Source organism: Oncorhynchus mykiss, chromosome 9 (genome assembly GCF_013265735.2).
Source record: "Oncorhynchus mykiss isolate Arlee chromosome 9, USDA_OmykA_1.1, whole genome shotgun sequence".
Lineage (NCBI taxonomy): Eukaryota > Metazoa > Chordata > Actinopteri > Salmoniformes > Salmonidae > Oncorhynchus > Oncorhynchus mykiss.
This window is the reverse complement of record NC_048573.1, coordinates 12916267-13060008: the sequence shown is the minus strand read 5'-3', so window position 1 is coordinate 13060008 and position 143742 is coordinate 12916267. Positions and strand designations below refer to the sequence as shown.

General features: G+C 43.7%; 6 protein-coding genes and 1 long non-coding RNA gene across 7 annotated transcripts; 2 read left to right on the top strand and 5 right to left on the bottom strand.

Annotated features, from left to right (window-relative positions):
• Positions 1–10697: 10697 nt before the first annotated feature.
• On the bottom strand, positions 10698–12211 carry LOC110531515. The gene is made up of 3 exons (XR_002474710.2): positions 11055–12211; positions 10911–10944; positions 10698–10741 (listed from the first exon to the last, which is right to left on the bottom strand). It is a non-coding gene; the product is annotated as an uncharacterized LOC110531515 (long non-coding RNA).
• Positions 12212–15967: 3756 nt separating this feature from the next.
• LOC110531506 (C-type mannose receptor 2-like) lies at positions 15968–21073 on the bottom strand. The gene is made up of 6 exons (XM_021614715.2): positions 20892–21073; positions 20690–20747; positions 19810–20178; positions 17361–17702; positions 16604–16704; positions 15968–16288 (listed from the first exon to the last, which is right to left on the bottom strand). The coding sequence occupies exons 1-6, from the start codon at positions 20919–20921 to the stop codon at positions 16184–16186; spliced, it is 1005 nt and encodes a 334-aa protein (XP_021470390.2). The 5' UTR covers positions 20922–21073; the 3' UTR covers positions 15968–16183.
• Positions 21074–45549: 24476 nt separating this feature from the next.
• On the top strand, positions 45550–47297 carry LOC110532921 (fucolectin-like). The gene is made up of 4 exons (XM_021617078.2): positions 45550–45559; positions 45935–46220; positions 46516–46661; positions 47116–47297. Exons 1-4 carry the CDS (start codon positions 45550–45552, stop codon positions 47295–47297), a joined length of 624 nt encoding a protein of 207 aa, XP_021472753.2.
• A 6431-nt stretch (positions 47298–53728) lies between these two features.
• On the bottom strand, positions 53729–75913 carry khnyn (KH and NYN domain containing). Its single transcript, XM_036987373.1, has 9 exons — positions 75642–75913; positions 66635–66926; positions 66232–66366; positions 63593–65748; positions 62830–62960; positions 62491–62587; positions 61978–62085; positions 61593–61694; positions 53729–58699 (listed from the first exon to the last, which is right to left on the bottom strand). The coding sequence occupies exons 2-9, from the start codon at positions 66899–66901 to the stop codon at positions 58330–58332; spliced, it is 3366 nt and encodes a 1121-aa protein (XP_036843268.1). The 5' UTR covers positions 66902–66926; positions 75642–75913; the 3' UTR covers positions 53729–58329.
• A 995-nt stretch (positions 75914–76908) lies between these two features.
• Positions 76909–93876, top strand: ripk3 (receptor-interacting serine-threonine kinase 3). The gene is made up of 14 exons (XM_021614711.2): positions 76909–77085; positions 77766–77950; positions 78332–78467; positions 78581–78769; positions 85697–85845; positions 88055–88104; positions 88214–88369; positions 88515–88597; positions 88756–88819; positions 88963–89024; positions 89816–89855; positions 90053–90222; positions 90662–90704; positions 93092–93876. Exons 2-14 carry the CDS (start codon positions 77793–77795, stop codon positions 93262–93264), a joined length of 1473 nt encoding a protein of 490 aa, XP_021470386.2. The 5' UTR covers positions 76909–77085; positions 77766–77792; the 3' UTR covers positions 93265–93876.
• Positions 93877–96360: 2484 nt separating this feature from the next.
• LOC110531508 (cerebellin-1) lies at positions 96361–121527 on the bottom strand. Its single transcript, XM_036987372.1, has 4 exons — positions 121405–121527; positions 116490–117300; positions 96800–96919; positions 96361–96586 (listed from the first exon to the last, which is right to left on the bottom strand). Exons 2-4 carry the CDS (start codon positions 116805–116807, stop codon positions 96389–96391), a joined length of 636 nt encoding a protein of 211 aa, XP_036843267.1. The 5' UTR covers positions 116808–117300; positions 121405–121527; the 3' UTR covers positions 96361–96388.
• Positions 121194–130311, bottom strand: LOC110531499 (nuclear factor 7, brain). The gene is made up of 9 exons (XM_021614708.2): positions 130198–130311; positions 128644–128882; positions 128171–128557; positions 124580–124675; positions 123478–123711; positions 123182–123329; positions 123048–123074; positions 122656–122840; positions 121194–122480 (listed from the first exon to the last, which is right to left on the bottom strand). Exons 2-9 carry the CDS (start codon positions 128878–128880, stop codon positions 122013–122015), a joined length of 1782 nt encoding a protein of 593 aa, XP_021470383.2. The 5' UTR covers positions 128881–128882; positions 130198–130311; the 3' UTR covers positions 121194–122012.
• Positions 130312–143742: the final 13431 nt, after the last annotated feature.

Below are 143742 nucleotides of genomic sequence, written 5' to 3'. Positions count from 1 at the left end.
ACTTTGAGATATCAGCTGATGTACGAAGGGCTATATAAATAAATTTGATTTGATTTGACTGCAGAGTGAAGGAAAAGCAGCCAACAAGTGCTCAGTAAATGTGGGACCTCCTTCAAGACTGTTGGAAAAGCATTCCTCATGAAGCTGGTTGAGAGATTGCCAAGAGTGTGCAAAGCTGTCCTCAAGGCAAAAGGTGGCTACTTTGAAGAATATTTTTTGGTTCCTACATGATTCCATGTGTTATTTCATAGTTTCGATCTTTTCACTATTATTCTGCAATGTAATAAAATAGTAAAAATAAAGAAAAACCCTTGAATGAGTTGGTGTGTCCAAACTTTTGACTGGTACTGTACATAAACACATCAATACACACAACAACAGGTTCTAAAACATGCACATTGCAGACACCTCTTCCTTCTTCTTAGAGGTCGTCTCTTTCTTATGTGGGTCGACTACCAGGTAGGTTTTTCCTCCCCTTTAGCAGAAAGTCCCAGCTCCCCCCGTCAGTGTCCACTTGGTATGCCCCAGCTAAGTGACCCAGTGTCTCCTCTGTAATGTGGACACACCTTGGGTGGGAAACATTGCAGTTAGAATTGTACTGAATAGAACTGACACAACGCCGTATTCTGCATGGTAAACAATCATATCTGTACTACCTAAGACATTTCTGTCTGAATGATCTGTAACATTGTGCCCACCTGAACACACACTTGCATAAAGCTATCATAACACACACATACCACATGGGTTTTTAACCCAGGTACAGTATGAGACATGTCTTAAAAAGCTTATTACACCTTTATAACAGTTCATAAAACAAACACATCAGCTTCCTGGTTCCTTACCCTGGCATGCCCCCAGACTCCATACGATTGGCCAGGGTCACGTCATGTGAACAGACATCGTACTGCCACTTCTGTAGACCAATTACGCCACAGAGAATGTTGCCGGAGTGCACGCCCACTCTCATACTGATCTCCACACCTGTAGCCTCCCGTAGTTTACTACAGAGATATGACAAGGTTAAATTATTTGTAAATTATTTCTGCGTTGACAGCGAGACAAGTTGATTTATCAGAAACAGAGCCAATAAAATAATTAATAGAGAAAGTAGATTAGTGATTGAGATAAATGATTGATTTATCTACATGATACAGATTTATACTGTATATATCTTTTTACCTTTATTTAACTAGGCAAGTCAGTTAAGAATCAATTCTTATTTTCAATGACAGCCTAGGAACAGTGTGTTAACTGTCTTGTTCAGGAGCAGAACGACATGTTTTTACCTTGTCAGCTCGGGATTTGGCGATACATGGAGGTGATACATGGAGGTGATACATGGAGGTGATACATGGAGGTGATACATGGAGGTGATACATGCAGGAAATACATGGAGGTGATACATGGAGGTGATACATGGAGGTGATACATGGAGGTGATACATGGAGGTGATACATGGAGGTGATACATGCAGGCAATACATGGAGGTGATACATGGAGGTGATACATGGAGGTGATAGATGGAGGCGATACATGGAGTTGAATGACAGGCAGATACAGATGAAGGAGAGAGCATGGTATGTGAGAGGTGATGAAGAGCAGTGATTGGTTGGTTGGCAGACTGACATGTAAAGCCCCATCTGAACACAGTTCCTAGCATGGGTGGGGATGGTGTTTGGCAGACCGGACACACAGTAGTAACAGTCACCCAGGATCTTGATACGCAAACACTCATTCTTCTGGAGAGAGATAGAGAGAGAGATAAGGAGGGTGTAAGGGTGGGAGGGAAATAGAGGGCAGGAGGTAAGGAGGACGTGAGGGAGGGAGAGAAAGAAAGAGAGGGAAGTAGAGAGAGAGAAGAAGGGAGAGGGGGCGGAGAGGGAGAGAGGGAGGGGTGAGAGTGATCCAGAGATTTAGGCAGGGAGGGAGTGAGGGGGAGAAGAGCACGGGAGAGAGAGGGGGACGGAGACTAGGGGAGAGGGGAGAGGGAGGGAAGGTAGAGGGGAGAGAGAGAGAGATAAAGAAAGAGTTAGAGAGTCAGTGATGGAGAGTTTTTACACGGTACCCTGAGTATTATGTGATGATGTTTGAGTGAGCGTACGCCATCGGGATCTATTCAGCTGTTGTTGAAATTATATGTCACCTTGGCAATGTCATCCAACCTGCTGAAGAGTTTGTTAAGGACTCCCACCAGCTCCTCTGGAGAACAGGTGGCCAGCTTAGTAAACCCCATGATGTCAGAATACAGAATACTACACAGAGCCAAGAAGATACAGTAGGGGAATCAATGTGACTCTGCTCGGTCCTCTGATAGTATTTAGGTGTGCTGGCCAAAGTAACAGATCATTGGGAAGATGAGAGCAACTCCCCCAAAAAAGCAGGTTGAAGTTTATTGGGATGAATCTTTCCGCTAAATCTCCAAGCTGCGAAGTCAGAATTGACTATATCGTAAATAGTTTTTAAAAATTGGATTTTTGGTCTTAATTTAAGGTTAGGATTAGGTATAAGGTTAGCAGTGTGGTTGAGGTTAGGGTTAATGCTAGGGTTACTGTAGGTTTAAAATCAGATTTTATGACTTTGTGGCTAAACAAGATAGTGACCACTCTGCAGAGCTGCCTCCAGGACAATACTGACCTGACGTCTTTATGTTGACGATGTACAGACACATTTCCTGACCTGACGTTGTTGTGTTGACGATATACAGACACATTTCCTGACCTGACGTTGTTGTGTTGACGGATATACAGACACATTTCCTGACCTGACGTCTTTGTGTTGGCGGATATACAGACACATTTCCTGACCTGACGCTGTTGTGTTGACGGATGTACAGACACATTTCCTGACCTGACGTTGTTGTGTTGACGGATATACAGACACATTTCCTGACCTGACGTCTTTGTGTTGGCGGATATACAGACACATTTCCTGACCTGACGTTGTTGTGTTGACGGATATACAGACACATTTCCTGACCTGACGTCTTTATGTTGACGATGTACAGACACATTTCCTGACCTGACGTTGTTGTGTTGACGGATGTACAGACACATTTCCTGACCTGATGTTGTTGTGTTGACGGATGTACAGACACATTTCCTGACCTGACGTTGTTGTGTTGACGGATGTACAGACACATTTCCTGACCTGACGTCTTTGTGTTGGCGGATATACAGACACATTTCCTGACCTGACGTTGTTGTGTTGACGGATGTACAGACACATTTCCTGACCTGACGTTGTTGTGTTGACGGATGTACAGACACATTTCCTGACCTGACGTTGTTGTGTTGACGGATGTACAGACACATTTCCTGACCTGACGTTGTTGTGTTGACGGATGTACAGACACATTTCCTGACCTGACGTTGTTGTGTTGACGGATATACAGACACATTTCCTGACCTGACGTTGTTGTGTTGACGGATATACAGACACATTTCCTGACCTGACGTTGTTGTGTTGACGGATGTACAGACACATTTCCTGACCTGACGTTGTTGTGTTGACGGATGTACAGACACACTTCCTGACCTGACGTCTTTATGTTGACGGATGTACAGACACACTTCCTGACCTGACGTTGTTATGTTGACGGATATACAGACACATTTCCTGACCTGACGTTGTTGTGTTGACGGATATACAGACACATTTCCTGACCTGACGTTGTTGTGTTGACGGATATACAGACACATTTCCTGACCTGACGTTGTTGTGTTGACGGATATACAGACACATTTCCTGACCTGACGTTGTTGTGTTGACGGATATACAGACACATTTCTTGACCTGACGTTGTTGTGTTGACGGATATACAGACACATTTCCTGACCTGACGTCTTTATGTTGACGGATGTACAGACACATTTCCTGACCTGACGTTGTTATGTTGACGGATGTACAGACAAATTTCCTGACCTGACGTTGTTGTGTTGACGGATATACAGACACATTTCCTGACCTGACGTTGTTGTGTTGACGGATGTACAGACACATTTCCTGACCTGACGTCTTTGTGTTGACGGATGTACAGACACATTTCCTGACCTGACGTTGTTATGTTGACGGATGTACAGACTGTTGAAGTTCTGTCCTTTGTCTTTATTCTCTGACAGTCATTTGTTGATCTCTGTCTTCAGCTCCATGGCGATGTACCATGGCAACACAGACAGGAGGAGATGCTCCTGTTGTCAGGGGGAGGGGCATGAGGAGGGTTTGTGTGTAACTATCAAACTAAAGGGGAATGATTAATAGGACTATGACTATGCATAGATGACAACAGAGAGTAGCAGTGGTGTAAAGAGGGGGTGGGATGGGGGGGGGGCAATCTAATTAGTCTGGGTAGCCATTTGACTAGATGTTCAGGAGTCTTATGGCTTGGGGGTAGAAGCTGTTTAGAAGCCTCTTGGACCTAGACATGGCGCTCTGGAACCGCTTGCCGTGTGGTAGCAGAGAGAACAGTCTATGACTAGGGTGGCTGGAGTCTTTGACAATTTTTAGGGCCTTCCTCTGACACCGCCTGGTATAGAGGTCCTGGATGGCAGGAAGCTTGGCCCCAGTGATCTATTTGCACCCTCTGTAGTGGATCATGTTAGTTTGTTGGTGATGTGGACATCAAGGATCTTGAAGCTCTCAACCTGCTTCACTGCAGCCCCGTTGATGAGAATGAGGCGTGCTCGGTCCTCTTTGTCCTGTAGTCCACAATCATCTCCTTTGTCTTGATCACGTTGAGGGAGAGGTTGTTGTCCTGGCACCACATGGCCAGGTCTCTGACCTCCTCCCTATAGGCTCTCATTGTTGTTGGTGATCAGACCTACCACTGTTGTGGCAAATTTTATGATGGTGTTGGAGTCGTGCCTGGCCGTGCAGTCATGAGTGAACAGGGAGTACAGGAGGGGGCTGAGCACACACTCCTGAGGAGCCTCTGTCTTGAGGATCAGCATGGCGGATGTGTTGTTACCTACCCTTACCACCTGGGGCGGCCTGTCAAGAAGTCCAGCATCCAGTTGCAGAGGGAGGTCCCAGGGTCCTTAGCTTGGTGATGAGCTTTGAGGGCCCTATGGTGTTGAAGGCTGAGCTGTAGTCAATGAATAGCATTCTCACATAGGTGTTCCTTTTGTCCAGGTGGGAAAGGGCAGTGTGGAGTGCAACAGAGACTGCATCATCTGTGGATCTGTTGGGGTGGTATGCAAATTGGAGTGGGTCTAGGGTTTCTGGGATGATGGTGTTGATGTGAGCCATGACCAGCCTTTCAAAGCACTTCATGGATACAGACGTGAGTGCTACGGATCGGTAGTCATTTAGACAGGTTACCTTAGTGTTCTTGAGCACAGGCGCTATAGTGGTCTACTTAAAACATGTTGGTATTACAGACTTGGACAGGGAGAGGTTGAAAATGTCAATGAAGACACTTGCTAGTTGGTCAGCGCCTGCCCACAGTACACATCCTGGTAATCTGTCTGCCCCTGCGGCCTTGTGAATGTTGACCTGTGTAAAGGTCTTGCTCACATCGGCTGCGGAGAGCGTGATCACACAGTCTTCCGGTACAGATGGTGCTCTCATGCATGTTTCAGTGTTATTTGACTCAAAGCGAGCATAGAAGTAGTTTAGCTCGTCTGGTAGGCTCGTGTCACTGGGCAGCTCTCGTCTGTGCTTCCCTTTGTAATCTGCAATGGTTTGCAGGCCCTGCCACATCTGACAAGCATCAGAGCCGGTGTAGACTCGATATTAGTACTGTATTGACCATTTGCCTGTTTGATGGCTCTTCGGAGGGCGTAGCGGGATTTCTTATACGCTTCCGGTTTAGAGTCCCGCTCCTTGGAAGCGGCAGCTCTAGCCTTTAGCTCAGTGCGGATGCTGCCTGTAATCCATGGCTTCTGGTTGGGGTATGTATGTACGGTCACTGTGGGGACGATGTCATCGATGTGGTGTACTCCTCAATGTCATTGGAGGAATCCCGGAACATATTCCAGTCTGTGATAGCAAAACAGTCCTGTAGCTTACCATCTTCTTCATCTGACCACTTCTGTATTGAGCGAGTCACTGGTACTTCCTGCTTTAATTTTTGCTTGTAAACAGGAATCAGGAGGATGGAATTATGGTCAGATTTGCCAAATGGAGGGCGAGGGAGAGCTTTGTATGCGTCTCTGTGTGTGGAGTGTAGGTGGTCCAGAGTTATTTCCCTCTGGTTGCACATTTAACATGCTGATAGAAATTTGGTAAAACTGATTTAAGTTTCCCTGCTTTAAAGTCCCCGGCTACTAGGAGCGCCGCCTCTGGGTGAGCATTTTCTTGTTTGCTTATGGCGGGAATACATCTCAATCAATGCTATCTTAGTGCCAGCCACAGACTGTGGTGGTATGTAAACAGCTATAAAGAATATAGATAAAAACTCTCTCGGTACGTAGTGTGGTCTGTAGCTTATCATGAGAAACTCTACCTCAGGCGAGCAATAGCTCGAGACTTCCTTAGATATCGTGCACCAGCTGTTGTTTACAAAAATACATAGACCGCTGCCCCTTGTCTTACCAGACGCCGCTGTTCTATCCTGCCGGTACATCGTATAGCCAGCCAGCTGTATGTTGATATTGTCGTTGTTCAGCCACGACTCTGTGAAGCACAAGATGTTACAGTTTTTAATGTCCCGTTGGTAGTTTATTCTTCCCAATAACTTGTCCATTTTATTGTGCAAAGATTTCAAGTTTGCTAGCAGAATTGAGGGGAGTGGGGTTTATTCGATCTCTTTCGACTTGTTCGGAAGACAGCCCACTAATGGTGGTCACCTATGATGATAATGTGTGACACGCTGGTCTCTATGCCCACCATTAAGGCCCAGGCTAGGGACAGGGGCTGCACCATGTACACACACAGAGACATAAACTGGAAGAATGCTACCTGTAGAGGGAGAGAGAAAGGGACAGAGGGGGAGGGGGAGGGAGGGAAAGAGAGAGAAAGGTTTAGATAAAACCATATGAACTGAAATATAATTCATATAAAGATACATTTAATACACAACACTTCAAGCAAGAGAGCTCCTTCATGTTGTAGATCAATTTATCATAAATATGACAAATAAACACACGCTAGCGTAATCCAATGACACTATACACACTATACACATTTGAAATAGATATTTAGTGCAGAATTTATTTTTCATATTTATGACAATTTTAAATTTCTGCAAATAATTGTATCAAACCACCTAAACACCTAATATGTCCTTCATTGAAATAAAGTAAGAAAATCAAGTGGGGAGACTGGCTAGTGGGAGAAACAGTGGGAAGGGTGGACACATTGATTGAACCCTAGTCTCCATTGGGAAGATTTAAATGGTAATTGTTGGATATTTCTATTGTTTGTTTATTCTTCCTATTTATGTAAATCATCAATTGTATCAAATTAACTCAGCCTTCGCTGTTATTGACACCAAGGTAATGTTTCCATTATTTTCTCTCATTAGATGTCTGGAGGAGACACCAGCTTGGACTGATACTGACCATAGGCTTCTGTGTGCCTATAATCATCCTCCTTCCACCTACAGAGAGCTGTGGTCGAGGGCTAACAGGCTACTGCTTTCCCCCACCGGAGACCAGGGTTTCATCCCTGGATTTAAAATGTCCAAATCATACACACCTTATGAATGCCTTGTGTACATCTCTGTAGCAGCAACACACCCCCTCTGCTACACTCTTCTGTGAGGACCGTCCACCCTCTCTGAGGTGCGGAGTGTTGTCTCATGTGATGTCGGGTGCAGGGTCTGATTGGTTCACAGGGATGGAATTATCTGATCTGGAAGTGTCGTCAGGGGTTGTGTTGTTGTCGTGGTTATGGCTGCAGAGGGTTGTTGTGGAGTCCATCACGGCCAGATTAAAGTCGTGATTGTAGGGATTTGTTTTTAATTTCAAGGCGCCATTGTTAAAGTCTGTGATGAGTTAATCATCGTCAGGACTGGCAGTGCATTTACAGTGCCTTGCAAAACTATTCATCCCCCTTGGCATTTATCCTATTTTGTTGCATTACAACCTGTAATTTAAATGGATTTTTATTTGGATTTCATGTAATGGACAACACAAAATAGTCCAAATTGGTGAAGTGAAATGAAAAAAATAACATGTTTCAAAAAATGTCAAAATATTCAAAACAGAAAAGTGGTGCGTGCATATGTATTCACCCCCTTTGCTATGAAGCCCCTAAATAAGATCAGGTGCAACCAATTACCTTCAGAAGTCACACAATTTGTTAAATAAAGTTCACCTGTGTGCAATCTAAGTGTCACATGATCTGTCACATGATCTCAGTATATATACACCGGTTCTGAAAGGCAACACCACTAAGCAAGGGGCACCACCAAGCAAGTGGCACCATGAAGACCAAGGAGCTCTCCAAAGTTGTGGAGAAGTACAGATCAGGGTTGGGTTATAAAAAAATATCCCAAACTTTGAACATCCCTCGGAGCACCATTAAATCCATTATTAAAAAATGGAAAGAATATGACACCACAACAAACCTGCCAAGAGAGGGCCGCCCTCCAAAACTCATGGACCAGGCAAGGAGGGCATGAATCAGAGAGGCAACAAAGAGACCAAAGATAGCCCTGATGGAGATGCAAAGCTCCATTGCAGAGATTGGAGTGTCTGTCCATAGGACCACTTTAAGCCGTACACTCCACAGAGCTGGGATTTATGGAAGTGTAGCCAGAAAAATGCCATTGCTTAAATAAAAAAATAAGAAAACGCGTTTGGTGTTCACCAAAAGTCATGTGGGAGACTCCCAAAACATATGGAAGAAGGTACTCTGGTCAGATGAGACTAAAATGTAGCTTTTTGGCCATCAAGGAAAACACAATGTCTGGTGCAAACCCAACACCTCTCATCACCCCGAGAACATCATCCCCACAGTGAAATATAGTGGTGGTAGCATCATGCTGTGGGGATTTTTTTTAATCGGCAGGGAATGGGAAACTAGTCAGAATTGAAAGAGTGATGCATGGCCATAAATACAAGGAAATGCATGAGGCAAACCTGTTTCAGTCTTCCAGAGATATGAGACTGGTGACGGAGGTTCTGCTAAAGCAACACTCGAGTGGTTTAAGGGGAAATATTTAAATGTCTTGGAATGGCCTAGTCAAAGCCCAGACCTCAATCCAATTGAGAATCTGTGGTATGACTTACAGATTGCAGTACACCAGCGGAACCCATCCAACTTGATGGAGCTGGAGCAGTTTTGCCTTGAAGAATTGGCAAAAATCCCAGTGGCTAGATGTGCCAAGCTTATAGAGACTTTTTGCTGTAATTGCTGCAAAAGGTGGCTCCACAAAGTATTGACTTTGGGGGGAGGGGGGTGAATAGTAATGCATGCTCAAGTTTGTCTCACAATAAAAAATATTTTGCATCTTCAAAGTGATAGGCATGTTGTGTAAATCAAATGATACAAACTCCACAAAAAATTAATTTTAATTCCAGGTTGTAAGGCAACAAAATAGGAAAAATGCCAAGGGGGATGAATACTTTCGCAAGCAACTGCATCCACATTGAATTTTCACAGTGTCTGGCTTGAATTCGGTGCCATGGTTATCACCAGGGGGTGGCGCTCCAGAGATTCTTTGAAAGGCAATTGGGCCTTGAGTGGTTCTGGGGCTAGCTCCACCCTAGCCACGCCCAACTCTCTGTAGACACGAGGCTCACCGTGTACTGATTGGCTCTTGGAATCTCCGCTGACCTCATCTCTGATGTCATTACTGTGAGTCCTGATACCAAATGTTTTCACTGTGATGTCCTTCCTTAACTTGCTCATGTCACCATCCTCTTCTTCCTCTGCAATCAGACATTCTCTAGAGTCAGCATTGTCTGTTGTGCTGCTGGACAAATCTGTCAGCTCCAGGCTTGTCTCTCTCCCATATCACCTGTCTCCTCTCCCGTCTCCTCCATTGTCTCCTCTGTCTTCCCTGTCTCCACCCCAAGCGAACCCACTACCAGTCCTGTTCATGTCTCCAGTTCTGTTTCCCCCAACCACCAAGTATCCCTATGGGTTGTCTTGCGTAGTGGTTCAATCCTGCATCTCTGTCCTTGTTGCCAGGGATACTGAAGGACAAAGGAGGGACAGAGTCAGGGCATAGTCCATTCAGGTTCTCTGAGTAACTTTGATATTTTACAATCATGATGTTGTCTTCCTTGGATGACTGACTGTAAATCCATGTGGAAAGGGAGGAACTTCTCTGCCAAAATGGATAGAGATTAAAACTCCAACCCCCCCACATAATCCTCAGTGCTAAATCATGCTAACCATAACTACTAATGCTAACCGGGCCCGAATGCTATAACCACGTCTAATATGCCAACCAGTGCTAACCAGACCATAATGCTATAACATTAACCACTTCTGCTATGCTAACCATTTATGCTTACCAGGAGGATATTTTTCCAATTTGGTGTTTGTCCCATTTTGTGAATTTTTGGTTGGTGTGTGGACCCCAGAACTCACAACCATAAAAGGCAATGTGTTCTATATGTAACGACATTCAGAGGTAGTGACACTATAACTGATGTAAGTATTTTTAGCCAGCCTAAATCTAATTGTATGTTCCTTTTGATGGCATAGAAGGCCCTTCTTGCCTTGTCTCTCAGATTGTTCACAGCTTTGTGGAAGTTACCTGTGGTGCTGATGTTTAGGCTGAGGTCTCTCTCTCTCTCTCTCTCTCTCTCTCTCTCTCTCTCTTATTCTCTCTCTTTCTCTCTCTCTGTCAAAGACCAATATGTGGATGAGGAGAATTGTAAACAAATGAACAAAAACTACAGTTCAAATAATATGTAACACAAATGACAAAAAAACAAATGACACGAAAAGCCGTTTCCACTTTTCAAATCATATTTTAGGCCTAAATAAACGTTTACATCTGGGTATCTTACCTTGTCTATGTTCCCGCAGTGACACCAGGCTACACTGGGAAGAGAGCATGAACAGATGACTTCCTTTGATACAAAGATCCCGGCTATCAGTTATAAAATATCAACTGTTAAAACTGCTAGAAGTTTTTTTTTAAAGTAGCTTACCTGTCTTTCAAGTTGTTTTATGTTAGTCTGGCTGACTGGGTCTCTCCCTCTCTCTCCTTTGCCCTTCTTCTTCCACTTTGCTGCTGTCTATGTCGCTCACACATCCATCCCTCATTTGTCTGTCCTCCTTTTTATGACATTTATCTATTTTCCTCCTCTATCTCCTCTACCCTATTGTTCTTTTCCTTTTAAACATATTTCTTTCTTTCTTTCTGTTCAATTGAAACCCAACAAATCTGAACTGAAACCATGAACCCTTAAATTCAATCATAATCTAAACATACATTTATTCCATAGCTGTACGTTTGATATCGCATTCATGATTTAAATCCCCACTCTGTAATTCAAAATGGCAGCCCAGCCTCTTGGTTTCCTAAAAAGCTGAGGGATGACACTAGGGAAATGTAACCACCCTCAAATTTAATTGAACTGTCATTTATAATTAATTCAATTGGTATTTATCATTCATTTAAATGGCTTAAAAATCGCTGTGAAAATCTAGAGTGCGCCTTTAAGCAAATAATTGCGAGTGTGTATGGCTGCCTCTCAAATGGCATCTTAATCCCTGTTTTAGTGCACTACTTTTGACCAGGGCCCATAGGGTTCCGTTTGAATGTAGTGCACTATACAGGGAATATGGTGTTATTGGGACACAGACAGACTCACCTGGCTGGAACTGAAAGATGATCACACCGCTCGCTGAAGAATTCAAGGGCATATCCGACGACATATACATTTTCCCCATTTCAGTCATAAAGATAATATCAATGGGTTTATACATTGAATATCAGGTCCATTAGTGTTTTTTTTGTTGCTTTGTAATAGCTATAATGATGAACAATTTATGAACGATTTACAATATATTCATAAATATTTCATTGGAATATGGCAGTTATAAAGTGTTACTTCTATATCTTAATCTCACCATTCATCTGGTCCAGCAGACAATCCTTATCTGACCTCTTCTTGGACACGGAAATAATAGTAAGTATAACTAAAGTTTTAAAGTAAATTTAACTCTACAAATAATCCAGTGTTATAAATATTTATACAGTTTGTCAACCTCGGTATTAAAAGCAGAAACCATGATCTCCTCACCTCTTTCTTCCTCTCTCTATCTCTCTCTCTTTCTCAATCTCTCTATCAAGAGTCTCTCTCTCTCTGTGTGTGTGTTGCCTATTCTTCAGGAAGGTTCCTGAAATAGTTTGCAGTTCTCTTTTTCCTTACCCAAACTTGACTAACCGGTCCTAGATCATCACAATGAATAGAATGCATACCAGATCATGGGTGCCAAACTCAATCCACAGAGGGCCGAATGTCTGCTGGTTTTTTGTTTTTTCCTTTCAATTTGTGTCCAATTACAACCTAGACAACCAGGTGAGGGGAGATCCTAATTAATCAGTGACATTAATTGATTAATCAATTACAAGGGAAGAGTGAACTCTCCATGGAATGAATTTCACAACAGTGTCCTACATCATCAGGAGCTAGGTAATGAAATGTCTTGAATAGAATAGAATTTATTCTGTTTTCTTGCATGTCAGAAACAATTGTATTATCAGGTCAATTCTCCTTAAATGTAAAATGTTCTAAATATAGCCAGTCATTGAATGTGTAACAAGGGCAACAGATGCACAAGGTAAACCATGCAGATAAACTGTAGATTATATGTCACAGGTGTATCCTAGGAAGAAAAACATACACAGGAAAACCTTATCAATGAAATAATCTTTAATGCTGTAAAACATATTAAAATCCCATAATTATTCAATACATAATCAATCACATAATAAAGCAATCAATCAATCAACTGATCAACAAATTAGATTTAAAATCAACCATTTATATATTCTCCCTGTGGGGACTGTTATGTTAAACCTACCTGAACAAAAAACGACAGAATAAACACAGAGATGCAACTATTTCCCCTTTAACCGACAATGTAAATTCAAACTCACTCTTTCATGTTAAGGTACAGTAAGTAGTTGTTTACAATTAGAAACAACAAGAAAAATAAATAGATTGAATCAATAACAAGAAAGCTGAAACTTTTAGATATTTCTTGGAATTATAGTTTGAACAATAAGTGTGAAAACAATCCAGATGCAATTTGACCGTATTAATATGTAACTGTTGTTGGCTACTGAGTATAAAGAACAGCATTCAAATAACATACGTTTTTATTTTAATATAAGTATAGTATTAATATGTAACTGTTGTTGGCTACTGAGTATAAAGAACAGCATTCAAATAACATACGTTTTTATTTTAATATAAGTATAGTATTAATATGTAACTGTTGTTGGCTACTGAGTATAAAGAACAGCATTCAAATAACATACGTTTTTATTTTAATATAAGTATAGTATTAATATGTAACTGTTGTTGGCTACTGAGTATAAAGAACAGCATTCAAATAACATACGTTTTTATTTTAATATAAGTATAGTATTAATATGTAACTGTTGTTGGCTACTGAGTATAAAGAACAGCATTCAAATAATATACGTTTTTATTTTAATATAAGTATAGTATTAATATGTAACTGTTGTTGGCTACTGAGTATAAAGAACAGCATTCAAATAACATACGTTTTTATTTTAATATAAGTATAGTATTAATATGTAACTGTTGTTGGCTACTGAGTATAAAGAACAGCATTCAAATAATATACGTTTTTATTTTAATATAAGTATAGTATTAATATGTAACTGTTGTTGGCTACTGAGTATAAAGAACAGCATTCAAATAATATACGTTTTTATTTTAATATAAGTATAGTATTAATATGTAACTGTTGTTGGCTACTGAGTATAAAGAACAGCATTCAAATAACATACGTTTTTATTTTAATATAAGTATAGTATTAATATGTAACTGTTGTTGGCTACTGAGTATAAAGAACAGCATTCAAATAATATACGTTTTTATTTTAATATAAGTATAGTATTAATATGTAACTGTTGTTGGCTACTGAGTATAAAGAACAGCATTCAAATAATATACGTTTTTATTTTAATATAAGTATAGTATTAATATGTAACTGTTGTTGGCTACTGAGTATAAAGAACAGCATTCAAATAACATACGTTTTTATTTTAATATAAGTATAGTATTAATATGTAACTGTTGTTGGCTACTGAGTATAAAGAACAGCATTCAAATAATATACGTTTTTATTTTAATATAAGTATAGTATTAATATGTAACTGTTGTTGGCTACTGAGTATAAAGAACCACATTCAAATAATATACGTTTTTATTTTAATATAAGTATAGTATTAATATGTAACTGTTGTTGGCTACTGAGTATAAAGAACAGCATTCAAATAATATACGTTTTTATTTTAATATAAGTATAGTATTAATATGTAACTGTTGTTGGCTACTGAGTATAAAGAACAGCATTCAAATAACATACGTTTTTATTTTAATATAAGTATAGTATTAATATGTAACTGTTGTTGGCTACTGAGTATAAAGAACAGCATTCAAATAACATACGTTTTTATTTTAATATAAGTATAGTATTAATATGTAACTGTTGTTGGCTACTGAGTATAAAGAACAGCATTCAAATAATATACGTTTTTATTTTAATATAAGTATAGTATTAATATGTAACTGTTGTTGGCTACTGAGTATAAAGAACCACATTCAAATAATATACGTTTTTATTTTAATATAAGTATAGTATTAATATGTAACTGTTGTTGGCTACTGAGTATAAAGAACAGCATTCAAATAATATACGTTTTTATTTTAATATAAGTATAGTATTAATATGTAACTGTTGTTGGCTACTGAGTATAAAGAACAGCATTCAAATAATATACGTTTTTATTTTAATATAAGTATAGTATTAATATGTAACTGTTGTTGGCTACTGAGTATAAAGAACAGCATTCAAATAATATACGTTTTTATTTTAATATAAGTATAGTATTAATATGTAACTGTTGTTGGCTACTGAGTATAAAGAACAGCATTCAAATAATATACGTTTTTATTTTAATATAAGTATAGTATTAATATGTAACTGTTGTTGGCTACTGAGTATAAAGAACAGCATTCAAATAATATACGTTTTTATTTTAATATAAGTATAGTATTAATATGTAACTGTTGTTGGCTACTGAGTATAAAGAACCACATTCAAATAATATACGTTTTTATTTTAATAAATAAAAGTTGGGAGAAACGAAGGGTACTTGAACGACTATATTTAATTTCTACATTGGCTAAAATGAGGTTAAGGTTAAGGGATTGGTTAAGGTTAGGGTTAGGGTTAGGGTTAGGGTTAGGGAGTTGGTTAAGGTTAGGGTTAGAGGGTTGGTTAGGGTTAAGGTTAAGGTTAAGGGATTGGTTAAGGTCAGGGTTAAGGTCAGGGTTAGGGAGTTGGTTAAGGTTAGGGTTAGAGGGTTGGTTAAGGTCAGGGTTAGGGGGTTAGTTAAGGTTAGGGTTAAGGTCAGGGTTAGGGAGTTGGTTAAGGTTAGGGTTAGAGGGTTGGTTAAGGTCAGGGTTAGAGGGTTGGTTAGGGTTAAGGTCAGGGTTAGGGAGTTGGTTAAGGTTAGGGTTAGGGGGTTGGTTAAGGTCAGGGTTAGAGGGTTGGTTAGGGTTAAGGTCAGGGTTAGGGGGTTGGTTAAGGTTAGGGTTAGAGGGTTGGTTAGGGTTAAGGTCAGGGTTAGGGGGTTAGTTAAGGTTAGGGTTAAGGGATTGGTTAAGGTTAGGGTTAAGGTCAGGGTTAGGGAGTTGGTTAAGGTTAGGGTTAAGGTCAGGGTTAGGGAGTTGGTTAAGGTTAGGGTTAGAGGGTTGGTTAGGGTTAAGGTCAGGGTTAGGGGGTTAGTTAAGGTTAGGGTTAAGGTCAGGGTTAGGGAGTTGGTTAAGGTTAGGGTTAGGGGGTTGGTTAAGGTCAGGGTTAGAGGGTTGGTTAGGGTTAAGGTCAGGGTTAGGGGGTTAGTTAAGGTTAGGGTTAGGGGGTTGGTTAACGTTAGGGATACGGTAAGGGTTAGTTTTCAGGGTTTTGATTAGTCGGGCTGTCAATGGGATGTTGGTCAGAAAAGTCCCCATAGTCTCTGCTGTAATGGTATTTACAGTTCCAGCTTAATACTCGGTTGAGTTTCTCCTCTTTAATTCTTCTTTTCTTCCTCGTGGAAGATCTTTCCAACGGTCTGCTCCTTCCATCTCAGTTTGACGTCATCAGAAATCCCCTTCTCCCTCAGCTCTTTCCTTATCTGGAACACAAACTAGTCTGACTAGTCTACCAACTATGCAGCCAGTACTGGCTAACACTTTACTGTATTCCTCATTCATAAAGCCTTTATAACAGCCACATAAGAAATTATAGCATCAGTCATAGGCGGTAATAAACATTATGAACAATATCATAATATGTTTTAAATGTACTGTACTTGTATTGGTCGTTATAGATGACAGGTACCACATCTGTAGTCAATGGTATATATTATGGCCAGATACTGCAGTCACACTTTATCACTTGTACTAAACTGGCTCTAATTTTTCAACGAGGCAGAGAAGGTGAAATTCACCTGCCGCAAGATGGCTTCCTGTATGTCAGGATCAGTCAGGTCCATGTCCTGGTCCTTTGGGGTCAGCTTCACTCTCACCACCTGCTGTGTCTTCACTGGAGCTAACAGAGACAGACGGAGACAAAGAGACAGCCACATGTACCTATACAAGACGCAGGCCTAGAATTTCAAAGCAAAGAGCAGAAGGCAGGGCTTTCTCTTATAAAGCAACATTTTTATGGAATGGCCTGCCGATCCATGTCAGAGACGCAGACTCGGTCTAAACCTTTAAGTCTATACTTGACTTGAGTAGGTTGAGTCACTGACATGACCGTCCTGTCTGGTTTTTCTCCCCCTCGGTCTTGTGCGGTGGGGAGATCTTTGTGGGCTATACTCGGCCTTGTCTCAGGGTAGTAGGTTGGTGGTCTGTTGATATCCCTCTGGTGGTGGTGGTGGGGGGGCTGTGCTTTGGTAAAGTAGGTGGGGTTATATCCTGCCTAGTTGATCCTATCTCAGTAACCAGTATCTATCCTGCAATAATCTATGTGCTGGGGGGGCTAGGGTCAGTCTGTCCTATCTGGCGAAATTCTCCTGTTTTATCTGGTGTCCTGGATGAATTTAAGTATGCTTCTACTGATTTCCTCTCCCTTTCTCTCCATTTCCCTCTCATCTCCCAGAGGATCTGAGCCCTAGGACCACACATGGACACAGACACAGATCCTTCTCAGCAGTGTTTGTGTACTGAGGATGAATGTGATAAAAAAGGAGCATAACTCACCACCGTAGCAAATGAAGGGACTGTTTATGTAACACTGCATATCATCCCATCTTCCCAAGTTATTCAACCTTGTCGAGGCACAGTCCTGATTTCCTTTGGAATTGTTGGGCTTTTCCTTTATCCAGTATGTGAATGAGGAGTTACTTCCGCCCGACCACTTCCAGGAGTCTCTGAACAGGCCGATCCACCCTTCATTGGCAGCAGCCACTGTCACTACCTCATGGTTCTGAGTCTGGTTCCTCACACTGGCCAGGTCTGTGTAGTACTTCCTGCAGTAACTCTGCGCCTCGTGCCACGTTTTAGCCACATTAATGAAATGGAAAGACTCCTTCGAATTTTTCACTGTAATGTAAGTATGACATTAAGTCAGATTGTGTGTTATTCTGATGGAACTACTACAGTATCGTATTTCCCCGATCAACAGATATTTGCTGAATATTTTGATATACATGTATTACACACTGCTCAAAAAAATAAAGGGAACACTAAAATAACACATCCTAGATCTGAATGAATGAAATATTCTTATTAAATACTTTTTTCTTTACATAGTTGAATGTGCTGACAACAAAATCACACAAAAATTATCAATGGAAATCAAATTTATCAACCCATGGAGGTCTGGATTTGGAGTCGCACTCAAAATGAAAGTGTAAAACCACACTACTGATCTAACTTTGATGTAATGTCCTTAAAACAAGTCAAAATGAGGCTCAGTAGTGTGTGTGGCCTCCACGTGCCTGTATGACCTCCCTACAACGCCTGGGCATGCTCCTGATGAGGTGACGGATGGTCTCCTGAGGGATCTCCTCCCAGACCTGGACTAAAGCATCCGCCAACTCCTGGACAGTCTGTGGATGGAGCGAGACATGATGTCCCAGATGTGCTCAATTGGATTCAGGTCTGGGGAACAGGCGGGCCAGTCCATAGCATCAATGCCTTCCTCTTGCAGGAACTGCTGACACACTCCAGCCACATGAGGTCTAGCATTGTCTTGCATTAGGAGGAACCCAGGGCCAACCGCACCAGCATATGGTCTCACAAGGGGTCTGGGGATCTCATCTCGGTACCTAATGGCAGTCAGGCTACCTCTGGCGAGCACATGGAGGGCTGTGCGGCCCCCCAAAGAAATGCCACCCCACACCATGACTGACCCACCGCCAAACTGGTCATGCTGGAGGATGTTGCAGGCAGCAGAACGTTCTCCACGGCGTCTCCAGACTGTCACGTCTGTCACATGTGGTCAGTGTGAACCTGCTTTCATCTGTGAAGAGCACAGGGCGCCAGTGGCGAATTTGCCAATCTTGGTGTTCTCTGGCAAATGCCAAGCGTCCTGCACGGTGTTGGGCTGTAAGCACAACCCCCACCTGTGGATGTCGGGCCCTCATACCACCCTCATGGAGTCTGTTTCTGACCGTTTGAGCAGATACATGCACATTTGTGGCCTGCTGGAGGTCATTTTGCAGGGCTCTGGCAGTGCTCCTCCTGCTCCTCCTTGCACAAAGGCAGAGGTAGCGGTCCTGCTGCTGGGTTGTTGCCCTCCTACGGCCTCCTCCACGTCTCCTGATGTACTGGCCTGTCTCCTGGTAGCGAGACAGGCTCTGGACACTACGCTGACAGACACAGCAAACCTTCTTGCCACAGCTCGCATTGACGTGCCATCCTGGATGAGCTGCACTACCTGAGCCACTTGTGTGGGTTGTAGACTCCGTCTCATGCTACCACTAGAGTGAAAGCACCGCCAGCATTCAAAAGTGACCAAAACATCAGCCAGGAAGCATAGGAACTGAGAAGTGGTCTGGTCACCACCTGCAGAACCACTCCTTTATTGGGGGTGTCTTGTTAATTTGCTATAGTTTCCACCTGTTGTCTATTCCATTCGCACAATAGCATGTGAAATGTATTGTCAATCAGTGTTGCTTCCTAAGTGGACAGTTTGATTTCACAGAAGTGTGATTGACTTGGAGTTACTTTGTGTTGTTTAAGTGTTCCCTTTATTTCTTTGAGCAGTGTACATTGATTCAGGTGTCGAAAGCATTCAACAGGGATTCTTGCCCATGTTGACTCCAATGCATCCCACAGTTGTGTCAAGTTGGCTGGATGTCCTTTGGGCGGTGGACCATTCTTGATACACATGGGAAACGGTTGAGCAATAATAACCCAGCAGCGTCACAGTTCTTGACACCTGGCACCTACTACCATACCCCGTTCAAAGGCACTTACATTTTTCGTCTTGCCCGTTCACCCTGTGAATGGCACACATACACAATCCATGCCTGAACTGTCTCAAGGCTTTAAACATCCTTCTTTATCCTGTCTCCTCCCCTTCAGCTACAATGATTGACATGGATTTTTACCATTGACATCAATAAGGGATCATATCTTTCACCTGGATTCACCTGGTCAGTCTGTCATGGAAAGAGCCAGTGTTCCTAATAGGGTTACTTACTGCCATTGCAGATGAAGAAATGTTGAACGTTACACGGGGCATCATTCCATTGACCACTGCGTCTCATAAATACACAGTCCTCCTTCCCTCCGGCATTATTGGGTTCGGTCTCTTCCCAGTTGGCATATCCCTGACTGTAATCTCTGTCTGCCAGAGACCACTGCCACTCTCCCTTCTGCAGCCCTATCCAGGCTGATCCATTATAACCACTGTCTACAGTGTTGATCAGTCTGTTCATATCCTCCATGTTGTCTATGGTGGCCAGGTCAGTGTACTTCTCTCTGCAGTATCTCTGTGCTTCAGTCCAGGTCTTATTCATGTTCACAAAGTGATACTCATGAGCAAGGCATGAGGAGAGAGTGTAGAGCCCTGTGGAGAAGTCCATTATCTCATTCATATTTTCACTGTAGTGTCTATGTGAGGAACGTTATCTACATGTTGGAAGTACTGGTTCAATAACGACCTTTACGAGAGGAGTGGGCTGTTTTTTCTATCGGACCCAAATCCCCGATGCAAATTGAATACATGTAATAAATACATTCTACGTCACATATTGAGACTTTGGTATCAAACTTGACTGTCTTGCAATGTTAGAAGAATAAACAGGCTTGCAATTGAGCTTTGTGCCACGGTGTGCTCTCCATGCAGTGTGACGCTGACAAACAAACAGCTCACTTTTTGACCAGCATACTGTACCTGTACATATAAATGTTTCTACCAAACAAATGATGATATTTTCTAAAACTACTGTAGCCTATAGATATCCATTCCAGCTCAATATGTGAAAATACTTGTAAATGGAAAATTCTGCCAGATAAATGTGGTCAACTTAAAATCTAAAATCTGGATTTAAAAACAAAACCTTAATAAAGACACTGACCAGAGAGAAACAGGACCAGCACCTTCTTGTCCATGACATAATACCAGACCTCTTGTACCTACAGACCAAAGGTGAACACATTTAGACATGATTGTTTCATCCTCATCACCCTTAAAATATGATACATTTTATGAATTATGTTGTTATCACTTTTGTAAAGAAAACCTGCTAGCTTTCCTCTGTACTGGTGAAATGTCCTTACCTGATGTAGTTCTGTGGAGTCTCTGTTCATCCGAATCTCTCTCTGAATGGAGCACTGTCTAGAATCCCTGTCAGAATAAAGTTGTTGACAGTACAACTATTCATCTCTGTGTTCATCACGTTTTAGTGTGTTAAAGAACACGTCACCATTCTCTGTACCACCAGTTCACAACAGAGATAGTGAAAGGAGTAGTGTTAGCCTTTTGCATGTTATCCTTTTGCATGTTAGCCTTTTGCATGTTAGCCTTTTGCATTTTTTGGACTGTTCATGTCCCTTCTGAAAAACAGCTTCTATCTCAAGGCCGGACTGTTTAACAGCCATCACTAACATTTATTGGCTGTTGCCAACATACTGAATCATCTCCAGCCACTTTAATAATGAAAAATGTATGTAATAAATGTATCACCAGCCACTTTAAACAATGCCACTTTATATAATGTTTACATACACTACATTACTCATCTCATATGTAAATGCTGTACTCTGTACCATCTACTGCATCTTGCCATCTTGATGTAATAAATGTATCACTAGCCACTTTAAACAATGCCACTTTTATATGTTTACATACCCTACATTACTCATCTCATATGTATATACTGTACTCTGTACCATCTACTGCATCTTGCCATCTTGATGTAATAAATGTATCACTAGCCACTTTAAACAATGCCACTTTTATATGTTTACATACCCTACATTACCCATCTCATATGTATATACTGTACTCTATACCTTCTACTGCATCTTGCCTATGCCGTTCGGCCATTGCTCATTCATATATTTTTATGTACATATTCTTATTCATTCCTGGCTCTTGACCGTCGCCTCTCCCAAGTCCGTACAGGAGTTCCAGCGATGGGACAAGACTGTAACTACCAATTGGGGAGGAAAGGGGTAAAAAAATGAAATAAAAGGCAGGATGTAAATTGTGGCTTACGATTAAAGGTTTCCAGTCTAATCCAACCCAAACTCTAAACTTAACCTAACCCTGACCTTAAACTTATTGCCTAAACTTAACCCATAAAATTAGTTGAAGTTGGGGTTTGCCGTAGGCACTGATCGTGAGTAATGGTTAAGGTCACAATTGAGGGAGAGGAAGCTGATCCAAGATCTTTATTGCACCTGGGGGAAACTTCACCAGTTCCATGGTATTGTCTGTCAATATTTAGAGAAACTATTCTTGCTTTAAAAAAAAAAATCTATCTGACATTTTCTTCTTATCTGTTGTGTCACCAGGCTCTACAGTTCTCGATTACGACGGCAAACTACACCGTTTATCTGTTACGCAGTTTAGTTGTGCAAAATAAGCTCACCCTTTTTCTGTGTAGGTCCGGGGTGACATTTCCCCTAGGTACAGATCTAAAGGTTCTAGCTGCAAAATCGAGAGCGTCCGATCTGGTTGCATCACTGCCTGGTACAGCAATTGCTTGGCCTCTGACCGCAAGGCACTACAGAGGGTAGTGCGTACGGCCCAGTACATCACTGGGGCTAAGCTGCCTGCCATCCAAGCCCTCTACACCAGGCGGTGTCAGAGGAAGGCCCTAAAAATGTTCAAAGACCCCATCCACCCCAGTCATTAAATCAAATGTATTTATATAGCCTCAGCCTTATATACATCAGCTGATATATCAAAGTGCTGTACAGAAACCCAGCCTAAAAACCACAAACAGCAAGCAATGCAGGTGCAAGCAATGCAGTCATAGACTGTTCTCTCTACAGTGGCACCAGAGTGCCAAGTCTAGGACAAAAAGGCTTCGCAACAGTTTTTACCCCCAAGCAATAAGACTCCTGAACAGGTAATCAAATGGCTACCCGGACTATTTGCATTGTGTGCCCCCCAACCCCTCTTTTTCACACTGCTGCTACTCTCCGTGTATCATATATGCATAGTCACTTTAAATATACATTCATGATTTTCATGGGCCTGTATCAAACACCGTCATATGCAAATGATACAGATAAGAGATGGGGTGTAGACAATGGCACTGTGAACTATTTGTGACAGACAGTTTTGCATGGATAGCATGAACATCATAAACAGAACTGGGTGCAAGAGGAGAAGAGAGAGATGAGGTGTTGGGAGAAGTGAGAAGAGAGAGATGAGGTGTTGGGAGAAGAGAGAGTGAGATGAGGTGTTGAGAGAATAGAGAGATGAGGTGTTGGGAGAAGAGAGAGAGATGAGGTGTTGAGAGAAGAGAGAGATGAGGTGTTGAGAGAATAGAGAGATGAGGTGTTGGGAGAAGAGAGAAGAGAGAGATGAGGTGTTGGGAGAAGAGAGAAGATAGAGATGAGGTATTGGGAGAAGAGAGGAAGAGACAACAAAGTAATACAATAAGAACACAAGTCTGAACTACAAGAATTGTCTGTCCTCTTTGTACACAGGTAAGATTTGCTGGTTCAGGAAAATAAGATACACACTGACATAGTGCATAGAACTATGCTGCCCTACCAAGCAAAAAGGCAGTAACCGCTCATTGCGTGGACCTGAGAAAAATTGCTTGTATTTACCCTGGTTTCACAGTAACTTTATGCAGTTACTGCTAACATGACCCCCATTTTCTCCAAAACACAATACAATAGAGGCAGGATACTTGTAGAGGCAGGATAATTGCCCCCCATTCCCTGTATAGTGCACTACTTTTGGACAGAGCCCTATGGGCCCCATGTAATTGTTCAATTTTGTAGATGATGATGATGATTCCACTGCTGGTGGTGATGGTGATGATTCCACTGCTGGTGGTGATGGTGATGATTCCACTGCTGGTGGTTATGGTGATGATTCCACTGGTGATGGTGATGATTCCACTGCTGGTGATGATGTTGATGATTACACTGCTGGTGATGATGATGATGATACCACTGCTGGTGGTTATGGTGATGATTCCACTGGTAGTGATGATGATGATGATGATGATTCTACTGCTGGTGGTGATGATTCTGCTGGTGGTGGTGAGGATTCTGTTGGTAGTGATCGTGATGAATCTGTTGAAAGTGATTCTGTTGATGTGATGATTCTGTTGGTGGTGATGGTGATGTTTCTACTGCTGGTGGTGATGGTGATGTTTCTACTGCTGGTGGTGATGGTGATGTTTCTACTGCTGGTGGTGATGGTGATGTTTCTACTGCTGGTGGTGATGGTGATGTTTTTACTGCTGGTGGTGATGATGTTTCTACTGCTGGTGGTGATGGTGATGTTTTTACTGCTGGTGGTGATGATGTTTTTACTGCTGGTGGTGATGATGATGTTTCTACTGCTGGTGGTGATGGTGATGATGATTCTACTGCTGGTGATGATGTTGATGATTCTACTGCTGGTGATGATGTTGATGATTCTACTGCTGGTGGTGATGATTCTACTGCTGGTGGTGATGATGATGTTGATTCTACTGCTGGTGGGGATGATGGTGATTCCATTGCTGGTGGTGATGATGATGATTCTACTGCTGGTGGTGATGATGATGATTCCACTGCTGGTGGTGATGATGATGATTCTACTGCTGGTGGTGATGATGATGATTCTACTGCTGGTGGTGATGATGATGATTATACTGCTGGTGGTGATGATGATGATTCTACTGCTGGTGGTGATGATGATGATTCCACTGCTGGTGGTGATGATGATGATTCTACTGCTGGTGGTGATGATGATGATTCCACTGCTGGTGGTGATGATGATGATTCTACTGCTGGTGGTGATGATGATGATTCTACTGCTGGTGGTGATGATGATGATTCCACTGCTGGTGGTGATGATGATGATTCCACTGCTGGTGGTGATGATGATGATTCTACTGCTGGTGGTGATGATGATGATTATACTGCTGGTGGTGATGATGATGATTATACTGCTGGTGGTGATGTTGATGATTCTACTGCTGGTGGTGATGATGATGATTCCACTGCTGGTGGTGATGATGATGATTCTACTGCTGGTGGTGATGATGATGATTATACTGCTGGTGGTGATGATGATGATTCTACTGCTGGTGGTGATGATGATGATTCCACTGCTGGTGGTGATAATTCTACTGTTGGTGGTGATGCTACTGCTGGTGGCGATGATGATTCTACTGCTGGTGGTAATGATGATTCTACTGCTGGTGGTGATGTTGATGAATCTACTGCTGGTGGTGATGATTCTACTGTTGGTGGTGATGCTACTGCTGGTGGTGGTGATGATTCTACTGCTGGTGGTAATGATGATTCTACTGCTGGTGGTGATGTTGATGAATCTACTGCTGGTGGTGATGATTCTACTGCTGGTGGTGATTCTACTGCTGGTGGTGATGATGATGATTCTACTGCTGGTGGTGATGATTCTACTGTTGGTGGTGATGGTTCTACTGCTGGTGGTGATGTTGATGATTCCACTGCTGTTGATGATTCTACTGCTGGTGGTGATGATTATACTGCTGGTGGTGATGATTCTACTGCTGGTGGTGATGATGATGATGATTCTACTGCTGGTGGTGATGATTCTACTGCTGGTGGTGATGATTCTGTTGGTGGTGATGGTTCTACTGCTGGTGGTGAAGTTGGTGATTCTACTGCTGGTGGTGATGTTGATGATTCTACTGCTGGTGGTGATGACGATGATACCACTGCTGGTGGTGATGAGGATGATTCTACTGCTTGTGGTGATGATGATTGTACTGCTTGTGGGGATGTTGATGATTCTACTGTTGATGGTGATGAATCTACTGCTGGTGGTGATGATTCTACTGCTGGTGGTGATGATTCTACTGCTGGTGGTGATGATGACGATGATTCTACTGCTGGTGGGGATGATTCTACTGCTGGTGGGGATGATTCTACTGCTGGTGGTGATGATGATGATTCTACTGTTGGTGGTGATGGTTCTACTGCTGGTGGGGATGTTGATGATTCTACTGCTGGTGGTGATGGTGAGGATTCTACTGCTGGTGGTGATGGCTCTACTGCTTGTGGTTATGTTGATGATTCTACTGCTGGTGGTGATGATGATAATGATTCCACTGCTGGTAATGATGATGATGATTCCACTGCTGGTGGTGATGATTCTACTGTTGATGTTTTTGATTCTACTGCTGGTGGTGAGGATGATGATGATTCCACTGCTGGTGGTGATGTTGATGATTCCACTGCTGGTGGTGATGGTGATGATTCTACTGCTGGTGGTTATGATGATTCTACTGCTGGTGGTGATGATTCTGCTGGTGGTGGTGAGGATTCTGTTGGTAGTGATCGTGATGAATCTGTTGAAAGTGATTCTGTTGATGTGATGATTCTGTTGGTGGTGATGGTGATGTTTCTACTGCTGGTGGTGATGGTGATGTTTCTACTGCTGGTGGTGATGGTGATGTTTCTACTGCTGGTGGTGATGGTGATGTTTCTACTGCTGGTGGTGATGGTGATGTTTTTACTGCTGGTGGTGATGATGTTTCTACTGCTGGTGGTGATGGTGATGTTTTTACTGCTGGTGGTGATGATGTTTTTACTGCTGGTGGTGATGATGATGTTTCTACTGCTGGTGGTGATGGTGATGATGATTCTACTGCTGGTGATGATGTTGATGATTCTACTGCTGGTGATGATGTTGATGATTCTACTGCTGGTGGTGATGATTCTACTGCTGGTGGTGATGATGATGATTATACTGCTGGTGGTGATGATGATGATTATACTGCTGGTGGTGATGTTGATGATTCTACTGCTGGTGGTGATGATGATGATTCCACTGCTGGTGGTGATGATGATGATTCTACTGCTGGTGGTGATGATGATGATTATACTGCTGGTGGTGATGATGATGATTCTACTGCTGGTGGTGATGATGATGATTCCACTGCTGGTGGTGATAATTCTACTGTTGGTGGTGATGCTACTGCTGGTGGCGATGATGATTCTACTGCTGGTGGTAATGATGATTCTACTGCTGGTGGTGATGTTGATGAATCTACTGCTGGTGGTGATGATTCTACTGTTGGTGGTGATGCTACTGCTGGTGGTGGTGATGATTCTACTGCTGGTGGTAATGATGATTCTACTGCTGGTGGTGATGTTGATGAATCTACTGCTGGTGGTGATGATTCTACTGCTGGTGGTGATTCTACTGCTGGTGGTGATGATGATGATTCTACTGCTGGTGGTGATGATTCTACTGTTGGTGGTGATGGTTCTACTGCTGGTGGTGATGTTGATGATTCCACTGCTGTTGATGATTCTACTGCTGGTGGTGATGATTATACTGCTGGTGGTGATGATTCTACTGCTGGTGGTGATGATGATGATGATTCTACTGCTGGTGGTGATGATTCTACTGCTGGTGGTGATGATTCTGTTGGTGGTGATGGTTCTACTGCTGGTGGTGAAGTTGGTGATTCTACTGCTGGTGGTGATGTTGATGATTCTACTGCTGGTGGTGATGACGATGATACCACTGCTGGTGGTGATGAGGATGATTCTACTGCTTGTGGTGATGATGATTGTACTGCTTGGGGGGATGTTGATGATTCTACTGTTGATGGTGATGAATCTACTGCTGGTGGTGATGATTCTACTGCTGGTGGTGATGATTCTACTGCTGGTGGTGATGATGACGATGATTCTACTGCTGGTGGGGATGATTCTACTGCTGGTGGGGATGATTCTACTGCTGGTGGTGATGATGATGATTCTACTGTTGGTGGTGATGGTTCTACTGCTGGTGGGGATGTTGATGATTCTACTGCTGGTGGTGATGGTGAGGATTCTACTGCTGGTGGTGATGGCTCTACTGCTTGTGGTTATGTTGATGATTCTACTGCTGGTGGTGATGATGATAATGATTCCACTGCTGGTAATGATGATGATGATTCCACTGCTGGTGGTGATGATTCTACTGTTGATGTTTTTGATTCTACTGCTGGTGGTGAGGATGATGATGATTCCACTGCTGGTGGTGATGTTGATGATTCCACTGCTGGTGGTGATGGTGATGATTCTACTGCTGGTGGTTATGATGATTCTACTGCTGGTGGTGATGATTCTACTGCTGGTGGTGATGATGATTCTACTGCTGGTGGTGTTGTTGATGATTCTACTGATGGTGGTGATGATTCTACTGCTGGTGGTAATGATGATTCTACTGCTGGTGGTGATGATGATGATTCTACTGCTGGTGGTGATGTTGATGATTCTACTGCTGGTGGTGATGATGATGATTCTACTGCTGGTGGTGATGTTGATGGTTCTACTGCTGGTGGTGATGATGATGATTCTACTGCTGGTGGTGATGTTGATGGTTCTACTGCTGGTGGTGATGATGATGATTCTACTGCTGGTGGTGATGTTGATGAATCTACTGCTGGTGGCGATGTTGATGATTCTACTGTTGGTGGCGATGTTGATGATTCTACTGCTGGTGGTTATGGTGATGATTCTACTGCTGGTGGTGATGTTGATGATTCTACTGCTGGTGGTGATGGTGATGATTCTACTGTTGGTGGCGATGTTGATGATTCTACTGCTGCTGGTGATGGTGATGATTCCACTGCTGGTGGTGATGTTGATGATTCTACTGCTGGTGGTGATGATTCTACTGCTGGTGGTGATGATTCTACTGCTGGTGGTGATGATTCTACTGCTGGTGGTGATGATTCTACTGTTGGTGGTGATGATTCTACTGTTGGTGGTGATGGTGATGATTCTACTGTTGATGGTGATGATTCTACTGTTGGTGGTGATGGTGATGATTTTACTGTTGATGGTGATGATTCTACTGTTGGTGTTGATGATGATGATTCCACAGCTGGTGGTGATGGTGATGATTCTACTGTTGGTGGTGATGGTGATGATTCTACTGTTCCACTGCTGTTGATGATTATACTGCTGGTGGTGATGATTCTACTGTTGGTGGTGATGATTCTACTGTTGATGGTGATGATTCTACTGTTGGTGGTGATGGTGATAATTTTACTGTTGATGGTGATGATTCTACTGTTGGTGGTGATGGTGATAATGATTCCACTGCTGGTGGTGATGGTGATGATTCTACTGTTGGTGGTGATGGTGATGATTCTACTGTTGGTGGTGATGGTGATGATGATTCCACTGCTGGTGGTGATGGTGATGATTCTACTGTTGGTGGTGATGGTGATGATTCTACTGTTGGTGGTGATGGTGATGATGATTCTACTGTTGGTGGTGATGGTGATGATTCTACTGTTGGTGGTGATGGTGATGATTCTACTGTTGGTGGTGATGGTGATGATGATTCCACTGCTGGTGGTGATGGTGATGATTCTACTGTTGGTGGTGATGGTGATGATTCTACTGTTCCACTGCTGTTGATGATTCTACTGCTGGTGGTGATGATTCTACTGTTGGTGGTGATGATTCTACTGTTGATGGTGATGATTCTACTGTTGATGGTGATGATTCTACTGTTGGTGGTGATGGTGATAATTTTACTGTTGATGGTGATGATTCTACTGTTGGTGGTGGTGGTGATGATGATTTTACTGCTGGTGGTGATGATTCTACTGTTGGTGGTGATGCTACTGCTGGTGGTGGTGATGATTCTACTGCTGGTGGTAATGATGATTCTACTGCTGGTGGTGATGTTAATGAATCTACTGCTGGTGGTGATGATTCTACTGCTGGTGGTGATTCTACTGCTGGTGGTGATGATGATGATTCTACTGCTGGTGGTGATGATTCTACTGTTGGTGGTGATGGTTCTACTGCTGGTGGTGATGATGATGATGATTCTACTGCTGGTGGTGATGATTCTACTGCTGGTGGTGATGATTCTGTTGGTGGTGATGGTTCTACTGCTGGTGGGGAAGTTGGTGATTCTACTGCTGGTGGTGATGTTGATGATTCTACTGCTGGTGGTGATGACGATGATACCACTGCTGGTGGTGATGAGGATGATTCTACTGCTTGTGGTGATGATGATTGTACTGCTTGGGGGGATGTTGATGATTCTACTGTTGATGGTGATGAATCTACTGCTGGTGGTGATGATTCTACTGCTGGTGGTGATGATTCTACTGCTGGTGGTGATGATGACGATGATTCTACTGCTGGTGGGGATGATTCTACTGCTGGTGGGGATGATTCTACTGCTGGTGGTGATGATGATGATTCTACTGTTGGTGGTGATGGTTCTACTGCTGGTGGTGATGGTTCTACTGCTGGTGGTGATGTTGATGATTCCACTGCTGTTGATGATTCTACTGCTGGTGGTGATGATTATACTGCTGGTGGTGATGATTCTACTGCTGGTGGTGATGATGATGATGATTCTACTGCTGGTGGTGATGATTCTACTGCTGGTGGTGATGATTCTGTTGGTGGTGATGGTTCTACTGCTGGTGGTGAAGTTGGTGAATCTACTGCTGGTGGTGATGTTGATGATTCTACTGCTGGTGGTGATGACGATGATACCACTGCTGGTGGTGATGAGGATGATTCTACTGCTTGTGGTGATGATGATTGTACTGCTTGTGGGGATGTTGATGATTCTACTGTTGATGGTGATGAATCTACTGCTGGTGGTGATGATTCTACTGCTCGTGGTGATGATTCTACTGCTGGTGGTGATGATGACGATGATTCTACTGCTGGTGGGGATGATTCTACTGCTGGTGGGGATGATTCTACTGCTGGTGGTGATGATGATGATTCTACTGTTGGTGGTGATGGTTCTACTGCTGGTGGGGATGTTGATGATTCTACTGCTGGTGGTGATGGTGAGGATTCTACTGCTGGTGGTGATGGCTCTACTGCTTGTGGTTATGTTGATGATTCTACTGCTGGTGGTGATGATGATAATGATTCCACTGCTGGTAATGATGATGATGATTCCACTGCTGGTGGTGATGATTCTACTGTTGATGTTTTTGATTCTACTGCTGGTGGTGAGGATGATGATGATTCCACTGCTGGTGGTGATGTTGATGATTCCACTGCTGGTGGTGATGGTGATGATTCTACTGCTGGTGGTTATGATGATTCTACTGCTGGTGGTGATGATTCTACTGCTGGTGGTGATGATGATTCTACTGCTGGTGGTGTTGTTGATGATTCTACTGATGGTGGTGATGATTCTACTGCTGGTGGTAATGATGATTCTACTGCTGGTGGTGATGATGATGATTCTACTGCTGGTGGTGATGATGATGATTCTACTGCTGGTGGTGATGTTGATGGTTCTACTGCTGGTGGTGATGATGATGATTCTACTGCTGGTGGTGATGTTGATGGTTCTACTGCTGGTGGTGATGATGATGATTCTACTGCTGGTGGTGATGTTGATGAATCTACTGCTGGTGGCGATGTTGATGATTCTACTGTTGGTGGCGATGTTGATGATTCTACTGCTGGTGGTTATGGTGATGATTCTACTGCTGGTGGTGATGTTGATGATTCTACTGCTGGTGGTGATGGTGATGATTCTACTGTTGGTGGCGATGTTGATGATTCTACTGCTGCTGGTGATGGTGATGATTCCACTGCTGGTGGTGATGTTGATGATTCTACTGCTGGTGGTGATGATTCTACTGCTGGTGGTGATGATTCTACTGCTGGTGGTGATGATTCTACTGCTGGTGGTGATGATTCTACTGTTGGTGGTGATGATTCTACTGTTGGTGGTGATGGTGATGATTCTACTGTTGATGGTGATGATTCTACTGTTGGTGGTGATGGTGATGATTTTACTGTTGATGGTGATGATTCTACTGTTGGTGTTGATGATGATGATTCCACAGCTGGTGGTGATGGTGATGATTCTACTGTTGGTGGTGATGGTGATGATTCTACTGTTCCACTGCTGTTGATGATTATACTGCTGGTGGTGATGATTCTACTGTTGGTGGTGATGATTCTACTGTTGATGGTGATGATTCTACTGTTGGTGGTGATGGTGATAATTTTACTGTTGATGGTGATGATTCTACTGTTGGTGGTGATGGTGATAATGATTCCACTGCTGGTGGTGATGGTGATGATTCTACTGTTGGTGGTGATGGTGATGATTCTACTGTTGGTGGTGATGGTGATGATGATTCCACTGCTGGTGGTGATGGTGATGATTCTACTGTTGGTGGTGATGGTGATAATTCTACTGTTGGTGGTGATGGTGATGATGATTCTACTGTTGGTGGTGATGGTGATGATTCTACTGTTGGTGGTGATGGTGATGATTCTACTGTTGGTGGTGATGGTGATGATGATTCCACTGCTGGTGGTGATGGTGATGATTCTACTGTTGGTGGTGATGGTGATGATTCTACTGTTCCACTGCTGTTGATGATTCTACTGCTGGTGGTGATGATTCTACTGTTGGTGGTGATGATTCTACTGTTGATGGTGATGATTCTACTGTTGATGGTGATGATTCTACTGTTGGTGGTGATGGTGATAATTTTACTGTTGATGGTGATGATTCTACTGTTGGTGGTGATGGTGATGATGATTTTACTGCTGGTGGTGATGATTCTACTTTTGGTGGTGATGCTACTGCTGGTGGTGGTGATGATTCTACTGCTGGTGGTAATGATGATTCTACTGCTGGTGGTGATGTTGATCAATCTACTGCTGGTGGTGATGATTCTACTGCTGGTGGTGATTCTACTGCTGGTGGTGATGATGATGATTCTACTGCTGGTGGTGATGATTCTACTGTTGGTGGTGATGGTTCTACTGCTGGTGGTGATGTTGATGATTCCACTGCTGTTGATGATTCTACTGCTGGTGGTGATGATTATACTGCTGGTGGTGATGATTCTACTGCTGGTGGTGATGATGATGATGATTCTACTGCTGGTGGTGATGATTCTACTGCTGGTGGTGATGATTCTGTTGGTGGTGATGGTTCTACTGCTGGTGGTGAAGTTGGTGATTCTACTGCTGGTGGTGATGTTGATGATTCTACTGCTGGTGGTGATGACGATGATACCACTGCTGGTGGTGATGAGGATGATTCTACTGCTTGTGGTGATGATGATTGTACTGCTTGGGGGGATGTTGATGATTCTACTGTTGATGGTGATGAATCTACTGCTGGTGGTGATGATTCTACTGCTGGTGGTGATGATTCTACTGCTGGTGGTGATGATGACGATGATTCTACTGCTGGTGGGGATGATTCTACTGCTGGTGGGGATGATTCTACTGCTGGTGGTGATGATGATGATTCTACTGTTGGTGGTGATGGTTCTACTGCTGGTGGGGATGTTGATGATTCTACTGCTGGTGGTGATGGTGAGGATTCTACTGCTGGTGGTGATGGCTCTACTGCTTGTGGTTATGTTGATGATTCTACTGCTGGTGGTGATGATGATAATGATTCCACTGCTGGTAATGATGATGATGATTCCACTGCTGGTGGTGATGATTCTACTGTTGATGTTTTTGATTCTACTGCTGGTGGTGAGGATGATGATGATTCCACTGCTGGTGGTGATGTTGATGATTCCACTGCTGGTGGTGATGGTGATGATTCTACTGCTGGTGGTTATGATGATTCTACTGCTGGTGGTGATGATTCTACTGCTGGTGGTGATGATGATTCTACTGCTGGTGGTGTTGTTGATGATTCTACTGATGGTGGTGATGATTCTACTGCTGGTGGTAATGATGATTCTACTGCTGGTGGTGATGATGATGATTCTACTGCTGGTGGTGATGTTGATGATTCTACTGCTGGTGGTGATGATGATGATTCTACTGCTGGTGGTGATGTTGATGGTTCTACTGCTGGTGGTGATGATGATGATTCTACTGCTGGTGGTGATGTTGATGGTTCTACTGCTGGTGGTGATGATGATGATTCTACTGCTGGTGGTGATGTTGATGAATCTACTGCTGGTGGCGATGTTGATGATTCTACTGTTGGTGGCGATGTTGATGATTCTACTGCTGGTGGTTATGGTGATGATTCTACTGCTGGTGGTGATGTTGATGATTCTACTGCTGGTGGTGATGGTGATGATTCTACTGTTGGTGGCGATGTTGATGATTCTACTGCTGCTGGTGATGGTGATGATTCCACTGCTGGTGGTGATGTTGATGATTCTACTGCTGGTGGTGATGATTCTACTGCTGGTGGTGATGATTCTACTGCTGGTGGTGATGATTCTACTGTTGGTGGTGATGATTCTACTGTTGGTGGTGATGGTGATGATTCTACTGTTGATGGTGATGATTCTACTGTTGGTGGTGATGGTGATGATTTTACTGTTGATGGTGATGATTCTACTGTTGGTGTTGATGATGATGATTCCACTGCTGGTGGTGATGGTGATGATTCTACTGTTGGTGGTGATGGTGATGATTCTACTGTTCCACTGCTGTTGATGATTATACTGCTGGTGGTGATGATTCTACTGTTGGTGGTGATGATTCTACTGTTGATGGTGATGATTCTACTGTTGGTGGTGATGGTGATAATTTTACTGTTGATGGTGATGATTCTACTGTTGGTGGTGATGGTGATAATGATTCCACTGCTGGTGGTGATGGTGATGATTCTACTGTTGGTGGTGATGGTGATGATTCTACTGTTGGTGGTGATGGTGATGATGATTCCACTGCTGGTGGTGATGGTGATGATTCTACTGTTGGTGGTGATGGTGATGATTCTACTGTTGGTGGTGATGGTGATGATGATTCTACTGTTGGTGGTGATGGTGATGATTCTACTGTTGGTGGTGATGGTGATGATTCTACTGTTGGTGGTGATGGTGATGATGATTCCACTGCTGGTGGTGATGGTGATGATTCTACTGTTCCACTGCTGTTGATGATTCTACTGCTGGTGGTGATGATTCTACTGTTGGTGGTGATGATTCTACTGTTGATGGTGATGATTCTACTGTTGATGGTGATGATTCTACTGTTGGTGGTGATGGTGATAATTTTACTGTTGATGGTGATGATTCTACTGTTGGTGGTGATGGTGATGATGATTTTACTGCTGGTGGTGATGGTGATGATTCTACTGCTGGTGGTGATGGTGATGATTCTACTTTTGGTGGTGATGGTGATGATTCTACTGCTGCTGGTGATGATAATGATTCTACTGTTGGCGGTGATGGTGATGATCATTCTACTGCTGGTGGTGATGGTGATGATTCTACTGCTGGTGGTGATGTTGGTGATTCTACTGCTGGTGGTGATGATTCTACTGTTGATGGTGATGATTCTACTGATAATGGTGATGATTCTACTGTTGATGGTGATGATTCTACTGATGGTGGTGATGTTGGTGATTCTACTGCTTACGGTGATGAACACCACCAAAGTACATCAAAGTACATCTAAAGTACATCCCAAACATGAAGCACGGGGGTGGCAGCATCATGCTGTGGGGGTGCTTTGCTGCAGGAGGGATTGGTGCACTTCACAAAATAGATTGCATAATGAGAAGTATGTGGAAACATTGAAGCAACATCTCAAGACATCAGTCAGGAAGTTAAAGCTTGGTTGTAAATGGGACTTCCAAATGGACAATGACTCCAAGCATACTTCCAAAGTTGTGGAAAAATGGCTTAAGAACAACAAAGTCAAGGTATTGGAGTGGCCATCACAAAGCCCTGACCTCAATCCCATTGTAAATTTGTTGGCTGAACTGAAAAAGCGTGTGCGATCAAGGAGGCCTACAAACCTGACTCAGTTACACCAGCTCTCTCAGGAGGAATGGGCCAAAAGGCTACCCAAAACATTTGCCCCAAGTTTGCCCACATTTGCCCACAATTTAAAGGCAATGCTACCAAATACTGATTGAGTTTATGTACACTTTTGACCCATTGGGAATGTGATAAAATAAATAAAAGCTGAAATAAATAATTCTCTCTACTATTATTCTGACATTTCACATTCTTAAAATAAAGTGGTGTTCCTAACTGAACTAAAACAGGGAATTTTTACTCAGATTAAATGTCAGGAATTGTGAAAAACTGAGTTTAAATGTATTTGGGTGTATGTAAACTTCCGACTTCAACTGTAAATAGAAGCATGTATCTAATATGCGGCTGTTGTGTTCAGTGATATAAGCAAATAAATGCCGGGCGATTCATTGAAGTTTTCATGTATTTAAATGTTTGTATCAACAACATTATTCCTTTCAACATGTATTTGTTTCAAATAATGAACATGGTTTAGTCAAGTATATTATTGCAAGCCTGCATTCTATTGACTTACAAAAGCAGCACCAATGAGTTAGCCAGCCAACTTTGATAAACAACCAAAATAAAGACTGATTTTCAGGTACATTATGTTTTTGGTTTAGACCATGCCCATTTCAAGCTTATCTTTCTACAATATATAGTTATTTTAGAATATTTAGGCTTGTTTGTGGCTAACGCATTGATTCTGCTTGGCAGTATACCCAATCTGGTCTTTTCTAAATAGAAGCTTAGCTTTAGGTGTTTTAATTTAATTGTGCAGAAACCATAGAAATGTGTGACATAAATTCTCTACAAATTGATGTACTCCCCTGTACATTGAGACCGAGTTGGGAAAGAATGTAATTAATGTATGAACATTATATAGAATATGAATAAATGAAATAACCTGAGAAATATCAGTATTCATAAGACCATGATAGACCATAACTACTGTGATACTGCAGTGTTCTTTCTGTCACACCATTTCCAGGAAAACTAAAATATACATCTGACACCGAATAATGAAAGTGTAACTAAATAATCCCACCCCTAGCGTGGTAACCTGACTCAGTTAGCCAGTTAACTTTGACAAAACACCAGATATAACTATTGATTTTCAGGTTCATTAAGAAATCTAAACTTAGATCTGTGTTTAAGGTTGTTGAGTTAATTACACCATGCCCATTTCAAGCTTATCTTTCAAAAAAGAAATAAAGTTATTTTGAAAATATTTCAGCAAGTTATCCATCTCTTACTATTGTTGTCAACATGGCAGAGGAATTTGTTAATTTGAATCTATTTTAGTCCCCAATGGGGCATAATCTTCCAAGAGTCCATGAAAAACAGAAATTGATTAGAGGACCATATTTTGTCCCCTTGACATGGCTGGGGAGGAGGCATATCCTCTTTGTAATGGCTAGCCTAAATAAGTTCACAAGTAAAATTGTGCTTAACAGATTCAACCACCAAGACCAGGGAGTTTTTCTAATGCCAAGCAAAAATGGGTTAACATTGTTTTAAATGCAGACTGTCGTGGTAATTTCCTGTATTACTAAGTGAAAGGAGAGTTTACAAACCACACACAAGTCAGAGTTATACTTTAAACGTAATCTTTTAATAATATGAGCTTCACCATAGCCCTTTGACTCTCAGATCAATTCAGTGTCTATAAATAAATTCTGAGAGTGTCAACATAATGGCAACTGAGATCTTTTATAGCAAAGATCCACCCCCTAGTCGACATGACAAACCACAGATCTTAGGAACTGTTCACAAAGAAATACTTTTACATGAGAGAGAGGAGTATCCCATAGCCAGACAGCATTAGCTATAAATTATCGTTCAGTTTGCTCTCTAAGACGAGGTTCTACTTCTCGTTCTTGGTACTTCATATTACAAAACAATTATCTCATCCAATGGCATATATCAACTCGCAAATTCTAGAAATTCCCATCTTAAATACAACTCCTCCTGGACAAACTCAAGGAGAGTAGTGAGCCTCTAGGTCATATACTATGAAAGATAAGTTTCGACATCAGAGGGGACATACAATGGTTCCAGACACTGCCATACTCCTCCCCCCAATGAGAAAAGTAGGGAGTGACTGGTGTACAGACATTGTGGAGCCAACTAACTGGTTCCCCATTAATCACGCCATTCCTTCACATGGTTTAACAGATACCCTCACATATGAAGACAATCCTGAACTCTCCCCTCTCTGGGCCCCAAGTGACTCCTCCCACTTAAGCATATTTATGAAAGTAGATAAAACATATTATTTATCAATGGTACCTAACTAATTCTGATTCTGCTACGACAAGACATTGAATATCCCTTTGAGTATGGTTATTAATTACACTTTGAATGGTGTATCAATACACCCAATCACTACAAAGATGCAGGCATCCTTGCTAACTAACTCAGATGCCGGAGAGGAAGGAAACCATTCATGGATTTTATCATGAGGCCAATGGCGACTTTAAAACAGTTACAGAGTTTAATGGCTGTGATAGGAGAAATTTGAGGACGGCTCAACAACATTGTAGTTACTCCACAATATTAACCTAAATGCAGAGTGAAAAGAAGGAAGCCAGAACAGAACATTAATATTCCAGAACATACATCACATTTGCAGGAAGGCACTAAATTAAAACAGTAAAACATGTGGCAAAGAAATTCACTTTATGTCCTGAATACAAGAGTTATGTTTGGGGCAAATCGAACACAGCACATGACTGAGTACCATATTATCAAGCATAGTGGTGGCTAAATCATGTTATGGGTATGCTTGTCATTGGCAAAGGGGGGGGGGGGGGGGGGGGGGGGGGGGGGGGGGGGGGGGGGGGTAGTGCTAAGCACAGGCAAAATCCTAGAGGAAAACCTGGTTCAGTCTTCTTTCCAACAGATACTAGGAGACAAATTCACCTTTCGGCAGGACGATAACCTAAAACACAAGGCCAAAAATTAACTGGAGTTGCTTATTAATTCAACATTGAATGTTCCTAAGTGGCCTAGTTACAGTTTTGACTTGAAGGGAAATTTCAATCTGGGGGAATTGAAGAAGAGGATTCGAAACAAAGAGTTGGCTTTAGCTAACGTTAGATGCTCAGCTACAGCCGATGCCAGCACCAAGAGGGCAGATGACAAAAACGGTGCCTAGCTAAGTAAGTTATTTTCCCTGCAAGCCACCTAGCTAACTCTAGTTTATCTACTGAAACCCATACTGTGGATTGCTGGCTAACATGTTACAGTGGTGGGAAATCAAAATATGTTTCTGTTTGTTATCTTAGAAATAGTTGCTTTATGCGTGCTGTACATTACGACATGACCCGTCACGATGTAACGAAGGGTCCGTTTTTTCAACTTTTCTCCAATATTATAGAGCTATTACCATGTCGATCAACTCTTGAATAGAAACGTAGCTCACACCCCAGATTTTGAAGTAAACACAGTCGCTACAGTCCCATTAGTTTTCTTTGCAGCCTTGTTTGAATGTCGCGGTTGCGCACATTTGTACGGAATGGGGTGAGTTTATGTTGCCGGTAGCCATATCTATGACTAAAAATAGAAGATATATTGTGTTTTGATTGTAAAACCTCTTCTATTTTTAATTTTCGATATGGATAGCTACTAAACAGCAAGCTACAACGTTACAACCAGCCACCTAAAGCTAGGTTTATTGCCTGCTAACTTGTTATGTGCCACGCCTAGCATTTTAACTTGTTAGCAAAGCGTTTTACTAGCTACCTATGTAACATAATTGACGAGGGTTGACATTGGATATGATTATGACTTTGGATGCATTTCAATCACAAAATTATAGGCATGACGCAAAACAGGATTCCAAACAGATCCAAATAGATGTAAATCTGTATTGTATTGGATATCCAGCAAGCAGGCTAGCTAAGTTTACTAGCAAATAGTGAGGAGAATCAATAGTACAACAATTTACTGTTGTAAATCTATAAAACTGAAGCTAATGGTACTATAAAACATATTTGCCTAGGCATACTTGATAGACATGGCTGTACGTATAGTAGATACTGTCTGCCTATCTACCTAGGCTCATTTGTATTGTCTGGTCACTGCAAAGGGTGAGGGTTATACCCCATTTCTTTCTATTAGGCTAGATATTGTTCTAAATGTATTCTCTGTGCCTATGCACATGCATGTAGGTTCAACTAGTCTACCCTAATGTTGATGTTTTGCTGGCACGGTTCAACTGTTGTTCAAACTGCACAATAGAGTATAATTTTGTTTGTTTTTTGTCTTCCAGACGATATCGTGTGGTACCTGGGCATCATCCTGAATTGTATTCTAGATACAGAAACAGAAGGCCTTTACATGCGTCATTGTAGCAGAACTGTATCCCGTGAACTGTATCCCTCTCGAGGGATTAGACATTATGCTCGATTTCAAGCAGATGACTGATCAGGAACTGAATGGCAGTTTGAGCATCACACTCCTCCCACAACATTACCTATTACCTACATATTCCCTGAACTTACTGCATGTTTCTTCGGAATTACAATTTCATAATGACCACCTCTCCCATCATCTGTGATCACCAGTTCTTTTAGCTACAGATTGTTATACCAGGTTACTGGAAGATACAGTATAGGTACTGTTTGGTGTAGCACAGAATGTTCTACCAACCTTAGCGATGCGGTCTTCATCCTCGATTTGGAGAAACAGGAGTCTCATAAAAGGTCTGTCAGTTTGATTTTAGAAAATGCTCCATTATGAAATTAAATACTTTTTTTGCTCCATAAAGTAATCCAACAATATGTGCGCCACCATCGTGATCGAGACAGGTCTCAGTCATCATGACATGCAGCACTTTGGGGTGGACAACCACCTGTCTCGATCAATGAGAGAAGACTTGAAAAAGACAAGATGTCAGCAAACACCTTTGGGTAAATCACATTAGATACAGTTCTCTGCACTTGTCTGTCTCTACACCTGAGACACACTCGGACAGGAATGTACTACACTGTACATAAATGGTTTTTGTATGTTACTTTTACCATATAACATTGTTGTTCATTTCCCAGTTCTCTTGAGCATTAAATAATGTACATTCTCCTGTATTTTAGTTTGTTTATTTGTCAATCTGTATGTTTAGCATCTGTTTGATGATACAGAGCCCTGTACAGCTTGCATACATTTATTCTGTGAATCCATAAGGGCTGACAAATTTCTAAGAGTGATAGAACATATCCAAACATATTTCATATTGGAACTACATCAAGGCTCTCCAACACTGTTCCTGGAGCTCTACCATCCTGAATGTTTTCACTTCAACACTAATCTAGCACATCTGATTCTAATAATTATCTGGTTGATAAACTGAACCTGGTTAGTTACAACTGGGGTTGGAGCGAAAACCTACAGGAGGGTAGCTCTCCAGGAACAGATTTGGAGACCCCTGTCCTACATGTTCTTATGCCAGGATTTCCCAAACTCGGTCCTGGGGACCCCAAGGGGTGCAGGTTTTGGTTTTTGCCAAAAACCAAAACCTGCAGCCCTTGGGGTCCCTAGGGTCAAGTTTGTGAAACACTGTCTTATGCTGTGCCACACTGGCTGCAATTACACAGGTATCCCAATTCTGATATTTTTTCCACTAAGTGGTCTTAATCACATCAGATCTTTATCGGAACTAATTGGTCAAAAGACCAATTAGTGAAAACATGATCATAATTGAGCTACCTATGCAAACGTAGCCATAGTCCTTTATCCGGCTTCGGTACACTGGCAATGGTGAGCTAGGGAAGCTGAGACTGTAACACACTGATCTGTTTCACCTGTCTTTGTGCTTGTCTCCAACCCCCTCCAGGTGTCACCCATCTTCCCCATTATCCCCGGTGTATTTATACCTGTGTTCTCTGTTTTTCTGTTGCCATTTCATTTTGTTTCGTGAAACCTACCAGCGTTTGTTCCCCTGCTCCTGTCTATTCTTGCTCCTATTTTCTATTCCTTCTCCGGTTTTGACCGTTCTGCCTGCCCTGACCATGAGACTGCCTGCCATTCTGGACCTTTTGCACCCTCTCTGGATTACTGACCTCTGCCTGCCTTTGACCTGCCGTTTGCCTGCTCCTGTACTAGAAATAAACGTTTGTTTCTTCGACACTGTCTGCATTTGGGCCATATCTGAAACCTGAGTACGAACTGACCATGACTGACCCAGCAGACTCAGATCAGCTCCACAATGCTGTCTCCCTGCAAGGAGCCACCCTTGGAAGACACAAGGAGTTACTTCAAGGTCTTATGGAGGGACTTCATACCCTGACAAAACGAGGCGTTCGATACCTTGTTGGAGCAATTCTGCAGATTCCCCACTGGGCAGCAAGTCACACCCATAATCTCCCAGCCTACCCCAGTGTCCCGAGAACCCTACTTACCACCTCCGGAGCGCTACGCTGCAGATTCCATAACCTGTTGGGCTTTTCTATCTCAGGGCCCCCCATTTTCGAGTAAAGGACGAGACTGCAGCCCGGGAACTACTGACGGATCTCGACTCACTCATCGCCTTGACCATTTGGATCAATGGGTAACTACGAGAACGAAGGAAGGAGAGGAGATTCGATTTCACTCGCCAGTCCAAGGATTCCACCTCGCCTCCGAGGTATCCCGGAAGTCTCCGAAGGCTCCTTTGCCGAGAGAACACAAGGCTACTGGAGTTCCCCCGAGAGCCTCCGAAGACTGACGATTCACCTCTTCCCGAGCCCATGCAACTAGGCAGAGCGAGGCTGTCTCCAGCTGAACGGTTTTACAGGCTGTCCACTAAAAGACCAGGCTCACCGGTAGGAGCGAGTACTCTAGTGGGCAATATGCATAACTTTTCCTCTCCCCTTACTCGCATCCCTTTTCTTGCCATGTTGCTGTGGGGAACCAGTCTAAATCTCTCCGGGTACTCATCGACTCTGGGGCCAGTGAGAGCTTTATGGATGCAAACCTTGCTTCGAGCTGGATATCCCCACTCAGCCGCTATTCATTCCCATGGACGTTAGAGTACTAGACGGGTGCTCTGTAGGCCGGGTCACCCACAATACTATCCATATCAACCTACGTGTGTCAGGGAACCACAGCGAGACGATCCAGTTCCTGCTCATTAAGTCTCCTCAGGTTCCTGTGGTATTGGGGTTCTCCTGGCTCCTCCGACACAATCCCCTCATTGACTGGTCTGCCGGTGCCATCATGGGCTGGAGCCCGTTCTACCACACCCATTGCCTGTAGTCAGTGCAGCCTGCCCCGAGACGTCTTCCTGGAGGCTCGGTTGCCCAGGATCCTCGTCTTCTCCCGCTCCACCTAAGAACACGTGCTCCATGTTCGACAGGTTCTCCAATGCCTCGTGGAGAACCATCTTTTGTAAAAGCAAAGAAATGCAAATCCCATCTATCCACCATCCACTTTCTGGGTTACATCATCTCTACAGGGGGTGTACAGATGGATCCCGGGAAGGTGAGAGCGGTGGTGAATTGGCCCCATCCTATGTCCAGAGTACAGCTCCAATGTTTCCTGGGAATCGTCAAATTTTAACGCCGCTTTATCCTGGGCTACAGCACCCTGGCTTCCCCCCTGTCTGCACTCACCTCTCCCAAGGTTCCGTTCACATGGTCCCCAGCTGCTAACCAGGTGTTCCGGGATCTCAAACACCGCTTCACCACAGCTCCCATCTTGATTCATCCTGACCCGTCCCACCAGTTCATGGTGGAGGCCGATGATTCTGATGTCGGACTGGGGGCTGTCCTGACCCAGCGGTCTGTCCTGGATCTCAAGTTACATCCCTACGCATTCTTTTCCAACTGCCTCAATGCCACAGAGAGGAATTATGACGTGGAGAATCTTGAGTTTCTCGCGGTGAAGGAGTAGAGACACTGGCTGGAGGGGGTGGAACATCCTTTCACTGTGTGGACTGACCACAGGAACCTGGAATATCTCTGCACCGCCAAGCGTCTTGATTCCAGGCAAGCTAGGTGTGCCCTACTGTTCACCCGGTTCAACTTCTCCCTCTCATACCGGCCGGGATCCAAGAATGTCAAACTGGATGCGCTGTCACGCCGCTACAGCCCCACGGATACTACCCCGGAACCTGAGACCATCCTTCTCACTTCGTGCCTGGCGACGGCAATCAGATGGGGAATAGGGAATCATGTTTGTGAGGTGCAGCATTCCCAGCCGAACCCCAGGTGGGGCCTAGATAATCCAAATGTTCATTCTTGGCACGGTCCACTCCTAGGTCCTGGAGTGGGTCCACTCCTCCAGGCTTGCCTGCCACCCAGGCTCCCGTCGGACCCTGGTTTTTGGTTGCCTACAATGGTTCAGAACAAGACTCTGTGACAAGCTCTGGCTGGTCTCCTCCAACCTCTGCCTGTCCCTCACCGTCCCTGTTCTCACATCTCCCTGGACTTTGTCACAGGTCTCCCCCTGTCTGATGGCAACACCGCCATCCTGACCGTGGCATATCGGATTTCCAAAGCCTCCCACTTCATTCCTCTCCCCAAGCTACCCTCTGCCAAAGAGACATGCTGCACCAGCTCATGGTCCAGCACGTGTTCCGGATCCATGGACTAACAGTAGACATACACACACGCATGCACGCACGCACACGCACACACACACATACAAACACACACGGGATGGTGTGCTATGGACCACTGCTAACCAAATAAACCTCACCTTACCTTCCCATTGATTGGCTAATACAGGGTTGTATTCATAAGGCAACAATGGAAAGAAAACAGATTGAAACTGTGAGGGAGTTACTACCTGAACTTATCCAATAACAAACACTTATTTTTTTAAATCCCCTTGCATAAAGTTGCTACATTTTTTCTGCTGTGTGTCCTAATGAACATGACCCAGGTTTGAATGTTGTCCGGACAGAGGGAATAATAAGAGAACGAGAAGAAGAAGATCCATCACACACACTTTGTCACGACTTCCGCCGAAGTCGGCTCCTCTCCTTGTTCGGGCGGCTTTCGGCGATTGACGTCACCGGCATTCTAGCCATCCCCGCTCCATTTTTCATATATCCATTTGTGTGTAATTGTTTCATGTTATGCGCTTTACTTTTATGTTCCATTTTTTGAGCGTGTTTGATTTATGGAGTGCTCTCGTTTTTGGAACTATAATAAAAGTGCGCCTGTTCATTATACTTTGCTCTCCTGCACCTGACTTCGCCTCCAATACACCATTGACACACTGAGAGGAGCGAAGAAGTCACCGGAGGACAAGATAGACCTGTCAATACAGGTATCTTTATTTATGTTTGGATATACTGTTTTATTGTTCAAAACCTTGGCTAATACTATAAAAAGAATGATGATATAAGTAAATAAATAGATTATTATCACATTAATAAAAGGTTATTGTTGTGGTGGTATGTGTGGTAATGTCTAATGCTGAAAAGGACAAGAATAGTACATCCACATCCTATACATGGCAGGTGTTGGATGTCCAGAAATAGATCATATTAACTCATAATTAAAAGGGGGAAATGTTTTATGTTATTAATTCATATTGACTGATGAATATGTTGCTACATCCCAGATCCATGGAGTGGAGTAGGAGAGCTATCCCTGTCTCTGGTGAGAACTAAATCCCTACAAGGGTTAGGGTCAATTCTATTTCAGTTCCTGTCAAATCAGAACACCACATTCCAATTAACCTGTTAAACTCTAAGAGATTCTTATGACATTGTCAGCAGGAAGATTTTAGTTCCATTTGCAAAAAGACAAGTCCTGTAGCTTTCAAATGAACCAATCAGAATTGAAAAGATCATTAAAATGTCAGTGTACTTCTTGAATTGACTGAAATGGAAATTGAGTTGACCCCAAGCCTTTCATCTAAAAGTCAGAGATCTTTAATGATCAGCATTACCCTATAGCGTGTTACACAATTTGTCATATAATGTTAAAGTGTATTCACAATATTATTCTCTATGACAAATTCATAATATTATTCATTCATAATATTGTTGTTTTACAGGGATCTTCCTACTCTTTTGGAGGGTCACCATGCAGATAGGTAAATGCATTTTTAATAAAGCAGACAGACAGACAAACAGACAAAAACAAACAAACCAAATCAACTAATCAATGAATTAAGTATCAGTATTGGCCACTGTGACAGAACCTAGGCCTAATAATACATTTAGTTCAGTTAATGTCACAATTAACGGTTACTAATTACATTTGATAATGTTGGTGCAGGCAGGTGTGTGTGCAGGGGGTATTTCTATATATTTGAGGTGTTTTCACTAGGAACCAAATGGAACAAAATGGCCGACACAGGGAGGGACTAATCTGAACTGACCTGTCAAACGTTTTCAGTTGCAAAATGTATGGCTACGGTTTGCATGAATAAACCTGTGTATTATATCTGTCTCTGTCACTCAAACAGACAACGTGGCATTGAGAGGAGTGGCTGCTCAGTCTTCCCTTTTTAATTGGGAATATAGTCCAAGTAAACTCATCGATGGAAACCGCAACTCTAACTATAACTATGGTGGATCCTGCAGCAGCACTGTGTTTAACACCAACCCCTGGTGGAGAGTGGACCTGCTGGATCTGTACAGAGTGACAGCTGTCACCATCACCAACAGAGGAGACTGCTGTCCTGAGAGACTTGATGGTGCTGAGATCCGCATCGGTAACTCACTGGAGAACAACGGCATCAACAACCCCAGGTGACACATACTGTAGACATGTGTACATATTTATTTATTCTCTTGTCGGTGTTCAGATATGGTCTTCATTCTTCTGGATCTGTTCTGTGTCTGTATTACACCGGCATCAACAACTCCAGGTGACAAATAGACATCAGTACATTTTTATGTCCCGTCTTGAAGGAGATTGGATACATTGGTCTTGAACCATGCTTCTGTAGCTATTCAGCGGTTATATATTTAACAGAATTACTGTATTCTCTGTGGTACACTGTAGAGTCCTCATTCCCCCTCTATCCCTCTCTCTATCTTTCAGATGTGATGTCATCTTCCACATCCCAGCAGGAGAGACCAACACGTTCCAGTGTAATGAGATGGACGGTCGCTATGTTGTTGTTGTGATCCCTGGACAGAACAAGATTCTCACTCTGTGTGAGGTGGAAGTTTACGGCCTTCCTGCAGGTAATCATCTGTAACTGTCATCACTCTTCACATTCATCATCAAGTAACATGTACGTTATGCTTATATATCAGAACATCAATGCTCTGGAAGTATAAGTAATGTGCTTGCTAACAGGAACATCACTCTATATTTCTGTCATATTCTTATTAGTGTGACTTGCTTCTGCAGTCACACTTCTAATGTTGTATTTATACCTTGTATAGAGATTGTAATAATAACTGAATTCTTGAACTCTTATTTCAGGCCCTACTACCCCCCCCCCCCCCCCCCCCCCCCCCCCCCCCCCCCACCACCATCTTCTAAACATGTCAAATGTCATTTCTGTATTAAAACATTTTTCTCTGTCCCTGTAGTTAATGTCGCTTTGAAAGGAGTGGCCAGCCGGTCATCACTGAATGGGGATGGCCAGGCTCACAATGCCATTGATGAGAACAGAATCAAACTATCACCTAGGATCCTGCACCCACACTGAACAGGAGACCAACCCCTGGTGGAGAGTGGACCTTCTGGATGTGACCAGAGTGACAGCTGTCACCATCACCAACAGAGGAGATGTTGTTCCTGAGAGGCTTGATGGTGCTGAGATTCGTATCGGTAACTCACTGGAGAACAACGACATCAACAACCCCAGATGAGTAGTGAAATAGAATAAATAACATTGTACTGTAATACAATAGTCATGTATGTTGCTCTCTGTAAAATAGTAATGTCTCTTGCTCTCTTCCCCACCCCCTCTCTCTCCCCAACCCCCTCTCCATCTCTCTCACCCCTCCACTCCGTCCCCCCACCCAACCTCTAAAATAATGTAATTTGCTCTCTCCACCATCCCCTTCTCTCTCCCTCTCTTCCCCTTACCCCCCTTCTCTCTATCCCCACACCCCCCTTCTCTCACCCCTGCTTCACTCTCTGTTCACCCATCCTCCCCACTCCTTATCTCACCCCTCCTTCACTCACCCCCCACCCCCCTTCTCTCATCCCCCGCAACTCTCTCAACTCTCTCTAATGTTTCTGTTAAGGATTGTTTTTAATAGAGGCATTCTGATACAAAAGAAATGTGACAGTGTGTAAATGATAACACATTAGTGCAGGAAATGGATTAAAATACTGGAATTAAACAATTAACTATGCAAATAAGTGCATTAAGGAAATAGATGCCTGGGTTACAGTTCAAGTCGGAAGTTTACATACACTTAGGTTGGAGTCATTAACTTGCTATTCAACCACTCAGCAAGTGTCTTGTTAACAAACTACAGTTTTGGCAAGTTGGTTAGGACATCAACTTTGTACATGACACAAGTAATTTTTCCAACAAATGTTTACAGACAGATTATTTCACTTATAATTCACTGTATCACAATTCCAGTGGGTCAGAAGTTTACATAAACTAAGTTGACTGCCTTTAAACAGCTTGGAAAATTCCAGAAAATGATGTCATGGCTTTAGAAGCTTCTGATAGGCTAATTGACATCATTTGAGTCAATTAGAGCTGTACCTGTGGATGTATTTCAAGGCCAACCCTCAAACTCAGTGCCTCTTTGCTTGACATCATGGGAAAATCCAAAGAAATCAGCCAAGACCTCATAAATAAAATTATAGACCTCCACGAGTCTGGTTCATCCTTGGGAGCCATTTCCAAACGCCTGAAGGTACCACATTCATCTGTACAAACAATAGTACGCAAGTATAAACACCATGGGACCATGCAGCTGTCATACCGCTCAGGAAGGAAACGCTTTCTGTCTCCTAGAGAAATGTACTTTGGTGCGAAAAGTGCGAATCAATCCCAGAACAACAGCAAAGGACCTTGTGAAGATGCTGGAGGTACAAAAGTATCTATGTCCACATTAAATGAGTCCTATATCGACATAACCTGAAAGGCCGCTCAGCAAGGAAGAAGCCACTGCTCCAAAACCGCCATAAAAAAGACAGACTACTTTTTGCAACTGCGCATGGGGACAAAGATCCTACTTTTTGGAGAAATGTCCCCTGGTCTGATGAAACAGAAATGGAACTGTTTGGCCATAATGACCATCACTATGTTTGGTGGAAAAAGGGGGAGGCTTGCAAGCTGAAGAACGCCAACACCACCATCTCCCGACCCCTCCTGTCTCAGCCTCCAGTGTTTATGCTGCAGTAGTGATTCTAGTGAATCACCAGATGATTCTACTGGTGGTGGTGATTCTACTGTTGGTGGTGATGGTGGTGATTCTACTGCTGGTGGTGATGGTGGTGATTCTACTGCTGGTGGTGATGGTGGTGATTCTACTGCTGGTGATGACGATTAGTGATGGGCACTGGTATGGAATATCCTTGTCAGTTGTATGTTTTTCAAACTGATATGTGTAGGTTTGAATTAATTACATTGCAACTGTGTGGACTTCACTCTCACGGCTTTGTGAAGCTCAGACAACTGCTTGCTGATTGCCTGATGGACCAGTTGTGAATGCTCTAAGCTTCCCAACCAGTCAGAATATGATGGGAAGCCAGTTGAAGGCCCATCAGCAGGCAGTTATCTTTGTTAAGTGGAGTCACTGTGAGGGTTCTGTGCCAGCGGGAACAGTCATGTATGCTATTTTACATAATAGTGTAGCTCAACAGCAAGGATAAACCGATATCACAATATGACTTTCTCATATCGATGTCAAACCATATCATTATCGATATTGGTACTAAGCCACTAATGATGACTACAATGACAATTCGAGTATCATGTATTCACCTTTGGTACAAGAGGTCTGTCATATTCATTACTGATTTGACTGTCTCTGTTGTAAACTGGTGGTACAGTGACGTGTTCTTTAAACACTATAACATAGAATAAACAAAGTGATGAATAGTTGTACTGTCAACAACTTTATTCTGACAGGGATTCTAGACAGTGCTCCATTCAGAGAGAGATTCGGATGAACAGAGACTCCACAGAACTACATCAGGTAAGGACATTTCACCAGTACAGAGGAAAGCTAGCAGGTTTTCTTTACAAAAGTGATAACAACATAATTCATAAAATGTATAATATTTTAAGGGTGATGAGGATGAAACAATCATGTCTAAATGTGTTCACCTTTGGTCTGTAGGTACAAGAGGTCTGTTATTATGTCATGGACAAGAAGGTGCTTGTCCTGTTTCTCTCTGGTCAGTGTCTTTATTAAGGTTTTGTTTTAAAACCCAGATTTTAGATTTTAAGTTGACAACATTTATCTGGCAGAATTTTCCATTTACAAGTATTTTCACATATTGAGCTGGAATGGATATCTATAGGCTACAGTAGTTAGAAAATATCATCATTTGTTTGGTAGAAACATTTATATGTACAGGTATGCTGGTCGAAAAGTTACCAGCTTTTTATGCTTGCGTCACACTGCATGGAGAGCACCGTGGCAGAAAGCACAATTGCAAGCTTCATTTTCATTGAACATTGTAAGATCGTCAAGTGAGTTCCAAGATGCGAGGCGTAGTCTTCGAGTATTTATCAAATTCGCATCAGGGACAGGGCCGTGCACAGACGTTTGCGCAGCGTTAAAGTGTGCGACGGAACAACCCGGGTCACTCCCAACGCTAACTGTTAAACCACTGCTACTGCAGGTTTAATTGTCCTCACTGGGTGAACCAACATGTCGATAACGTTCTTCACATAGACACTACAGTGAAAATATGAATGAGATAATGTACTTCTCCACAGGGCTCTACACTCTCTCCTCATGCCTTGCTCATGAGTATCACTTTGTGAACATGGGCAAGAACTGGACTGAAGCACAAGCCTACTGCAGAGAGAAGTACACTGACCTGGTCACCATAGACAACATGGAGGATATGAACAGACTGATCAACACTGTAGACAGTGGTTCTAATGGATCAGCCTGGACAGGGTTGTATAGTGGTGTTAACAGCTGGAGGTGGTCTCTAGAAGATATGGACTACTATGGAGAGACTGAGTTTAGGAACTGGGACAGTTCAGATGGTTGCCTGATCACCACTGTGTAGCGACAGGAGAGTACGGGACGTGGTGGGATGACCGTTGCATCATAAAATACTACTCGGTCTGCTACGACGGTGAGAAAATGTTACTCTTTGTGTTTACAGCTCTGTTTGTACAATCAGAACATTTTAAAAATAGGAAATGACATCATGACTTAACAAATACTCTAACATGCATATGCAGTGACACCATATAAACATTATTGAAAACAAGTATAGATTTCTTGAGAAATATTTACCTTGACATCAAGAATGCATTCAATAATTGCAGGAAAGACAACCAACATTTCTGAGAGGTTCATCTTGTCAAATGAAGGTATGACATGGGATGAAGGGCAGAGCTACTGCAGACAGCACTACACAGACATGGCCAGTGTGAGGAACCTGGCTGAGAGCAGGAAGATAGGGAGCATTGTACCGAAGGGAAACTGGCGTGGGTCGGCCTGTTCAGAGACTGGAGCTGGTCGGACCAGAGTAACTCTTCATTCAGATTTTGGCATTCAGGAGCACCCAATAATCGCTACGGGAACTGTGTCGGTGATTGGTAAATCAGGCAAATGGGCAGACTACACATGTGGAACAAAACTTCCCTTTTGCTGCTACAGTGGTGAGTTACATGACACAGTGTGTGTGTCACTGGCATAGCTCTGTTTCTCTGAACCCCCCCCCAGCCACTCACAAAGTATAGCCTACTGATCGCTGTCCATGGTTCTGAAATTGTGACGCCCACACGGCTGCCTCGATAGGCTATTCAATTATGTGGTGCTAGTGCTAGTAGTTGGTGTGGATGGGTGGGCGTATAATACTAATGTCAAGCAAATAAGAGTGAGTGTTCGAATCTCATCAGACAACTTTAGCATTTAATTTAATTTAGCGACATACTACTTTTTAACTACTCTGCAACAACTTAGCATGTTAGCTAACCCTTTAACCTTTTAAGCTAACCCTAACTTCAACCCTTAGCCTAGCTAACGTTAGCAACCAAGCTAATGTTAGGCCCAACAAATTGTAATTCGTAACATATCATACATTTTTCTATCTTGTACGAGTTGCATTTTGTAACATTGTACAAATTGTAATTCGTAACATATCATATGGAATGGATGATCCACAAATTAATACATACCATACGAAATGTAACATATCACACTAATTAGTGTCCCAGATTTACATTTACTATGTTACGTTTACCCCTGAGTCCAGGTTGGTATTAGCCTATAGCTTTGCTTTAATGGATACATGTTTATTTTTATTTAATTTTCTCATGTTAAGATGTTTGTTTCACAAAGCTGTAGCTCTACGGTGTCGCAATATTGCTATTTAGAATGTTGCTTGGCGGCAATTACGTATTGGAAAATTCAAGCATTGCAGATTGTAAAATACATTTTCAATGAAACAGTATACCAATCATTAACCAATCTATTTTTTTAATAAACATCTGTCCTGTAGGCCTACAGCCATCCTTAGCTCTCTTCTCGCTCTCTCGCAGCTTGGATAGAAAGTTTGTGCTGCATAAAACTAAATAATACAATCAGTCCACCATCAAAACAATAGTTTACTACGGATTGTTTCATCATGCAGATAGGTTAGACAGCATTATCTATAGCTACTGTAATTTCCCCTTTGACTTTACAAAAAATTTATCAACCCCTTCAAAATGTAAATGAATTATAATCCAGATAATAATTCACATTTCCTGTTGCTGCAAGATTATTTTCCTGCTGTAGCAAACTAGCTCAAATTAAGATCCTACATCTGTCTCTGTTAGTCTTAGTGAAGAAGACACAGCAGGTGGTGAGCGTGAAGCTGACCCCAAAGGACCAGAACATGGACCTGACTGATCCTGACGTACAGGAAGCCATCTTGCAGCAGGTGAATCTCACCTTCTCTTCCTCTTTTGAGAGATTAGAGCCACTTTAGTACAAGTGATAAAGGGTTACTGCAGTATCTGACCATATATATATACAATTGACTACACATTTACCTGTCATCTATAACGACCATCACAACTACATCTTGGCACTCCGGAACCGCTTGCCGTGTGGTAGCAGAGAGTTCAAGTAACACACACATCTCAACATCAACTGTTCATAGGAGACTGCGTGAATCAGGCCTTCATGGTTGAATTGCTGCAAAGAAACCACTACTAAAGGACACCAAAAATAAGAAGACTTGCTTGGGCCAAGAAACACGACCAGTGGACATTAGACCAGTGGAAATCTGTCCTTTGGTCTGATGAGAGATTTTGGGTTCCAACCGCCGTGGCTTTGTTTACACGCAGAGCAGGTAAACGGATGATCTCAGTATGTTTGGTTCTGACCGTGAAGCATGAGGGAAGGAGGTGTGATGGTCCTTTGCTGGTGACCCAGTCTGTGATTTATTTAGGAATCAAGGCTGACTTGACAAGCATGGCTACCACATTATTCTGCAGCGATACACCATCGCATCTGGTTTGTGCATAGTGTGACCAAAAACACACCTCCAGGCTATGTAAGGGCTATTTGACCAAGAAGGAGAGTGATGGTGCTATATCAGATGACCTGCCCTCCACAATCAGCTGACCTCAACCCAATTGAGATGGTTTGGGATGAGATGGACCGCGGAGTGAATGAAATGCAGCCAACAAATGCTCAGCATATGTGGGAACTACTTCAAGACTGTTGGAAAAAGATTCTTCATGAAACTGGTTGAGAGAATGCCAAGAGTGTGCAAAGCTGTCATTAAGGCATAGGGTGTCTACTTAAATTATAAAATATATTTTGATTTGTGTAACACTTTTTTGGTTACTACATGATTCCATATGTGTTATTTCATAGTTTTCATGTCTTCACTATTATTCTGCAATGTAGAAAATAGTAAAAATAAAGAAATCCTTGAATGAGTAGGTGTGTTTAAACTACTGGTACTGTACATATCCTGTTCTTTATACGCAGTAGCCAACAACAGTTAAATATTACTGATACATTATAATGGCAAATTGCTTCTGGATTGTTTTCACACTTATTGTTCAAACAATAATTCCAAGATATGTCTAAATGTTTCAGCTTTCTTGTTATTGGTTCAATGGTTTTTTTCTTTTTTTTCTCAGTTTTTAAGTGTAAACTATCATAACATGAAAAGTGTGTGTTTCTATTTACATTCTGGGTTAAAGGGGAAATGGATGCATCTCTATGTTTACTCAAGTAGGTTTAATGGGCACAGTCGCCATAGGGAGAAAATGAGTAACTTCATGATTTATGTAATTTATCGATTAATTATGTAATTGATTGGTTTATTGTAATAATATTCATAATGTAGTAATAATGTAGAGCATTAGTGATGTCAGACACTGATGTTGGGCGTTTAGACCTGGCTTGCAGTCGGCGTTCCAATTCATCCCAAAGTTGTTCGATAGGGTTGAGGTCAGGGCCCTGTGCAGGCCAGTCAAGTTCTTAAACACCGATCTTGACAAACCATTTCTATATGGACCTCGCTTTGTGCACGCGGGTCATTCTGAAACCGAAATGGGCCTTCCCCAAACTGTTGCCACTAAGTTGGAAGCACAGAATCGTCTAGAATGTCATTGTATGCTGTAGCGTTAAGATTTCCCTTCACTGGAACTAAGGGGCCTGGCCATTATTCCTCCTCCACCAAATGTTACAGTTGGCACTATGCATTGGGGCAGGTAGCGTTCTCCTGGCATCCGCCAAACCCAGATTCGTCCGCTTGTGTGGCCTACCACTTCACAGCTGTTGCTCCTAGATGTTTCTACTTCACAATAACATACAAAGAATTGAAGGAACAGTTTAAAGAGTAACACAATTACACTATATAAACCCAGCAAAAAAAGAAACTCCCACTGTCAACTGCATGTCCTTGCTACTTCAGCCTGGCAAATAGACCTATTTAATGCTCAGCTCACCTTAATGGTTCGCTCCAACATGAACACTGAGGCTGTACTCTCTTTAAGTTAAGTGGTCAAGTAGGCTACTGTGGCGAATTGATCATAATGTAGGCCTACCAAAAACAATGGAGACCAAGCATCCAATAACATTTTAACATGGAAATGGCTGTTCTATCGTTCAGCCTACAGAAGCAGCAAATGTGTGGTGTTCAATGTAGACCTACATTCCATGAGACTTTTGGGGGGAAAAAAACATGCAGGGCTTGAAATTAACCTGTTTATCCACTTGTCCTTCAGACAAGGTGACTGATGCAAGACACCACTTTACAAAAGAAAATGCATTATTATTTCCATACCATTATTACAGAGAATCAAATAAATTAAGCTCCCCTCTGCCTATTGGCTCCTTAGGTTATTGAAGCCCGTCTCAAAATACAATACTGCCCCTTTAAGACAAAAAAAAAGCTCTACCTGACTCACTTTTCAAAGATGTCTAGAAATGCACACAATTTGTGCTCTTTTATGAAGCAATCACTTCCAAATTGCTGAATACAAATGATCTATAACTGGGCTAATAGCTCACTAACTAGCAAAGGATATGTACAAATGTGCCAACGTTGCTACGCGTAGCTCTCGCTTTGACCTCAAAACAAGTACATCTACTCACGACCGCTTAATTTGCATTTAGGCCTACTGCAGCTCTGATTGGTTATGTGTTATGTGACTGGTTTGTGTAGAGTACGGGGCTGCGTCGTGCATGTCAATGCAATAGAATCCTACTCCGATGCATTTTGTCAAAATCTCTTGCATAGTTTATGTTTTGTTATTTTGTAGTGAAAGTGGCTAATATTGCATTGATTTGATCACAATTCCCACAGTAAAGGGAAACGTTGATAGTGTTAACTAACTGGGAAAACTTTAGAAAGTTGAGAGGTTAAATGTTCAGTCTGAAATGTTTGATTTGAAGTTGAGCATCAGCAACTTTATATTACCATACTGTAATATTATGTTTAATAAATAAAAGCAAAGTACATTGAATTTAGCAACACTAGTCATCACATCCACAAAATACAACAGTGGCCTAAAGCATTAAAATAATAGGGTACAAACTATTTTTGCAGTAATATCCTTAGGCAGGGGCATAACTTGGTGGGGGGAGGTCCTCTCATTTTTGGGGGCATCTAAAGCTAAGGCACTGCATCTCAGTGCAAGAGGTGTCACTGGTTCAAATCCAGGTTATATCACATCTGGCTGTGATTGGGAGTCCCATAGGGTGTAGTTCGGGTTTGGCTGGAGTTTGCCGTCTGTAAATATGAATTTGTTCTTAACGGACTTGCCTAGTTAAAAAAAAAAGTCTAATAGTGATGTAGAGCTCTTTTTACTTGCACACAGTATAGCTGGGTCACCCGGTCCTGCCCCTAGGGGTCCACCATCCGGCTGCGCCCCAAACCAACACACTCCACTCAGCTTTAGGAAACATTCATTATAGGTTTCAGCTATGTTAGCCCAAGGCCAGAGTGACAACCAACATTACGGCAGACCCCCAGGGCCAGGACTGAGCAGCCTAGAAGCTAGGGTTGACTTAAGTAGGTATCTCCCCTGACGTGGGCATGTTTTCAATACAGACTCCTTTTGTCATACAGTATTCCATATAAGGCATCCAGACCTTATGAAAGTTGCACAGTATACCCTTAATATTTTAATAAATCCAATCTAGTGATACATAACTTGACATTTCTTCCATCCATTTTGGGAGGATAACCAACCTTCCAATGAATGGCAAAGCATTTCTTAACCACTATAAATGCTAGGTTACACAGTTTCTTCTGACAATAGTCTCCAGTATCAACATTTCCAAGCAAACAAAAACAAGGGGGAGGGAGAATCTGTTGACATCCTGAGATAAAAGAACATAGTCATTGCCATAATTCAGCCAGCCTTCACAAGACCACAACGTAAGCAAATATGTCCCCTTTTGTGTCTTACACCTCCAGCAGAATGAATACATTTCTGAGTGCATGATGTTCAGTTTCATTGGCATATAGTATGTTCCACGGATGGTCTTAAAGTGCAGTCATTTCTGTCTGAAATGAAATGAACGTGACTGAGCATTCTAACATATCTGTATCCAGTCATCATCATCAATAGCGTCTCTAAGGCCTCCTCACATTGTTGTTTTACATGTTTTGTGTCATTGGGAAAAGCCTCTATCAACACTTGATACAGTTTGGAAATCAACCTTAAAGGCTTGTCAGACTGTCTTAAAATAGTTCTAATCTTTGAAGCGTCTTGCTTGTCCAGTGTATGCTGCACAGAGAAAATGAAGTCATGTATCTGCAATAAATCACCTCAGCTCCCTCACGGACTGGTCTTCCCTGGCTACCTGACCCTGATTGAGACCCTTGTCACCATCTGATCCCGCTCAGATGAGGCATGACAAAGAATTACATTGGGGTACCTTTATACATTATATATATACCAGGAATAGAATCAATGGTTAAACAATTGAAATTACCCTTATTCCCAGATCCCAGACTAGCCGACTCATCAACTCAAGATGGAACCGTATTTATTCACTGATTGTTAAATAATACTGCAAAATTCACCTGAGATCTCTAGACTAGTCTTCCATGGCTGTCTAACACTGCAGGGACACCTGCCACCAACTGATCATGCTAAGACATGATGAGCATAGTATTGTGTACTGACTGTGCACCATGACAGTGCAGCCTGTAGAGCTGTTTATACTGTGTCAGTGTGAAAAGTAGGGAATTAGCTAGGGAAACTGACAGATCAATAACGTTACATTGCTGTACTGACTAATAAAAACATACAATGTGCTGAAAAAACATCACAATATCTGTCGTCAATCATTTGGCCGCTGATTTCATCGGTTGGTTCAAGTCTACTGTGATTTAGGCAAAAGAAAAGCTAGCTAGCTAACATTAGCCAACTTTTGGCTAGCTCTGCTAACTAATGGTACAATGGTACATAGTTTAATGTACTTCTGTTGAAACGGGACATAACAAAAGCTACAAAACATTTCCAAACAAACAACAGCTGTTAGATACTACTACCAGACAGATAGCTAGAGGCTAGCTAGAGCTGAACTGGCTGTGGGAGATACTAGCGAGCTAACAAGCCACTAGCAGTTCATTCACTTCAGTCAAGAGATGATGAAACACTAGCTAACGTAACATGCCAGTTACACTACTAGCTGCACTGAGAATATTATTTTTTCTGTCAAACAGCAGTTACCTTCACAGCTAGATCAGTCAACTAAGGAGTAGCCAGTTTCTGTTCTGCTTGTTTTTACAACTCTTAGAAAAAGTGCAACACAGACAGAAGCTGCCTCTGTTCATCTCTCCTGTGCTGGTCCTATATGCTAGCCTTTCAGAAGATTTGTTTTCATACATGCTGTCTGTATGCTCTATGTTGTCTGTGCAGACCGAAATCCAGCTAGCTGAAACCAGAAAACAGCCTACCCGACAGCTGTGAGGCTTTTGCATGGCCGTAAAGCATACTGGAACCACGTTTTGTATCACACTGCAATGATAAAACAGTGCAATTATTAAAAAAACCCAGTGAAAGTTGCGCCCCTGTCCATAAGATTAATATGGTTCGATTTTTGGTCCTGTTTTCAAACTTAATTCGATAGAAATACATTAAGAAACAATGTTAGCCCCGTCGGTCTATGAACTGAGACTTATCAATCAAACATTGAAATAAAATACATTAATACATCTTCTTCTCTGGAACACACACACACACACACACACACACACACACACACAAAAACACTACTCTCAGTCTACACTCTCCTGCTCCAGTATAATGTGTGACAGTGAATTGATGTCAGTCACTGTAGGATTACACTGCAGCACCAGAGTAACCATGCTATCCTGTCCTGGGAACACCTGGGATAGGCTCTCCCTAAGCCTGGAGGTCTCTTCTGCACTCCTCTTCACTCCCAGCCCCAGACCAAGGCCCATCCCTGGGCCACCGCGTCCAGCCCTAGCGTGCCCATTCCCCCTGGCCTGGCTGGGCTCTGGCTCCACAACGACCCCTGGTGTCCAGTCACGGAACTGAAGGACCTCTGTCTGGGCCCTTGGAACTCGGGGAGAGTGGAAGGAGGATGCCACGCCTGCAAATGAGTGACTGCCTGGGACAGGAGGCCTGAGAGAAGAGAAGAGAGAGATAGAGAGGGATGTATAGCTGTTAAAGGAAGATCGTGTTTCCTGATTTGGCATTGTTTTAGATGTGGTTTATTAAGAAATTCTAGCGGCCAAGACTTAAACTTCTTCGGAATCGGTACGGGACAGTTGAGCTAACGTATTCTTTCCCAGGACATAGACCTATCTGATATTGCCAGAAAGCTTAAATTCTTGTTAATCTAATCTAACAATTTACAGAAGCTATTACAGTGAAAGAATACCATGCTATTGTTTGAGGAGAGTGCAGTCTTGAACATGAAAAGTTATTAATAAACAAATTAGGCACATTTGGGCAGTTTTGATACAAAACATAAACGCAATGGTTCGTTGGATCAGTATAAAACTTTGCACATACCCTTCTGCCATCTAGTGGCGAAAATATAAATTGCAACTGGGCTGGAATAATACACTAAAGCCTTTCTCTTGCATTTAAAAGATGATGGTACAAAAAATCTTTGTATTATCTTTAACCTGATCTATTGTGTTATATTCTCCTACATTCCTTTCAAATTTCCACAACCTTCAAAGGTGTTTCCTTTCAAATGTTACCAAGAAAATGCATATCCTTGCTTCAGGGCTTCAGGGCCTGAGTTACAGGCAGTTAGATTTGGGTATGTCATTTTAGGTGAACATTTAAAAAAAAAGGGGCGGATCCTTATTAATTAAAATGTGAGTTAGTTTTGGGGTGTGGTTTGATGTGGGTGTCTCTTGTGTGTATTTGCAGGTGGGAAGAGTTTGCAAAATTGTTCAGCCAATTCAGCCAGCTGGTGTGTGACCGTGGAAAAGTTGGTTTGACCTTCAAATAACACAATGTGAATGGGACAATATTTTCATGATACACATGTTTTAGTTGCCTCATTAAATGCTTTCAATATTTGTAAATGAATTTCTCCCAACTGTGACTCGTTTCAAGAAGCTAGGCGTATGTTGCACATCACTACTTCACAGGAGAGGCATTTGAACGTTTTATTTATATTTTTTATCAAAATACATTTTCTGGCAGAAATGCCGTCTGGAACAGGTGAACTTTAAAGTGCCTTAATAACAAACTTGTATGGCATCTGCAAATACAATTGTTAAATTACGAGCCTAGTTGGTTTAGCCACGGAAGAATACAGGAATTCTCCCGCTAGCCATGATTGGCTGAGATAATGGATGGGCTGGACATGTCAAGAGAAGATTTTGTCTATAACATGCACTGCTCAGTATGTGTGGATAATCCTTTCTACCACAGATTTTTTTGAAAGATATCATGAAGAACTGAAAAAGTGTTGCATTGCTGCCCTGAAGTTAATAGTGCCATCGGCAAAGATCAGTGGTAAAAAGTATTGGTGGACTATAGTCTGGAGGATTATATATCTCATGTATCTCATGTTGACTCTGAAAATTAATCAGACGATGATGGAATTCCTGATTTAGGTAAAAACATTTGAATTGAACCAGACATTGTAGACTTCTCCCATCACTGTCAACAGAAGAAACGGTGATCAATAGTGTTGTTGAAATTGAATAATTTGACCGAGTTTAGAAATCAGTGGAATGCCCGGTGGAAGCCAAGAGATGATTGCCAAATACGAAAAGAGTCAAAAAGAGAACACAGGAGGCTGTTGTATAAAACAGCTGTCTCTGGATTACATCTTCTAACTAAGGGCAACCATGGCATCCATGACAGAGGGAGAAACGTTCATTCATGTATACAGGTAAGAGTCTAGCTACATTTTCAGATATTATATGGTTCTAATGTTTTTAGTCAGAAAGTCCTTTTCATTTAAAGCGTACTATTAGCCAACTAACATTAGCTAGCTGTCTCGCTCGCTCGCTAGCATTACGTGTATGATCTGTGTAGTAATATTTTTTTGTATCTCAGAAATCCATTTGCATTGCTAGTTATAGCCTAATGTCAGCAGGCTATCATTGAACATAATTGGTTAGCTTTAGCTAGCTGCCAGCAGATTCATGCATAGATCATGGTAATACGAGTTGGGATTATGGTTCATTATTTAGTTAGCTACATGTCTAAACAAAAGACTCCACTATGCAAGTAACCATCTCACAGTACCATTTACACCTTCTGTATCCTGCGCATTTAACAAATAAACTCAGATTTGATCTGATATAGTGTTTACCATAGAGGGTAATGTGAAGAACAACATGACCTGCACCAAAATCAGATTAGGATATAGGCCAAGGACTAGATAAAGCATATTTTTTGCTACCGCTTTCACCACTTTTAGTCTTGATCTTTGGTTGTTTACTACACTGTAAATCCTTAGAGATGGGTGGGGCTAAGGCTTAAGAGGGTGTGAATGATGCTGAATGGGTGTAGACAAAGAAGAGCTCTCCAGTAGGTGTACCAAAAACATCTACAGGCCATTTTCTCAAAAGTGGTAGGGATATGGAATGTCAAACCAAATTGACCACTGGCATTTAGGATCAAGTCGCATGCAGCTTTGCTCCGAACTGATGATTACTTGGATGCTGCAAGCTGTGGGCAGGATTGAAATAAACCCAACCCATGGAAAACTGTTACGGTACCTTTCATTCTGTTAAGGTACCCTTTGTTCTGTTACGGTACCCTTCAGTCTGTGACATACCATTTTTTCCTCTCATCTCGCAAATCTACATTTTGGTCAAGACTGACTTTATGACCAAAATTATTCTATTTACACATTGTAGTACATTTTAATACTAGAATGTTTCTGACTAATATAGATGTCAAATACACACATTTCAAAAAGAGAAGTTGCTTTTTAGGAGCAGTTGCTCTTTAATATGGGAGAAATTAAGAGAGTAAGAAAGTATCATGAAGGGTGTGTGTGTGTGTGTGCATGTATGGCTCTATGTGTGTTTGTTACCTGTGCTGGGAGTGTAGGAAGTCATCTAGGTGGGGTCCCCCTCGGCCCAGCGGATCATCCGGTACCATAAAGTGATCCCCCACAAACGTGTATTGGAGGAGTCTGGGTAATGAACAGAAACTGAGGTTACGGCAGATATGAGACCAATTTGACTGGATACATTTCAAATCAAATGGGTGTTGGTTCATACACAAGGTTTACCTTAGTGGTCAAATCCACTAAGGTAGTGACAATGATATTGTTGCACTCTAACGTTAGGCAAAAATCTATCCAAAATCTATTTATGAAAATGTTTCTGACAATTCCTAACATACTAAATTACAAATCATATTCCGTGCCCATTGTATCTTCTCCATCTCATTCATTCTTTCTTTCTTTCTTTCACCTTTTCTTGATGATTTCGCACCATACTTGAGACTCATCCAGCAGGTCTCTGAGGTTGTCGTTTGTCACGATCACTCCATCGGTCTTCTGGGCCAGCTGCAGCAGGAACCTGCAGAGAAGAGAGGGATGAAGGAAAAGAGGGATGAAGGAAAAGAGGGATGAAGGAAAAGGGGAAAAGGGGAGGTCACTTCATCCGTTTAGAGAATATTAACAAGCCTTCTACTGTAAATGTATAATTGTAAAAAACTGAAATAACGTTCATTAGTCACTTACTACAGCTGTCTGTTGAATGTTTTTATTTTTTTAATAAGTTGTTTATACACTGTTTTTGTCTGTTTATAAGTAGACCTTAGAGTTAATAAGCAGTTTATAAGCAGATAAAGTTTATAAGCTTTTCAAAGGTAGATATTTTCTGATAAAGTTTGTAAGCGGTTTACAAACAAGATATATATTTAGTATAAGAGCAGTTTACAAGCAGATCTATTGTATGACAGAGGAGAGCGACAAGAACAACCTGTCGTCGTATGAGTTGATCCTCTTCCCTTGGACTTCTCTGGAGGGGGTGTAGGAGAGCAGACCCAGGTTCTGGAGCTCACTAAGGTAGTGCTGCTCTGAAAATAACACAGACACACCAACCTCTCCTTTATGAATGTAGTACACACAGTCACACACATTTACCATCCATTAATCAATGACTTAGGGGGCTAAACAGGGTTGGGGGTCTATCCTAAAGAAAAATACATATACATTCTTCCTGAAGTAACTTAATTGAAAACTGAATTGATACAACTGATGACATGAAAGAGCTAGGTGGATGTGAAGCCTGGATTTCCAGACAGACGTATAGTGTTACCTTTGCCCCGGTGGTCTCTCTTCTGCCTCCACTGGGGCAGGAAGGTACTGATTCTGCGATGCCCGCGGTTCCAGAAGTGTTGCACCGCCAGGGCGATGCCTCGGCACGAAAAGAAATGGCCCAGCCCGTGACTATAGAGAAGGAGTGGGATAAAACCTAATTAAATACTGTATAATACTGATACTTTGTATAGTTAAGTATGTGCTTTGGATCATGTAAACTATAGCTAGCTGTCAGTTAGAGCATAGCATTACCACTAAAACAGCTGTGGATTCAAGTAGTGCAGGGGCCACACAGGTATGTATGCTGCTGTTCTTTCTACACTGCTTTCAATGAAAGCGTTAACATAAATAACTAAATTAATGATCGCATGAATAACTGCAACATTTTGCCTGCTATTCTTGTCTGTGGTTACATTTTCTACATATTTATTTTATCCCTTCATCCGCTCACTTCTCTTGTTCTCACATTCCCTCGCACTCACCTCTCTTGTTCTCACATTCCCTTGTACTCACCTCTCTTGTTCTCACATTCCCTCGCACTCACCTCTCTTGTTCTCACATTCCCTCGCACTCACCTCTCTTGTTCTCACATTCCCTCGTACTCACCTCTCTTGTTCTCACATTCCCTCGCTCTCACCTCTCTTGTTCTCACATTCCCTCGTACTCACCTCTCTTGTTCTCACATTCCCTCGTACTCACCTCTCTTGTTCTCACATTCCCTCGTACTCACTTCTCTTGTTCTCACATTCCCTCATACTCACCTCATCGCAACGTTGCTGCCGTCGATAATGACCATCCTGAGTCCCGGGTCTCCTGGTTGGTCGGTCAGCTTGAGGTCAAATGGAGTCTGGAGGCCTTCCATGAAGCGCTGTTGCCCTGTCACCACAGCCCCTGCTGCCATGGTCGGGAGACCTCGTCTATCAACAGCCACCGCTGTTAGGGCTGGGAGATCCCTTCCCTCTACTGCTAGGGGAAAGAGACCACGTTTCTCCTTCGCTCTGGTTGTTGAGGAGTTATTCATGGTAAGGGTATGGGGTAAGGTGGTCGGTGGTGGCTGGGTGGGAGGGTAAACAAGTTGATGGGGAAATAAGAGAGGGTAGGTGGGTTGTGGGAGTAATGTGTTGGGGTAGGTGGGTTGTGGGAGTAATGTGTTGGGGTAGGTGGGTTGTGGGGATAGTGTGTTGGGGTAGGTGGGTTGTGGGGGTAGTGTGTTGGGGTAGGTGGGCTGAGGCGGCCCTGTGACTAAAGGGGGGCTGGCTCGATGGGGGGTGTGTGTCTGTGTGGGATTCTTCTGGTGACTGTGAATCAGGAACGGAATCTGGTTTGTCATGGCATTCCATTGAGCCAGATCTGGTTCAACCTTAACTGTACCATCGCCGATTTGGTTCGGCACGGTCACTCCTACCTCATTGGTCTTCCTTTCACTCTTTCCTTTCACAATCTTTCTTTCTTCTCCTCTCTTCTCAGTAGCAGTGGACTGCGGTGCTGGTGCCTCCATCTCTCTACCTCTCTCCTCCTTCCTGTCTCCTGCTCTGTCCTTTCTCTGTAGCTCTGAGACAGCCTCATCCACCTCTCTTGGTTCGTCTCGTACCTGGTCCTGGGATGCAGCTTCTGTCTCTCTGGCTCTCTCCCTCTGTAGCTCCAGGAGTAGCTGGCGTGTGGACAGTTCAGGTAACATACTGTACACTTCTGCTACCTTCTCCTCTGTGTATCCACAACTGGCTGCGGCCCTCTTCACAACTCCCAGGAAAAAATCCTCCTCGTTCCCCCCTTCACCTCCCTCCATGCCGCCCTCGCCCCTCTCCCTGCCTTCCTTCAGTGAATCCTCAGACAGGTTAGCGGTAGACCCTCCACTCTCCCTGCCTTTTCTCCCCTCCTCTCTACTCCCCGCCCCTTCTTCCACACCTCCCTCCAGCTCCACTCCCATCCCTCCATCTATACTGCTTCTCTTTCCTCTCACTCCTTTAGCTTCCCTCTCCTCTACCTCTGTGTGCTCCATCTCCACTGGGTGGTTCATGGCCAGACCGGTCCGGTCATGTTCTTGCTGGACCAGGTCCAGAATCTGGGAGACTTCTCTGGGTCCGGTCCGGGCCAGGACCCTCATTACCACATCTTCTGCATAGCCCATAGCCGTGAAGAACTTCAGCAAGAGCCCAAACTCCTCCCTACTCCCTACTGACAACATCTCCCCCTCTCCTTCCTCCCCCTGTTCTTCATCCTCTACCTCCTGTTGGGAACATCCTTGCCCCTCCTCCTCGGTTTGATGGAAAGAGTGGAAGATGGGAAGTCGAGGTGCTGCGTCTTTCTCTATCGCTCTCTTTGACCAATCTTTGCCCATCTCTCTTTCTTGTACATGTAAGCTAGTGAACGTCTTTTGTTGAGAAAGCTGCCCAATATTCCGTAGACCAGGGTCTTGGTTGTGGGTGGAATTTACAGGAGGTTTTCTCCTTGATGTGGAAATCCCCTGAATTCCCTCTATGTCCCTAGCCTCTCCAGCTCTGGTCCCTACTCTGGTATCCATAAGTTTTAGTATGTCCAAGCCTGACTGGTTGTCCCATCGTCTCTGGCTATCAGTGTCCATTAGACCCGCTCTGTCTCTAGACCCCCCAAGACTGAGGTTCGAGCCCCCAGGACCGGGGTTGGATCCCAGCCCAGACTCCCTCACCAGATCCAGTAGAGTCTCCTTCACCACCCCTGGTAGCACCAGCAGATCCAGAGTGTGCCTGTCCTCCCATCTCTCCACCAGGGATTTGAAGGCCCGACGGGAATCCAGGGTCTCGCCTGATCCTCTGTCGCCAGGCTCGGTTCTTCGTCCCTGGGTGACCTCGTAGTTCTTCACCAGGTCTGTGATGAGGGAATAGGCCCTGACCACTGGTTCTGCCAGTCCTGAGATGAGTAGGAAGCCTGGGGAACCCACCTGGAGGAAAGGAAATGGGAAGACATTGAGATAATCTTAACTTTAGCCCTATTCTTGCCATCTCTCTAAAGAGACTTAGGGGCTCCCGAGTTACGCAGAGGTCCAAGGCACTGCATCTCAGTGCTAGAGGCGCCAATACAGACCCTGGTTAGATTCCAGGCTGTTTCACAACCGGCCGTGATTGGGAGTCCCATAGGGAGGCGCACAATTGGCCCAGGATTGTCCTGGTTAAGGTTTGGTCGGGGTAGGCCGTCTTTGTAAATAAGAATTGGTTCTTAACTGACTTGCCTAGCTAAATAAAAAATCAAATAAATAAAGACTCAAACCCACAACCTCCATCTCCTCTAATGTGCATTTCCTTCCTTTACATCATCCATCTGATCAACTTTGTGTGTGTGTGTTCCTGCGTGCCTATGTGTGTGTGTGTGTGTGTGTGTGTGTGCAGCCTGTATGTGTGTGTGTTGTCTATTTGTCTATTCTTACCAGTATGTAAGCAGAGGTGTTTCTGATCAGGCACTCCATGAACAGCCCTCGGGCTCCACAGAACACACAGTGAAGGACACCTGGATATGGAACCTCCTGCTGGGCCTCCTGGTTCACAACTCCCTTCACAAACAACTAGAGGAGAGAGAATGAGAGAGAGGAGGAAGTGGGGAGAGAGAAAGATTTAATACTATATTATGTTACAACATAGAGTAAGTTTTGGAGTTTTCCCTGGTCAGATGACGTGATCAGAAAAAACTCATGGCCCAAGTTGAGACACATATAGGAAATGACCACCTTGCATTAATGCAAAACACATAAGGTTAACCTCAACCTCAAAACAAGTTAACATAACATTAAAAACATGGAGTTAAAAACAACAACAATAAGCGCCATTTCTTACTTTGGCAGCCACCGCGTCCTTCCTCACTCCTTTTAGTTTGAGCCAGATCTGTCCATCATGGGGTAACACAGCATCCTCCTCTCTACCGATCGTAAAGGACACCCCAAATATCCTCTCCACTGAGGGATGGAAGGACCACAGGGCACCGCGTAGCACTCCGGAACACGCAAATTCATCCTCCACCTGCTCCTCTCCTCTTCCATTATCACTCCATCCTTCTCTCACTCTTACAGACATTGGAGAGAGATGGCTTAGGGCAGACGCCATGGGACTGGGTAGATGTCAAAACTCACTGAGATGGTGGGAGACAGAGAAGGAAAGGGGGGGAGGGAGAGAGAGAATGAGAGACAATACACATGGAATTTTTGACATGCAAATAAAGCATTTTGATACTGAATTTGAAAATTGAGAGAGAAGACACCGAGAGAGTGAACCTGTTTATTTAATATAAAATATGAATAACTTAATATATTTATTATTATTATTTTCTAGATTATGTGTGTAATTATAAACACAAGCATTTCGCTGTGAAACATCTACAAATCTGTGTACCCGAACAATAAACTTTGATTTGCCCATGTCAGCCAATGACAACCATATCAGCATAGATCTATAGGTCAACGAGATGAGATTTGGAAGGATGGCCTCGCAAGACTCATCTAGGTAATTAAGCAGTATTCATAACCCAAGTGGGACTTTGGTATTTATCACATACGACTGGGAAAACCCCACTTGAACGCCCCTCCAACTGGTAATTACCAGTGATGTTCCGTTATTCAGGGCAGGTGGCCCCACCTGTTTAGCTAAAAAAAAATCTATATATATATTTACATATATGCACAATATATCGGGGAACATATGGGAATCGGCTGATATTAGCTAACAATGCCAACATCGGCACCGACCCGATGTCTAATTTAACGGCGATGTGTAAAACCCATGTCAAAGTTGACGTGCATACCTATATAACGTAGGTACATACCTATATAACGTAGGTACATACCTATATAACGTAGGTACATACCTATATAACGTAGGTACATGAAGTAATGACGCCACGTAAAATGTTTCTCTGCACTTAGAACACAGCATTCCTAACCTAGCCCACAATGTCTGCTGTGTGGCTCGAGCAGTCAACTTGTCGAGCAGTCATTTGAAAGAGTAAGAAAATTCAAAGGCGAAATCCATTAATGCCAAGATAATGAAATTCATTGCCCTTGACAATCAACCGTTCTCTGTCGTGGGTGATGTTGGCTTTCGCAGACTGGTCGAGCACCAAGTGCGCTATTTTTCAGATGTTGCCCTACCGGAGTTACACAGTAATAGTGTCACTGCTATTAGCTTCACGACTGACATTTGGACCATCGATATCAGCCCCATGAGCATGCTGAGTCCGACAGCACAGTGGGTCGTCGAGGATTTCGTACTGAGGAAAGTCATATTGTATGCTCATGAATGTGCTGGTTGTCATACCACTGCTGCCATTTCAATCGCATTTGAGAACATGTTTGAAACTTGGAAACATGAACACACTAGCTGACAAACAACTGACTTGAGAAATAAGCTCATCAACTGTGCCTGCAGCAGATGTGATACCCTCTGTCATGGCATTGAAAAGCCTGCTCAACAAAACTGCTGACACAGGCTGTGAACAAGCGATTCGGTGGCATTCTTTCTTTACTGTGTCGCCACCATGCTCGATGCTATGTACAAGGACTGCTACTTTGATAAAGACAAGAAAGTTAAAGTGAAATGTTACATACACAGCTGGACAAGATGGAAATGGACACAGTGACAGTGGGCACCGAGGAAGAGGCCACGGACAGACAGAGCTAAAACTTCACTGCTTGACATGTATGATGAAATCCTAGTTGAGAATGAAACGACTGAACAAATAAACAACGAAACAGCACAACAAGTGAAAGAAATAGGTTTTGATTATGTTTTACTGGCAATGGGGACATATATAAATGCCAACAAAATAACATTTTGGTCAATGTGGTGTGTGTGTAACCTTTATTTAACTAGGCAAGTCAGTTAAGAACAAATTATTATTTACAATGATGACCTACCCCGTCCAACACTGGAACAATTGTGCGCTGCCCTATGGGACTCCCAATGACGGCCGGATGTGATAAAGCCTGGATTTGAACCAGTGACTGTAGTGACACCTCTTGCACTGAGATGCAGTGCCTTAGACCGCTGCGTCCATGTGTGTGTGTTAACTATTTAACCAGAATGCTTAAAAGGCCGCTAAAATTGTTTATATATCGGTTATCGCTATCGGTATCGTTTTTTTGGCAAGGAAAATATCACATATCAGTATCGGCCAAAAACATCATATCGGTGCATCACTAATATATATATACAGTAACAGTCAAAAGTTTAGACACAGCTACTCATTCCAGAGTTTCTTTATTTTTTGTATTTTCTACATTGTAGAATTATAGTGAAGACACTAAAACTACGAAATAACGCATGTAGTAAGCAAAAAAAGGGTTAAACAAATCAAAATATATTTTATATTTGAGAATCTTCAAAGTATCAGTTGTGTTGTAACAAGGTAGAGGTGGTATACAGAAGATAGCCCCTATTTGGTAAAAGACCAAGTCCATATTATGGCAAGAACAGCTCAAATAAGCAGAGAAACTACAGTCCATGATTACTTTAATACAGTCAATTTCGAAAACTTCAAGAACTTTGAAAGTTTCTTCAAGTGCAGTCGCAAAAACCATCAAGCACTATGATGAAACTGGCTCTCATGAGGACCGCCACAGGAAAGGAAGACCCAGAGTTACCTCTGCCGCAGAGGATATGTTCATTAGAGTTAAATGCAACTCAGATTGCAGCCCAAATAAATGCTTCATAGAGTTTAAGTAAGAGGCATATCTCAACATCAACTGTTCAGAGAAGACTGCGTGAATCAGGCCTTCATGGTCGAACTGCTGCAAAGTAATCACTATTAAAGGACACCAATAAGAATAAGAGACTTTCTTGGGCCAAGAAACACGAGCAATGGACATTAGACCGGTGTAAATCTGTCCTTTGGTCTGAGTTGTCCAAATTTGATATTTTTTGGTTCCAACCACCGTGTCTTTGTGAGACGCAGAGTAGGTGAACGGCTGATTGCCGCATGTGTGGTTCCCACCATGAAGCATGGAGGAGGAGGTGTGATGGTGCTTTGCTGGTGACACTGTCAGTGATTTATTTTTAATTCAAGGCACACTTAGCCAGCATGGCTACTACAGCATTCTGTAGCGATACGCCATCCCATCTGGTTTGTGCTTAGTGGGGCTATCATTTGTTTTTCAACAGGACAATGACCCAACACACCTCCAGGCTGTGTAAGGGCTAATTTACCAAGAAGGAGAGTGCTGCATCAGAGAGTGGAGTGCTGCATGGAGTGCTGCATCAGATGACCTGGCCTCCACAATCACCCAACCTCAACCAAATTCAGATGGTTTGAAATGAGTTGGACCTCAGAGTGAAGCAAAAGCAGGCAACAAGTGCTCAGCATATGTAGGAACTCCTTCAAGACGGTTGGAAAAGCATTCCAGGTGAAACTAGTTGAGAGAATGCCAAGAGTGTGCAAAGCTGTCATCAAGGCAAAGGGTTGAAGAATCTAAAATTTGAAGAATCTAAAATCTGAAATATATTTGATTTATTTAACACTTTAACACATCCTACCATACCCTTGTCTGTAAATTATGCCTTGAATCTATTCTACCACGCCCATAAATCTGCTCCTTTTATTCTCTGTCCCCAACACACTACACGACCAGTTCTTATAGCCTTTAGCCCTACCCTTATCCTACTTCTCCTCTATTCATCTGGTGATGTAGAGGTTAACCCAGGCCCTGTAGCCCCCAGTTCCACTCCTATTCCCCAGGCGCTATCATTTGTTGACTTCTGTAACCGTAAAAGCCGTGGTTTCATGCATGTTAACATCAGAAGCCTCCTCCCTAAGTTTGTTTTATTCACTGCTTTAGCACACTCCACCAACCCTGATATTCTAGCTGTGTCTGAATCCTGGCGTAGGAAGGCCACCAAAATTTTGAAAATGTCCATCCCCAATAACAACATTTTCCACCAAGATAGAACTGCCAAAGGGGGTGGAGTTGCAATCTACTGCAGAGACAGCCTGCAGAGTTCTGTCATGCTATCCAGGTCTGTACACAAACAGTTTGAGCTTCTACTTTTAAAAATCCACCTTTCCAGAAATAGGTCTCTCACTGTTGCCGCTTGTTACAGACCACCCTCAGCCCCCAGCTGTTCCCTGGACACCATATGTGAATTAATTGCCCCCCATTTAACTTCAGAGTTTGTACTGTTAGGTGACCTAAACTGGTATATGCTTAACACCCCGGCCATTCCACAATCTAAACTAGATGCCCTCAATCTCACACAAATTATCATGGAACCTACCAGGTACAACCCCAAATCCGTAAACACGAGTACCTTCATAAATATCATCCTGACCAACCTGCCCTCTGAATACACCTCTGCTGTCTTCAACCAGGATCTCAGCAATCACTGCCTCATTGCCTGCGTCTGTAATGGGTCCACGGTCAAACGACCACCCCTCATCAATGTCAAACGCTCCCTAAAACACTTCAGCGAGCAGGCCTTTCTAATCCACCTGGTCCGGGTATCCTGGAAGGATATTGACCTCATTCCGTCAGTAGAGGATGCCTGGTATTCTTTAAAAGTGCTTTCCTCACCATCTTAAATAAGCATGCCCCATTCAAAAAATGTAGAACCAGGAGGACCGAGCACACCCCCATTTTCATTGACAGGGCTGTAGTGGAGCAGGTTGAGAGCTTCAAGATCCTCGATGTCCATATCAACAACAAACTAGAATGGTCCAAACACACCAAGACAGTTGGCATGGGTCCTGAGATCCTCAAAAGGTTCTACAGCTGCAGCATCACTGCCTGGTATGGCAATTGCTAGGTAGTGTAAAAGAGGGTTGGCGGGTGGTGGGACAGAATGCAGATAGCCCGGTTAGCCAATATGCGGGAGCACTGGTTGGTCGGCCCAATTGAGGTAGTATGTACATGAATGTATAGTTAAAGTGACTATGCATATATGATAAACAGAGAGTAGCAGCAGCGTAAAAAGAGGGGTTGGGGGTGGCACACAATGCAAATAGTCCGGGTAGCCGATTACCTGTTCAGGAGTCTTATGGCTTAAGGGTAGAAGCTGTTGAGGAGCCTTTTAGTCCTAGACTTGGCGCTCCAGTACCGCTTGCCATGCGGTAGCAGAGAAAACAGTCTATACTTGGGTGACTTATGGGCTTTCCTCTGACACCGTCTATTAAATAGGTCCTGGATGGCAAGAAGCTTGGCCCCAGTGATGTACTGGGCCGTTCACCAAGCAGGTTCCATACCAGGCGGTGAGGCAACCGGTCAGGATGCTCTCGATGGTGCAGCTGTAGAACCTTTTGAGGATCTGGGGACCCATGCCAAATCTTTTTAGTCTGCTGAGGGGGAAAATGTTTTGTCGTGCCCTCTTCACGACGGTCTTGGTATGTTTGGACCATTACAGTTCATTGGTGATGTGTACACCAAGGATCTTGAAACTCTCGACCCGCTCCACTACAGCCCCGTCAATGTTAATGGAGACCTGTTCGACCCGCCTTTTCCCTTAGTACACGATCAGCTCCTTTATCTTGCTCACATTGAGGGAGATGTTGTTGTCCTGCCACCACACTGCCAGTTCTCTGACCTTCTCCCTATAGGCTGTATCATCGTTGTCGGTGATCAGCCCTACCACTGTTGTGTTGTCAGCAAACTTAATGATGGTGTTGGAGTCGTGTTTGGCCACACAGTTGTGGGTGAACAGGGAGCACAGGAGGGGACTAAGTACACACCCCTGAGGGTCCCCAGTGTTAAAGATTAGCGTGGCAGACATGTTACTGCCTACTCTTACTACCTGTGTGCAGCCCGTCAGGAAGTCCATGATCCATTTGCAGAGGGAGGTGTTTAGTCCCAGAGTCCTTAGCTTAGTGATGAGCTTTGTGGGCACTATGATGTTGAACGCTGAGCTGTAGTCAATGAACAGCATTAGGTTCATTACCTTCATTACCTTCATTACCTCACATAGGTGTTCCTTTTGTCCAGGTGGGAAAGGGCAGTGTGGAGCGTGATTGAGATTGCATCATCTGCGGATCTGTTGGGGCGTTATGCGAATTTGAGTGGGTCTATGGTGTCCTGGAGGATGCTGTTGTGAGCCATGACCAGCCTTTCAAAGCACTTCATGGCTGCAGAAGTGAGTGCTACGGGGCGGTAATCATATAGGCAGTTTACCTTCGCATTCTTGGGCACAGGGACCACGGTGGTCTGCTTGAAACAGTGAAGACACTTGACAATTGTTCCGCGCATGCTTTGTGTGCCCGCCCTGGTAATCCGTCTGGCCCAGCGGCTTTGTGAATGCTGACCTGTTTAAAGGTTTTGTTCACATCGGCTACCGAGAGCGTTATCACACGGTCTTCCAGAACAGCTGGTGCTCTTGTGCATGCTTCAGTATTGCTTGCCTTGAAGCGGGCATAAAAGGCATTTAACTTGTCTGGTAGGCTTGCGTCACAGGGCAGCTCACGTCTGGGTTTCCCTTCGTAGTCCGTAATAGCTTTCAAGCCCTGCCATATCTGACGAGCGTCAGAGCCGGTGTAGTAGGATTCAGTCGTCATCCTGCATTGACACTTTGCTTGTTTGATGGTTTGTCTGAGGGCTTAGCGGTATTTCTTATAAGCGTCCGGATTTGTCTCCCGCTCCTTGAAAGCGGCAGCTGTAGCCTTTAGCTCGATGCGGATGTTGCCTGTAATCGATGGCTTCTGGTTGGGATATGTACATACAGTCACAGTGGGGACGTCGTCATCAATGCACTTAGTGATGTAGCCGATGACTGAGGTGGTGTACTCCTAAATGCCATTGGATGAATCCCGGAACATATTCCATAATCCGGAACATATTCCATATTCCAGTCTGTGCTAGCAAAACAGTCCTGTAGTGTAGCATCCGCGTCATCTGACCACTTCCGTATTGAGTGAGTCACTGCTTTACTTCCTGCTTTAGTTTTTGCTTATAAGCAGGAATCAGGAGGATATAATTATGGTCAGATTTGCCAAATGGAGGGCCGGGCAAAGCTTTGTATGCATCTCTGTGTGTGGAGTAAAGGTGGTCTAGGATTTTTATCCCTCTGGTTGCACATATGACATGCCGTTAAAATTTGGTAAAACTGATTTAAGATTGCCTGCATTAAAGTCCCCAGCCAATAGGAACGCTGCTTCTAGGTGAGCATTTTCTTCTTCTCTACCAGATGTTACGTCTCTGTTCTGCCGGTGCATGAAAAATCCTGCCAGCTCTATATTACCTGTATCTTCATTCAGCCACGTCTCGGCGAAACATAAGATATTACAGTTTTTAATGTCCCGTTGGTAAGATCATCTCAATCATAGGTTGTCAATTTTATTTTCCAACGTTTGCACATTAACAAGAAGAACGGATGGTAGTGGGAGTTTACCCGCTCGCCTACGGATTCTCAGAAGGCTTCCTGATCTGTGGCTCCTTTTCCTGCGTCTTTTCTTCAAGCAAATGACGGGGATCAGTTTCTTTTCCAGTGAAAGAAGTATATCCTTTTCGTCGGACTCATTAAAGGAAAAAGTTTAATTTAGTCTGCAGTGAATAATCGCTGTTCTGATGTCCAGAAGTTATTTTCGGTCATAAGAGACAGTAGCAGCAACATTATGTACAAAATAAGTTTAAAAAGAAGTTACACAAAAAAATACTAACAGAATAGCACAATTGGTTGGGAGAATGTAAAACGTCAACCATGTTCTTCGGAGCCATCTATAACTCTAAGTGTAATTCAAAGTGTATGTTGTGTAGTAAGCTGTTAGTAGCCCATGTGCCTCACCCTAATAATTTGGTCAATTTTTGTTTGCCCCACAAAGATTTACATGCTAACATCGCCACTGGTAATTACAAGTGGGAAAGTCGTCTATCATTTCTGAGCTCGTGGAATCAGGAGGATAGAATTATGGTCATATTTGCCAAATGGAGGGAGGGGGAGAGCTTTGTATGCATCTCTGTGTGTGGAGTGTAGGTGGTCTAGAGTTCTTTCCCTCTGGTTGCACATGTGACATGCTGGTAAAAATTTGGTAAAACTGATTTAAGTTTGCCTGCATTAAAGTCCCCTGCATTAATCACAAGTGGGAAAGTCGTTTATCATACCTGAGCTCCTGTTGGTTTCACCTTCATGAGAAAAATGGGCATGATTGTGTGCGACATGATTCTACAACATGATTGTGTTCAAGTGCTTTTGAAGTCGGAACAATTCATCAACCAATAAGATTTTATTTTATTTATTTACGTTGCTAATAATACTCTTTGCTAGCTTGCTTAACATTAACAATATGGTCTAGCTAAATTATCCATATTGATTATCCATTTCGTTGTTGTCAAAAACTAATTTGTTGTCATCTTTTGGTTGTAAAGGTCAAAGGTCTGTGGTGATACGTCACAACTCGGGCAAAACAATTTTGTTTCCCACATGTAACTCTGATTTGGAGGATCTTTGACTTTAAACTTTTTTGAAGTCACTTACTAAGGAAATTACCTCGATAACAGCATTTCGGCAGTTAAATACAACAACAAAACATTATTTTAAACAGCAATCTATTAACAGTTTATGAAAACTATCATTTGTTTACGTCCATGAAAATGTATTTTTAGTTTATCTTTGACCCAGCTTGTTGTTGGCCATTAGCCAATCGCCGTTTCTCAAAGAGTTTAAACCACGTGAATGCATCCAATTGTTATTTATACCTTAAATAATAAGGCCTACCACCACTTAGTTATGAACACAGAATTATAACAGGTACTAACACACTCTCTAAACACAGCATCGTCCACAACAACAGCTATAATAGTTTAATTAATTTACAAAGTTAATTGTAGGCTATATTTAAATAATATTATGAAACAACTCAACAAAATAATTCTCTAACCTCATTCATCCTTTTCCCGAAGTTGCTTCTCTCAGTTTCGATTTCTAGTATTTGAATAGCTTGGTTTTGCCTTGTGCAATCATATAACAATGCAGTCCAAAGTTCACAAGTACCGTGACACAAAAAAAACGACGTGAACGAGCGATAGCAAAGGTTGGTAATATTATACAATAAAGTTTGTTAATTGAGCGACTGAGTTAGGCTACTGTAGAAAGTATTGTCTGAAGTTATGTGGGCTTCAAAACAGACACTATACAGACACAACAACATAAAGGCTGGAGTATCTGCGACATCGGTAATCATGTAGGCAGATTAACACGCACGATTTAAATAGGTTATTATCGGTAATATCACTGACAGTTGCCTTTTAATACTTTATTAAATATCTTTGGTGCTTTCGAATAATGTGTTATAGACCTACATAAATATCAGATTCGAAGTGACTGAACACACTTGTACATACCAAAACATGCTATCGTAAAATCCCTAGCTCTGTGAAAGAACATAAGTGCGCAGATACACCAGGCTGTACGATAAAAAGAAACAAGAATTAACGGTCGTCACTAGTTACCACATCCACAAAGTCACAGACCCTGCCTATTTCTACAATTTATCTCCTTACATTTTTACTTAAAAAACCTTACCTTTACTCTAACCGTAACCACACTGGTAACCGAATGCCCAACCATAACGTCAAATTAAGACCAAAAAGCAGATTTTAGTTTTCATTGATTTTTACGATATAGTTCATTTTTACTTTGAAGCTGTGCTATCTAGCGGAAACCAAAATTAACCCAGCGATCAGGGAAATTCCATTTACGTCACGTGCAACATAAAAACTTCCCTTTCTATAGATAGGTGGTACAGCTGTAAACTAAAATTAACATCGTCTTGTAATTAATTGCAACAATCTAGTATTCAGTCAATAATAATGGTTGTCAGCTGAAGTAGCCTAAGTCCATATCAATACACAATTGGGACATAATCATAATATGCCTAAAATAGGTTATGTAGTGGAATTTAAAACAATTATTCAAAAAAATAAACGTTATTTTCAAAACACGCCGCATTAGGACATTTTTCTAAAATTGCTCGTTATAATAAAAACGTCATTGTCAATGATTCGAAGAAACGGCTATTTAATTTACGAAAACATTTTACAACTGTCACCAATCAGGTTATCTTCACCTTCACTCTATTTCGCAGCCAGGTGAGGCGCCCCTGCTCTGTCACTCAATCGGTGCGTCATCCCTCTGATTCTGCCAATTCTTGATGGGAAGTGAAAGAAGTTTATGAGAAGTACACCGCCATTAGAAAAGATATCTCGCAGAAAATTAACTGACATATTTTTAACACAACGGGTTTGATCATTTTCGCTGCTATTTCATTGCAAAATAGTGTTTTAATAACACCTGTTGTTATAAAGAGCATGAAAACCACAAAGGTAAGCATGGTTCTGTTCGGTTCTGTGATTTTTTTCTTATTTTTATTGAATGGTAAATTACAATTGAGGAAGTTAAAAGAGTACGAAGGAAAATACCAATATAGTTGAGAGATTGAGTCTTTACTCTCTCTCTCGCTCTCTTTCAATTAAATTAATTTCAAAGGGCTTCATCGGCATGGGAAACATAATGTTTACATTGCCACAGCAAGTTAAATAGATAATAAACAAAGTGAAATAAACAATCCAAAATTAACAGTAAACATTACACTCACAAAAGTTTCAAAGTAATAAAGACATTTCCAATGTCATATTAGTGTTATAACGATGTGCAAATAGTTAAAGTACGAAAGGGAAAATAAATAAACATAAATATGGGTTGTATTTACTTGTGGCAACAGGTCACAAATCTTGCTGCTGTGATGGCACACTTTCACCCAGTAGATATGGGAGTTGATCGGAATTGGATTGTTTTTTTTTCTCTCTCGCTCTCCCTCCTTTGTCTTTTTTCTATTTCTGTCTTGAGGGTATTCTTTATGGTGGTCTGTTCTTCTCACTTTGGCACAGTAGCTACAGTAAATCAGTTACTTTGTGCAGTATTGTAGCCTACATTCTGTACATTCTTTTGTAAATCATCACACATGCTGTAACAATCCATTGTTTCATTTGTGGTTTATTTGCAGTATTTCTCCTTGGCCTCCTGGTGAAAGATGGAACTGTCCAGTTGTCCGGCTCCATTGCTGATTGGTGATGACAGCCTGCAGAAATGGTGTGTGATTGGCTCAGGAGGGTTTGGACAGATCCACAAGGCCAGACATGTAGAGTGGGGGTTGGACGTGGCCATCAAGTTGTTGCATTATGATGACGGGTAAGTATGGTCTATTTCACAACTTTGCACAAAAGTACTTTCTTGAGTTGAGTGCATATTCATATTGTAGCGACCATTGTTAACCCAACACCTATTGATCTCATCAAGGGGTTCGGATCTCTTGGGGTAACGACAGTCGTTTGACCAGGGTTCGAGTACTGACCCAGGCAAACTCCACATTTTCCTCAATAACATGTTGCCTATGTCTCTGTCAATTATTTTGTCCCTCCACTCACACACCTCTACCCACCTACAAATCACACACACACACACACACACACACACACACACACACACACACACACACACACACACACACACACACACACACACACACACCTACCTCTACCTACCCATCACACACACACACATACACACCAGCTCCAGCTCATCTCTGCTCAGAGAGGCAGACCTCATGCGCCAGGGGGGGAGCTCATATGTCCTCAGGATCCTAGGGGTGTACCAGGGACGGCCCCCAAGCTCCGGCCCCTCCACCCACCTAGGGCTGGTCATGGAGGTAAATAATACCTACTGTGAATAAGTCTGACTTAGTGACTCATGCACGGGTGTAATTAGTAGCATATACAATGTGTGTGTATTTATTCTCCTTTATTTGTAATATTTCTACAGTTTATGGAGAGGGGGTCCCTGGCGACCCTCCAGGAACGTCTCTCCGGTCCCCCACCCTGGCCCCTGTCCTTCCGCCTGGCCCACCAGGTGGCTCTGGGCATGAACTTTCTCCACCACCTCGATCCGCCCCTGCTGCACCTGGATCTCAAGCCCAGTAACGTGCTGCTGGATGACAGCCTCCATGCCAAGGCAAGTCCCAGGCTTCTTGGTTTGATACAGTACCAGGCAAAAGTTTGGACACACCTATACATTCAAGGGTTTATCTTTATCTTTGACTATTTTCTACATTGTAGAATAGTAGTGAAGACATCAAAACTATGAAATAACACATATGGACTCATGTAATACCCAAAAAAGTGTTAAACAAATCTAAATATATTTTATATTTGAGGTTCTTCAAAGTATCCACCCTTTGCCTTGATGACAGCTTTGCACACTTTTGGCATTCTCTCAACCAGCTTCATTAGGTAATCACCTGGAATGCTTTTACAACAGTATTGAAGGTGTTTCCACATATGCTGAGCATTTGTTGGCTGCTTTTGCATTACTCTGTGGTCCAAGTCATCCCAAACCATCTTGTAACGGCTCTCGTCGAAAGGAGTGGACCAAAGCGCAGCATGGAAAGTTTTCATGATTTTTATTATTTTATTTATTATTTTTATTACTCAAACAAAATAACAAAGCAAAAACGAAAGCGCACAGTTCTGTCAGATATAGACACTAAACAGAAAACAAGACCGCACAAAACCCAAAAGGAAAATGACAACTTATATATGATCCCCAATCAGAGACGATGATAGACAACTGCCTCTGATTGGGAACCACACTCGGCAAAAAACAAAGAAATAGAAAACCTAGACATTCCCACCCGAGTCACACCCTGACCTAACCAAACATAGAGAATAATAAGGATCTCTAAGGTCAGGGCTTGACAGTACCCCCCCCCCCCCATCGCTGGAGGCTCCGGAATGGGAACCGTCGCTGGAGGCTCCGGACTGGGGACTGTCGCCGGAGGCTCTGGACTGCGAATCATCACTGCAGGCTTAGTCCCATGGATCATCACTGCAGGCTCCGGGAGCTGGCGCAGGATAGCCTGGGCCGAAGAGACGCACCGGAGACCAGGAACGCTGAGCCGGCACAATCCGTCCTGGCTGAATGCCCACTCTAGCACGGCAACTGCGGGGAGCTGGTACAGAGCGCACCGGGCTGTGAATGCGCACTGGAGACACAGTGCTCATCACCCCATAACACGGTGCCTGACCGGTCACATGCCCCCCACTGTAAGCACGGGGAGTTGGCTCAGGTCTAAACCCTGACTCCGCCAATCTCCCCGTGTGCCCCCCCCAAAATGTTTTTGGAGCTGCCTCTCTGGCTTCCGTTGTTGTCTCAACTTTTCGTAGCGTCACTGTTCCTCTCTCTCTACCTCTGCCTGCTTCCATGGCAGGGTCTTGTCCCAGACTTTCCCACCCGAGTCACACCCTGACTTAACCAAACATAGAGAATAATATGGATCTCTAAGGTCACGGTGTGACACATCTCAATTTGGTTGAGGTCGGGTGATTGTGGGGGCCAGGTCATCTGATGCAGCACTCCGTCACTCTCTTTCTTGGTCAAATAACCCTTCCAAATCAAATCCAATTTTAAATAGTCACATGCGCTGAATACAACCGGTCTGTAGACCTTACAGTGAAATGCTTACTTACAAGTCCTTAACTAACAATGCAGTTTTAAGAAAAATAAGTGTTTGAAAAGTATTTCCTAAAATAAACTGAAGTAAAAAACTAAGAGATAGAAAAACAACAAACATTATGTACCAAATAAGTTTCAAATAACACAAAAAAACACACACACTAGCACAATTGGTGCCATTATTTGTATTATTATTTAACCTTCATTTAACTAGGCAAGTCAGTTAAGAATACATTCTTATGTACAATGACTGCCTACCAAAAGGCCTCCTGCAGGGATGGGTGCTGGGATTAAAAATACAAATAAATACAAATATAGGACAAAACACCCATCACGAACACTATATAAAGAGAGACCTAAGACAATAACATCACATGACAACTCAGCATGGTAGCAACACAACATGACAACAACATGGTAGCAACACAACATGGCAGCAGCACAAAACAGGGTACGAACATTACTGGGCACAGACAACAGCACAAAGGGCAAGAAGGTAGAGACAACAATACATCATGCAAAGCAGTCACAACTGTCAGTAAGAGTGTCCATGATTAAGTCTTTGAATGAAGAGATGGAGATAAAACTGTCCAGTTTGAATGTTTGTTGTAGCTCATTCCAGTTGCTAGCTGCAGCGAACTGAAAAGACGATTGACCCAGGGATGTGTGTGTTTTGGGGACCTTTAACAGAATGTGACTGGCAGAACGGGTGTTGTATGTGGAGGATGAGGGCTGCAGTAGATATCTCAGATAGGGGGGAGTGAAGCCTAAGAGGGTTTTATAAATAAGCATCAACCAGTGGGTCTTGCGACGGGTTTACAGAGATGACCAGTTTACAGAGGAGTATAGAGTGCAGTGATGTGTCCTATATGGAGCATTGGAGGCAAAACTGATGGCCGAATGGTAAAGAACATCTAGCCGCTCAAGTGCACCCTTACTTGCCGATCTATAAATTACGTCCCAGTAATCTAGCATGGGTAGGATGGTCATCTGAATCAGGGTTAGTTTAGGAGCTGGGTTGAAAGAGGAGCAATTACGATAGAGGAAACCAAGTCTAGACTTAACTTTAGTCTGCAGCTTTGATATGTGCTGAGAGAAGGACAGCGCACCGTCTAGCCATACTCCTAAGTACTTGTATACCTTAAGCTCTAAACCCTCAGAGGTTGTAATAACACCTGTAGGAAGAGGGGCATTCTTCTTACCAAACCACATGAACTTTGTTTTGGAGGTGTTCAGAACAAGGTTAAGGGCAGAGAAAGCTTGTTGGACACTAAGAAAGCCTTGTTGTAGAGCATTTAACACAAAATCCAGGGAGGGGCCAGCTGAGTATCATCTGTATCATAAATTGATGAGAGACCTTCCTACTGCCTGAACTATGTTGTTGATGTAAATTGAGAAGAGCGTGGGGCCTAGGATTGAGCCTAGGCAGTGGCTGAGACAGTATATTTTCTGACTTTATACACTGCACTCTTTGAGAGAGGTAGTTAGCAAACCAGGCTAAAGACCCCTCAGAGACACCAATACTCCTTAGCCAGCCTACAAGAATGGAATAGTCTACCGTATCAAAAGCTTTGGCCAAGTCAATAAAAATAGCAGCACAATATTGCTTAGAATCAAGGGCAATGGTGACGTCATTGAGGACCTTTAAGGTTGCAGTGACACATCCATAATCTAAGCGGAAACCAGATTGCATACCCGAGAGAATACTATAGACATCAAGAAAGCTAGCCAGTTAATTTTTGACAAGTTTTTCCAACACTTTTGATAAACAGGGCAAAATAGAAATAGGCCTGTAACAGTTAGGATCAGCTTGATCTCCCCCTTTAAATAAAGGACGAACTGTGGCTGCCTTCCAAGCAATGGGAACCTTTGAGAGGCTTGGTGTCACGGACGTTGTCGTGGAAATGACCGGACCAAGGTGCAGCGTGGTAAGCGTAGATTTTTCCTTTATTTATATAAATGTTGCCAACAAAACAAGAAACAAAGAAACGACCATGAAGCTTACTAGGGCTATAGTGCCACTAACAAAGTAAATTACCCACAAAGTACAAAGGAAAAAAGGCTGCCTAAGTATGATTCCAATCAGAGACAACGACAGACCGCTGTCCCTGATTGAGAACCATACCCGGCCAAAACATAGAAACAGAAAACATAGAAATAAAGAAACTAGAATGCCCACCCTAGTCACACCCTGGCCTACCCAAAATAGAGAATAAAAGCCTCTCTATGGCCAGGGCGTGACACTTGGCGGTTATAGGGGCAGCAACCTTAAAGAAGAAAGGGTCTAAACCATCTGATCCAGATGTTTTTTGGGGGGTCAAGTTTAAGTGGGAATTCAGTGAGTATGCGTGGGCCGAGCCTTCCGCCAAATGCAATTCTTTACTTTTTATTTATGTATTTTACATTTTTGTATAATTTTTCATTTTAATTTAATTTAAATGTTTCACTTTTTACCCCTTTTTCTCCACAATTTTGTGATATCCAATTGGTAGTTACAGTCTTGTCTCATCGCTGCAACTCCCGTACGGACTCGGGAGAGGCGAAGGTCGAGAGCCATGCTTCCTCCGAAACACGACCCAGCCAAGCCGCTGTGCTTCTTGACGCAATCCCAACTTAACCCGGAAGCCAGCCATACCAATGTGTTGGAGGAAACACCATACACCTGGCGACCATATCAGCGTGTATGCGCCTGGTCCGCCACAGGAGTCCAAATGCAATTCTTGAGGTGGAGTAACTCAGCAAGATCATGATCGAACCAGGGGCTGAACCTGTTTTTAATTCAAATTTTCATTATGGGGACGTGTTTGTTAATAATATCACTGAAAATATCAAAAAAGAAGGTCCAAGCTTCTTCAACAGAGGGGATCAAGCTGATTCCAATTTACAGAGGCCAGGTCATAAAGGAAGCGTCTATGACAAATCAGGACAAGCTGTTTCACTGAGCAGCCATTATGAACACAGGCTGTAAAACAGTGATCACTACGGTCATTACGGAAAACATCAGACTGATACCTGTAAGGATTATTTGTGAGGATAACATCGAGGAGAGTAGCCTTTTCTGGGTGTTTGGAGTCATACCTTGTGGGACTGGTGATAATCTGATAAAGAGTTAGGGAGTCCTATTGCTTTAGGACTTGGTCAGGTGGTTTGTCCCAGTCCCATGTCCCAGTTTAGGTCACCTAGCAGGACAAATTCAGACTTAGTGTAAGGAGCCAGGAGAGCGTTTTGGGCAGATAGGGTACAGGCCGGTGCTGATGGAGGATGATAGCACCCAGTCAACGAAAAGCTATTTGAAAGTTGAATGCTTAAAACCAGCAAATAAAATTGTTTGGGGACAGACTTGGTGGAGACAACAGAGCACTGAAGGTGATCCTTGGGAAAGATTGCCACTCCCCCACCTTTGGAAGATCTGTCTTGCTGAAAAGGTTATAACCAGAAAGGTTAACATCAGTATTCAGAACACTCTTCCTTTTTTTAACCTTTATTTAACTAGGCAAGTCAGTTAAGTTAATTCTTATTTTCAATGACGGCCTAAATCTGTCGTTCTGCCTGTTCAGGGGCAGAACGACAGATTTGTACCTTGTCAGCTCGGGGATTTGAACTTGCAACCTTTCAGCTGCTAGTCCAACGCTCTAACCACTAGGCTACCCTGCCGCTCCTTAACTAACACATTTTAGGAAATTACCTTCTAGTGTTAACATGCAGAAAACTCAAGCTTTTACGAGAGCAGAAATTCTTGAAACACTAATCAGAGCACAAGTCAGAATTGGTGCTAGAAACAGTAGATGGGCCAAGGTGTACGTGCACATTTCCAGATTTCATCAACAGTAATACAATCAAGGTACGACAGAGGACAGGGAGAGCTCTGCAGTGCTTATTTATGACATCTGAATGTGCATTAGATGGTAACAAAATCATATTATACAGCCAGTGACAGCCATGCTGGTTAAGTGTGCCTTGAATTCTAAATAAATCACTGACAGTGTCACCAGCAAGCACCCCCACACCATCACACCTCCTCCATGATTCACGGTGGGAACCACACATGTGGAGATCTTCCGTTTACCTACTCTGCGTCTCAAAAAGACAGCGGTTGGAACCAAAAATCTCAAATTTGGACTCGTCAGACCAAAAGACAGATTTCCACCAGTCTCATGTCCATTGCTCGTGTTTCTTGGTCCAAGCAAGTCTCTTCTTCTTATTGGTGTCCTTTAGTAGTGGTTTCTTCACAGCAACCATGAAGGCTTGATTCACGCAGTCTCCTCTGAACATTTGATGTTGAGGTGTGTCTGTTACTTGAACTCTGTGAAGCATTTATTTGGGATGCAATCTGAGGTGCAGTTAATTGCCGATTTGCAACAGAGGTAACTCTGGGTCTTCCTTTCCTGTGGCGGTCCTCATTAGACCCAGTTTCATCATAGTGCTTGACGGTTTTTACGACTGCACTTGAAGAAACTTTCAAAGTTCTTGAGATTTTCAGAATTCACTGACCTTCATGTTTTAAATTAATGACAGACTGTCATTTCTCTTTACTTATTTGGGCTCCCAAGTAGCGCAGCTGTGTAAGGCACTGCATCTCTGCATCTCAGTGCTAGAGGCGTCACTAGAGACCCTGGTTCAATTCCAGGCTGTATCACAACCATCCTTGATTGGGAGTCCCATAGGGCGGTGCACAATTGGCCCAGCATCGCCCGGGTTAGGGTTTGGCCGGGGTAGACCGTCATTGTAAATAAAAATTTGTTCTTAACTGACTTGCCTAGTTAAATGAATAGGGCTATCTTCTATATACTGACCTTACCTTGTCGCAACACAACTGATTGGCTCAAAGGAAATTCCACAAATGAACTTTTAACAAGGCACACCTGTTAATTGCAATGCATTCCAGATGACGACCTCATGAAGCTTGTTGAGAGAATGCCAAGAGTGTTCAAAGCTGGTTTCAAGCTGGTGGCTACTTTGAAGAATCTCAAATATAAAATATATTTTGATTTAATTAACACTTTTTTGATTTCTACATGATTCCATATGTTTTATTTCATAGTTTTCATGTATATGAAAACTATTTCACATGTATAATACATACTTGTACATCTGTGAAATAGGACAAATGTAAGCACACACCAAAGAATAATTATTACACTTGTGTTGTTGAATGTTGATCCCAACTCCCGAGTCTGTCTCCTGATTCTATTCTGTCAGCATTCACTTGGTCATTCTGAAAGTTTTTCTCGTAATGCCTGAAATGCAGACGGGAAAACCAGAACCGCTTCAATTTGAGCCAGATTGACAGCGCTCTGACCCAATGAGAATGGGGGGCACCAAGAGAGGCCAATCATATTCAGGGACGGCTGGTGCAGAGATATGTGCCCCCCATGCCCCTCCCTTGGCAATTTCACCAATGATTGTGACATTATTCTTTCTCTCCAGCTGACAGATTTCGGCCTAGCCAGGGTTTACCACAGCATTTCTAAAGCGAACAGGAAGGACACTGGAGAGGATGGCGGTACATTAAGTTACATGCCACCAGAGGCTTTTGACATGACATACAAGCCCACCCACGCCTCGGATATCTACAGGTAAGTATACACCATTGATACAATTGACATGTCACTGTTTCTCAAGGCATCTTTCAGAATAATAAAACAGTTTACAGCAGGTATAAAACGTGCAGCGAAATGCTTGTGAACTGAATGGATACATATAGTGCCTACAGAATGTTTTCACACTCAGATTTTTTTCCACATTATGTTGTGTTACAGCCTTAAAATGAACTACATTGAGATTTTGTGTCACTGGCCTACACACAATGTGGAATTCGAAATGTTTATAAAAAATTCATAAAAAATGAAAAGCTGAAGTGTCTTGAGTCAATAAGTATCCAACCCCTTTGTTATGGCAAGCCTAAATAAGTTCAGGAGTAAAAAATGTCTTACATAGTCATATAAGTCATACACTGTGAGTGAGTGTTTTCAAATAATTTTTGAATGACTATCTCATCTGTTAATTCCACTTTGGATGGTGTATGAACACACCCAGTCACTACAAAGTTACAGGCATCCTTCCTAACTCGGAGAGGAAGGGATTTCACCATGAGGCCAATGGTGATTTATAAAACAGGTACAGAGTTTAATGGGAAAGGGATACCTAGTCAGTTGCACAACTGAAAGCATTCAACCAAAATGTGTCTTTTGCATTTACCCCAACCCCTCTGAATCAGAGAGGTGCGGGGGGCTGCCTTAATCAACATCCATGTTATAGGTGCACAGGGAGCAGTTGTTGTGGTTAACTGCATTGCTCAAGGGCAGAACGACAGTATTTTCCACCTTGCCAGCTCTGAATTCAAACAAGCAACCACTATGCTACCTGTCGCTCTTCAATTGCTGTGATAAGAGAACTGAGGAGGGGTCAAAAACATTGTAGTTACTCCACAATACTAACCTAACTGACCATGTGAAAAGAAGGAAGCCTAGTTATACTGCAATAAATGTGGAAAAGCAATTCACTTTTTGCCCTGAATACAAGTGTTATGTTTGTGGTGTTAGGTTCTAAATAAACAGATTAAAACTCACACATTCTTAATAAAGCTCAAACCAAGTTTATCCACGCACTGGGTCAGTCTTATACAGCTGCATAAGACAAAGACATATTTCCACCAGTGGTATTATGTATACCCCAATTTGGGTGGAGTCTCCTTCTTCTGTCTAAACATTACATATTTATTGCAAGGCAGGAAGTTAAGTAATGCGGGCAATAAACTGTTCCTTCTCCCTTAATATGACCTCTCCATGCTCTCCATGCTTATCAGTGCCTGTAAACATGTGATTGCCTTTTTTTTTACTCAGTACATTCCAAGCTGAATTGCATCCACTATATACATTCTGCCTACATATAACCATTAACTTCTGATGTAGAAACCAGACTATGGCACTCAATATTCCAATAAGATACCTGATAATTAACAATATTTCAAGTTTAGAGTCAGAACTCATCAGGGGCAAATACAATACAACACATTACTGAATACCACTCTCCATATTTTCAAGCATAGTGGTGGCTGCATCATGTTATGGGTATGCTTGTAATCGTTAAGGACTGGCGAGTTTCAGGATAAAAAAAAACTGAAATTGAGCTAAGCACAGGCAAAATCATATAAGAAAACCTGTTTCAGCCTGCTTCCACCAGACACTGGGAGATTAATTCATCTTTCAGCAGGACAATAACCTAAAACACAAGGCCAAATATACACTGGAGTTGCTTACCAAGAAGACATTGAATGTTCCTGAGTGGCCGAGTTACAGTTTTGACTTAAATCTGCGTGAAAATCTATGGCAAGACCTGAAAATAGCTGTCTCGCAATGATCAACAACCAATTTGACACAGCTTGAAGAATTTTGAAATTAATAATGGGCAAATGTTACACAGTCCAAATGTGTGGAAAGCTCTTCGAGACTTACCCAGAAATACTCACAGTTATAATCGCTGCCAAAGGTGATTCTAAAATGTATTGACTCAGGGTCTTGAATACTTATCTAATCAAGATATTTTTGTTTTGAAAATTAGTATTATTGTTGTTATTCCATTTTTTTTTACAAAGGTTAAGAATGTTTCTTCCAAGTTGACATTACAGAGTATTTTGTGTAGATCGTTGACAAGAAATTACAATTGAATCATTTTAATCCCACTTTGTAACTCAACAAGATGTGGAAAATACTTTCTGATGCCACTGTAGTAAGAGAAAGATACGCTACATGGCTATCATGATGATTATTGTTCTCTTTCTAACAGCTATGGCATACTACTGTGGTCCATTATCACGGGAAAAGAGCCATATCCTAGTGAGTGACTAGTCCTAACACACAAACCTAAATACATTTGCCCATCAAAGATATACCCACTTCCCTCTAATTCACAACCCTCCATCTCCTCCTCCTCCCCTCCCCCTAGACGCCCGGTCCAGTTTGGTGCGGTTCCGGATCCCCCAGGGGGATAGACCCTCTCTGGATGCATTGGACAGGGACCAGGTCGAAGGGCTGGGGGAACTGGTGGACCTCATGGAGAGATGCTGGAATACAAAGCCCACCCTGAGACCCACATTCCTGGGTAAGACAAGAGCCTGGAGGGGAGTGGATATGTTACAAATGAAATTTGTGCAATATGTTATGATTTTTTTTGTGCTCATGATTCCGAAGTACATCTTTAACCCATATTTTCTTGTGACCCATGGCTCTATTTTTTTGGTGTTCAGACTGCCTTGCTGTGACAGAGAAGATGTACGAGAAACACAAACAAGGGATAAATGATGCCGTCCATCAAGTGCAGAAAAAACTGGTACTGAATATGACCCTGTCATTCAAAGCTTTCAGTACCGTAACAGTACTATTCAACTTTATTAAACAACTATGTCTACCTCGCATTCTAACTCCGACCTCTGTTTGTTTGTCTGTCTGTCTGGCTGTCTCTCACTCTCTCTCTCTCTCTCTCTCCAGGACTCAGAGAGTGAGCAGAGTATTACATCCTCTGTTGCTGCCCTTCATATCTCACAGCCATCAGGTACAACCCTTTATAACTCGATACATTTTCCAAACATCTTAAATTACCACTGCAGTTATCATTCATTCATTAATTTGTTTGCGCGTTCATCTGTTCATTCATCCATTCATCCATCCATTCATTTATTCATTCACCTTTCACAGGAATTCAAAAACACAAAGTTAAAATCTCTGATCGTGTGAAGAGTGAACCTCCCCCAACACAGGTATGCGATGTATGGTAAAGTTTCCGTTTAACACTGGTCGGTTTTGAATTTTCCTCAGTAATGGTTATGGTTAGGATTGGGGGAGGGGACGCTGATCCTAAATCAGTACCTAGGGGAAACTTCCCCCGTGGAACCAGGTATGGGTCTAAAGTGAATCATTTGATATATTTTGCACCAGATGCTCAAATAGGAAAATGAAAAATGTCTGATAAATATAAATAAAAAAATATTATGCAACATTATTCAGGACCTATTTTCTTTTTCCTATATTCAAGGAAAAACATCTTGTGTATGAGAAAACAGAGTGGCCTACACAGAGTAACATGAGTCTGCATTCTTGTGTAACATGTAAAATAACAGTTGTGACATGGTGGTGTTATGGGTATTGTTAGATTCTAAATAGAGTAGAAAACACATGGATGCTTAGTAAAGCTCAAACCAAGTTTATTCACCCACTGGGTCACACAGCTGAATTAGACCAAGACATATTCACACAAGCACTGGTATTTAAACCTCCTAACATCACTGAACAGCCAATACATCTCTGTTGCTAGACAGAACTTTAGTGAGATCTGTTCTTCCTCACTTTATCTGACCTGACCTCAGCCCAAATTCCTCACTCCTCCCCAACTCATGGCTGTCCTGTTGACTTGTACCAGACTGTGGCCATTTTCCTTTCCATAGGATCCCTGATGTCAAACAATAACATTTTCAAGTTTCGAAGTCAGAACACATCAGTATAATCGACCAAGGTAAAAAAACTTGACTTCCTGTTCTTGTGTTTGCTACAGGAAACGGCTGGGAGATTGACCTCGAAACAGAAATATAAAGGTATACGCAAGGAAGTTGTCGCGGGTAACCAACAAGAGGTTGTCATGGGAGGGTTTCTGGTAACCAATGAGGGATTGTCGTGGGTGGTTGCTTAGTAACCAATGAGGTTGAAATGAGAAACATTACTGGCCCCTAATGTTTGAATCCAAAATGTATTATCCTTTCACAAGATTATTTTTTTTTTCTCTCCCTCATAGAGTATCCATCCCTTCAGCACACAGCCCAGCCAATGAGATGGCCAGATGCAGATCAGGTCACTTCTTCAACCAATCACAAACCAAAGATGTTTCCCCCTGTATTCAATCATGACTGCAAAACAACAGCTTCCCGCTCTGCATCTAATCAAAGTTCAGCGGTCAATTTTCAGGTACAGAGTCATGTTTCTGTATGGAAACGTGTTCCCAAAATAACCGTTATATAATAATAGAACAGTGAAGTGAGTACTCTGCTGAATCATTGAAACCAAAGAAACCAATGTCATGTCTAAAGCTCAGGTCATAGGTTACAGTGTGACCAAGTTCTAAACTTTAGACATAGGAGTTAGTTACCACACCCATTCTCAGAGATACCTAACTGCACCTCCTTTGTGGAACAATCTTCGAAATGTTCTTACATTTGATGAATGTGTTTGTTTTTTATGACCCTGTTTTTCTTTCTGCTTACATTTTGTAGTTACATTTTGATGTGTGTATTTTCTATACTTGATGAAATTCAGGGCTCATCTGTAAAGAGACCTTGGTCTCAGTATGACTCACTGATAAAATAAATACAAATGATAATATTTACTCTCTAATTTCTCCTTTCAGCGCCTGTGTTCCACTCCAGTTACCACATCCAGTTATCCCACAGGTATTACTTTCAGTCTATTTACTTGCTATGTGTCTATTGGTTAAAGGTATAGTCCACCCAAGTTACATATCGGTCTCCTTACCCTGGAAGCAGTGACTTCAGTACCTCCAGAAAGTATTCAGACCCCTTGACTTTTTCCACATTTTGTTACGTTACAACCTTATTCTAAAATGGATTAAATAATTAAACAATCCTCAACAATCTACAAACAATACCCCATAATAACAAAGCAAAAACAGTTTTTTAGACATTTTAGCAAATGTATTAAAAATAATAAACAGAAATACCTTATTTACATAAGTATTCAGACCTTTTGCTATAAGACTCAAAATTGAGCTCAGGTGCATCCTGTTTCCAAAGATCATCCATGAGATGTTTATAAAACTTGATTGGAGTCCACCTGTGGGAAGTGCAATTGATTGGACATGATTTGGAAAGGCACACACCTGTCTATATAAGGTCCCACAGTTAACAGTGCATGTCAGAGCAAAAACCAAGCCACGAGGTCGAAGGAATTGTCTGTAGAGCTCCAAGACAGGATTGTCTTAAGGCACAGATCTGGGGAAGGGTACCAAAACATTTCTGCAGCATTGAAGGTCCCCAAGAACTCAGTGGCCTCCATCATTCTTAAATGGAAGAAGTTTGGAACCACCAAGGCTCTTCCTAGAACTGGCCACCCGGCCAAACTGAGCAATCGGTGGAGAAGGGCCTTGGTCAGGAAGGTGACCAAGAACCCTTTTGGCCATTCTGACAGAGCTCTAGAGTTCCTCTGTGGAAACTTCCAGAAGGACAACCATCTCTGCAGCACTCCACCAATAAAGCCTTTATGGTAGAGTGGCCAGATGGAAGCCACTCCTCAGTAAAAGGCACATGACAGCCCGCTTTGAGTTTGCCAAAAGACTCTCAGACTAAAGACTCTCAGACTATGAGAAACAAGATTCTCTGGTTTGATGAAACCAAGATTGAACTCTGGTCTGAATGCCACGTGTCATACCTGGAGGAAACCTGGCCCCATCCCTACGGTGAAGCATGGTGGTGGTAGCATCATGCTGTGGGGATGTTTTTCAGCGGCAGGGACTGGGATGCTAGTCAGAATTGAGGGAAAGATGAATGAAGCAAAGTACAGAGAGATCCTTGATGACAACCTGCTCCAGAGCGCTCAGGATCTCAGACTGGGGTGAAGGTTCACCTTCCAACAGGACAACGATCCTAAGCACACAGTCAAGAAAACTCAGAAGTGGTTTTGAGACAAGTCTCTGGATGTCCTTGAGTGGCCCAACCAGAGCCCGGACTTGAACCCGGTCGAACATTTCTGGAGAGACCTTAAAATGAATGTGCAGCAACGCTCCCCATACAACCTGACAGAGCTTGGGAGGATCTCCAGATAGGAATGGGAGAAACCCCCCCAATACAGGTGTGCCAAGCTTGTAGCAGCATACCCAAGAAAAGTTGATGCTGTAATCGCTGCCAAAGGTGCTTCAACAAAGTACTGAGTAAAGGGTCTGAATATTTATGTAAATGTGATATTTCAGTTTTTTATTTGTAATAAAAATGCTAACATTTCTAAAAACCTCTTTTTGCTTTGTCATTATGGGGTGTTGTGTGTAGATTGAGGAGGGGAAAAAAACTATTGAATACATTTTTGAATAAGGCTGTAACGCAACGAAATGCAAAACAAGTCAAAGAGTCTGAATTCTTTCTGAAGGCACTGCATGGACAACGTATGACAGGAATCCATGCTTTGGTTTAGTTTCCACGTGGTAACATTTTAGCATTTGTGGCACAAATACCGTTCAAGTCATGAGACCGATATTAGCATTTTCCGCGCATCATGTTCAAATCATCAATTAGTTACTTTTTTGAGCTTCACTATCAATTTAGAATCTGTCGAATGATTTGGACATGATGCCAGAAAAAATGCTAATATTGGTACCATGACTTGAATTGGATTTGTGACACAAATGCTAAAACGTTAGTATGTGGAAACAGTGCCAGGGAAACTAAACCAAGCATGGATTGCTGTCATATCTTGTCCATAGCCTGCTTGCAAGGTAAGGAAATCAATACGCCATTTTGTAATTTGGGTGAACCATCCCTTTAAGGGGTGTTTAAAATTATCTGTGGCTTTTTCCCAAGTCTTTCCATGCTGCTAAGTGTCAGAAGGATGAATTTCCTCTTCTTGGAGACATTTTGAAAAGGAAGAAATTAGTGACAATTGAGATAGAGCTGGGTGAATATCAAAAGTATTTCCTTTATTACTTGCCTCCTAAGCACGCATTGGAGGAGAAGGTCTGAGGGGAGGGACATGGGACCTTCTTCTCCAATGCTTGTTGTGGGGAACCAAGGACAGACTATTAATATACACCCATAACCCCTTTCTCATCCAGGGGGATTCTCCATCAACATGAGCAATGTGGAAGGACTGCAGTTTGGTGACAATAACAACATGTTCATCAGGTCGCCACATCTCAGTAAACGCCACAGAAACCCCACAGCCCCATCTAGAGTTAACTTCACACCAGTGAAGCCAAGGAACCCTAAAGCTCCAGAACCATGGTGAAGTCGCCAACACTCCCAGCCCTTTGCCCGTGTACGAATCCCTGCAAGAGACCGAGGTTCACTCTTTGTCTCTCATCTTAACCTGTCAGCCCCTCTGTTTATAGTCTGTCTCTAATAAAAACACAAAATATTGAGATTCATTCTCCTTAAAAAAAAAAGAAACCATAAATGATAATTATCTTTTTTTATTACTTTTTTGTAACATTTTGAATGATGAAATCCTGTGCAGCTAGAAAGCATGGATTGATCCATTTTTGTCCTTTTTATTCTGTTAAATTTGCCCACGAGGGACTGGTCTGCACTGACATCCTAAAGAGACTATCTTTAATATCTTTGCATTAAAAAAAGTTCTCAATTTGTTGAGCTTCAGGAAAGTCAATAAAAAGCTCAGATTTACAGAATGACCATCAGTGTTTTCATCTGTCTTACCACTAGAACAAGTCTATTTTTCCCTTTTATAATCTTTATTGTGTTTTTGTAACCCTTATCCACAGACAATAGAATTTATGAATAGATTAGCATTCCAATTACATTGATATGAAGTATGTATGGTTCATACAGCTGAAGTCAGAAGTTTACATACATTTTGGTTGTTGTCATTAAAACTTGTTTTTCAACCACTCCACAAATTTCTTGTTAACAAACTATAGTTTTGGCAAGTCGGTTAGGACATCTACTTTGTGCATGACACAAGTAATTTTTCCAACAATTGTTTACAGACAGATTATTTCACTTATAATTCACTGTATCACAATTCCAGTGGGTCAGAAGTTTACATACAATAGGTTGACTGTGACTTTAAACAGCTTGAAAAATTCCCAAAATTATGTCATGGTTTTAGAAGCTTCTGATAGGCTAATTGACATAATTTGAGTGAATTAGAGTTGTACCTGTGGATGTATTTCAAGGCCTACCTTCAAACTCAGTGTCTCTTTACTTGATTGAAAAGTATCTATATCCACAGTAAAACGAGCCCTATATCGACATAACCTGAAAGGCCGCTCAGCAAGGAAGAAGCCACTGCTCCAAAACCGCCATAAAAAAGCCAGACTACGGTTTGCATCTGCACATGGGGACAAAGATCATACTTTTTGGAGATATATCCTCTGGTCTGTTGAAACAAAAATAGAACTGTTTGGCCATAATGACCATTGTTATGTTTGGAGGAAAAAGGGGAAGGCTTGCAAGCCAAAGAACACCATCCCAACTGTGAAGCACGGGGGTGGCAGCATCATTTTGTGGGGGTGCTTTGCTGCAGGAGGGCCTGGTGCACTTCACAAAATGGATGGTATCATGAGGTAGGAAAATTACGATGATATATTGAAGCAACATCTCAAGACATCAGTCAGGAAGTTAAAGCTTGGTTACAAATGAGTTTTCCAAATGGACAATGACCCCAAGCATACATCCAAAGTTGTGACAAAATGGCTTAAGGACAACAAGTCAAGGTATTGGAGTGGCCATCACAAAGCCCTGACCTCTATGCTATAGAACATTTGTGGGCAGAACTGAAAAAGCGTGTGCGAGCCAAGGAGGTCTACAAACCTGACTCAGTTACAGCAGCTCTGTCAGGAGGAATGGGCCAAAATTCACACAACTTATTGTGGGAAGCTTGTGGAAGGCTACCCAAAACATTTAATGGCAATGCTACCAAATACTAATTGAGTGTATGTAAACTGCTGACCCACTGGGAATGTGATGAAAGAAATAAAAGCTGAAATAAATCATTCTCTCTGCTATTATTCTGACATTTCACATTCTTAAAAGAAAGTGGTCATCCTAACTGACCTAAGACAGGGAATTTTTACTAGGATTACATTTCAGGAATTGTGAAAAACTGTGTTTAAATGTATTTGGCTGAGGTGTATGTAAACTTCCGACTTCAACTGTATATCAGTACATATTAAGCTTATAATCTTATATTAACACTTCTATAAACACACACATCTTTAAAGAATAAACCAACACCCCCTCCTATATATTCTTACATGCCTCCTCTCGGTATTCAAGCAGCGAGAGAAATTGGTTGTGACAGTGTACGGTATGAAACCCATAGGCAACACACACACACACACACACACACACCTCGCCAAAAATACCATCTGCCGCCGGATCCACCAGGGTGAACTGCAGGAGTCCTTACCCAGACTCCTCCACTCGAAGCGTTGAAGGTGTCCGCACTATTTACAGCACAAACACATGCACAGCTTTGGAGAAGGTGGAAGTAATCCCTTTCAATACTGATTCAGGGTTAGATTTGATGTAATCTCCCGAACAGTTGAGGTTATCATAGGGAGCATAGAATCTGATCCTAGATCTGTGGTAAGGTCAACTTCTATTATACAGTTACAGTGTCACCCTTATGATTACATTTGTGATCTGGGCCTGCATTCATAAAGTATATCAGAGTAGGGGGGTGGGGTGGTTCGATGCCAGCTGCCCATCATAGGGCTGGCTACCTGTCATCATCATCTTGCTCCAAGTAGCATTCCTCAGCGACTAGGCCATACCCCAAAACTATACAATAAAATGCCAGATTACATTCTGTCTCTGTTGTTCATTCAGTTAAGCCTGTCCTTGATTGATCTTTACCTACAAAGATTCCATTGTCTTTTATTACCTTTAGAACAATTATTATTTCTATGTAATTATTATTATTATGTCATTATTAGCATTTCATGCATCAAAGGAACTTGAATACGATCCACAATACATAACTACACAAGCATGACACCTACTGTATGATCTACAGTATCATTCATATGCTGGAGCAGTGTATAGAAAAAAGTCTTATGCAAAATGGTACCATTCAGGATTTTGTGATAAAAACTCCTCCTCCTTTGTGATACAAACTCCTCCTTTGTAATACAAAACTCCTCCCCCTTTGTGATACAAACTCCTCCTTTGTAATACAAACTCCTCCTCCTTTGTTATACAAACTCCTCCTCAGTCTGTCTTGTCCTCTATCTCTTTCACACCCTATCCTCTCTCTCTCTCTCTATATATGTCTCTCACGTCCTCTCTATCTATCCCATCACTCACTTGCTTACCCATCTCTTATTCTCTCACTCCTATCTCCCCACATTCCTCCCCCTCGTCTCTCCCTCCCCTTCCCCCCTCCCTTCTTACAAAGGAAACACCAGAAACCCAGAGAAGGTGGAGTATTTCCATCCTCCCATCAGGTTCCCTCTCTCCAGTTTGAGATAAGCCTTATCTCCTCTCTCCATGGTGACCAAGCCAGCGTTGGTGGCTGCTTCCCTGGTCACGTCTTGGTCCCCGGCAAAGGCTGAGATGAACGGATGTCCATTTAAAACCAGACTCACCTGAAAGAAAGGGATAGAGGGAGGGGGAGGGGAAAGGGAGGTGGAGGGGTAGAGGGAGAGAGAGCGATATAGAATAGAGAGAGATAGAGGGAGCAGGAGACAAGGAACAAGATTAATCATGGTCTTTCGAATTACCTTACCTTCCTATGCACACCCTGACATGGTTTTGTGTAGGGCATCAACTTTGTATTTGTGTCCTAGTGTTTGTCTCACCTGAATGGTCTGTCGGTTATAGACCTTGACCACGTTGAAACAGAAACTATAGACTCCTGTTCTAGGCGCCACGAAGATGCTCCGTGCTGGATCAAAATGGCTGCCCACATTCACAAGGATCTGAGAGAGAGAAAGGGAAAGAGAGAGACGGAAAGGGGTGGGGGGAGAAGAAGTAAAGGAGAGAAAGAGAGAGACGGAGAGGGGTGGGGGAGAAGAAGTAAAGAAGAGAGAGAGACAGAGAGGGGTGGGGGGAGAAGATGTAAAGGAGAGAGAGAGACAGAGAGGGGTGGGGGGAGAAGATGTAAAGAAGAGAGAGACGGAGAGGGGTGGGGGAGAAGATGTAAAGAAGAGAGAGAGACAGAGAGGGGTGGGGGGAGAAGATGTAAAGAAGAGAGAGAGACAGAGAGGGGTGGGGGGAGAAGATGTAAAGGAGAGAGAGAGACAGAGAGGGGTGGGGGGAGAAGATGTAAAGAAGAGAGAGACGGAGAGGGGTGGGGGAGAAGATGTAAAGAAGAGAGAGAGACAGAGAGGGGTGGGAGGAGAAGATGTAAAGAAGAGAGAGAGACAGAGAGGGGTGGGGGGAGAAGATGTAAAGAAGAGAGAGACAGAGAGGGGTGGGGGAGAAGATGTAAAGGAGAGAAAGAGAGACGGAGAGGGGCGGGGGGAGAAGATGTAAAGAAGAGAGAGACAGAGAGGGGTGGGGGGAGAAGATGTAAAGAAGAGAGAGACGTAGAGGGGTGGGGAGAGAAGAAGTAAAGGAGAGAGAGACAGAGAGGGGTGGGGGAGAAGATGTAAAGGAGAGAGAGACAGAGAGGGGTGGGGGAGAAGATGTAAAGAAGAGAGAGACGTAGAGGGGTGGGGGGAGAAGATGTAAAGAAGAGAGAGACGTAGAGGGGTGGGGGGAGAAGATGTAAAGAAGAGAGAGACGTAGAGGGGTGGGGGGAGAAGATGTAAAGAAGAGAGAGACAGAGAGGGGTGGGGGAGAAGATGTAAAGAAGAGAGAGACAGAGAGGGGTGGGGGAGAAGAAGTAAAGAAGAGAGAGAGACAGAGAGGGGTGGGGGGAGAAGAAGTAAAGAAGAGAGAGACGTAGAGGGGTGGGGGGAGAAGATGTAAAGAAGAGAGAGACGTAGAGGGGTGGGGGAAGAAGAAATAAAGAAGAGAGAGACAGAGAGGGGTGGGGGAGAAGATGTAAAGAAGAGAGAGACAGAGAGGGGTGGGGGGAGAAGAAGTAAAGAAGAGAGAGACAGAGAGGGGTGGGGGAGAAGATGTAAAGAAGAGAGAGCGACAGAGAGGGGTGGGGGGAGAAGATGTAAAGAAGAGAGAGACAGAGAGGGGTGGGGGAGAAGATGTAAAGAAGAGAGAGACAGAGGGGGGTGGGGGGAGAAGAAGTAAAGAAGAGAGAGACAGAGAGGGGTGGGGGAGAAGATGTAAAGAAGAGAGAGAGACAGAGAGGGGTGGGGGGAGAAGATGTAAAGAAGAGAGAGACAGAGAGGGGTGGGAGGAGAAGATGTAAAGAAGAGAGAGAGACAGAGAGGGGTGGGGGGAGAAGATGTAAAGAAGAGAGAGACAGAGAGGGGTGGGAGGAGAAGATGTAAAGAAGAGAGAGACGGAGAGGGGTGGGGGGAGAAGAAGCAAAGAAGAGAGAGACAGAGAGGGGTGGGGGGAGAAGATGTAAAGAAGAGAGAGAGACAGAGAGGGGTGGGGGGAGAAGATGTAAAGAAGAGAGAGACAGAGAGGGGTGGGAGGAGAAGATGTAAAGAAGAGAGAGACGGAGAGGGGTGGGGGGAGAAGAAGTAAAGAAGAGAGAGACAGAGAGGGGTGGGAGGAGAAGATGTAAAGAAGAGAGAGACGGAGAGGGGTGGGGGGAGAAGATGTAAAGAAGAGAGAGACAGAGAGGGGTGGGGGGAGAAGATGTAAAGAAGAGAGAGACGGAGAGGGGTGGGGGAGAAGATGTAAAGAAGAGAGAGACAGAGAGGGGTGGGGGGAGAAGATGTAAAGAAGAGAGAGACGGAGAGGGGTGGGGGAGAAGATGTAAAGAAGAGAGAGAGACAGAGAGGGGTGGGGGGAGAAGATGTAAAGAAGAGAGAGACAGAGAGGGTGGGGGAGAAGATGTAAAGAAGAGAGAGACAGAGAGGGGTGGGAGGAGAAGATGTAAAGAAGAGAGAGAGACAGAGAGGGGTGGGGGGAGAAGATGTAAAGAAGAGAGAGACAGAGAGGGGTGGGGGAGAAGATGTAAAGGAGAGAAAGAGAGACGGAGAGGGGCGGGGGGAGAAGATGTAAAGAAGAGAGAGACAGAGAGGGGTGGGGGGAGAAGATGTAAAGAAGAGAGAGACGTAGAGGGGTGGGGGGAGAAGAAGTAAAGGAGAGAGAGACAGAGAGGGGTGGGGGAGAAGATGTAAAGGAGAGAGAGACGTAGAGGGGTGGGGGGAGAAGATGTAAAGAAGAGAGAGACAGAGAGGGGTGGGGGAGAAGATGTAAAGAAGAGAGAGACAGAGAGGGGTGGGGGAGAAGAAGTAAAGAAGAGAGAGAGACAGAGAGGGGTGGGGGGAGAAGAAGTAAAGAAGAGAGAGACGTAGAGGGGTGGGGGGGAGATGTAAAGAAGAGAGAGACGTAGAGGGGTGGGGGAAGAAGAAGTAAAGAAGAGAGAGACAGAGAGGGGTGGGAGGAGAAGATGTAAAGAAGAGAGAGACGGAGAGGGGTGGGGGGAGAAGATGTAAAGAAGAGAGAGACGTAGAGGGGTGGGGGGAGAAGATGTAAAGAAGAGAGAGACAGAGAGGGGTGGGGGGAGAAGAAGTAAAGAAGAGAGAGACAGAGAGGGGTGGGGGAGAAGATGTAAAGAAGAGAGAGAGACAGAGAGGGGTGGGGGGAGAAGATGTAAAGAAGAGAGAGACAGAGAGGGGTGGGGGAGAAGATGTAAAGAAGAGAGAGACAGAGAGGGGTGGGGGGAGAAGAAGTAAAGAAGAGAGAGACAGAGAGGGGTGGGGGAGAAGATGTAAAGAAGAGAGAGAGACAGAGAGGGGTGGGGGGAGAAGATGTAAAGAAGAGAGAGACAGAGAGGGGTGGGAGGAGAAGATGTAAAGAAGAGAGAGAGACAGAGAGGGGTGGGGGGAGAAGATGTAAAGAAGAGAGAGACAGAGAGGGGTGGGAGGAGAAGATGTAAAGAACAGAGAGACGGAGAGGGGTGGGGGGGGAAGAAGCAAAGAAGACAGAGACAGAGAGGGGTGGGGGGAGAAGATGTAAAGAAGAGAGAGAGACAGAGAGGTGTGGGGGGAGAAGATGTAAAGAAGAGAGAGACAGAGAGGGGTGGGAGGAGAAGATGTAAAGAAGAGAGAGACGGAGAGGGGTGGGGGGAGAAGAAGTAAAGAAGAGAGAGACAGAGAGGGGTGGGGGGAGAAGAAGTAAAGAAGAGAGAGACAGAGAGGGGTGGGAGGAGAAGATGTAAAGAAGAGAGAGACGGAGAGGGGTGGGGGGAGAAGATGTAAAGAAGAGAGAGACGGAGAGGGGTGGGGGAGAAGATGTAAAGAAGAGAGAGAGACAGAGAGGGGTGGGGGGAGAAGATGTAAAGAAGAGAGAGACAGAGAGGGTGGGGGAGAAGATGTAAAGAAGAGAGAGACAGGGAGGGGTGGGAGGAGAAGATGTAAAGAAGAGAGAGAGACAGAGAGGGGTGGGGGGAGAAGATGTAAAGAAGAGAGAGACAGAGAGGGGTGGGGGAGAAGATGTAAAGGAGAGAAAGAGAGACGGAGAGGGGCGGGGGGAGAAGATGTAAAGAAGAGAGAGACAGAGAGGGGTGGGGGGAGAAGATGTAAAGAAGAGAGAGACGTAGAGGGGTGGGGGGAGAAGAAGTAAAGGAGAGAGAGACAGAGAGGGGTGGGGGAGAAGATGTAAAGGAGAGAGAGACAGAGAGGGGTGGGGGAGAAGATGTAAAGAAGAGAGAGACGTAGAGGGGTGGGGGGAGAAGATGTAAAGAAGAGAGAGACGTAGAGGGGTGGGGTGAGAAGATGTAAAGAAGAGAGAGACGTAGAGGGGTGGGGGGAGAAGATGTAAAGAAGAGAGAGACGTAGAGGGGTGGGGGAGAAGATGTAAAGAAGAGAGAGACAGAGAGGGGTGGGGGAGAAGAAGTAAAGAAGAGAGAGAGACAGAGAGGGGTGGGGGGAGAAGAAGTAAAGAAGAGAGAGACATAGAGGGGTGGGGGGAGAAGATGTAAAGAAGAGAGAGACGTAGAGGGGTGGGGGAAGAAGAAGTAAAGAAGAGAGAGACAGAGAGGGGTGGGGGAGAAGATGTAAAGAAGAGAGAGACAGAGAGGGGTGGGGGGAGAAGAAGTAAAGAAGAGAGAGACAGAGAGGGGTGGGGGAGAAGATGTAAAGAAGAGAGAGAGACAGAGAGGGGTGGGGGGAGAAGATGTAAAGAAGAGAGAGACAGAGAGGGGTGGGGGAGAAGATGTAAAGAAGAGAGAGACAGAGAGGGGTGGGGGGAGAAGAAGTAAAGAAGAGAGAGACAGAGAGGGGTGGGGGAGAAGATGTAAAGAAGAGAGAGAGACAGAGAGGGGTGGGGGGAGAAGATGTAAAGAAGAGAGAGACAGAGAGGGGTGGGAGGAGAAGATGTAAAGAAGAGAGAGAGACAGAGAGGGGTGGGGGGAGAAGATGTAAAGAAGAGAGAGACAGAGAGGGGTGGGAGGAGAAGATGTAAAGAAGAGAGAGACGGAGAGGGGTGGGGGGAGAAGAAGCAAAGAAGAGAGAGACAGAGAGGGGTGGGGGGAGAAGATGTAAAGAAGAGAGAGAGACAGAGAGGGGTGGGGGGAGAAGATGTAAAGAAGAGAGAGACAGAGAGGGGTGGGAGGAGAAGATGTAAAGAAGAGAGAGACGGAGAGGGGTGGGGGGAGAAGAAGTAAAGAAGAGAGAGACAGAGAGGGGTGGGGGGAGAAGAAGTAAAGAAGAGAGAGACAGAGAGGGGTGGGAGGAGAAGATGTAAAGAAGAGAGAGACGGAGAGGGGTGGGGGGAGAAGATGTAAAGAAGAGAGAGACAGAGAGGGGTGGGGGAGAAGATGTAAAGAAGAGAGAGACAGAGAGGGGTGGGGGGAGAAGAAGTAAAGAAGAGAGAGACAGAGAGGGTTGGGGGAGAAGATGTAAAGAAGAGAGAGAGACAGAGAGGGGTGGGGGGAGAAGATGTAAAGAAGAGAGAGACAGAGAGGGGTGGGAGGAGAAGATGTAAAGAAGAGAGAGAGACAGAGAGGGGTGGGGGGAGAAGATGTAAAGAAGAGAGAGACAGAGAGGGGTGGGAGGAGAAGATGTAAAGAAGAGAGAGACGGAGAGGGGTGGGGGGAGAAGAAGCAAAGAAGAGAGAGACAGAGAGGGGTGGGGGGAGAAGATGTAAAGAAGAGAGAGAGACAGAGAGGGGTGGGGGGAGAAGATGTAAAGAAGAGAGAGACAGAGAGGGGTGGGAGGAGAAGATGTAAAGAAGAGAGAGACGGAGAGGGGTGGGGGGAGAAGAAGTAAAGAAGAGAGAGACAGAGAGGGGTGGGGGGAGAAGAAGTAAAGAAGAGAGAGACAGAGAGGGGTGGGAGGAGAAGATGTAAAGAAGAGAGAGACGGAGAGGGGTGGGGGGAGAAGATGTAAAGAAGAGAGAGACAGAGAGGGGTGGGGGGAGAAGATGTAAAGAAGAGAGAGACGGAGAGGGGTGGGGGAGAAGATGTAAAGAAGAGAGAGAGACAGAGAGGGGTGGGGGGAGAAGATGTAAAGAAGAGAGAGACAGAGAGGGGTGGGGGGAGAAGATGTAAAGAAGAGAGAGACAGAGAGGTTTGGGGGAGAAGATGTAAAGAAGAGAGAGACAGAGAGGGGTGGGGGGAGAAGAAGTAAAGAAGAGAGAGACAGAGAGGGGTGGGGGAGAAGATGTAAAGAAGAGAGAGAGACAGAGAGGGGTGGGGGGAGAAGATGTAAAGAAGAGAGAGACAGAGAGGGGTGGGGGAGAAGATGTAAAGAAGAGAGAGACAGAGAGTGGTGGGGGGAGAAGAAGTAAAGAAGAGAGAGACAGAGAGGGGTGGGGGAGAAGATGTAAAGAAGAGAGAGAGACAGAGAGGGGTGGGGGGAGAAGATGTAAAGAAGAGAGAGACAGAGAGGGGTGGGGGAGAAGATGTAAAGAAGAGAGAGACAGAGAGGGGTGGGGGGAGAAGAAGTAAAGAAGAGAGAGACAGAGAGGGGTGGGGGAGAAGATGTAAAGAAGAGAGAGAGACAGAGAGGGGTGGGGGGAGAAGATGTAAAGAAGAGAGAGACAGAGAGGGGTGGGAGGAGAAGATGTAAAGAAGAGAGAGACAGAGAGGGGTGGGGGAGAAGATGTAAAGGAGAGAAAGAGAGACGGAGAGGGGCGGGGGGAGAAGATGTAAAGAAGAGAGAGACAGAGAGGGGTGGGGGAGAAGATGTAAAGAAGAGAGAGACAGAGAGGGGTGGGGGGAGAAGAAGTAAAGAAGAGAGAGACAGAGAGGGGTGGGGGAGAAGATGTAAAGAAGAGAGAGAGACAGAGAGGGGTGGGGGGAGAAGATGTAAAGAAGAGAGAGACAGAGAGGGGTGGGAGGAGAAGATGTAAAGAAGAGAGAGAGACAGAGAGGGGTGGGGGGAGAAGATGTAAAGAAGAGAGAGACAGAGAGGGGTGGGAGGAGAAGATGTAAAGAACAGAGAGACGGAGAGGGGTGGGGGGAGAAGAAGCAAAGAAGACAGAGACAGAGAGGGGTGGGGGGAGAAGATGTAAAGAAGAGAGAGAGACAGAGAGGGGTGGGGGGAGAAGATGTAAAGAAGAGAGAGACAGAGAGGGGTGGGAGGAGAAGATGTAAAGAAGAGAGAGACGGAGAGGGGTGGGGGGAGAAGAAGTAAAGAGGAGAGAGACAGAGAGGGGTGGGGGGAGAAGAAGTAAAGAAGAGAGAGACAGAGAGGGGTGGGAGGAGAAGATGTAAAGAAGAGAGAGACGGAGAGGGGTGGGGGGAGAAGATGTAAAGAAGAGAGAGACGGAGAGGGGTGGGGGAGAAGATGTAAAGAAGAGAGAGAGACAGAGAGGGGTGGGGGGAGAAGATGTAAAGAAGAGAGAGACAGAGAGGGTGGGGGAGAAGATGTAAAGAAGAGAGAGACAGAGAGGGGTGGGAGGAGAAGATGTAAAGAAGAGAGAGAGACAGAGAGGGGTGGGGGGAGAAGATGTAAAGAAGAGAGAGACAGAGAGGGGTGGGGGAGAAGATGTAAAGGAGAGAAAGAGAGACGGAGAGGGGCGGGGGGAGAAGATGTAAAGAAGAGAGAGACAGAGAGGGTTGGGGGGAGAAGATGTAAAGAAGAGAGAGACGTAGAGGGGTGGGGGGAGAAGAAGTAAAGGAGAGAGAGACAGAGAGGGGTGGGGAAGAAGATGTAAAGGAGAGAGAGACAGAGAGGGGTGGGGGAGAAGATGTAAAGAAGAGAGAGACGTAGAGGGGTGGGGGGAGAAGATGTAAAGAAGAGAGAGACGTAGAGGGGTGGGGTGAGAAGATGTAAAGAAGAGAGAGACGTAGAGGGGTGGGGGGAGAAGATGTAAAGAAGAGAGAGACGTAGAGGGGTGGGGGAGAAGATGTAAAGAAGAGAGAGACAGAGAGGGGTGGGGGAGAAGAAGTAAAGAAGAGAGAGAGACAGAGAGGGGTGGGGGGAGAAGAAGTAAAGAAGAGAGAGACGTAGAGGGGTGGGGGGAGAAGATGTAAAGAAGAGAGAGACGTAGAGGGGTGGGGGAAGAAGAAGTAAAGAAGAGAGAGACAGAGAGGGGTGGGGGAGAAGATGTAAAGAAGAGAGAGACAGAGAGGGGTGGGGGGAGAAGAAGTAAAGAAGAGAGAGACAGAGAGGGGTGGGGGAGAAGATGTAAAGAAGAGAGAGAGACAGAGAGGGGTGGGGGGAGAAGATGTAAAGAAGAGAGAGACAGAGAGGGGTGGGGGAGAAGATGTAAAGAAGAGAGAGACAGAGAGGGGTGGGGGGAGAAGAAGTAAAGAAGAGAGAGACAGAGAGGGGTGGGGGAGAAGATGTAAAGAAGAGAGAGAGACAGAGAGGGGTGGGGGGAGAAGATGTAAAGAAGAGAGAGACAGAGAGGGGTGGGAGGAGAAGATGTAAAGAAGAGAGAGAGACAGAGAGGGGTGGGGGGAGAAGATGTAAAGAAGAGAGAGACAGAGAGGGGTGGGAGGAGAAGATGTAAAGAAGAGAGAGACGGAGAGGGGTTGGGGGAGAAGAAGCAAAGAAGAGAGAGACAGAGAGGGGTGGGGGGAGAAGATGTAAAGAAGAGAGAGAGACAGAGAGGGGTGGGGGGAGAAGATGTAAAGAAGAGAGAGACAGAGAGGGGTGGGAGGAGAAGATGTAAAGAAGAGAGAGACGGAGAGGGGTGGGGGGAGAAGAAGTAAAGAAGAGAGAGACAGAGAGGGGTGGGGGGAGAAGAAGTAAAGAAGAGAGAGACAGAGAGGGGTGGGAGGAGAAGATGTAAAGAAGAGAGAGACGGAGAGGGGTGGGGGGAGAAGATGTAAAGAAGAGAGAGACAGAGAGGGGTGGGGGAGAAGATGTAAAGAAGAGAGAGACAGAGAGGGGTGGGGGGAGAAGAAGTAAAGAAGAGAGAGACAGAGAGGGTTTGGGGAGAAGATGTAAAGAAGAGAGAGAGACAGAGAGGGGTGGGGGGAGAAGATGTAAAGAAGAGAGAGACAGAGAGGGGTGGGAGGAGAAGATGTAAAGAAGAGAGAGAGACAGAGAGGGGTGGGGGGAGAAGATGTAAAGAAGAGAGAGACAGAGAGGGGTGGGAGGAGAAGATGTAAAGAAGAGAGAGACGGAGAGGGGTGGGGGGAGATGAAGCAAAGAAGAGAGAGACAGAGAGGGGTGGGGGGAGAAGATGTAAAGAAGAGAGAGAGACAGAGAGGGGTGGGGGGAGAAGATGTAAAGAAGAGAGAGACAGAGAGGGGTGGGAGGAGAAGATGTAAAGAAGAGAGAGACGGAGAGGGGTGGGGGGAGAAGAAGTAAAGAAGAGAGAGACAGAGAGGGGTGGGGGGAGAAGAAGTAAAGAAGAGAGAGACAGAGAGGGGTGGGAGGAGAAGATGTAAAGAAGAGAGAGACGGAGAGGGGTGGGGGGAGAAGATGTAAAGAAGAGAGAGACAGAGAGGGGTGGGGGGAGAAGATGTAAAGAAGAGAGAGACGGAGAGGGGTGGGGGAGAAGATGTAAAGAAGAGAGAGAGACAGAGAGGGGTGGGGGGAGAAGATGTAAAGAAGAGAGAGACAGAGAGGGGTGGGGGAGAAGATGTAAAGAAGAGAGAGACAGAGAGGGTGGGGGGAGAAGATGTAAAGAAGAGAGAGACAGAGAGGGGTGGGGGAGAAGATGTAAAGAAGAGAGAGACAGAGAGGGGTGGGGGAGAAGAAGTAAAGAAGAGAGAGACAGAGAGGGGTGGGGGAGAAGATGTAAAGAAGAGAGAGACGTAGAGGGGTGGGGGGAGAAGATGTAAAGAAGAGAGAGACGTAGAGGGGTGGGGGGAGAAGATGTAAAGAAGAGAGAGACAGAGAGGGGTGGGGGGAGAAGATGTAAAGAAGAGAGAGACAGAGAGGGGTGGGGGAGAAGATGTAAAGAAGAGAGAGACAGAGAGGGGTGGGGGAGAAGATGTAAAGAAGAGAGAGACCGAGAGGGGTGGGGGGAGAAGATGTAAAGAAGAGAGAGACAGAGAGGGGTGGGGGGAGAAGAAGTAAAGAAGAGAGAGACGTAGAGGGGTGGGGGGAGAAGATGTAAAGAAGAGAGAGACAGAGAGGGGTGGGGGGAGAAGATGTAAAGAAGAGAGAGACAGAGAGGGGTGGGGGGAGAAGATGTAAAGAAGAGAGAGACAGAGAGGGGTGGGAGGAGAAGATGTAAAGAACAGAGAGACGGAGAGGGGTGGGGGGAGAAGAAGCAAAGAAGACAGAGACAGAGAGGGGTGGGGGGAGAAGATGTAAAGAAGAGAGAGAGACAGAGAGGGGTGGGGGGAGAAGATGTAAAGAAGAGAGAGACAGAGAGGGGTGGGAGGAGAAGATGTAAAGAAGAGAGAGACGGAGAGGGGTGGGGGGAGAAGAAGTAAAGAGGAGAGAGACAGAGAGGGGTGGGGGGAGAAGAAGTAAAGAAGAGAGAGACAGAGAGGGGTGGGAGGAGAAGATGTAAAGAAGAGAGAGACGGAGAGGGGTGGGGGGAGAAGATGTAAAGAAGAGAGAGACGGAGAGGGGTGGGGGAGAAGATGTAAAGAAGAGAGAGAGACAGAGAGGGGTGGGGGGAGAAGATGTAAAGAAGAGAGAGACAGAGAGGGTGGGGGAGAAGATGTAAAGAAGAGAGAGACAGAGAGGGGTGGGAGGAGAAGATGTAAAGAAGAGAGAGAGACAGAGAGGGGTGGGGGGAGAAGATGTAAAGAAGAGAGAGACAGAGAGGGGTGGGGGAGAAGATGTAAAGGAGAGAAAGAGAGACGGAGAGGGGCGGGGGGAGAAGATGTAAAGAAGAGAGAGACAGAGAGGGGTGGGGGAGAAGATGTAAAGAAGAGAGAGACGTAGAGGGGTGGGGGGAGAAGAAGTAAAGGAGAGAGAGACAGAGAGGGGTGGGGGAGAAGATGTAAAGGAGAGAGAGACAGAGAGGGGTGGGGGAGAAGATGTAAAGAAGAGAGAGACGTAGAGGGGTGGGGGGAGAAGATGTAAAGAAGAGAGAGACGTAGAGGGGTGGGGTGAGAAGATGTAAAGAAGAGAGAGACGTAGAGGGGTGGGGGGAGAAGATGTAAAGAAGAGAGAGACGTAGAGGGGTGGGGGAGAAGATGTAAAGAAGAGAGAGACAGAGAGGGGTGGGGGAGAAGAAGTAAAGAAGAGAGAGAGACAGAGAGGGGTGGGGGGAGAAGAAGTAAAGAAGAGAGAGACGTAGAGGGGTGGGGGGAGAAGATGTAAAGAAGAGAGAGACGTAGAGGGGTGGGGGAAGAAGAAGTAAAGAAGAGAGAGACAGAGAGGGGTGGGGGAGAAGATGTAAAGAAGAGAGAGACAGAGAGGGGTGGGGGGAGAAGAAGTAAAGAAGAGAGAGACAGAGAGGGGTGGGGGAGAAGATGTAAAGAAGAGAGAGAGACAGAGAGGGGTGGGGGGAGAAGATGTAAAGAAGAGAGAGACAGAGAGGGGTGGGGGAGAAGATGTAAAGAAGAGAGAGACAGAGAGGGGTGGGGGGAGAAGAAGTAAAGAAGAGAGAGACAGATAGGGGTGGGGGAGAAGATGTAAAGAAGAGAGAGAGACAGAGAGGGGTGGGGGGAGAAGATGTAAAGAAGAGAGAGACAGAGAGGGGTGGGAGGAGAAGATGTAAAGAAGAGAGAGAGACAGAGAGGGGTGGGGGGAGAAGATGTAAAGAAGAGAGAGACAGAGAGGGGTGGGAGGAGAAGATGTAAAGAAGAGAGAGACGGAGAGGGGTTGGGGGAGAAGAAGCAAAGAAGAGAGAGACAGAGAGGGGTGGGGGGAGAAGATGTAAAGAAGAGAGAGAGACAGAGAGGGGTGGGGGGAGAAGATGTAAAGAAGAGAGAGACAGAGAGGGGTGGGAGGAGAAGATGTAAAGAAGAGAGAGACGGAGAGGGGTGGGGGGAGAAGAAGTAAAGAAGAGAGAGACAGAGAGGGGTGGGGGGAGAAGAAGTAAAGAAGAGAGAGACAGAGAGGGGTGGGAGGAGAAGATGTAAAGAAGAGAGAGACGGAGAGGGGTGGGGGGAGAAGATGTAAAGAAGAGAGAGACAGAGAGGGGTGGGGGAGAAGATGTAAAGAAGAGAGAGACAGAGAGGGGTGGGGGGAGAAGAAGTAAAGAAGAGAGAGACAGAGAGGGTTGGGGGAGAAGATGTAAAGAAGAGAGAGAGACAGAGAGGGGTGGGGGGAGAAGATGTAAAGAAGAGAGAGACAGAGAGGGGTGGGAGGAGAAGATGTAAAGAAGAGAGAGAGACAGAGAGGGGTGGGGGGAGAAGATGTAAAGAAGAGAGAGACAGAGAGGGGTGGGAGGAGAAGATGTAAAGAAGAGAGAGACGGAGAGGGGTGGGGGGAGATGAAGCAAAGAAGAGAGAGACAGAGAGGGGTGGGGGGAGAAGATGTAAAGAAGAGAGAGAGACAGAGAGGGGTGGGGGGAGAAGTTGTAAAGAAGAGAGAGACAGAGAGGGGTGGGAGGAGAAGATGTAAAGAAGAGAGAGACGGAGAGGGGTGGGGGAGAAGAAGTAAAGAAGAGAGAGACAGAGAGGGGTGGGGGGAGAAGAAGTAAAGAAGAGAGAGACAGAGAGGGGTGGGAGGAGAAGATGTAAAGAAGAGAGAGACGGAGAGGGGTGGGGGGAGAAGATGTAAAGAAGAGAGAGACAGAGAGGGGTGGGGGGAGAAGATGTAAAGAAGAGAGAGACGGAGAGGGGTGGGGGAGAAGATGTAAAGAAGAGAGAGAGACAGAGAGGGGTGGGGGGAGAAGATGTAAAGAAGAGAGAGACAGAGAGGGGTGGGGGAGAAGATGTAAAGAAGAGAGAGACAGAGAGGGTGGGGGGAGAAGATGTAAAGAAGAGAGAGACAGAGAGGGGTGGGGGAGAAGATGTAAAGAAGAGAGAGACAGAGAGGGGTGGGGGAGAAGAAGTAAAGAAGAGAGAGACAGAGAGGGGTGGGGGAGAAGATGTAAAGAAGAGAGAGACGTAGAGGGGTGGGGGGAGAAGATGTAAAGAAGAGAGAGACGTAGAGGGGTGGGGGGAGAAGATGTAAAGAAGAGAGAGACAGAGAGGGGTGGGGGGAGAAGATGTAAAGAAGAGAGAGACAGAGAGGGGTGGGGGAGAAGATGTAAAGAAGAGAGAGACAGAGAGGGGTGGGGGAGAAGATGTAAAGAAGAGAGAGACCGAGAGGGGTGGGGGGAGAAGATGTAAAGAAGAGAGAGACAGAGAGGGGTGGGGGGAGAAGAAGTAAAGAAGAGAGAGACGTAGAGGGGTGGGGGGAGAAGATGTAAAGAAGAGAGAGACAGAGAGGGGTGGGGGGAGAAGATGTAAAGAAGAGAGAGACAGATAGGGGTGGGGGGAGAAGATGTAAGGAAGAGAGAGACAGAGAGGGGTGGGGGGAGAAGATGTAAAGAAGAGAGAGACGTAGAGGGTGGGGGGAGAAGATGTAAAGAAGAGAGAGACAGAGAGGGGTGGGGGGAGAAGATGTAAAGAAGAGAGAGACGTAGAGGGGTGGGGGGAGAAGAAGTAAAGAAGAGAGAGACGTAGAGGGGTGGGGGAGAAGATGTAAAGAAGAGAGACACAGAGAGGGGTGGGGGGAGAAGAAGTAAAGAAGAGAGAGACGGAGAGGGGTGGGGGAGGAGTTGTAAAGAACAGAGAGACAGAGAGGGGTGGGGGGAGAAGAAGTAAAGAAGAGAGAGACAGAGAGGGGTGGGGGAGAAGATGTAAAGAAGAGAGAGAGACAGAGAGGGGTGGGGGGAGAAGATGTAAAGAAGAGAGAGACAGAGAGGGGTGGGGGGAGAAGATGTAAAGAAGAGAGAGACAGAGAGGGGTGGGGGAGAAGATGTAAAGAAGAGAGAGACGTAGAGGGGTGGGGGGAGAAGATGTAAAGAAGAGAGAGACAGAGAGGGGTGGGGGGAGAAGATGTAAAGAAGAGAGAGACAGAGAGGGGTGGGGGGAGAAGATGTAAGGAAGAGAGAGACAGAGAGGGGTGGGGGGAGAAGATGTAAAGAAGAGAGAGACGTAGAGGGGTGGGGGGAGAAGATGTAAAGAAGAGAGAGACAGAGAGGGGTGGGGGGAGAAGATGTAAAGAAGAGAGAGACGTAGAGGGGTGGGGGGAGAAGAAGTAAAGAAGAGAGAGACATAGAGGGGTGGGGGAGAAGATGTAAAGAAGAGAGACACAGAGAGGGGTGGGGGGAGAAGAAGTAAAGAAGAGAGAGACGGAGAGGGTTGGGGGAGGAGTTGTAAAGAACAGAGAGACAGAGAGGGGTGGGGGGAGAAGAAGTAAAGAAGAGAGAGACAGAGAGGGGTGGGGGAGAAGATGTAAAGAACAGAGAGAGACAGAGAGGGGTGGGGGGAGAAGATGTAAAGAAGAGAGAGACAGAGAGGGGTGGGGAGAAGATGTAAAGAAGAGAGAGACAGAGAGGGGTGGGGGAGAAGATGTAAAGAAGAGAGAGACAGAGAGGGGTGGGGGAGAAGATGTAAAGAAGAGAGAGACAGAGAGGGGTGGGGGGAGAAGATGTAAAGAAGAGAGAGACAGAGAGGGGTGGGGGAGAAGAAGTAAAGAAGAGAGAGACAGAGAGGGGTGGGGGAGAAGATGTAAAGAAGAGAGAGACAGAGAGGGGTGGGGGGAGAAGATGTAAGGAAGAGAGAGACAGAGAGGGGTGGGGGAGAAGATGTAAAGAAGAGAGAGACGTAGAGGGGTGGGGGGAGAAGATTTAAAGAAGAGAGAGACAGAGAGGGGTGGGGGGAGAAGATGTAAAGAAGAGAGAGACGTAGAGGGGTGGGGGGAGAAGAAGTAAAGAAGAGAGAGACGTAGAGGGGTGGGGGAGAAGATGTAAAGAAGAGAGACACAGAGAGGGGTGGGGGGAGAAGAAGTAAAGAAGAGAGAGACGGAGAGGGGTGGGGGAGGAGTTGTAAAGAACAGAGAGACAGAGAGGGGTGGGGGGAGAAGAAGTAAAGAAGAGAGAGACAGAGAGGGGTGGGGGAGAAGATGTAAAGAAGAGAGAGAGACAGAGAGGGGTGGGGGGAGAAGATGTAAAGAAGAGAGAGACAGAGAGGGGTGGGGGGAGAAGAAGTAAAGAAGAGAGAGAAACAGAGAGGGGTGGGGGGAGAAGAAGTAAAGAAGAGAGAGACAGAGAGGGGTGGGGGGAGAAGATGTAAAGAAGAGAGAGAGACAGAGAGGGTTGGGGGGAGACGATGTAAAGAAGAGAGAGACAGAGAGGGGTGGGAGGAGAAGATGTAAAGAAGAGAGAGAGACAGAGAGGGGTGGGGGGAGAAGATGTAAAGGAGAGAGAGACAGAGAGGGGTGGGGGAGAAGAAGTAAAGAAGAGAGAGACAGAGAGGGGTGGGGGAGAAGATGTAAAGAAGAGAGAGACCGAGAGGGGTGGGGGGAGAAGATGTAAAGAAGAGAGAGACAGAGAGGGGTGGGGGGAGAAGAAGTAAAGAAGAGAGAGACGTAGAGGGGTGGGGGGAGAAGATGTAAAGAAGAGAGAGACAGAGAGGGGTGGGGGGAGAAGATGTAAAGAAGAGAGAGACAGAGAGGGGTGGGGGGAGAAGATGTAAGGAAGAGAGAGACAGAGAGGGGTGGGGGGAGAAGATGTAAAGAAGAGAGAGACGTAGAGGGGTGGGGGAGAAGATGTAAAGAAGAGAGAGACAGAGAGGGGTGGGGGGAGAAGATGTAAAGAAGAGAGAGACGTAGAGGGGTGGGGGGAGAAGAAGTAAAGAAGAGAGAGACGTAGAGGGGTGGGGGAGAAGATGTAAAGAAGAGAGACACAGAGAGGGGTGGGGGGAGAAGAAGTAAAGAAGAGAGAGACGGAGAGGGGTGGGGGAGGAGTTGTAAAGAACAGAGAGACAGAGAGGGGTGGGGGGAGAAGAAGTAAAGAAGAGAGAGACAGAGAGGGGTGGGGGAGAAGATGTAAAGAAGAGAGAGAGACAGAGAGGGGTGGGGGGAGAAGATGTAAAGAAGAGAGAGACAGAGAGGGGTGGGGGGAGAAGATGTAAAGAAGAGAGAGACAGAGAGGGGTGGGGGAGAAGATGTAAAGAAGAGAGAGACGTAGAGGGGTGGGGGGAGAAGATGTAAAGAAGAGAGAGACAGAGAGGGGTGGGGGGAGAAGATGTAAAGAAGAGAGAGACAGAGAGGGGTGGGGGGAGAAGATGTAAAGAAGAGAGAGACGTAGAGGGGTGGGGGGAGAAGAAGTAAAGAAGAGAGAGACATAGAGGGGTGGGGGAGAAGATGTAAAGAAGAGAGACACAGAGAGGGGTGGGGGAGAAGAAGTAAAGAAGAGAGAGACGGAGAGGGGTGGGGGAGGAGTTGTAAAGAACAGAGAGACAGAGAGGGGTGGGGGAGAAGAAGTAAAGAAGAGAGAGACAGAGAGGGGTGGGGGAGAAGATGTAAAGAACAGAGAGAGACAGAGAGGGGTGGGGGGAGAAGATGTAAAGAAGAGAGAGACAGAGAGGGGTGGGGGGAGAAGATGTAAAGAAGAGAGAGACAGAGAGGGGTGGGGGAGAAGATGTAAAGAAGAGAGAGACAGAGAGGGGTGGGGGAGAAGATGTAAAGAAGAGAGAGACAGAGAGGGGTGGGGGGAGAAGATGTAAAGAAGAGAGAGACAGAGAGGGGTGGGGGAGAAGAAGTAAAGAAGAGAGAGACGTAGAGGGGTGGGGGGAGAAGATGTAAAGAAGAGAGAGACAGAGAGGGGTGGGGGAGAAGATGTAAAGAAGAGAGAGACAGAGAGGGGTGGGGGGAGAAGATGTAAGGAAGAGAGAGACAGAGAGGGATGGGGGGAGAAGATGTAAAGAAGAGAGAGACGTAGAGGGGTGGGGGGAGAAGATTTAAAGAAGAGAGAGACAGAGAGGGGTGGGGGGAGAAGATGTAAAGAAGAGAGAGACGTAGAGGGGTGGGGGGAGAAGAAGTAAAGAAGAGAGAGACGTAGAGGGGTGGGGGGAGAAGATGTAAAGAAGAGAGACACAGAGAGGGGTGGGGGGAGAAGAAGTAAAGAAGAGAGAGACGGAGAGGGGTGGGGGAGGAGTTGTAAAGAACAGAGAGACAGAGAGGGGTGGGGGGAGAAGAAGTAAAGAAGAGAGAGACAGAGAGGGGTGGGGGAGAAGATGTAAAGAAGAGAGAGAGACAGAGAGGGGTGGGGGGAGAAGATGTAAAGAAGAGAGAGAGACAGAGAGGGGTGGGGGGAGAAGAAGTAAAGAAGAGAGAGAAACAGAGAGGGGTGGGGGGAAAAGATGTAAAGAAGAGAGAGACAGAGAGGGGTGGGAGGAGAAGATGTAAAGAAGAGAGAGACGGAGAGGGGTGGGGGGAGAAGAAGCAAAGAAGAGAGAGACAGAGGGGGGTGGGGGGAGAAGATGTAAATAAGAGAGAGAGACAGAGAGGGGTGGGGGGAGAAGATGTAAAGAAGAGAGAGACAGAGAGGGGTGGGAGGAGAAGATGTAAAGAAGAGAGAGACGGAGAGGGGTGGGGGGAGAAGATGTAAAGAAGAGAGAGACAGAGAGGGGTGGGGGGAGAAGAAGTAAAGAAGAGAGAAACAGAGAGGGGTGGGAGGAGAAGATGTAAAGAAGAGAGAGACAGAGAGGGGTGGGGGGAGAAGATGTAAAGAAGAGAGAGACAGAGAGGGGTGGGGGAGAAGATGTAAAGAAGAGAGAGACAGAGAGGGGTGGGGGGAGAAGACGTAAAGAAGAGAGAGACAGAGAGGGGTGGGGGAGAAGATGTAAAGAAGAGAGAGACGTAGAGGGGTGTGGGGAGAAGATGTAAAGAAGAGAGAGACAGAGAGGGGTGGGGGGAGAAGATGTAAAGAAGAGAGAGACGTAGAGGGGTGGGAGGAGAAGCTGTAAAGAAGAGAGAGACGTAGAGGGGTGGGGGGAGAAGATGTAAAGAAGAGAGAGACAGAGAGGGGTGGGGGAGAAGATGTAAAGAAGAGAGAGACAGAGAGGGGTGGGGGAGAAGATGTAAAGAAGAGAGAGACAGAGAGGGGTGGGGGGAGAAGATGTAAAGAAGAGAGAGACAGAGAGGGGTGGGGGGAGAAGAAGTAAAGAAGAGAGAGACGTAGAGGGGTGGGGGGAGAAGATGTAAAGAAGAGAGAGACAGAGAGGGGTGGGGGGAGAAGATGTAAAGAAGAGAGAGACAGAGAGGGGTGGGGGAGAAGATGTAAAGAAGAGAGAGACAGAGAGGGGTGGGGGAGAAGATGTAAAGAAGAGAGAGACGTAGAGGGGTGGGGGGAGAAGATGTAAAGAAGAGAGGGACAGAGAGGGGTGGGGGGAGAAGATGTAAAGAAGAGAGAGACGTAGAGAGGTGGGGGGAGAAGAAGTAAAGAAGAGAGAGACGTAGAGGGGTGGGGGGGGAAGATGTAAAGAAGAGAGAGACGTAGAGGGGTGGGGGAGAAGATGTAAAGAAGAGAGAGACAGAGAGGGGTGGGGGGAGAAGAAGTAAAGAAGAGAGAGACAGAGATGGGTGGGGGAGAAGATGTAAAGAAGAGAGAGAGACAGAGAGGGGTGGGGGGAGAAGATGTAAAGAAGAGTGAGAGACAGAGAGGGGTGGGGGGAGAAGAAGTAAAGAAGAGAGAGAGACAGAGAGGGGTGGGGGGAGAATAAGTAAAGAAGAGAGAGACAGAGAGGGGTGGGGGGAGAAGAAGTAAAGAAGAGAGAGAGAGAGGGGCGGGGCGGGGCGGGGGGAGAAGATGTAAAGAAGAGAGAGACAGAGAGGGGCGGGGGGAGAAGATGTAAAGAAGAGAGAGACGGAGAGGGGCGGGGGAAGAAGATGTAAAGGAGAGAGAGACAGAGAGGGGTGGGGGGAGAAGAAGTAAAGAAGAGAGAGACGTAGAGGGGTGGGGGGAGAAGATGTAAAGGAGAGAGAGACAGAGAGGGGTGGGGGGAGAAGATGTAAAGAAGAGAGAGACGTAGAGGGGTGGGGGGAGAAGATGTAAAGAAGAGAGAGACGGAGAGGGGCGGGGGAAGAAGAAGTAAAGAAGAGAGAGACGTAGAGGGGTGGGGGGAGAAGATGTAAAGGAGAGAGAGACAGAGAGGGGTGGGGGGAGAAGATGTAAAGAAGAGAGAGACGTAGAGGGGTGGGGGGAGAAGATGTAAAGGAGAGAGAGACGTAGAGGGGTGGGGTAGAGAATATGTAAAGAAGAGAGAGACGTAGAGGGGTGGGGGGAGAAGATGTAAAGGAGAGAGAGACAGAGAGGGGTGGGGGGAGAAGATGTAAAGGAGAGAGAGACAGAGAGGGGTGGGGGGAGAAGATGTAAAGGAGAGAGAGACGTAGAGGGGTGGGGGAGAAGATGTAAAGAAGAGAGAGACGTAGAGGGGTGGGGGGAGAAGATGTAAAGGAGAGAGAGACAGAGAGGGGTGGGGGGAGAAGATGTAAAGGAGAGAGAGACGGAGAAGGGCGGGGGGAGAAGATGTAAAGGAGAGAGAGACAGAGAGGGGTGGGGGGAGAAGATGTAAAGGAGAGAGAGACAGAGAGGGGTGGGGGGAGAAGATGTAAAGAAGAGAGAGACGGAGAGGGGCGGTGAAGAAGATGTAAAGGAGAGCGAGACGGAGAGGGGGAGAAGATGTAAAGGAGAGAGAGACAGAGAGGGGTGGGGGGAGAATAAGTAAAGAAGAGAGAGACAGAGAGGGGTGGGGGGAGAAGATGTAAAGGAGAGAGAGACAGAGAGGGGTGGGGGGAGAAGATGTAAAGGAGAGAGAGACAGAGAGGGGTGGGGGGAGAAGATGTAAAGAAGAGAGAGACAGAGAGGGGTGGGGGGAGAAGATGTAAAGGAGAGAGAGACAGAGAGGGGTGGGGGGAGAAGATGTAAAGGAGAGAGAGACAGAGAGGGGTGGGGGGAGAAGATGTAAAGGAGAGAGAGACAGAGAGAAAGAGGGAGCAGGCGGAGGCAGAGAGAAAGAGCGAGATGATGAATCAGTTGGTGTAGCAGTTTACCTTAAGCTCTCATTGACGTACAGTTGGTGGTGAAATTTGTCGCTCACTTTTGGCCAGTATAGGTATTCAGTATCCTGGATGTTAATGTTTTATTGTCACACTCACTAACCTGGTCAAAATATATGGTCATAGTACGGTTGCTCATCTCTGAGGGTTCGTGGTTGGTGTTCCTGACAGCGGAGAATGCCACTCGACCAGTCCCCGACCGCACCGACATCCCCAGAGCGTTACCCGAAGGTTCCGATGAGGGGGTGGAGTCACAAACCACCAGGCACTTCCCCTCCAACACGATTGGCTCAGTGTCATTCTGAGCCCTGGCCCTCGGGGGACCAAATTGGAGGAACAGAATTAGTCCAAGGAACAAGGTGGGGCTTACGGACATTATGGGGCGGGGCAAAGATGAACAAGGAAGAGGAAGGCAGTGCATATTGTCTGAAACGGTTGTGAACTCTTGGGTGTTCTGGGGATGTTAGTTTATCTGTTTTGACAATTGAAAATGTCAGTTTCCACACACAGTTTCAGTAAAAAAAAACAATCCTTTGTGAAGATATGACAAATTCCAGTAAACCAATGTCTGTTTTTGCAGTCTTCTTGTCTCAACCACACAGTAATCCGCTAAATCATAGTTTAAATCCTTCCAGAATCTGTGAGAAGGTTGAAACTCAGAGGGTCAATTGATCCAAACCCACTGAATCTGAATAGTGGATGGTAGATGCCCGATCCCTTGGAACGCACCTTTGGGCTGTGGCTTTGATCCAGCCCCTCTTGCAGCCAAATTTGTCCAGGTCCCCAACCTGTGTTACCAGATTAGTAACACATGTCTGAGTGTTCCAAATGAACAGGTGTGCATCTCTCTCTGTCCCTCTGTCAGTTGGGAGCTGTGGAGTCAGGTGGTCAGGTGGTCCTCCTCAACCTTGACCCTGTAGTAGATAAATACAGTGGGGAGAACAAGTATTTGATACACTGCCGATTTTGCAGGTTTTCCTACTTACAAAGCATGTAGAGGTCTGTCATTTTTATCATAGGTACACTTCAACTGTGAGAGACGGAATCTAAAACAAAAATCCAGAAAATCACATTGTATAATTTCTAAGTAATTCATTTGCATTTTATTGCATGACATAAGTATTTTGTCACCTACAAACCAGTAAGAATGCCAGCTCTCATAGACCTGTTAGTTTTTCTTTAAGAAGCCCTCATCTTCTCCACTCATTACCTGTATTAACTGCACTTGTTTGAACTTGTTACCTGTATAAAAGACACCTGTCCACACACTCAATCAAACAGACTCCAACCTCTCCACAATGGGCCAAAATCAAAGGGCCAAAATCCCTGCTGCAGTGTGTGCAAACCTGGTCAAGAACTACAGGAAACGTATGATCTCTGTAATTGCAAACAAAGGTTTCTGTACCAAATATTAAGTTCTGCTTTTCTGATGTATCAAATACTTATGTCATGCAATAAAATGCAAATTAATTACTTAAAAATCATACAATGTGACTTTCTGGATTTTTAGATTCCGTCTCTCACAGTTGAAGTGTACCTATGATAAAAATTACAGACCTCTACATGCTTTGTAAGTAGGAAAACCTGCAAAATCGGCAGTGTATCAAATACTTGTTCTCCCCACTGTATATGCACTTGTTGTAGACATCTAATACTTCATGAACAAGAGTATCCTAGATTATACAACAGCTGGGTTTAATCCTTGATGCTGATTGGTTAATCCACATTCTAGCCACATACTAGCCACAAGCTACCACAGTCTAAATCTATGATGTTAAAATGCCTATTTACTCTTTTCCATCTCACAGCACAATCCATCAGCCCAGTCAGAGAAGTTATAAACTTGATCTCCCCTATGATAAGCATCTAGACATTATCTCCCATTTCTGTTAGACTAACATTTAGTTTTCAACAGTGCAGATTTGTATAAACCTTGCTTTCTGTCTCTCCGACATATGTAAAATTGTTTAAATTTTAAACTTCAATCTCCAGCTGTCCCATAGTAATGAACGTGTCGGGAGTTGGGATGAGACAGACAGGCAGGCAGCTTTTCTCAGCCTGTCGATGGCATCATTTTTATGGATACAGTGCATTCGGAAAGTATTCAGACCCCTTGACCACATTTTGTTACGTTACAGCCTTATTCTAAAATGTATTAAATTATTTCCCCCCCTCATCAATCCACATACACTACCCAGTAATGACAAAGCAAAAACAGTTTTTTTTTTGCCAAAAAAAATGAATAAACGGAAATATCACATTTACATAAGTATTCAGACCCTTTACTCAGTACTTTGTTTAAGCATCGTTGGCAGTGAATGCAGCCTAAAGTCTTCTTGTGTATGACGCTACAAGCTTGGTACACCTGTATTTGGGGAGTTTCTTCCATTCTTCTCTGCAGATCCTCTCAAGCTCTATCATGTTGGATGGGGAGCATCGCTGCACAGCTATTTTCAGATCTCTCCAGAGATGTTTGATCGGGTTCAAATCCGGGCTCTGGCTGGGCCACTCAAAAACATTCAGAGACTTGTCCCGAAGCCACTCCTGCATTGTCTTGGCTGTGAAAGGAATCTTCGCCCCAGTCTGAGGTCCTGAGAACTCTAGAGCAGGTATTCATCAAGGATCTCTCTGTACTTTTCTCCATTCATCTGTCCCTCGATCCTGACTAGTCTCCCAGTTCCTGCCGCTGAAAAACATCCCCAAAGCATGATGCTACCACCATGCTTTACCATAGAGTTGCTATTGGCCAGGTGATGAGCGGTGCCTGGTTTCCTCCAGACGTGACACTTGGCATTCAGGCCAAAGAGTTCAATCTTGGTTTCATCAGACCAGAGAATCTTGTTTCTCATGGTCTGAGCATCCTTTAGCTGCCATTTGGCAAACTTTTACTGAGGAGTGGCTTCTGTCTGGCCACTCTACCATAAAGGCCTGATTGGTGGAGTGCTGCAGAGATGGCTGTCCTTCTGAAAGGTTCTCCCATTTCCACAGAGGAACTCTGGAGCTATGTCAGAGTGACCATTGGGTTCTTAGTCACCTCCCTGTCCAAGGCCCTTCTCCCCCGATTGCTCAGTTTAGCTGGGTGGCCAGCTCTAGGAAGAGTCATGGTGGTTCCAATCTTCTTCCATTTAAGAATAATGGAGGCAACTGTGTTCTTGGGGACTTTCAATGCAAAAGACAGGTCTTTGTACCCAGATCTGTGCCAGAACACAATCCTGTTTCGGGAGCTCTACAGATCAATTCCATCAACCTCGTGGCTTGGTTTTTGCTCTCACATGCACTGTCAACTGTGGGACCTTATATAGACAGGTGTGTGCCTTTCCAAATCATGTCCAATCAATTGCACTTCCCACAGGTGGACTCCAATCAAGTTTTATAAACATCTCATGGATGGTCTTTGGAAACAGGATGCACCTGAGCTCAATTTTGAGTCTTATAGCAAAGGGTCTGAATTCTTATGTTAACCTTTTTGGGATAGGGGGCAGCATTTTCACTTTTGGATGAATAGTGTGCCCAGAGTGAACTGCCTCCTACTCTGTCCCAGATGCTAATATATGCATATTATTAGTAGTATTGGATAGAAACTCTGAAGTTTCTAAAACTGTTTGAATGATGTCTGTGAGTTTAACAGAACTCATATGGCAAGCAAAAACCGGAGAAAAATCCAACCAGGAAGTGGGAAATCTGAGGTTTGTAGTTTTTCAACTCAGCCCCTATTGAAGATACAGGTCTTTGGATTCAATAAAAAAAATTCCTGATCAATCTACACACAATACCCCATAATGACGAAGCAAAAACGTTTTTTCTGTTATTAGGTATTTCATTTTTTTTTTATTATACATTTCCAAAATTAAAAAAAAAACTTGCTTCGTCATTATGGGGTATTGTGTGTAGATTGATCAGGAAAAAAATGTATTGAATCCATTTTAGAATAAGGCTGTGACTTATCAAAACGTGAAAAAATTGAAGCCGGTGTTTGGACGATGCAGAGTATTGGCATGGTTTGCCGACCCTCAACTCGTCTCGGGCCTAACCCGTGCCAACATATCCTCCAAACACCGGCTTCTCTGGCGTTATCACTTAAATAACCCTTCAGAAGAGAGATTGACAATGAACACTGATTTACAGAGGAAGATAGTCTATAGTCTTAGAATCATAGTATTCTAAACTAACCCTGGAAGCAGGCCGAAATGAAATGCATTGATGGAATTTATAGTTTGATGTCAGGGTTAAGTAATGATATTAAAGCAGCTTCTAAGGAGTAGCGTCTACTGTACAGGTTGTATAGATGGAGATATAAGTGAGGGATGCGGAGGAGAGAAGGAGGAGGTTGAAGAAGAAATGAGCTAATGGATTGGCTTGAAGAGATAGAGAGGGAGGGGGAGGTGGCTGAGGCTATCGAAGCCATCTGGACACAGGAAGAGGGGAGGCAAGGAGGAGGAGAGGGAAGAAGAGGAGGAGAGAGGGAGGAGAGGAGGGGGGAGGAAAGGAATGCATCATCACTACTGAGCAACCATCTGTGGGATACACACTCCTGTCACATACACACATGTGCTCACACACACACACACACACACACAGTATAGTGCCGCACACACAATTGTGCGTGTATTCAAGCACGTAGGCAATTCCATATATTCATGTATATATGAAATTGCGCCAAACTGCATCCACTGGTCTATATTAGTGATGTCCTTGGAATTTAATGGATTGTAAAGATAATATCTGGGTGACTTTATCTGACTCCACCATAGAAGTACATTGTTTAAAAACGTACAAATGTACAATCCTAGAGAAGGCTACTTGCACCTTGGGGAAAAGTCTCTTTATTCACAAAGTGAGTTTATTACAGAAAGATGTTAATCAAACAGAGCAGTAAAGTGACAGAAATATGCTATTATGATCATAACAATAATGTCTTCAAAAACATTTCCCCCACATTACCAATTTTGATCAAATTAATGATACAACATTGGGAATTAAAACTTTACAACAGTTGAAATCTAAATCTTAAATCTTACCTTTGCAATAAATTGTATTTCTATGTTTTCATGTAGCAACGAGGAAGTTACTCCTTTTTCTGTTTCTTTTCTCTCACTTTTCCCTCCCTGTCTAGCATTCTCTCACTCTCACATGCTCTCTACACCCCACCCTCTCGCTCTCTCCCTCCTTTCCTCACTCTCGTTTCCCTCTCTCTAACCCTGCCCTCTTTCTCTCATTCACATCTCTCTCTCCCTCCTTTCCCTCTTTCTAACCCTGCTCTCTTTCTCTCTCAGGGAACCCCTGTGTTCAAACAAACATTTAATCGTATCACATACACGAGCATCACGTACAATGTCTGTTTGCTTTTGCCCGCAACCGCCTACCTGTTCTACACTCCTCCCTTTTCTCTCTATCCTCTCATTTCTTTCTTTCTCCTCAAAATGTAGAAAGCTAGTAAGAAAACAATCTCAAGGTGATTTTTAGTTCCACATGTTTTGCATTAAGCTATGAAATATAAGAATCAATTCTACCAAATCTGGATACAAAATCATAATTTAACTTTTATGCTTCTGTCATTGGTTCTGTCCATCAACACAGGTAGCATTTTTCATAAGTATCTCTCAAAGTCACTTGTCAGATAACAGCCTCAGAAGTGTTGCGAAACAGAGCCAACAGATGATTGACGGCTCCTCCCAGCGAACGCCAGAGCCGCAGGCGGGATCTTAGACCTCACAACTTCCTGTATAGGCCCCGCCTCCCCTTCCACAGAACAGATAACCAATGGGGCGGTGTTCTTCCCGTCGTCATGGAGACAGGGGTTAAAATACGGATACAGTGTCTCAGTGAAGCCGCATCCCCTGTAACTATAAATATGAGCCTTCGCCTCCATATTGTAAAAGGAGACCAATCCCTCCTCGAAATCCACAAACACCCCAACCTTCCGCGGCCTCTTTCTCAGGTGAAGGGGGACAGATGGCCCGGCACATGCGCTAAGATGGCTGCCTTTCCTCCGGCACATAGCCCAGTAGCCTTGGTCCGGCCTCACCGTGACACTCCCCTTCCTGTTGACAGACTCTTTAGCCACGCCCACATCCCAGTCTGTCTTGTCGCCCACCTGAAGAGCAGGGGTAGACAGACAGCAGTTAAATGTAAAATGTTTCTTCTCCATGCACTGTAATGTTGAGAGGGAGAGTCATGCCTATTCTCATATAATGTTCATAGTATTTTTGGTTGCGCCAAAGCTCACGTTGGTTAGTTTAGATTAGTTTGCTTTTTAAATCATCACCTACCTGGACTACCCAGTAGTGCCTCCCGGTGGCAAAGCCTTGCTTTCCCAGCACACAGACGCAGGAGTCAAACCTCCGAGGGTCAGCAGGAAGGGAGTGGTTCTGCTGGTATCCCAGACTCACCTGCTTCCCATCGGAGGACAGGACGAGCCACGAGGCGGCTGTGACTGGATCCAGAGTGACGTCCACTGTGGAAGGTCAAAGTTATTATACGTAAGTTATGTAAGTTAAATGTAAGATATGTATGTTTTGAAACATGACATTTCAATGGTATGTACTTGAGTCATAATCTTATTTACACAATAATGTATCAATTGATTCATTGATTGATTGGTTAATTTATTGACTGATTAAATGATTCACTCATTCATTTACACACACAAGCATTGACTCGCCTGCATATTGCTGGGTTCTCCTCAGCTCTGGAATAAGAATGAATAAGTGTTAACAATAAAAACCTTGTTGCAACATTAGTGAATATAGCATATAATATATGCTTAATACATTTTACAGCAGTAAAAATACTAACCCTCTTCACATAATCTATTTTCGAAGTCTCTGCAGGTGTCCACAAGCTGAGACATAGCAGCCCTCACAGTGTCCACACATAGATCGGAGTATACACTGATCTCAGACCAGTCCTGGGTGGGTGGAGGAGTGGAGAGAGAGGGAAAACTCTACAAAAGAGTATAACATTCAATTAAAATGAATTAAATTAGATTCAAATGTATTTATCCCCTCAGAGTGGAAATTAAGAAAGGCAGGGTCATTGTACAACATCACATGTTATATCAATGTGTCAGTATTAAGATAAATGACATTGACCTGTAGGAAGTGGAGATGGTCCTCTGTGTGTGAGAGCTGCTCCAGCTCAGTGCTTCTTCTCTGTAGTTCAATGATTTCCCGCTCCAGCTCATTGATGAGCCCTTCAGCGCGCCTCTCTGCTGCTTTCTGCTTCTCCTCAATCACCTCGATGAGCTCAGCCTGGCTTCTCTCGATGGAGCACACCAGTTTGCTAAAGGCTAGTACACTACCCTCAATCTCTTTTTCAGCACTTATCTACAAGACCAAACAAAGGAAAAAATAATTGAATATTAAAGACAATGGTTGTGAATGAATTGTCTTGCTAATGTATATTCATAAAAAACAAACATATTGATTAAATAAAACTGCAGAGGACCCAGAGTTGACCCCTGGAGTACACCACATAGATGAAAACAATGACAGTCAGGATGCTTATCATAAGAACTCACTCTACTGACAAAGTGTCCAATCCTTAAGAGGTTTTAAAGGTGCTACATGTAGAATGTTTCACCCATGTGGAAGCTAGGTGACTTGCAACAACTCTTCAGCTGGATATAAACAAATCTTCCACCTCCCCTGCATTCAATTTCCCCGCAACAAAGTGGAGAGGTTAGTGCTATCCGATATCCCAAGGATCCCGGATAGCATGAACCATGGTGGAGACTACTTTAATTTCAAACAAGCATAAAAACAATATTTTTGGTTATGGAAAATATATTTCACAGTGATTTAGATACTATAATGATTGCCTACATTATTTAGTCCTTGTGTTCTCACCTAAACTGAAATTGAGTGAAGAGTGCCAAATTATAGCAACCAGGAAATGACAGAGTGATTTCTACATTGGCCGCTTGCCCCAGTCTTCCATTGTTCGTTGTACTTGTGGTGGAGATGACGGCACCTTTTAGTGACGCCGATGTAAGAGAGGGAGGGTGAAATTTTCCCATCTTGAGAACAGAAGCAAGTCTGGCATTTTGTTGTCAAATAGAGAGTGTATATTTTAGAATTTTGTGTTGGCCAGTTTGAAATATTGAAACAGTTTGAAATATTACAAATTCAGAGGACCCAGAGTTGAGCCTTGGGGTACCCCACAACAGTCAGGATGCTTATCCTAAGAACTCACTTTGCTGAGCTCCACTGAGTGTTTGATCTCATCCATCTTCCTCAGTCTGTCCTGAACCATCTTCAACATATCTCCTTCAGTCTTCTTCATCTGAGTCTGTGAAGAAAAAACTGTAGGACTGGTCTGCTAAACTTTAATACAAGACACAATTTGGTAACACTATATTTAAAGCCTGCAGGCATTATGTTTTATTATGAACTAGGTGGTTCAAACCCTGAATGCTGATTGGCTGACCAAGGGTATGACAAAATATTTATTTTTACTGCTCTAATTACATCGTTAAGCAATTTATAATAGCAATAAGGCACCTCAGGGGGTTGTGGTATATGGCCAATACACCACGACGAAGAGCTGTATCCAGGCACTCTGAGTTGCGTCTTGCCAAAGAATGGCCTTAACCGTGGTATTTTGGCCATACACCATACCCCCACAGGCGTTTTTGATTAAATATAATATGTAAGGCTTATTTTACAGTACTAGTCAAAAGTTTGGACACACCTACTCATTCAAGGGTTTTTCTTTATTTATACAATGTTCTACATTGTAGAATAATAGCGAAGACATCAGAGCTATGAAATGACACATATGGAACTATGTAGTCACCAAAAAAGTGTTAAACAAATCAAAATCAATGTTATATTTGAGATTCTTCAAAGTAGCCACCTTTTGCCTTGATGACAGCTTTGCACACTCTTGGCATTCTCTCAACCAGCATCATGAGGTAGTCACCTGGAATGCATTTCAATTAACAGGTGTGCCTTATTAAAAGTACATTTGTGGAATTTCTTTCCTTCTTAATGAGTTTGAGCCAATCATTTGTGTCGTGACAAGGTAGGGGTGGTATACAGAATATAGCCCTATTTGGTAAAAGACTAAGTATATATTACGGCAATAAAAGCTCAAACAAGCAAAGAGAAATGACAGTCCATCATGACTTTAAGACATGAAGGTCAATCAATCCGGAACATTTCAGGAACTTTGAAAGTTTCTTCAAGTAGAGTCGCAAAAACCATCAAGTGCTATGATGAAACTGGCTCTCATGAGGACCACCACAGGAAAGGAAGACCCAGAGTTACCTCTGCCTCAGAGAAATCAACAAGCTATGGACCCTGGGACTTAAAACCTCCCTCTGCAACTGGATCGTGGACTTCCTGACGGGCCGTCCCCAGGTGGTAAGGGTAGGTCACAACACATCCGCCAGGCTGATCCTCAACACAGGGGCCCCTCAGGGGTGCGTGCTCAGTCCCCTCTTATACTCCCTGTTCACTCATGACTGCATGGCTAGGCACGACTCCAACACCATCATTAGGTTTGCAGATGACACAACAGTGATCACTGACAATGATGAGACAGCCTATAGGGAGGAGGTCACAGACCTGACCGTGTAGTGCCAGGACAACAACCACTCCCTCAACGTAATCAAGACAAAGGAGATGATTGAGGACTACAGGAAAAGGAGGCCCAAGCACGCCCCCATTCTCATCGATGGGGCTTTAGTGGAGCAGGTTGAGAACTTCAAGTTCCTTAGTGTCCACATCAAAAACAAACTAACATTGTCCAAGCACACCAAGACAGTCGTGAAGAGGGCATGACAAAACCTATTCCCCTTCAGGAGACTGAAAAGATTTGGCATGGGTCCTCAGATCCTCAAAAGCTTCTACAGCTGCACCATCGAGAGCATCCTGACAAGTTGCATCACTGCCTGGTATGGCAACTGCTCAGCCTCCGACCGCCAGGCACTACAGAGGGTAGTGCGCACGGCTCAATACATCACTGGGGCAAAGATTCCTGCCATCCTGGACCTCTATACCAGGCGGTGTCAGAGGAAGGCCTTGAAAAGTGTCAAGGACTCCAGCTACCCTAGTCATAGACTGTTCTCTCTGCTACCGCTCGGCAAGCAGTACCGGAGTGCCAAGTCTAGGCCCTTCTACACATTTACATTTGCTCTGTACCGGTACCCCCTGTATATAGTCTATTGTTATTTTACTGCTGCTCTTTATTTACTTGTTCCTTTTATTTCTTATTCTTATCCATATTTTTTAAACTGCATTGTTTGTTAGGGACTTGTAAGTAATCATTTCACTTGTTGTATCCGGCACGTGACAAATACAATTTTATTTCATTCGATAAGTTCAGTAGAGTTACTAGCCTCATAAATTGCAGCCTAAATAAATGCTTCACAGAGTTCACACATCTCAGCATCAACTGTTCAGAGGACACTGTGAATTAGGCCTTCATGGTCGAATTGCTGCAAAGTGTTAGATTCTTGGTTAAACTTGGAACATTGTTATACTCGAAAGTATACTGTCTAAGGAAGTGAAAGAGACTGGTTTTACATCAGAAGTTAATGGTTATCTGTAGGAACCAGATGGCTTTGGAATGTGTTGGGTCACAGGAAGTCACAGGATTGCTATAGGGGATACTGGTGGAGATCTTTGGATTAGGCCTCAAGAGGGTTGAGGTCAGGTCAGATACCTTTAAGGGAGAAACAATGGTTTATTATCCTATCACTTCATCTTCCTGTGGGACCATAACAGATGCAAGGATTGGAGAGAAGGATGAGTGACTAAATTGGAATATATATATACTTGTGGTGGTGGAAACATGTGTTGTCTGAATGCAGCTGTGTTGACACTCTGGGCAGAATAAACTTGGTTAAGCTTTCATAAATATCCATTCAGGTTTTACTCTGAGAATTGAACCTAACAAAAGAAATCAGTACTAAAGTACATCAATAAGAAGAAGAGATTTGCTTGGGCCAAGAAACACGAGCAACTGACATTAGACCTGTGTAAATCTGTCCTTTGGTCTGATGAGTCCAAATTTGAGATTTTTGGTTCCAACCACCGTGTGACTGTGAGACACAGAGTAGGTGAATGGATGATCTTCGCGTGTGTGACTTCCACCGCGAGGCATAGAGGAGGAGGTGTGATGGAGTGGTGGTGCTTTCCCGGTGACACTGTCAGTGATTTATTTAGAATTCAAGGCACACTTAAACAGTATGGCTACCACAGCATTCTTCAGTGATAGGCCATCCCATCTGGTTTGCGTTTAGTGGGACTATCATTTGTTTTTCAACAGGACAATGAACCAACACACCTCCAGGCTGTATAAGGACTATTTGACCAAGAAGGAAAGTGATGGTGCTGCATCAGATGACCTGGCCTCCACAATGGCCTCCACAATCAGCCGACCTCAACCCAATTGAGATGGTTTGGGATGAGTTGGACCGCAAAGCGAAGGAAAACCTGCCAACAGTGCTCAGCATATGTGGGAACTCCTTCAAGACTGTTGGAAAAGCATTCCAGGTGAAGCTGGTTGAGAGAATGCCAAGAGTGTGCAAAGCTGTCATCAAGGTAAAGGGTGGCCACTTTGAAGAATCTCAAATATAAAATATATTTGGATTTGTTTAACACTTTTTTGGTTACCATAATTCCATGTGTGTTATTTCATAGTGTTGATGTCTTCACTATTATTCTACAATGTAGAAAATAGTAAAAATAAAGAAAAACCCTTGAATGAGTAGACGTGTCCAAACTTATGACTGGTACTTTGTGTTATGCTTCCCTATGTAGGACATGTTCAACTTACCCTCATCTTCTTGCTCTCTCTCTCCATAGGGATAGTGTTGTGGCCCTTGTGGTCAGTATCAATGCATCTCACACACACCGGTGTCTGGTCCATCCTACAGAACAGCTCTAGGGGCCTCTCGTGCTTCCGGCACAGGCCTCGCGTGGCGAAGGTTGCTGGGTCCGTCAGCCTGTGCCTCTGGAGGGCCGGCTCTCTCTGGTGAGGCCCCAGGTGGTTCTCGCAGTACGACCCCTGACACACCAGACAGGACTTAACAGCTCTCTGCTTCGTCCCGGTACAGACATCGCAGGAAACTGCATCTGGCTCAGGACCGAGCCCTGGTGAACACTGTGACGCTAATACTCCTATGTCTTGATAATCGCCTTCATATGCCTGCTGGGCTTTGACCTTTATAATATATATCATATAAATAATAATATAAATATTATATTATAATAGTATAATGTATACACCTAATATATGCCATACATCACCTTTAGGGACCTCTGGAAGTGCTCAGTGATGTCCTTAAAAACGTGATTGATGCGTAGCTCTGGCCGACGGCGGAAGCTCTCCTTGCAGAGGGGGCACTCGAAGTGCTCGCGGGTGTCCCAGTAGCTTTTGATGCAGGTCAGGCAGAAGTTGTGACCACACGGGATGGACACGGGGTTGGTGAAGATGTCCAGGCAGATACAGCACAGAAACTGCTCCTCGGACATGAGGGAAGCCATGCCTTCAACAAGACAGAATCGACTGTTTTTAACAGAGCACTTCACCACTTTTCATCATACATATTTTCACAAATGTAGACACCAGAGGAGGCTGGTGAGGGGAGAAGGGCTCATAATAATTAATGGAATGGAACTAATTGAAGGGTATCAAATACATGGAAACCAGGTGATGTGTTTGAGACCATTCCATTGATTCCTTTGCAGCCATTACTATGAGCCTATCCTCCCCATGTAAAGTGCCACCACTGTTAGACACTGGTATGGTGCTGGAGAATGAATGTTTAAAAGTAGTGCCGTGTCCCTTTATGTACAGGAATCCTAAAAGCTTGGAATTTAATTTAGTGTGTTTGATTATCCCAAGGACGGAGAGAAAGAAGTCAAGGGAGAGTAATGTGAAACAAAGCAGATACTTTTATACAAAGGGAAGCCATGCCCTTGGAGGAAGTTACAGGAATCAGGAACCAAGTAAACAAGATTTTTCTCTGTTACATCACCTTTTATGTATCTTTTTGCATATATACAATTATGTTAAATGAACCTGGACCTGAACCAGTTTCTTTATTTGCATAAGATGTGTTCTTCTGTGACTACTAAACAACAACCAAATGAACCTGACAGGAACATTTACTGAGAAGCTGCAGCTGACATTTGTGTCATCATAGTCTCATGTTGCCTCCAAAATCACGTCGTTGTCACGCCTGTTTAGGGAAGCCTGCTTCTCCACAAGGTTAGTGTCAAACCATAAACGGGTTTGGTAGTACACAATCTCTAACCTCAGAAAAACAAAACAAACCAGTTGCTCATTGTCACATGACGGGAATGTACTTGTCCCTAGTTTTCTCCTACAGTGACTCAGGTGTTTGGATCACGCCCTATGAAATTGCTCAATAATTATTCTATTCTTGTGTTAATTATTATTATTATTTATTTTTTACATGTTACCGACAATGAAATGCTGCTGAGCAGGTGCAGGAAATACAAACAGTCTAATGTATGAGTTTTGTATAATTTCAGCGAGTGTAGCATGCTTCACAACAAGTCAATCTCGTTCAAGAATGCGTATATACATATTTCTATACCACATCTGTTTTAGAGGATTGGATTGCACAAAGAATATATGATTTATTGTATCATGTTCAAGGAGGTGATATAATTGTGCAATGAATAAAATTGCTTAAAAGTTATCAGCTTCAAGCTTCAAGACTTGGCCAAATCAAGGCTACATAATTAAAGTTATTTACATAATGGTCATTATCCTATAATATATAGAATAATAATATTCTATATTATGCAATAGTCTTCATTGATGTGACTCACCTGTGAGTAATCAGAACCAGGTAAGCAGAAAAAAAGTGTTTAGTCCGGTCCTATTCAACACGGGTGTGTTCAGTGTGTTGAGATACAGGTGAGCTCTTCCTGTCATAGATGGAGACATGGTGATATTCAACCACACCTATCCAATCAGAGAATAGACAGTCACCTTAACCCCACCCACATCTTCACATTTTTTAACTGTGTTTTGTATGTTTCCTGCATATGTACGAAGATGTTCAAACATACCTAAACCCTCACTGCTCTGTTAGGAGCTGTCCTTAATGTAGAAGCAACAAAAAAACTATCACAATTGAAAGAGTTAGAATTAGAATTAAAAACTGTGACCTTCTAAACCCCACCCACCTTTGTCCTCGCTGTTCTAGGTGAGAGTTAACGTTAAATCATGTGTTGATATAGAAACAAAAACAATCACAGTGAAGTTGTCATCCTTTATTAGAATTTGCTTCTAAATTACAATGATCAACACCAATTCCAGCATTTAAAAAAATTTGTAATTACATTTTCTTAATGAATGTACTTAAATCATTATAATTATTTAAAAACCAAGATGGACAAAATGTAAATACAAGTGATACGTTTTGGACCACAATAAAAATAAAGATAATACATTAAAAAAAAACTTTTGTGTGTATTCCTTAATGATTTTAATCGCATTGTGTCCACATGTGTTGTTGTATTGTGTTTTTAAATTGTCAAATAAATCTTAGCAAATCAATAATTTACCTTAACACATATTAATAACAGACTAAAATGACACAGTTGCCCGGCCCTGTCACAAGGAATAGCTAGAACATGATGAGCCAAGGAAAGCTCCACCGGCCAAAACCTCCCCTACCCTGGACAGAGCTGGGCCAATTTTGCACCCCTGTCCTATAGGGCTCCCAGTCAGTGCTTTTGACCTCCACCCAGAACCAATGTTCCCTCAAGAAAATTCAGGCACTGAGCAAATTTCAGGTCTGCTGAGCACATACTTCAAAGTTTTGAAAATTCTGTGCAACTTCCAGTGCACGTTTACTGTGAACACTGAGGCTTTAAGTTACAGTTTTAACATTGGTCAAGTAGGCTAATGTGGCTATTTGATCATAATGTAGGCCTACCAGAGTGGCCTACCATAAAAAACAATGGAGAAAATGCATCCAATAACATTTTAACATGGAAATAGCTGTTTTATCATTCAGCCTACAGTAGCAGCCAATGTGTGGTGTTCAATGTAGACCTACATTCCATGAGACTTTTCAAAAAAAACATGCAGGGCTTGAAATGAACCTGTTTATCCACTTGTCCTTCAGACAAGGTGACTGAAAATGTTGTTGTGTTGTTTGCTGCAAGAAACCACTTTACAAAGTAAAATGTATTATCACTCCCATACCATTATTACAGAGAATCAGAGAAATTATGCTACCCTCTGCCTATTGGCTACTTAGCTTATTCGAGCTTGTCTCAAAATACAAAACTGCCCATTTAAGACGAAAAACCCCCTCTTTATCTAACTTGCTTTTCAAAGATGTCTAGAAATGTACATGTTTTGTGCTCTTGTAGAAAGCAATCACTAATCTATTGCTGACTACAAATTATCTATAATTGTGCCAATAACTAACTAACTAGGAAAGGATATGAACAAAATGTGCACACAAAGCTCTTGCTTTGATCTGGTTGAATCTGTGTTTGAAATGCACTGCTAGACCTTAGGGACCTTACAGATATTCGTGTGTGTGGGATACAGAGATGAGGTAGTCATTCAAAAATTATTTTAATTATTAATATTATACTATTATTGAGTCCATATAATTTATTATATATATATATATATATATATATATTTCACCTTTATTTAACCAGGTAGGCATGTTGAGGACAAGTTCTCATTTACAACTGCGACCTGGCCAAGAAAAAGCAAAGTTGTTCGACACGAACAACGACACAGAGTTACACATGGAGTAAAACAAACATAATGTGAGCTGCTCTGACAGTTGGTGCTTAAAGCTAGTGAGGGAGATAAGTGTTTCCAGTTTCAGAGATTTTTGTAGTTCGTTCCAGTCATTAGCAGCAGAGAACTGGAAGGAGAGGTGGCCAAAGGAAGAATTGGTTTTGGGGGTGACCAGAGAGATATACCTGCTGGAGCGCGTGCTACAGGTGGGTGCTGCTATGGTGAGATAAGGGGGGACTTTTATATGACTTGTTACTCCTGAACTTATTTAGGCTTGCAATAACAAATGGTTGAATACTTAAAAATAAATAATAATTTGAAAAAAATGCCAAAAACATTATTCCACTTTGACATTATGGGGTAGTGTGTGTTGGTCACTGACCAAATAATTAAAATGTAATCCATTTAAAATTCAGTGTGTAACACAACAAAATGTGGAAAAAGTACATATTGAATGTTGGTGTTATTTGGACTTATGGTTCATGAGAAGAAGCTTTTCAAAGGTTTCCCAAAATGCCCGTATAGAAATGTAATTTTAAATCACAAAATCAATATCTGCGCGACACATGTTTAATTGAATACTGACAGAGCCTTTGCTAATGATATTTCAGTGTAATTCAGATTTCCCCTTTAAATGGTCATTCCTATGTCACTACCATGTTGTTACTGCAATTAATACTACATTGTTGTAAGGGTTAGTTTATTATTATAGATTATTATCATCTATATTATTATTTTTTCTTTTAACAATACAAAACATCCACATACAACAGCATACAGATTCTCGCAAACATCCATAACATCACCCCTGCCCAGAACCACCTGCTCACACCCCCATCTCCAGCGCCCGCATCACTCTCCGACACATGGCCTCAAACTGCACCATTTTGTCGCCCACACATCTATCAGCATTTAGATAATAAAGCATTTTACCTTTCCATTGGGTTAAAGATGGAGGATTTGTTGATTTCCAGTTTTAAGTCTATTTTTTTCAAGATGATTGATGAGAAAAGTATCATCCAACCCATCGGGTTGCACCCTCATATGTCATGTCTTGAAATATGCAGACAGATGAAATATGCAGTAAATGGACATTGTTGTTTTAGATTCTCATTTGCATCTGTGATAGAATGTTACTTCAGATTTGCAAACTAGTGAACGTCAAGCAGTCATGCCGGGGTTCAAGCTATTGCCACACAGCACCACCATTAGGACAAATTGGACACATCCTTGCTAGGATTAGCTACTTCTGCACTCCTGACCACACTTTCCAAATATCAGATCTCAAAACGTGTCGATAAGTAATGCGGTGCCAAACGAGTAGCGTTTTAAGTGGTTTTAACTAAATGTAAAATGGATCACGGCAGATATTATGGTTCTTTGAGGCAAATTGGTTTATTGTGAGGAGCGGGACCTATACACCAAATTACAGGACTCTAGGGGGTGTGACCTTTCAAAGTTTGAATCTTCAATCGCTTATTGTAGTGCCACCATGTCGCTAATTGCATGAGAGCGTGTGGACTATGGGCCTTTTCTACCATGCCAAGTTGCACCCTCCTAGGCATTACCGTCTCACAGGAATTTGCATGTTAATTATGGTTGACAGAAGAACAGATAAACAAATTATCAACACAAACAAATACAAAAGGGTTTCACCTACTTTCATCAGCAGCACCAGCAGCAGCAGCAGCAGCAGAATCCTAATAATCCTAATAATAATAATACATAAAGCAACAATATTCATATGCAAACAGTTGTTTGTCGGCATACTGAAGTTACTCAGAAGATATTTACCTATTAAGTAGCAGAGAGATTGACTCCACTGCATGGTTAGTGTCGGAGGCTTCATTCAACCACCTGTCTCCTGTCTCCGGTATCGATTTGAGTTCACTTCAAGCACTGAGTAAGACTCATAACAATTAATAAGACTGGGGTAAAATTTTGGTTCAAGTCATTCACTGCAAATAGAGTTAAAATCTATTATGAATCTATTAAAACATTATAAATATTTTCACTGGTCTACATTTACACATATAAATCAGTAAAGACAACAACATTAAAGTTCAAGGAAAACAAAATTAAATTAAAATTCAAAGATAAGAAACTGTTGATTTGGTCTGGTCTGTGGACTAATGTCTCCCGTTTGGTGTGTGTGTCTGGTGTTGTCTCGGTCAAGGGTTGCATCTCCTCTATGCAGAAGTCCTTTAGAGGACTGAGATGCAAAGTCACCCTCCAAACGAAGTATCTTTCCACTTCCACAGGTGAAACAAAATGGCCACCGCTGCCGTGACTCCAAGTCATCCATCAGAGATTCCTAATGACCAGTCATTTCCCTAGCCTCGCTCACCATGCTAATAGGGTTGCTTACCATGGTAATAGGCACTCCCCATATTAGCCTATCAAATACCAGTGGCCAGTGATGAACACGGCAACCAAGGTGAGCTGGGTCACCTGTGTTCGCCAGAAGACTATGTTAGCCCTCTAACTTAAAGCCTATAGTTTCGGCATTAGGCTGCCAACATGGGGTGTTGATTGAAAAAACACTGTGCTCCAGGATGAAGTTTTCCCTAGGTACAGATCTAGTATCAGTGTCCCCTCCCGCAATCCTAACCTTAACCATTAGTGGGGAAAATGCTAAACTGACCAAGGATCAAAGTCTATGTGCAACTTCATCCTATAATTTCCACTGTCTCTCCCTGAGACTGAGGACGGGCCGATGGGAGGTCAAAGTGAAACAGGCCCAAACTATGAAATCATCATAGAAAGAACCAGAGCCATTATGCACCAGAGGGGCTGAAAATCTAGGAGAATGAAAGAGAGACTGAAGAAGAAGAGGAGAAAAGGAGAAGGGGGTGGGGGGGTTAAGGAAGTGGAGGAAAGATTCTGACCCCTGGAGGCATTGGATTATACATTCCCTAATACACAGCTTCAGTCATTCTAAATGGGACTCTAGTATTTATATTTATATTGGAACCAATTGTCTGGCTGGTCTGAGCTCCCATTGGTCACTCAGAGCTAGAGTGGGAGGAACTAAACTGATGCAGGGAGCTCAGGTGCAGGCATCAAGTCATGACACAGTCACACGTATTCCACATTACCTCATAGTCACACCCATTGCCTAGTTAGTGAACACACCTAGAACAGCATTGGATGCATCATTTGATTTCTGATGTGTAAGGGCCTAGGGCTTTGAGCTTGTGTTCCTGTAATGAACTTCAGTTAGTCAGTGTTATTATACTCTGACCTCCCTGCTTGGCTGTGTGTGTGTGTGTGTGTGTGTGTGTGTGTGTGTGTGTGTGTGTGTGTGTGTGTGTGTGTGTGTGTGTGTGTGTGTGTGTGTGTGTGTGTGTGTGTGTGTGTGTGTGTGTGTGCGTGTGTGTGTGTGTGCGCGTGTGCGTGTGTGCTCGTGTTCATCTTTAATGTGGTAATGCTAATGATGCATTCCTCTTGTCAGGTCCGTTTGGGTGTGTCATCATGGCCAGGAAACATTGCCCCTTGGACTGTATGGGCACGCCCCTGAAAAAAAACATTCAGGCAGGAAAGGGTTATACAAAACAAATAACCATGACTGGTTTTGTGGTGAATGCTGTCACTGTGAGTCAGGTTAATAACTGCATTGATACCGTGAACATGGAAACGCACTGACTCAAATTGACAGATAGATACTATTATGTTGACAGCTACAGTGCAAGCCACAGTATGATTGAATCGGAGGGACAGTAGTTATATGCTTGAACTGTCATTTTGTGTGGATGAAGACGTGACATTGAATAGGCTTACACTGTCTCTTTTTTTTTTATTTCAATGATGGCACAAGTTAGACAAATAGTTTTTAGGATATTATAATCCATAAATTGCAAAGCAATTCCAGGGGTGTTGTGGTGTAGTAACTGAGAAATAATCTCTACGTTTTTGTTCTAGTAGTGCTACACGGGTGTGTCTTTTTACCTCGGAAAACAAGGGTGTATTCAAGGTGTTAACTGTAAGAAAGCTTGACTCATTTGTCGGTGTAACTGTATTTGGAGAACAATCAGATACGAAAGATAATTAACAACAATTATTATCTGGATTATTAAATGATAAAGAACACTTTTTTGTATTGTTATCATAGCTCAATTGTACACTTCTTGTCTTGCTAATATGTCATTGGCGTCCTTTTTTCTCCCAAGAGATGGATTCCCTACCAGTTTGTCATCAGATAAGAAGTTCCAGAGATGGATTCCCCTACCAGTCTGTCATCAGAGAAGAAGTTCCGGAGATGGATTCCCCTATCAGTCTGTCATCAGAGAAAGAGTTCAAAAGATGGCTTCCCCTACCAATCTGTTGTCAGAGAAGAAATTCCAGTGTTTTGTCTGTCTGGATGTGTTTATTGACATGGTCACGACCCCATGTGACCACACCTTCTGCATGGGCTGTATCAGAGAGCTCTGGAAGAAAAGATACACGTGTAGGTAGCCAACCTGTGAGAGAACCCCAAATTAGCCTCAACGTGGAATTCAAAGAAATCGCCGATCAGCTCAAGAGGACTCGAGATGGCGTCTCAACCATAACTGCCACCAAGCCTGGTGAAGTGGCCTGCGACGTCTGTACTGGATGAAGCTCAAAGCCCTGAAATCCTGCCTGGTGTGTCTGACCTCTTACCGTGAGATTCACCTGGAGCCTCATCAGAGAGTTGCTATGCTGAAGGTCCACAAGCTGATCGACCCAGTGGAGAACTTGGAGGACAGGATGTTTAAGAAGCACGAGAGGCTGCTGAAGATGTTCTGTAAGACAGACCAGACATGTGTCAGTCAGTTCTACATCGAGACAGAAATAAAGTCTCCCTGTGGAACGGATGAAAGAATTGTTGCTAGCCATCAATAATGAGAAACCACCTGATACTGACAACATTGATGGAAAGCTGCTGAGGATAGTATCGGAATATGTTGCCACTCCTATTTCTCATATCTTCAATCTCAGCCTGAATATTTGTTTTGCTCCATCAGACCTGGAGGCAACTCAAATAATTATGCTACCCAAGAATGGTAAAGCTGATTCAAATATTCAACTAATTGTCAAGCTTTGAAAATTTGAATCAGCTGTGTAGTGTTAGGGCAAAAACCAAAACATGCACCCCTTGTGGAGCCCGAGGACAGAGTTTGGGAAACTCTGGTTTAAGTCTAGTGGAAAATCATGAGTAAAATATAATAGCTCCCCTATAGGCAGGTAGCCTAGTGCTTAAAGCATTGGGCCAGTAACTGAAAGGTTGCTGGATTGAATCCCCGAGCTGACAAGGTAAAAATATTGTCATTCTGCCCCTGAACAAGGCAGTTAACTCACTGTTCCCCGGTAGAATAAAAAAAAATAATAGGCCAATCAGTGTCATTCTTCATGGCCTCTAGTTTCTCTGTGCCAAATTTGAAATAATTGAAAAGATCTATGTTTGAGTTACTCTAACCTTAACCCTCTTCCATTCCTTCTCAGGTGGGGGACAAGACCTACTGAGTTCTAGGTGTGGTCAGAGAGTCCGTCAAAAGGAAGGGTATGATAACCTCAACCCCAGAGAATGACTACCGGACTGTGAGGCTGAAAGGAGGGGACGAGTACCGTGCCATCGAATCCCTCCTTCTCTCTCTCGGACGGAGAAGCCCTAGAAGGAAATGACTGATCATTAGAAGTGTCTGATGTATAATTTGGATTCAAGGTGGGTGTGTTTGTGGATTATAAGGAAGAGTTGGTGTCCTTTTATGATGTAATGGCCAAGGCTCATACTGTATCTGTTATTTTACTGGGTGCTTCCTCAGTCCCCGTGTTAATGATGATAGTAAAATATCAGCCCTATTGGTCATCTCCTGTGTCAATCATGAAGCGTAGGTTTCTGATTTGCCTAAAACCGTACCTCAGGCCAAGTGGGCGTGCTTGTTTTACACCACCCTGTGGCCTGGGTAGGTGGGGATTTCACTTCAGGACCAATGGAATGGTTTCAATTTAGCCCCATTGGTCATCTTCCCTGTCAATCATTGTTAATGTAATTTCATAATTCCAATGTTTTCATTAATTGAATTCACTTAGTCTATTTTATGAGAATTTGTAAGATTCTTATTTGCATAAAATAGACAGAGACCCGTCTTATCAAAATTAGATAATAGTATTTATTCTCGGAGTGCGCTGCCATGAAACCATGAACAACAGTTTATATACAAAATATGACATCATAGGTTATAAAATGTCCTTCCTCCTATCAACCAGGACCCAACAAGTTCAAAATATTATTCCCACCCCCTCGTTCGCTCACTCCAGACACACATTTAAATCAAGATTAAACTTCTGAAGTCTTCACCTATCACTATTCAGCAGTCAGCTCCAGATAATGGAAAACCTAGGAAAACACTCACTGCCTTATCTAAACATCCCAGAGCTAAGTTGAGTCGGTTCAACCATAGGTTATCCTTTCTGATTACTTAAAACCCACAATTCCAGTCCTCTCCAACCTGGCTGGAATGGTATTTATTTTATTTATTTTATTTATTTATTTATTTCCCTCCCTTATGAATTAATATTATTAATCAGATAAAATAAAACAGAGTATAGTTTTAATTAGTTATAGTTCTATTTAAAATGTAGATATCGTTTAGTCATTATTCATACAATTCCTAACCATCATATGAAGAGCAGGTTTCTGATTTGCTTCTATCCATGAATCAGTCCCAGTGGGCGTGCTCATTTTGCATCACCGGTGGCCTGGGTGGGTGGAGACTTCACTTAAGGACCAATGGAATAGAGTGCTAACTCCGCCCACACGGGGCACCAGGCGATGCAAAACGAATGCAGCTATTGTTAGTTCTGGTAAAATGTCAGCCCTATTGGTCATTTCCCCAGTCAATCATGACGGATAGGTTTCTGAAGAAGGCTACCAGAAGTTTCTGTTGAGTGTGAGAACATGTCAAATACACCATGTGATAAAAGATACAATTCATTAAATATTTTGATTGACAATGCCCTAAATCTTGACAAGTTGTCTATGAATGCTCAAATGTATTGTTTTAGATTTTAATATTATAATACATAAGCAGTATGAAAAGTATTGCTGCAAACTTTTATCAGGCCTCAAACAAAAACTGTCCCCGATATAGGTTTGCAGCAATACCTTTAATATTACTTGTGCATTAGAATATTAAAATACTCAATGTGAATAAATGTTTGGCAAAATTGTGTTTGTTTCTTCTTCTTCTTCGCTATTATGGCGGTCCACAAACAAATGATGTTGGTGGATACCTCCACATAATGTATTGGATGTGTTTCAGCCTACTATTCTGTAGCAGGAATTCATTCAACTTTGTGAAAAAAATTGTCCTAACAACTAACCCTGCACCCATTAAAACCTCACCACTTGTTGATGTGCTTATTTACTTTAAGGTCACGCCTTACCTTCCATCTGTGTGTAACATACTGGTTTCCATCCACCCAGAGCCAGAGTTTCCATGTGTTTTGCATAGACCTACTGGAGCTGAGAGCTCAGCTGCATTCAGAGACCTGAGAGGATATTGTCTGCACCCCAAATGGAACCCTATTCCCTTTATTGTGCACTCTATTTGACCAGGGCTCTGCTGTTGGGAATATGGAGCCATTTTAGAATCAAACAGGGCTCTGGTCAAAACCAGTGCACTATATACTGTGGGAAAAGGATGGCATTTGGGACTTGATTATTTTCTAAATGAAACATGGATATTACCACATACTGGTTTAAAGGGGCAATTTGTGATCACAGCAACAACAAACACTTGTTTAATGTCATATTCAAAGGCCTCAAATTACAGATGATAGTATTATTACATGTCTTATCAGTCAGTGAACCGTGCCAGGAATGCTCAACAAATGCTACATTCTCAGGCCACAATTACAATATGTGTATACAAAGCCTTCGGATAGTATTCACACCCCTTGACTTTTTCCACATTTTGTTGTGTTACAAAGTGGGATAAAATGTATTTCATTGTAATGTTTTGTCAACGATCTACACAAAATACTACATAAAATACTATGTCAAAATACAAGACAAATTGTAACATTTGTAAAAAATAAAAAATAATCTCGATTAGGTAAGTATTCAACCCCCTGATTCAATGCATGCTAGAATCAACTTTGGCAGCAATTACAGCTGTGAATCTTTCTGTATAAATCTCTAAGACATTTGCACACCGGGACTGTACAATATTTGCAGATTATTATTTAAACAATTCTTCAAGCTCTGTCAAGTTGGTTGTTATAGACACTATAACTCTAAAGGCCCACTCAAGAAGAGCTGCTGTATGCTGAAGGTCAGGTTGAACTTGTATACCATTGACTGGAAAATATGTCTTAGAAATTGCATGTTAACTCAATTAGGGAAAACTAACCTATTTGCTTGAACAAGGTGATTTGTTTCAGCAGTGCAAGTTCCCCTTGTCCAGGTGGCCCCTTCATATGCATACACACGCAAGCACATGCCATGCACACACACAAAACACACTGACACAACATACACACAGACACGGTAAAGGTTGAAGTTGCCCCTTGACACTGATCTTGGGTCAGTTCTGCATTTCCTTCACAAATTGTTAAGTTTAGGATTAAGGGAGGGGAAACTGATCCTAGATCTGTACCTAGGGTAAACTTCACCCCGAAGCCTAATGCTCACATACAGGTGGGTGAATAAGGGAGAAGGAAACCATGTGACATCTAATGTTTGCATTTTCCCATGTCAGTGAAACAACCCCATTGTAAAGAGAGAGTGAAAGGGAAAGAAAGAAGGAGAGAGAGAGAGAGAGGACAGCACTCTCTGGGTCAAAAACTTCTCACAACAGGTAAGTGAAGAAAAAAGTTGTATTTGTTTTATTTGACCTTTATTTATCTATCCAGAAATCTATCCTCTTTTAATCCTTTTATCACCTGAATGTAGGGAATAAAAAAAACATGGTTGTTCATAGTTATTAGTTATTTTGAAAAAGGGGAAGTTTAATATATCACAAAATGGCGAAATTATTATTTCAATACTATTTATTTAATGTTTAAATTAATGTGTATTGCAGATATGGAAGGGAGGGCTCTCATCCTGGTACTCTCAGGTCAGTGTGTGTGTGTGTGTGTGTGTGTGTGTGTGTGTGTGTGTGTGTGTGTGTGTGTGTGTGTGTGTGTGTGTGTGTGTGTGCGTGTGTGTGCGTGTGTGTGTGTGTGTGTGTGTGTGTGTGTGTGTGTGTGTGTGTGTGTGTGTGTGTGTGAAAGTGTGAAAGTGTGAAAGTGTGGCAGCGTATCTCTGCGGTATTGCTGAATCATACACCTAGAAGTGCATTTCTCCACAGTGCTCTGCACCCTCTCCTCCTGCCTCACTCACGAGTACCACTATGTTAGCAACCCTAAGACTTGGACCGAAGCACAGAGATACTGCAGAGAGAAGTACACTGACCTGGCCACCATAGAAAACATGGGGGATATGAAGAGGCTGATCAACACTGTAGACATTGGTTATAATGGATCAGTCTGGATAGGGTTGGAGAAGGGAGATATCATGGTGTGGCAGTGGTCTCTGGCAAACAGAGATTACTATGGGGAAGAAGGAACTGGGTTCAGGAAGTGGAGTGAAGGAGAGCCTGATAATGGTATGGGGAGAGTTGAAGAAGAATGCGCTGCAATGAATGAGAATGGTCAATGGCAGGACATGCCATTCACATTTAAATTGTCTGTCTACTGCTATGATGGTGAGAGTTACTGTTTTCATGCTTTTCTACTTCCAAGTTTCTTCATAATACTGAGTTTGTGTCTGTATTTTAAAAAAATCATTTTTTGAAACGTATTTCAAGTAAAGAGGTTAATTCCAAAACCCTATATATTTATTTTCAGAAATGTTGGTAAATTAGCTTTTATATTTTAAAGAACTTATTAAAGAGATTTGTGTACTTTTTCACCACCAAATCACAGTATGGATTTTGTAATTGTATTTGTTTTTATTAAGGCATCAGCTACTCTTCCTAGGGTTCAGCAACATTAAGGCAGTTATATACCTTTTACAGATATGTATTTGTTTGAAATCTATCACTTGATGGTTTCTAAACACTATATATCTGCCTCACTCTGAGATAAATAAGTATTAGTGCTAAGTTTTACACAAATTACTACATTTTTTTGTAAACAAATGTTACATTAGTACAGGTTAACCTCTCCCGAGGTTCTGTTCAAGTGGTCCCCAGCTGCTGACCGGACGTTCCGGGACCTCAAGCACCGCTTCAACACAGCTCCCATATTGGTTCCTCCTGACCCGTCCCGTCAGTTTGTGGTGGAGGCCGATGTCAGAGTGGGGGTTGTCCTGTCCCAGCGTTCTGCCCTGGACCTCAAGTTACATCCCTGCACCTTCTTCTCCCATCGCCTCAACGCCACGGAAAGGAATTAAGATGTGGGGAATCGTGAGCTTCTCACGGTGAAGATGGTGTTGGAGGAGGGGAGGCACTGATTGGAGGGGGTGGAACATCTATTCATTGTGTGGACGGACCACAATAACCTGGAATATCTCCGCATCCTTGGAACCCGAGACCATCCTTCCCACCTCATGCCTAGCGATGGAATTCAGCTGGGGAATAGAGAAGCTTGTCCGTGAGGCACAGCATTCCCAGCCGAACCCAGGGGGGGCCCAGATAACTGGATGTATGTTCCTGATGCTGTCCGCCCCTTGGTCCTGGAGTGGGCCCACTCCTCCAGGCTTGCCTGCCACCCGGGCTCCCGTCTGACCCTGGCCTTTGTGCGACAGCACTTTTGGTGTCCTACCATGGTCCCTGACATCTCCGCCTTCGTCGATCTGTGTGCAGAACAAGACTCCTCGGCAAGCTCTGGCTGGTCTCCTTCAACCACTGCCTGTCCCTCACTGTCCCTGGTTACACATATCCCTGGACTTCATCACGGGTCTCCCCCCGTCTGATGGCAACTACGTCATCCTGACAGTAGTGGGCCGGTTTTCCAAAGCAGCCCATTTCATTCCTCTCCCCAAGCTAACCTCTGCAAAAGAGACGGCCCAGCTCATGGTGCAGCACGTCTTCCCGGATCCATGGACTTCCGGTGGACATGGTTTCCAACCGGGGTCCTCAGTTCTCGTCCCGGTTCTGGTAGGCGTTCTGCACACTCATTGGATTGTCGGCCATCCTGTCCTCCAGTTTCCACCCTCAGTCCAACGGTCAGTCAGAGCGAGCCAATTAAGACCTGGAGATGACTCTTCACTGCCTTGTCACCGCCAACCCCACCTCCCGAAGCCAGCAACTCATGTGGGTTGAATAAGCCTGCAACACCCTCCTCTGCTCTGTCACTGGTCTCTTGCCCTTTGAGTGTTCCCTGGGTTATCAGCCCACGCTCTTCTTGGAGCAAGAGGAAGAAGTTGGCATACCTTCGGCCCAGATGTTTGTCAGTCACTGTCACCCTACCTAGAAGAGAGCCCGATCGGCTCTTCTCAAGACCACCCCCAGGTATCGACGACAAGCCGACCGCGACCGGACCCCTGCTCCCCGGTATCATCTCGGACATACGGTATGGCAGTCCACTCGAAATCTTCCCCCCCCGGGTGGAGTCCCGCAAACCTTCACCCCGTTATATAGGCCCTTTCT

Excerpts from the sequence above, each read along its gene's own strand:
- LOC110531506 (XM_021614715.2), bottom strand. The coding sequence starts at position 20,921 with ATGAACAGAGACTCCACAGAACTACATCAG. Across the intron at positions 16,705-17,360 it reads TCCCTTCATTTGCTACGGTG|CTCCAGTGAAGACACAGCAG; the intron begins GTGAGTTATGCT and ends TGTCTCTGTTAG. Across the intron at positions 16,289-16,603 it reads AGGAAGCCATCTTGCGGCAG|ATAAGGAAAGAGCTGAGGGA; the intron begins GTGAATTTCACC and ends TTTGTGTTCCAG.
- LOC110532921 (XM_021617078.2), top strand. Across the intron at positions 46,221-46,515 it reads AACGGCATCAACAACCCCAG|ATGTGATGTCATCTTCCACA; the intron begins GTGACACATACT and ends TCTATCTTTCAG. Across the intron at positions 46,662-47,115 it reads AGTTTACGGCCTTCCTGCAG|GATCCTGCACCCACACTGAA; the intron begins GTAATCATCTGT and ends ACTATCACCTAG.
- khnyn (XM_036987373.1), bottom strand. The coding sequence starts at position 66,901 with ATGGCGTCTGCCCTAAGCCATCTCTCTCCAATGTCTGTAAGAGTGAGA. Across the intron at positions 62,961-63,592 it reads GGCAGCAACGTTGCGATGAG|TCACGGGCTGGGCCATTTCT; the intron begins GTGAGTATGAGG and ends CCTTCTCTATAG. Across the intron at positions 62,086-62,490 it reads ATCAACTCATACGACGACAG|GTTCCTGCTGCAGCTGGCCC; the intron begins GTTGTTCTTGTC and ends TCTTCTCTGCAG.
- ripk3 (XM_021614711.2), top strand. The coding sequence starts at position 77,793 with ATGGAACTGTCCAGTTGTCCGGCTCCATTGCTGATTGGTGATGACAGC. Across the intron at positions 85,846-88,054 it reads CACGCCTCGGATATCTACAG|CTATGGCATACTACTGTGGT; the intron begins GTAAGTATACAC and ends TCTTTCTAACAG. Across the intron at positions 90,705-93,091 it reads CACATCCAGTTATCCCACAG|GGGGATTCTCCATCAACATG; the intron begins GTATTACTTTCA and ends TTTCTCATCCAG.
- LOC110531508 (XM_036987372.1), bottom strand. The coding sequence starts at position 116,807 with ATGCACTGCCTTCCTCTTCCTTGTTCATCTTTGCCCCGCCCCATAATG. Across the intron at positions 96,920-116,489 it reads TGACCATATATTTTGACCAG|ATCCTTGTGAATGTGGGCAG; the intron begins GTTAGTGAGTGT and ends TCTCTCTCTCAG. Across the intron at positions 96,587-96,799 it reads ATAACCGACAGACCATTCAG|GTGAGTCTGGTTTTAAATGG; the intron begins GTGAGACAAACA and ends CCTTTCTTTCAG.
- LOC110531499 (XM_021614708.2), bottom strand. The coding sequence starts at position 128,880 with ATGGCTTCCCTCATGTCCGAGGAGCAGTTTCTGTGCTGTATCTGCCTG. Across the intron at positions 123,075-123,181 it reads AAATAGATTATGTGAAGAGG|AGCTGAGGAGAACCCAGCAA; the intron begins GTTAGTATTTTT and ends TTCTTATTCCAG. Across the intron at positions 122,481-122,655 it reads GGCACTACTGGGTAGTCCAG|GTGGGCGACAAGACAGACTG; the intron begins GTAGGTGATGAT and ends CCTGCTCTTCAG.